The 114,396-nt window shown below is 41.8% G+C and overlaps 1 protein-coding gene across 1 annotated transcript; it reads left to right on the top strand.

The window, feature by feature from the left end:
- Positions 1–28,097: 28,097 nt before the first annotated feature.
- Positions 28,098–88,324, top strand: MBOAT1 (membrane bound O-acyltransferase domain containing 1). Its single transcript, XM_054381969.1, has 14 exons — positions 28,098–28,187; positions 54,861–55,006; positions 55,484–55,561; positions 59,434–59,529; positions 62,546–62,557; positions 68,542–68,597; positions 70,921–70,975; positions 74,307–74,490; positions 76,637–76,829; positions 78,991–79,094; positions 81,856–81,920; positions 84,933–85,065; positions 86,336–86,487; positions 88,192–88,324. The coding sequence occupies exons 1-14, from the start codon at positions 28,098–28,100 to the stop codon at positions 88,322–88,324; spliced, it is 1,497 nt and encodes a 498-aa protein (XP_054237944.1).
- The last annotated feature ends 26,072 nt before the right edge of the window (positions 88,325–114,396 follow it).

Raw genomic sequence — 114,396 nt, 5'->3', positions numbered from 1 at the left:
AAGAAGGCGATTCTGCTCCATTTGGCACTGGAGAGGCCTCAATTCAGCTACTACATACAGTTTTGGGCACTGCATGTTTGGGAAGAGGATACAGACAAAAATGAGAACAATAAAATATGGTCAGAAAAATGTGTCCTACTGCAAAGGTTGGCTTTTGTTTTGTTGGGGTGAAAAGGGTAGAGGATAGTGCAGTCGTGATGTGACGCACAAAAGGTCACAAAGAGATAGCTCTTCCTTTGTAGGGAAAGTTATGGACTTTTTAAGTGCTGTTAGGTTTAATGTTGATAATCAAGGATCAATAGATGTTGAAATGAGGAAATCCTGCTGTAGCCTACCTAGGGTGGGTAGGCTGGGGATTTTTTGATGGATAAGGAAGGCTTCTTTTGGGGGTGACGCAAGTTTAGTCTGGGTATCCAGAAGCTTTCCAAATCTAAAAGCCCTTAAGAGCCTTCATTATGGTCCTTCCAGACCAGACAGGAACAAGGCTTGACTCAAAATGGCATGTTCTTCTGCAGAACCTTAACAGTGTTTAAAATTGTATCTACTTCTGCAGTTCTCCTACTATGGACTGCATATAAGGAGTCAGGCAGCAATGTCCAACCTTTTGCCTGTGCACAGTGTGAAGGAGGTGAGACCTGTGCTCAGTGTGTCTTGGCCATGGCAGGTAGAGGAGCACCTTGCTGGCTGGGTGAGGTGTATCTTTAGCAAAACAAGGGAGAAACACAGATCTCCCTGTTGCAGAGTTCATCTTCAGTCTTCTTCTGGAGCATCTTTTAGGGTTTTCCACTGCCAAGGTCTCTGTCATCTTCAGCTAACTACCTATCATGTGAGGACATCCTACAGCAGGACTCGCCATCTCCTAGGAGGAGAAGGGTATTAGGGCACATCCAAGGGCCAAGGCAGAGCAGAAGCTGAGCAGTGAGGACAGCAGGTGAAGGAGGAGGGAAAAGTCCAGAAAGAGAAATGCGTGGGCAGGCAGGCAGTAAGATTGCTTATAGTTCAAAATAAAGATTTTTTTCCCAAGTATGGAAATGGTAACACTACATTGCTTTTGCATATCCTAGAGGAAAGGGAATGGAAATAACAGGAACGAATGGTAACCGTGGGCAGCTGTGAAAGGAGTAATGGGGACTCTTCAGCACAGAAAGTAAAAAAGGCATTTAAGAAACAATGTGAAGAGAGAGCAGTATGAAAAACAAAAGGAAAAGCAAGATAGGGAAAGGGATATAATCAAGGATCCTGCAAGATCATGGAATCATAGAATGCTAGAGGTTGGAAGGGACCTATGGAGATCATTGAGTCCAACACCCTCTGCCAGAGCAGGATCACCTAGGGCATGCTATGGAGGAATCTTGAAGATCTGTAGAGAAGAACACTCCACAACCCCTCTGGGCAGCTAGTTCCAGTCCTCTGTCACCCACACAGTTATTCCTCACATTGAGGTGGATGTTGAGATGAACGGAAGAAAGATGGGTCTTGATATTACCTTTTAGGGGAAAAAAAGGCAATAAAGAAAGAAATAAGGTAGACAGTAAACTGACAACAGCAAAAACAGGGAACCCTTAGAACAGACCTTTAAAAAGAAAGAACAGAGAAACCCTAAAGTATAAAAAAAGCTGTGTAGATATAGTAGAAATAGTCAGGATCCCAAGAGCAGAAACAAGCAGAAACAAGCCACAGAAGGAGAAAAAGAGGCAGGGCCCAGGCTAAGGCATGGTACAGTTCAGAATTCACTTCCATATATCAGTTCTGTCATTATCTAAGTGTCTAGTAGCTCTTTGCTCTGTAAAGACCGTAATTCAAGCAGTTGGAATAAAGTAAACCTGAACTATTAACAGTTAAATTCTGTACTTTTTGTGTTGTGTGTGTTGGTTTTGTCGTGAAGGAAAAGGATTTGGCTTAACGTATAAGAATGTTTAAAAGTTTTCAAGAAAGAAACAAAACTCTATCACACTCAGAAGAACACTTCAACTGAAGTAAATCTAGACAGACAACATCTATTTTTACATAATAAAACCAACAGAAAATAAATCCTTACCCCAGCAGCAGAGGGTACTCTGCCAGGTAGCATTTCCCTGTAACCAGATGTGCAAAGCTAGTCCCAGAAATGCACCTAGCTGAATGGGATGGCCAGGAGACATGGCCTGTATCATCTGAATGGGAAGGTCTCAGGTTCCTGCCCTCTGGAAGTAGAATTGTGCTGTGACTCTGGTAAGGCTGGTAGAGAAGAAGTACCTTTTCTTTAAGCACAATTCTATGGCAGACATTTCAGGATACAGTGGGGCCTATGAAATATATAATTCACTTCCCAGAGCTACTAGAGGAACAAAAAGAAATTGGAAAGTAAAACATATGTAAGAAGTGTACAGAGAGCTGCATAAAGGAAGCTAATTGCAGGCCCAACAACTTTTGTTGTTCTGTGAAAAACAAACTGCTGCCTACTGGGATGTCATCATCCAGGTATCTATTGCAGAGAAAATACCCTGCAAAACTCAAAGGCTTAGGAGATACTGCATTTAAGACCAATGTGCAACTGTGGTTTACCTTTCCTTGGTGATGTGGTACTTTATTACTGTCTTTGTGAGTATGCTCTTTATCTGTATGATGATATGTGATTTTACCTACACAGTGTCATTTAGGGAAAAAAGCTCTGCTTGTCCTGGATGGACCTGTATAGAGAGGATTGCTTTCTTTGGAATTCTGAATGTATGGCAGTTAGTGGAAGCATTAATAGAGATTAAGATTTGCCATGATGTTAAAATGGTTAACAGCTGCCCAAAGACCTGGATTCTAGTGTGAGTTTTCCCATTCTCAAGATCTGGACAACATTAAAAGAAAAATGCAAAAAAGTTCCTGAATTATACAAAAAACCAATACCTGTCTCTACAAAAGGTTTGAATAGTTTAGAGGCAGTAAATAAATATATGGACCTCCATACGGCATATTATGAGGACAGGAAATACTGAAGAGCTACTTACTATGTGAGACCTGCCCATCCTTCATAGCGAATGGAGAATTGTGCAGGAATGATGTTCACATAACAAAAGACTGCATCGTTATGCAAGGGGCAGAACTGGAATTGCACAAAAAAAGGACTTTCTTAATCATTAACCTTTAAGAAGTCAGTTTCTTAAAATTTAGAGCTTGGTTTCACAAGCATCCAAAGAGTTGGGAAGGGAGGGATGGGTTTAGGTGCTCATGATCACACACCTGGAACACAATTTGCATGAGAGCAAATAGACATCTAGAGGGAATACTGAGCGTGGTGGAATGGGTGCTTCCTGCTAGCAACAAAAGTGTGACATTCCATCATCCAGGTCATTAAAGAAGATATCAAACACTGTGGGCCCCACTATTGAACCCTACCAGACATTATTAATGACTGACCTCCAGCTGGGCTTTGTGCTGTTGATGACAGTACTCTGGACCTCACAGTTCACCTAGTTTTCAGTTCTCTTCACTGTGCACTTAACATAGTCCACACTTCATCCATTTGTCTATGAGGATGTTACAGGAGACATTGTCAAAAGCCTTACTTAAGTCAAGATAAACATCATCAATTGTTCTCCCCTCATCCACTGAACCAGTCAGTCTCACTGCAGAAGGTTATCAGGCTGGTCAAGCATAAATCCAAGCTGACTAGTCCCAGTCACCTTCCTGTCCTTCATGTGCTTGGAAATGGTTTGCAAGATAATCTGTTTTATTACCTTCCTAGGAACCGAGGTGAGGCTGACAGATCTGTAGTTCCCAAATCCTCCTTCTTGTCTTTCTTGAAGACAGGATTGAAATTTGCTTTCTTCTAGTTGTCAGGAGCTTCTCTCAGTCACCATGGCCTTTCACAGATTATCAAGAGTGGCCTCACAGTGACATTAGCCAGCTCCCTCTGCACTTGTGGGTATATCCCACCACGTCCCAGAATTTTTGTATGTCTAGTTGGTTTAAATATTCCCCAACTTGATCTCCCTCTACCTAAGGTAAATCCTCCTTTCTCTAGACCTTCCCACCAGGCTTACCAGTAAAGACTGAGGCCAGAAAAACATTCAGTACTTCAGCCTTTTCCTTGTCACCAAATCCCTTTCCCCATTCAGCCACAGGCCTACGTTTCCCATAAACTTGCTTGATGTACCTAGGGAAGCTCTTCTTGCCTTTCAAATCCCTCTCCAGATTCAACTTCAGGTATACTCTGGCTTTTGTAACTCAATCCATGCATGCTGGGTCAGCATCTCCATACTATTGCTGGGTTACTTGTCCCTCCCTCTACCTCTTACATGCTTCCTTCTTAACATCTGAATTTTGTCAGAAGCTTCTTGTTCATCTATGCCAGCCTCTTCCTTCCTTTGCTTCCTTTCCAGGTTATTGGGATGGACCAGTCTTTAGCATGGAGAAGGTCATCTATCAAAAGCAACTGATCTTCTGGTCTCCTCTCCAGAACAATCTTCCAAGGGACTCTTCCAGGCAGATACTTGAAAAAGCCTAAGTCTGCTCTTTTCTAGTCTGGGTTGTGATCCTACTTTTCGCTTTGCTCCCCCTACTCTGTGACTTCCACCTTAAGATGGCATCTTCAGAAGCAGCTACTAAGCATTAGTGAATATCTGCTAAACAACAGCAAGCTGTGATATTTGGTATCTTGGACTTTTCAGAAAAAAATACATTTTCTGAGAAAATGTATTAGAGCAATTGGAGAATAAACATGATGGAGCTGCAGATTCTGCTTTTGTGCAGGGGGGCTACATATTTGGGACATTACTGGAAATAATCTCATATGATTCCACCACACAGTTTATGTCTTTGGATCCTCTTTCCTCTTAGTTGGAACTCAGAATTAATCATCCAACTAACTAACTTAAGAAAAGAAAAGAAAAGAAAAGAAAAGAAAAGAAAAGAAAAGAAAAGAAAAGAAAAGAAAAGAAAAGAAAAGAAAAGAAAAGAAAAGAAAAGAAAAGAAAAGAAAAGGAAAGGAAAGGAAAGGAAAGAAAAGAAAAGAAAAGAAAAGAAAAGAAAAGAAAAGAAAAGAAAAGAAAAGAAAAGAAAAGGAAAGGAAAGGAAAGGAAAGAAAAGAAAAGAAAAGAAAAGAAAAGAAAAGAAAAGAAAAGAAAAGAAAAGAAAAGAAAAGAAAAGAAAAGAAAAGAAAAGAAAAGAAAAGAAAATAAAAGAAAAGAAAAGAAAAGAAAAGAAAAGAAAAGAAAAGAAAGGAAAAGAAAAGAAAAAAGAAAAAAAAGAAAAAAATCAATAAGAAAAGAAAAAACTGAATGAAAAAAGAAACTCATATGAACCAAGCAATCATTTCTCCACCACAAAGTTCTTTGATAACTAAGATTAATGGCTGCCACACAGATATAATGAGGAGATGCTACCAAATGATGCTGTTCTACTGTATGCCCTCATTCTAGTTAGGTGTTCAGATGTTTCCTTAATACCACTGTTATGGGAGGGATGGCTCTTTGATAAAAAAGATTGTACCCATATCTAATTTTTTTTTTCATGGTAAAGTGACATTTCAAGGTTGATGCCATTTAAAAATGAAGGAATAATAGTCTTCTAAATATTTCCAGAAACTGTTAAGTGAATACACCCAGCAACTGGATCACATCTGCTTATAGGAGTAGTTTCACACAAATTCTTAGATCACCTCCCTAGTGGAAATTCCAGATTAAGGAAGACAGTTTATTTAGTTTAATTCCTCTGGTTTGGTTTGGTGTTGGTTTAATTTGGTCTCTATCCTAGAAAATATCATTATAATCCCTACACATTTTATAAGTGTAAACATGGTCAATGAATTTGCCCAGGTTTTTGACTTCACTTCATATGGGTTCTTTTTCTTTTCCTTTCCTTTTCTTTTCTTTCTTTTCTTTTCTCTTTTCTTTTCTTTTCTTTTCTTTTCTTTTCTTTTCTTTTCTTTTCTTTCCTTTCCTTTCCTTTCCTTTCCTTTCCTTTCCTTTCCTTTCCTTTCCTTTCCTTTCCTTTCCTTTCCTTTCCTTTCCTTTCCTTTCCTTTCCTTTCCTTTCCTTTCCTTTCCTTTCCTTTCCTTTCCTTTCCTTTCCTTTCCTTTCCTTTCCTTTCCTTTCCTTTCCTTTCCCTTCCCTTCCCTTCCCTTCCCTTCCCTTCCCTTCCCTTCCCTTCCCTTCCCTTCCCTTCCCTTCCCTTCCCTTCCCTTCCCTTTCCCTGTTGACAGTCATTGCAGTCTGTTGATACTCTGTAAGAATCTCAAGTTTTTGCATATACCCATATATTTGCACTGAAAAAAACACCTTCTGTATTTATTCATGAAGTAGTTAATATCTTCCATTTCTATGTTTCACCACCTACACATATTGGTAAGCATGTAATTTTGATTTGCAGCACATGATACTTCCAAAAGTACAATAAAAATCATGCATTATAAATACTGTATGTCAATATACATCTGCCTTAGAGAGGATTTGAGTGAGAAATGTCAAGTCTGACTATCAGCTGGAGGAGATGGAAGGGTGCTACAGCCCTATCAGGGAAAGACAGAAATATATACTTGACCTTACACAGTCTAGTTATCACAAGGTGACTTGAAGTGTCTGTGTATGGCAGGATTAGGGCATTGGCTACTTGCTAGACTGTTGGTCCTCCTGTTGCAACTTTCTGCCTTTCCTTTTGTGGGACTACAGCACACCTTACAGTTCTCACCCTCTGAGAACATGGTCCAGTGCAAGGAATTTCACTAGGAAGGAGACATGGGGGCTGTTCGTCTATGGACAATTCTGATTCCTTCTGTCAATTCAGACCAAGTTTACATGAAGAGTTGATGTTCACAGTAGCCTCCTACACCACGTCCTTACACAGCAATCCATTGAAACCTTGTTTCTCTTGATCAAGTGCTATTTAAAACACAAAGCAACCTAAAAGAAAGCTGCTGCTCTCAAGCCATCTAACCCTCTTGAAGGTCTCCTACTCAGACCTTCACTCCTTAAGTTCTTTCAGCCTTTGTATAACTGAATTGATTGCCTTCCAAAAGACCATACAATCCCCTTATAATAACCAAGCCTAAACAACTGTCTGGGAAGAGACTCTGTACCCAGAGGGGTTTGCTGTGCCTCAGCAGACAGCCTCTGGACTGTGCAGAAGTCCATTGGACAGCTATCCATGCAGACCCTGAACCTCACATGCTCTTAACTTCAGGAGGACTGGCTTTGAAAGGTTACTAAGATCAAGTATCTAATACGGCTATGTTTTGTTCATTTCTGTGTATGTTTGATCTTCAAGGTTTTCTTTTTAAAGAACAAGTTATTGAGTTATTTGGGGTGAAAGAGTTTCTGGCCATTCTGATAGGAATACATTTTAATTTATTTAATCTTCTGAGGTTTTCTCCAATTTTCTTCACTGGGGTAAGGGCTGCAATCCAGGTCTCTGGATTGATCATTTGATATAATTTGATGAGTAGTTGCTCTGACAGTGATCTGGCAGTGGAGGGTGCCCTCAGCCCATATACTCTCCCAGGACAGAGCTATACAATTTCAAACCCATTTTCCAAAGCAGGGAAAAGACATATTTGAACCTGGGTATCCAATATCCCTTGTCATGCTGCTCAGTAACTTGCTGTGAAGACCAGGAGTAAGGCCTCCTCTGAAACTTCCTGCTCGTTTTGGGGTTTGTTTGGTTTGGTTTTTTTGAGGGTGGAAGGCCAGCTCTCCATCTTGGGTGTCTGTTTGTTTCCATGCACTGGCTAGGAAGAGCTTGAGTGTTTGCTTCAGATCTGCAGGTTTCCCTAGGTGGCACAGTAATGTCTGCTGAGCATCCAGCTACATGTTGGGAGATGGTGTGGGAGCTGGGCATGGGAGTAGGTGAGTGGCAGAGAACAAGGAAGACGGCTGAGTGGATGGAAGACTCTTTCCCTCCTGAGATCATGGCCTATAAGACAGGTACCATAGTGCTCATCTTATATCCTCTCCATCAACCCAGCTCAAAATTACCTCTTGTTAGAGGAGAAAAGAGAAAGACTATTTTATTAGGGTACTGTCTCTTTTGTAACTAGATGATTTTAATCTCTGTGTACACAAGGTCTCTTTTATCCTTCTTTATCTAGTGGACTTGTTGTAGGAAAGTTATACTAGTGGAATGTCTTAACTCAATCCAGGTTTGTTAGGTTTCTTTTCCACATTCATCCAGATCAGATAAATTGCATCCTGTATTTACTTTTTTGAGTGCTTGCCTAAAAAGTCTGTGCACTGAGGCTGTTTCTCATAATGTGCTGACTTTTGGAATTGACTCTTTATTTACAGGCTTTGGCAAAATGGTTGGGTGTATTATTTATTAACCAGAAAGCCAACAGCCCTTTTTGGAGGAAAGTACAGAGTTGCACAAAGTATACTGTGCAACCAAAACTAAAAGTTTGGTTCTGGATTTTTTTTCATAATCTTTATTATCTATGCTTTGCTATATCCAGCCATTACCATTTTTGGAGATGGGAATCCTTTTCTTCCTTCTTTTTAACTTTCAGTCTTCCATGGATATAACACCATTAGCATTTTTCATTAGTTTGAATTGCTTTGTCCTGCTTCTGCACAAATATGGCCTTACTTTTCCAATACCTGGCAGCTTATCCGAAATCTCGTATTTCATCATGACAGGAATGTAACTGTGAGATATGCATTTTGAAGGCATCAGAAGTATCTACAACAACAAATAATACTTTCAAATAATGCTTGAATATTATTTCAGCATATAAAGGCTTCAGAAACCTATTAATTTAGACTACAGTGGAAACTAAGTTAGCAAGTGCCCAAGGTTTCTGCACATGATCAGAACTATCCCTGTGGGACTATCTTCTGCCCTCACTGTCAGAAGCTATGTCCTAACAGAACATAATGCCAACAAAGACATTTTGGGAATTCCTGTTTTCTGACTTCTGAACATCTGTTTTGTCCATGTCTGTTCAAATTTGTTACCTTTTGGAGACACAAACATAGGGCATGGGAAGGGCAATCCAACATATCTCCAACACAATCCATAGTTGCTTCAGTCTTGAGCATTGACCCTAAGAGCCTCTGCTCTTAGGCTGTGGTTGCATGCACAACTCGAGCAGGCAGAAGCTGTCACTGCCACCAGGAGAAGCAGTCCTGCCTTCACTTATCATTTGCTCCTGTCCCTGTGCTACCCCTCCCTTTGCTTGTGGCTGAGGAACTGATCTGAGTTAGAGCCAACTGTTATCTGGGCTGGGTTAGACTTAGCTCATATCAGTTCATGATCTGTTTCAATGCAGGGCTGCACAGTATTTTCGTGAGCCAACACAATGTGTGTAGGCAGGGAAAAACCAGGTGCCCACAAAAAAGGGAGGTGAGACTCCACCAACTCCAAGAGTCCATGGAACTCCAGCCTTTTTCTTGGCTGTGCTTTGCAGGAGTTCAGTTAATGAGGTCAGCTGAATTTTTGATGTTTTGCCGTGTTTCAATTGTGCCTCATCCATCTCTGCATGACAGGTTATCTACACTATTTCCCATTCCTTTAAGCTTTTGAACCACTGCTGATTTCCAAGGCAGGACTCTGCGAGCAGCGAGTTCAGTGACGACGTGGCTGTCACAGCTGCCTACATCACAAGCAGGACAGTGGAGTCTGGTGGTCAAAGAGAAAATTGCAACCAACGAGATCGTGCTTTAGACTATTGAGATCTTCAGCGAGCAGCTTTGGCCTTGCATCTTCTTTTCCGTCAGCAGAACCCCACCCAGGCTTCCTCTTGTCTGAACCACAGCTGGACAAAAACTCCTTAACCCTGCACGTTCCCAATAGCAGTCTCTGTATTACACTGACCGTAGAAGGGATCCTAACTGATGATTTCTCTTGCTGATGTGGCTCTGGGGCTGTTTGGATTGGTGGGGTACAGATGCAGAACCAAGTTTCCTCAGACCTGGCAATAAAAGTTGACATAATGTGTAACAGCCATCCCACTCTCCAGGGCTCTTCTGCATGAAATGTGTGCAGGGGTGACTCAAGAGAAGAACCAGGTGCAGATGCAGCTGGGACAAACAGCTACAAGGAGCAGCTGTTGATCAGCCTCTTACTCTCAGTTTTAATGCATATCTTCACTTGGCAAGGTCTTACTTACCTGTATTTCTTGCTATTTGCTTAGGCTGGCCTTTCCAACAATCTCTTCCCACCAAACCATGCATTTCCAGCTACTTCATTGCAGTTGACTTTGCTTTAATCCCACTAGCCTTTGCCTCTTCAAAACAAAGCTAATCTCTTTGTAACTGAACATCATTGCACTCCATGGGGACCATGCAAGGACAAGGATTACATATACCAGAATAGTTGGCTGCTGAGGTTGTGAGTGATAGTGGTGATATGGAAAGGACTCTGAGTAATATCACAAAGGTGAAAAATTTGTCACTCTTCCTCTAGAAAAATTCCATATGCAGAAGTGGGAGTGCTATGATCTGTCCATCAAAGTCTTAGAAAGTGATGAAGCCTATGTAATGGAGAGTTGTGAGATAAGACACTAATGCAAACTGCTCTGTACTTCTAGTAGGGAATACTGTCTGTTGTGATGCAATCCTTGCCCACAAAGAAAATCTCTTGTCAGGTTTTCTGGTCCCTATGTGTCCCCCAGGTTTTAAGAACAATCCAGTCATGAATAAAGATTTTCACAGAATCACAGAAACATTCAGGTTGAAAAAGACCCTTAGGATCACCAAGTCAAATCAATAACCCTACTCTACAAGGTTCACCCCTAAATCATATTCCCAAGCACCACATCCAAACGACCTTTAAACACATCCAGGGTTGGTTACTCCACCACCCCCCTGGGCAGTCCATTCTAATGCCTGACCACTCTTTCTGTGACAAAACTTTTCCTAATGTCCAGTCTAAACCTACCCAGTCATAGCTTGAGGCCATTGCCTCTTGTTCTAGCACTAATTACCTGTGAGAAAAGACCAGAATCAGCCTCTCTACAACATCCTTTCAGGTAGTTGTAGAGAGCAATGAGGTTTCCCCTCAGCCTCCTCTTTTCCAAGCTAAACAGCCCCAGATCCTTCAATTGCTCTAAGATTTATTCTCCAAATTTTAGAATTCAAATCTCAAAATTATCAGTCTTGCTATGCATCTTTTATGAAAACAAAGAGTTTTGAGTCCATGAAGATCCTCATTAGCCAGACAATCAATATCCTGAGACTAAAGAGGGTAGCTGTTGAAAGAAGCATATACTCACAAAGCACATTATTGTTTATCAAGGTGAGCAGGAGGCAAATGCTTCTCTAGTATCATGACTCCATCTCTTTTTATTTTGTGTAAAATATCTCTCTTACTATAATCAGAACAAATATAATTCCTATCTCAGCTTTAAATTCTAAACATGGAGGAACAGAAAATAGAGGCTCATGCTCTGTTTTTCATAACAATTTAGCATTTCAATTTCAAAAAATACATAACACAAGTTGAGTTTGGTGTGCTGGGATGTAAACACATTCTTGTTTTGGTCCTCATTTTATGTGTGACTCATCTGGGAAGATACTGCCTTGCTGGGAAAGAAATGGCAGCAAATCAGTTGGGAAGTACCAGATTTCTTCAGATCTCACTTTCATCTGATTTTGCAGTATGTCATTTCTAAGCTTTTGAGACAGATGGGAGACCTTAGGAGCTTGGCAACTTTGGACAGTCTTGCACTGAGATTAGTGAGATCTTCATGAACTAGTCAACAACTTCAACAGCATTGTATCAAATGCCTCTTCACATTCCAGGAAACACCATGCAATCTCTCAGACATACAAGAATTCTCATTTTTGAGGTAAAGGGAAGCAAAGACAACAGGATGATTGTATATTCCATTGGGGCAGCACTACTGAAATACACAAAACCTGAGCAGCTTTTTTCAATGTGTTGCCTGAAGATTGCTTTCCTGATCTAAGGACTGTCAGAAGCCTCTGAAAGGGTGTCACACTGCAGAACAAAGAGCCACACATTGTGTGCATGTAGTTGACAGGTTCACATGCTGCTGACAGAGGATACTGCTGTTAGAGAGTTGTAGAAGCAGAGGAGGCTGCCAGGACATGTGGTGGTTATGCAGGTCAGCTTCCTGCTTGAAGCTGAACTGACTAGATCAAGTCAGATGTGCCTTTGAAATGGAAGTGTCATGACAGATAAGAACAATCCTCTGATTATCAGCTCCCCAGTAACAAACTGTAGATTTTGGTTTTCTTCTGGATGCACTGGTCCTATACTTTCCCAGGCACACTTCCTCAGTTCACTGATAGCTCTCTCTTTTCTTCCAGTTTATAATGCCCTACTCACCTGCCAAATAAAACCCATGTAAAATAACAATGACCAAACACAAACATACATATCCAAGACTTCTCAACTCTTTACATCTGTTCTACTCAGTTTACAGTCAATTTAAGTCATTGTTTACTTAGGGAAGCAAAGATTGCAACTGAGAAAATACAAAACTAATAAGTGCAGTCAAGCTTTTTTAATAGCTATGTTTCCTTGGTGATGTCTATTTAGGCTGATTCAATGTTAAATAAAATCATCTGTATTAGTGCAAGTTATGAGGTCAGTGAGTAATTTGGTGAGTACTTGTTTGACTGGAATGCCATCAGTATGTTAATAAAGTCCATGCTGAGCATTACAACCTGCTTCTGCCTGCCATTGAGGCTGTTTGTTTAAACAGCATCTTCTTGTGTGCACTGAAATCGTGACAACAACATAAAATTGTTTTTGCACCTGCTCACTCCCAGGCATCTGAAGACAGTCTCCCAAAGAGTTAAAATGAAGTTACCCTTCATATAGAATTTTGCAGGCATTAACAATTTAAATTGGGATGTAAATGAAAGCAATAGCAGAAGTAATCCTTCTGTTAACAGGCAAAGGAAAAAAAAATTGTTCTCTATTTCTGAATTTTGGTATTTTCTTATCTTTTGTTTCAACAAGACCCATTTAGGTTCAGATGATGTGTATGTTGAGATCTTTTGGCACCAAGTAGGTAATGTTAAACATCCAGGCAAGGTATATTTAGAAAGCACAGGTTGGAATGTGCTTTGGAAGACAGGTGCTTTTTCTCCCTTCCCCTTCCCCTTTCCCTTCCCCTTCCCCTTCCCTTTTATCTTTTCCCTTTCCCTTTCCCCTTTCCCTTTCCCCTTTCCCCTTCCCTTTCCCTTTCCCTTTTCCCTTCACCTTCCCAAATGTTTAAAATGGGCTAATTTGTGCCTTTTACTGTAAGAGAGAATTAAAAAACCCAGAAAACTAGAAGCGAAAATCTCAAGTGAGATTACCTGTACAGAGAATTATGTGTTACTAAGAAATTAAAGAGCATCAGGGAACACTTCTGGACATGGATTTACTTTTTTTAAAAAAGCTTTAAAATTATTAGAACAATTGCTGGCACGGTTTTGGTCTAGACTAAGTATCATGCTCCCAAAATATTTCTAGGAAGTAGTTCAGAACTCACTGTTTGCCCAGGACCATTCCTGGTAAACCACTTGAAAGTGACCACCTTGGTTTGGAGGATATTATGGACCACTAGATTTCACTGATACATCCTACTAGTTCACCCAATGACTTGGGTCTTACTGAAATAATAAACTCCAGCTCTTGGAAATAAATTAAAACTTTATTTTAATATCAAAAAAGATGGACTGTTCACCGCTTTAAAAAAATAATTTCATCTTACTGTCTCTTTCAAAATACACAGCTCAAATTTCCAGTCATTGACTGCTATTTTTTGTTGTTGTCAGTCTATAATCATTCCATACTTCCTTCTTCAGAAGGTGCTTACACACTCTAATCAGACCCAAATTTTATAACAAAATGTCTTTCCCAGCTCTCTGCTCATAAGGTATTTTCTACAGCTCTGTAATAAATACTGCTGCTCTCTTCTGTGTCAACACTCATTTTTAAAACATCCTTTTGACTAAGGATAGCTAACGCAGTTGGGCAGACTTTTAACAGTCTCAGTTCTCAACTCCCTCCTTCATACCACTTCTCTCTGCATTAATTTCCAAGCTGTGTCAATTCTCAGCATTGCACTTGGAGACTTTGTTCAGCTTTCTCCTGCAGTTCCCCTCCAGGAGTCACTGGTGGCTAGCCTGCAGCCCCCCATATGATAAGCAGAGCCTCTGTTTTCTGCAATTGTATGTTTGGCTACAATTTGTTTGAAAAGGTCCAAGTCATCCCAGAATGACTCAGATTGCTCTTTACAAGTGCCCTGTCCACTCCAGTAACTCTAATCAGGCAAATTTGTGTTATCCACAAATGTTATGGGAAGTGATATTTACAACCGTGAAACAATTTTATTATCTTAATTTAACAATAACCACATATATAATAAAGATGCAATTCATTGACCTTTATTTCCTAATTAATTTATTTAATTTTTATTCTACATTGACTTGCTACTATCCATTTTCCATTTGTTAAAAGACGTCTTTGAATATTTTCCATTGTATTGATAACATAGGATTTTTTCTTAAAAGAATCCTAAAACAGTAATGTATTTAAGGAGCTCCTACAAATCAGATGCTTAGTGATGACATTCAGGCTTCAGCATCATATTATTTGGAAGAGGTTTCTGTGAGTATGGAGTGGTTTCTCAAAACCAGAAAAGCCTTAATAAGGAAATGTTCTGAGGCAGTTTCACTGTAAACTACAAGGGTAAAATGTCAAAATGGAGCTATCTGGCAATAAAAACCGTACCACAGTATCACAGTATCACACAGTATATCAGAGGTTGGAAGGGACCTCAAGGGATCATCAGGTCCAACCACCCTGCCAAAGCAGGATCACTTTGGGTATGTATGCACAGGAATGCATCCAGGTGGGTTTGGAAAGTCTCCAGAGAAGGAGACTCCACAACTTCCCCGGGCAGCCTGTTCCAGAGCTCTGTCACCCTCACTGTAAAGAAGTTTCTCCTCATGTTGAGCTGAAATCTTCTATGTTCAAGTTTGAACCCATTGTTCCTTGTCTTATCACTGTGAACCACTAAAAAGAGCCTGGCTCCCTCCACTTGACACCCACCCCTCACATATTTATACACATTGATGAGATCCCCTCTCAGTCTTCTCTTCTCAACACTAAACAGCCCCAGGGATCTCAGTCTCTCTTCCTAGAGGAGATGCTCGAGTCCCCTAATCATCCTCGTGGCTCTCTGTTGGATTGTCTCCAGCAGTTCTGTGTCTCTCTTGAACTGGGGAGCCCAAATCTGGACACAGTATTCCAGGTGTGGTCTCACCAGGGCAGAGTAGAGAGGTAGAAGAACTTCCCTAGACCTGCTGGACACACTTTTCTTGATACATCCCAGGATCCCTTTGGCTCTCTTGGCCACAAGAGCACATTCTTGTTCCATGGAGAACTTGCTGTCCACCAGCACTCCAAGGTCTTTCTCTGTGGAGCTGCTTTCCAGCAGGGCAGCCCCTAACCTGTACTGGTACATGTTGTTATTTCTCCCCGGATGTAGGACCTTGCACTTGTCCTTATTAGACTTCATGAGGTTTGCCTACACCCAGCTCTCCAGCCTGTCCAGGTCACGTTGGAAATAAAAATATGCAGGTAGCACTGTTGAGAAGCTTTTGCCTAGCCAGTTCTCACCAAAGTATTTTCTAAAGTATCTATCTAACTAAAAACCCCAATTTAACCTAAGAATCAGTTGATAAATGTGAGAGGTTGTAAATCTGGAGTAAAGTAGAAGTTAAAACTTTTATTCTCATCTGTTCTAATATATCAAACACGGAGCAGAGCCCTCCGTAAGTTCAATATTCTCAAGTTTCCTTAGGACAAAGACATACACATAATTTATAGAGTTAAAATAAACTTTTAGCACACCTTTTAAAAAATGGCTAATCCATTTCCATTTATCCAGGCTGGTCAATTATATGCTTCTCAGCATGGCTGCTAACCATGTAGAAATGTCTGTTGTACTCCTGACCGTGTATGACTTACAATGTTCACTTCTGACTATTTACAATAGGCTTTCATCTTCAAACTTCAGCTTTCAAGTAGACTTTTGAAATATTTGCTTGGAGTAATAAGTATTTCCAAGTATGTAGTTTCTTGCTTTTCCTGTTAACAGTCTTGGATTCAGAAATTAACTCCAAGTGCTAAAAGCGAATCAGGTTTACTTTCCAGCAGTAAATAACTTAGGGTATCTCCTAAGTTACAGAATTTTGCATTGTATAAAATGCAAGCCAAACACAAGCAGCAGTTTTCTTGCACTCAGCCCACTCAGGCTGAGGGACTCCAAAGATGGTGCCAGAAACCTGACAGCTATTCACTGAAGGTTTTAATTTTCTTGTTTTCTTCCTGCTATGCCCCTTGGGAACATTAGGATTATCCGTGTGCTTTGCACTCTTTGCCATATCCCAAAATGAACATGGATGCTATATATCTGCAGGGATCTTAAAGCAATTAATTTGGACTTTGTGAAAGAATTTTTTTAATTTATTTATGATACTACCACATTTAAGAAACTGAAGGAACAGTGTGAGCAAGCAATCAGCTCTTAATTATCTGCACACTCAATTTGAGCTGAATTAAGCACATGGAAATTAGAATGGGCATTGCAACACTAGGTCATGTTTTACCATCCTGTACAGCACAGGCTAGTTTTATCCTTCAAAAGTCTAAGATTGCTGTTACCAACCTCCCCTTCCACTCACAAGCTCAAAAAAAAAAAAATTACAGGAGGAAAAAATTGCTGTGCAAAGATATGGTTTGCCAATGTGGAGAGGACAAATTGCCTTCCTTTTCCTTCCTTCTCCCACTGTCAGATGTACAGCTCAGGACCATATGAAAAAGGTGGCAAATCCAGTTGAAAGGGGAAGCAGGGACTGCTGAGCAGGACACTCAGAGTTCATGTACTTTCAGCAGCATTACTTCTGTCTTGCACCCTATGGTTTTCCTCTGCACATCACACGAGTGTCTTAAGGAAAAAGTTGGGCCATGACAGCACAGCCACTGAATAAGCTCCTCTGCAATGCCTGAGGAGAGGGTTTTTTCTGCACACATGGGGATTTGGGACTAGAGTATTGCTCTTTTTCAGATAGTGTCCTGCTACCTCTTCATTTCACTGGCCCAATAGACTGTGTGAGATGTTTGATATTGGTAGACATGGTGAAGCAGCAGAGCTGGAACCACTCCTCTATCTTTTTCAAGACAAACAACGCTTGGATGTAGCCCTCTGTTTACATGGTAGACATTAACTGCAATCTTCTACGTTTTGAATTTAAATCAAAATCATTCCACTAGCTGGTTTACAAGACTTCAGCAAGCTCACCCTAAAAATCTCAGGCCAGGCCCTTCAAATCATTTTGCATTTGGAATAGCTCACGTAGCTAGAATATTTGTCCCCCGTAGTGGTGCTCAGCAACAGAGCAGCAGTCTATAAGACAAACCTGCAACCTAGCTAGAGAAGATAAATTTAGGTTATATCAGAAGCCTAAATGCTTCATTATAGGGATAATTCAGGCAAGTAGCAGACTTCAACACCATAATTAAGTAATGGTGATCACCCCTATTGTCAACTTTGGCTATGCCTGGAATGTAAAAGGAGATGAGGATGATGGAACACTGGCACAGGCTGCCCATCAAGGTGATAGATGTCCCATCTGTGGAAATATTCAAGGTCAGGTTGGCCTGAACTCTGACCAACCTAATCTAGTTGAAGATGTTCCTGCTAACTGCAGGCAGGTTGGACTAGATGACCACTAAAGGTCCCTTCCAACCTAATGCATTCTATGATTCTAGGTTCCTTGGTTAACTGTATATAAGACTGTTACTACTACAGATCCGTATCATACTCTGTCAAGGAGAATACAATTTGTCACTTCCTGTGAAGCAAATTATTATGATATCCATTTAAAAACATGTTTGCAAGCAGTCAACTAAGTGCATTGCACAGTGGCCCATCTGTTACCACAGTAATTGGGTCATCCAATTCAGAAGAATCTGTTTTGTCTGTGTGGTGACAGAAACAATGACCTCATATGAAGAAAGATCATATTGGACCAGGGATTCTAGCAGTGAGATAGAGGAAAGAAAATATTCCTATGGAACCAAGTGGAAACAGCAGAACGCCATTTAGCATATGATCAGCTGAGGTTCTGAAGCAGGTCTAATTGCACCTCAGAAATCATGCTGAAGGAAAACAAGGAAAAAAGTTCTGAAAGTTTTCATTACAGAGGAGATTCCATCCCACCTAAAGAGAAGGTTGCCAGGAATAGATGACTTCTTGTTGAATGCTACAGATGAAAAGCTTCAGCAATCTTCTGTTAAGAGAAAATACTGCCTGTATCAAAAATATACTGGGACAGTACTGGCCTATATTAAATTTTTAGGTTGGCAATTTTAACTTGGGGGTTCCTTTTTTGAAAGACTTAATAACGAAGTTGATTTCTGATTTAGAGATATTCAGGGTTTTGGTTACAGAAATTACAAAATTGTAACTCCTATTTTACCTGTTCATGACAGAAGAATTGGGCCTTCCTTTACAGTAAGCATTCTTTTCTACACACACACCCCCTTTTGTCACAGCAATTATCCATTAGAATAATTTTGCTGGCATTAAAACTCTTCTCTATCCCTAGCAATTGTAAAAGCTAGAGTACTTGCCTTTCTTAAAGTTAGGCTTTAGTCTGAACAAGAAATGCTTGCTGCCAAAAGCTTATGTTACTTCATCAGAGTGGATTTTATTTTGTAAGTCTTTAGCCTCTGAAACTTTAAATTTTCTCTTCTCAGATAAGCTCCATTACATTGTGTAACTCTGAGAGTTCAAGCAATCACCTCTGCAGTACAAAGTCAGGCAAGAGTTTTTTGTAGAGAAACTCAGCATCTTCTCATGTGGAGCTATTGAAAATATGTAAAAGAAACTGAGAAACTAAGCAAAAGTTCTCCTCAAATATAAGGGAATGATTTTACAGCTTAGTTAGAGATTAATCACCAAAAAAAAACATACATAATCTCCAAAATGACATCAAAAACAAGTCCAAAACTGATACAGTGGAAAGAAAGCTGAAGTGGGAAGACAAAAGGAGAGCTGAATCCTTCTAAAATGACATTTCATACTCTCCCACTAGTTCAGACTTTGTGACAACTCTGATTACTTCTGGCCTTAAAGCCAACGAATCTCTACTGGCAGCAATGTGCAAGTGGAACTTAGTTACATTAGCTATCTCCATCACCCTAGAGGCTGCATCTGCATCATCTTAGCCTTGTGGGAAATGCATGCTGTGTTATGAGATTGGTCTAGTTGGACCCCAAATAAAACTAAACACTTACATGGATGTCTGGCTTTATAGTAGGGCAGATGATTATTTTTCCTGCACTGCTAAGAAACCTGGAATTTGTTCATATACACTCACTTAATATTATAGCCGTGGTACTCCATCTGAGCAGCTGCTAAAGCAGACCATGCTCAACTTCATCTAAACTGTTTTCCTTAATCAAATTTCCTTTTTCCTGCAGAAGTAGCCTCATGCTTATGAGACAGTCAGAAGGTCAGCCAACATTCACAAGAAGTTTATAAAATATCTGTTGACAGATGTGACTGACAAGAGATCCTGAAGGTGAAGGTCTGAGATTTTCTTCCTTGTAGTATCCACAACTTTTCTTTGATGATCCTGGTATGAGGTAGTGACACAAACTCATCCACCCAGGAGGGTGTGTTAAGTGACTGCCTCTAAACCAAACAACATCATCAATGTTTTGCAGATCAGCCAGCAGGGGTTCTGCCTTTGCCAGTGACGAAAACACACCTAAAGGTCCCATTGTTAATTGGGTCATGTTCTTTCTGGTGGAACATACTGGGTGTGGAATTCAGTCCTTTCCCTAAGCATATAAATATTACACTCATAATAATAATCACAGAAGTAATACATTTATTAAGTTTATTATCATTACGCCAAGCATCTGTATTTATAGAGGAAGAGCCTGTTTTGCTGGATGTTACACAAGCCCAGAATAAAGCAGGCAGGCCAGGCTGAAGGGGCTAATGATCTAAGTTGGAGGCAGGATTCAAAGCTGGATATAGACCAGCTGGCACAGGAGGCCAAGGAAACAAAAAGACAGCACTAATCAGTGAATATGCTGTGGTCTCAGCATAACAGCTCTCTGTTGACAAGCTTTCAGTAGAGTTCTCCCGCCTTGAAACAATACAGAAAAAAAAAAAGTTTTTAGAAGTAATTAAAAAGAGGATAGTATATTAATCTTGCATGTTCATTGGGGTCAACTCCTAATTGCCAAAGGGCAAGTTCAGAAGAAAACCCAGGAGTGCTTGTTTGAAAATCTAACATAAGGGCTAACGCTTGTCTTAGGGTGGATGGGTAGACAATGGGAACCTAGAAAAGGAAGAATAATAGAAGATGGAGAAAAACAGAATGTGCAGGAGTGGCATATTCAAAGAGATGAATTTAGGAAATACACTTTGCAGTAGCATTCTGATTGGACAAGGGTAAATCTTTCAATGCTGCAGGGGAAAAAATGGTTTAGTAAACAAGACACAATGAGAGTCTGGATGAGATTCTACCTGAACACGTTGACTAGGTGTCTACAGATATGCACTCAGTAGAGTAATGAAGTACAGATTTAAAATAGAAAAAAGCAACTTCTGTGAAACAAATAGATTAGAAAATCATTATGATGTAGAATTTCTTGTAGTTACATAATTAATATATTGGTCATCTTAAAAACCACTCTTCAGCTTCAAATCATACTTCTCTCTAATGTCTTCTTTCCTCTGAAGAGGAGGAAGAAGTCCTGGCTATCCACAACTGTAACAGTGGTACACACAATTAGACCTCTTTAACAGTGTACTGTAGGACAAAGGGTTCAGTCAGCACTAGTGTTATTGGATACCTTATTCAGGCACACATGTTTCAGAGCAGCTCATTTAGAGAACGGTGGTATTTGATAGGATTAATGGATGAAAAAATTTGTAGATCTTGGCTTTCTAAATCCACACACCAGTACTGAATGATTATTGTCACGTAATTTAATATTTTCTATGAGAATTTTAGCTACAGTTGGAATAATTTCTTTGCTTATATGTTTATTTTTTCTTTATATAACATTATAATATTACAGCTTTAAAAACACTATTCAGCTTTCTGCTAGCTGTTAAGTCTGTACTGCTTTTGACATTTTTTCCTCATCTATTCATTGGAAAAAGTATTTCTGAGAAACAATTATGATATATAAACAACTGAAACTATTCTTGCAACTTTCTGGCAGTTGAGACTTTTCTCTGTGGTGCACAAATTTCCCTCTAGATGGTAGCAGAGAACAAACTCTAAGCACTTGCACTGTGAAGCCTGGGATGATGCTAAAGAAAAGCACGTTGATGGTGATGTACAATGCAAAGAAGCTGAACGGTTTTGCCGTATTACATTTTCTCCCTGTTCTGTTTTCATTTTGCATAGGTAAGAAGAATTATGCTGGATACACTAAACTTAAACCTGGAATTTTGAAAACTTTCACACACTATGATTTTACTTCACACGACTGTTCTGCAAATCCTTTCTTAAGAATACAAATACCATTATTTAAATAGGTTTTTAATATAAAACATTAATTCAAGACTCCTTGACATCTTATGTTTTCTTTATAAAATCTTTCTCTGGATTTTTTTAAATGTAGTGGAACTGAAATCTCCACATATTCATGAGTTACTGCTTGGATCACTAACTATTTCCATAAACATTTACCTTTTTAGTATTAGTTATGAGTAATCTGTACTAAACTTCAGTTTTTCCAGTTTCTCATTTTGTATATCACAAAATGCCCTTCCAGGATTTTAGTTTCAAGCTGTGTTACATAGTCTTTTACATCGCAAAATATTCCTGAATTAAGAGTAGTAAAGCTCACAAAAAGATCTGATACAAACCAACTTCTTTTCAAGTCAGTAGTAAACAGGGAAAAGAATCCTTCTATAGTTACATGTGCCTGTCTTATGGCCACTGGTTTTGTTAACGTTAAGCGATTCCTCTCAGTAGCAGGAAAAGTAACTAGGGTGCAAAATCATCTCAAGTCTAGACACAGAAGGCCTCATGTTGGTAGAATGCTACAAAATATATGTAAACCTCTGTCTATCATCTTCTGGTGTCTTTAAGTTTGCTTCAATTCACTATTATTTGAAAACATTAAAAATTATTCTCCCATTGTAATGTTACCAGCAGGTAACATTCTCCTTTGATGGTGAAGGTGGTCAGTGCAACGACTTTACAACCATGCAGATATATGCATGCTACCTAGGGGGAAAAAAAAAAGCTGGCCACTTTTTCTCTCAGTTGCTCAGCTTTGTTTCTTAAAATGTTGTATATCTTCCAGACCTGCGGTTCATCCACAGGCCACCGTGGTCTCTATGCTTGAATTTACAACATCAAAAAGAATCAAGATTTGAAAACAAACCCATCCCCCTCCATTCTGAAGTAAAAGAAGCACAGGAGTAATTTCCAGCTCATCTCTGGCAAGTTTCATTCACACATGTAAGACACCTTACAGGCACTTTCACATCATTATTTCCTTAACTTTGTTCCTTCTCCCTTTCCTACCTGCCCCCAACCTTCATTATCCAACTTTTGCTGGATTCACCCAAAATCAGTGTTGGCATGGCCAGAGTTTAGAACACCTGTGCAAAGGTAAAAGGGACTTTTTAATGATAAACAAGTATTTCCACTGATCTTTCTAGATATCTAGATATCTTACAATGCTGCTACACCACGCTTGGCTGCTGCAAGTGGCAACCTCCATTCCTGCGTTTCCTATTAAGTGACTGAGTTCTCTGCATTGTCCAATGAATTCTCTTCTACTGTTTAAATCATAAACCAAAATCCTCCATTGAAGAGTAACAATCACCATATGGTAGAGTATCAATCAAGCACGGTCAGAGAATCACAGAGCAGCACTCAGTTCCATATGCAGACTGGTAAAAATTGTACAGCAAATGATGAAAAGAGCAGACCCCCAGGTAACAACACCATAATGGGGAAACTATAGCCACTGTACCAAAGTTATGCATCACAAATCCATTAGAGCTCTAAGTGTGATACTGTCAAGAAAGTGTCCTTTTATTTCCAGATTACTGCCAGTCAGTTTTCATACTCACAGAAATTAAATTATCCCACAATAGGAGGGAATACTCCCCCCTGGATTAATAGTTGTTTAAAGGGAAATAAATAAAGGATGAGAATAAATGTCAAGTTGGAAATTAACATGAAGGAATCTGTCCTGTTGCACACATGAAGTTTTTGGAGAAGGAGATGAGAAGACAAAGAGAAGATGCAAAATAACTCAGGATAATCAAAGCTTCTTAATGGAGTTGCAAGAGATTTCATGTTGTATTGTGTGGGAATTTAAAGACTGTTAACATTTAATACTGACAAATGCAAACAGGAAAAAGCTACTTTCGATTATACGTACATATTAGGCTGTAAATTACCTATTACCTTTCGGAAAATAGACTCTGAGGTCACCGGGGAAAATGTTATGAATTCTTAGTAGAGGAATAACGAACAAAACATTATGTTATCACATAAATCTATAGTCTCTCCTTTTCAAAAATAGTAACAGAGCGGGGTGAATAGGATGAACAAAAATACCAATTACTTCAGCATAACGAGATACTAACTAGACTCAGAAACAACTCAGGGTATATAAAGTTATGAATAGCATGAGGGAGCTGATTAAGCAATGATTACTCATTTCTCACAGTGCAAGACAAGACCCAATGAAATTACAAGGCAGCTGCTTTAAAATAAACCAAAGGAAGTACTTTTTCACACAGCATATAATTAAATAGTGGAACTCATGGGATACTGTGGAGGTCAAAAATATAAGTGAATTCAAAAAGATATGTAACATAGGCCCATCAGAGGCCATTAAACATGATATTCCAGATGAAATTTCTGTCTTGGGAAGTCCTGATGACTAGAAACTGGGAGAGTATCCAAAGTGAAAGATTGCTCTGAATTTGCTGTTTCTTGTACACTTTGCCTAAGCATCTGCAATTGCCACTGTCAGAAGCCCAAATAACCTTTTGGCCTGGGAGGTCATGGCTACTTTTACACCTTGTGGGTGGTCCTGCCAGTGAAGAAGAGAGTAACACATACTGACACACAATTTCCAAGTGCAAATTAGTTTAAAAATCATATATAGCAGTGGTGTAAAGAAACTCAAGATGAGTCCATTTAAGCATGGTAGGGTGTAGGAGAGCTTTCTACTCTAAGTGCAGTGTACCATGAACATACCTTTGCTGAGCTACTTTGGGTCCAGGAGTGCGCTCTCAGCTGAATTTAGCCCTGTCAAATGTTCCTTGGCTCCATGCAGTGCCAGTTCAAGTGTCTCTCACAGCAGGGCTTCTGTTTCTAGGGGCACAGACTTGCTGTTGTGTGAAATGGAAGTAAATTTAGGAAGAGATGACCCTTCTGTGTTCTAGCCAAAGTCCTCAGAGATCAGAGGGGCTAGAGGTGGCTGGACTTGCCTCTTAATAGGGATGGCAATTAGATGGGTTGCTACAGGTCTGACACTAGATGCATGAACACCCAAGTTTTGCTTAAGTCTGGTTGCATTTAAGCAGTCAGATGCATGAGTAGCATGGTTTATTTACTCTTGCAACATACATACATATTTTTTACAATTGCTGGTGATAGGAACTTAACTGCAGAAATAGTTACATGGCTTTAAGAAAACAATTGGAATTACACACGTAGTTACCCAGGACTAAACACACTCAGTGCTGAGATCACAGCTGACCAAAATGGATATCCCTTGGGAGAGGGTGAGGAAGACAAAACCCATCGATATGTCTCCAGGGCTCTGTTGTCAAATTCTCATCCACAAGGTTCCAAAAGCCTCAGTTTTCTATTGTGTAAGTGTGGGGGTGGGACTGTAGCCATATCACTACTTGGGCTTTAAGGATGCACAAACATTTCTTGATGGGCCTTTCAGACTTGATGTCTTCTGCCAGGAGAAATCAGCTTCTGCCAGTAAAAGTTGATTGCGTTGGGAATAGTTAACTGCTGTGATAAGCAAGACAAAAGGAATGTCAGGGCCTATTTTAATCCCATTACCAAACGCAGACAGCTGGGCAGTGTCTAGTTTAGACCTGTATGGTTATCAGTAAGTTATGGTTCCCTGTTTACACTACTTGAGCTTCCAACACTTGCCTAATACACTGTACTGCTGAAGCCATACATCTGTATTCTCCTATAACCTAGCTAGTAAAGCTCCCCATGAAGAAATGAGGTATCAAGGAGAAGATAACAAACCAGGCTCTATTGTTGACAGCAGAAAAGTCCTTTTGGGATTGCATAAGCCTTCTGTGACTATAAGCTGTAGAGCTGACAGTATTTTGCTTATGTATTTCAAATCTATAAGCTAAACAAGGAAAGGAGCACTGAAATCCAGGAACAGTAAGTTTGACAGTAATAATGTTTCTAATTACAATTTTCTTTCCTCCCCTATTGCTGCTCCTAGCTTCTCCTGTGTTCCCAATGCTTTCATCTGAACACTATTTTGTCCTTCTTATTCTGTCACAGTCCCTTCTTGCTGACACACTTCCCTCACTAATTCTGTCCTAACCATAGTTCCCTTTGCCTCTTTTCCTTCATAACTGTAGCCAACTTTAGTTCACTTCATCAGGCTTCATGCATTAACCCACTTCAGGATTGCCAGCTTTCTCCTTTCTTGTGCTCTTGCTCCTGGCTTTCTCCATCAGTCCTTTTCTCCTTCCAACTGTTTTTTGCAGCAGCTGTTTCCACCACCAAATAAAGCCCAAATGGCTGAGTACTGACTATAGAGACAGGCATGCTCTTCTGTGTTCCTGTTTCTTGATCCTTGTGATATCTCACTCTGCTCTTGTAGTGGCAGAAATAGATGGAGTCTAGTCACATGGTGGAAAGGTGAAGGGCTGAAGAAAGTTTATAGTCTTCAGAGATATCATATATTGACCTCCACATAGATTATGTGTGGCTTTTCCCCCCAGAACTCTGGCAGTTGGTCACTGTTGAGTAGTTTCACAAAGACAGCAGAAGGCATTTCCTTGATTCCAGGAAAACAACCATGTCTAAATTTTAAGTCACCATCCCAGAGGTACAAGCTTTGAGAATATTTTTAGTATGCATGTAATAAATCACTCTATATTCTGTTCCCAAAAGCAGGTCAATGGTTTTAGCTGAAGCTCCACAAGCAGCCCGCTTGTGGTGGACACAGTCCATGGAAAGTCGCATCCAGTAGTTTCAGGCTGGCAAACTTGAAACAACTGCAAAGACAGACTTCTGACGGAAAATGTTAGGAAGCAGGGCTACTCACTCCTTCCAAACTGCTTACTTTTCCTGCTCTAAGTTTCTAAGTATGTGCATGCATGTATGGAGATATAAGGCACCACTAAAGCAATATTACTGAGAGAACGTTGTGGCTGTTGAACTCTGTCCGTATTGAACAGTTTTTACCAGGGTTTTCCAGCACAGCACTCAGTTGCACAGTATGAGCAGGACACTTCAAATACAGCACACTATCATTTTAAGCCACTGCTATGGTTTCAGATGCCACAACTGAGAATTGCAGAGCCTGAAACTGTGCCTGCAAGAAACCTTTGGGGTATTCCAGATTCCAAACATGTCCACAGCACAAGCTGAACAGTGCTGCTGCCTGAGCTCTCCTTGCAACACAATACCACATTATCTGGGACAAGTGTAAGCACACTCCTTCAGCAGATAAGATGATCTTGGCAGAAGTGCCTTTTTAGTGGCCATATTTCACTTACAAAATAAACACATCACTTCAAACTTCCACTCCTTCTTAATTTCTTTCCCCTACTACTCTCCTCACATCACACGCATCTTAGTTTCCAGCAACATGAATCACTGGCTGAAATGTTTGGCAATTCTCCATTAAAAGCATCAGTACTTCTAAGGGCAATGACTTAAAAAAAAAAAACCAAAAAACTGTGTTAAAAATAATAATAAAACTTTCTCATAAGCGTTTCAGTTGTGAAACTCCAGCTCTGCTTTGCAGGGGACAGTTATGAAAGGGCCCCTTGGCACTCACCTGGCCCATGGTAAACTCAGTACCACTGCCAGTTTGTTCCATGCACCTGTCCCAGGCCTGCTCACACAGAATGATGGGGTTTAGAAAAGACCTCTGAAGATCTAGTCTAACCTGCTACAGTAGGTTTACTTGGAGCAGACTGCACAGGATCACATTCAGGGTGGTTTTCAAAGTCTCCAGAGGAGACTTCACAACTTCTCTGAGCAGCCTGATCCAATGCTCTGGCACCCTCACAGGAAAGAAGTTTTTCCTTGTGTTTTTCCTCATGTGTTTGTACCCATTGCCCCATGTCCTAGCATTGGGCACTGAGAAGAGTCCAGCCTCATCCTCATGGCCTCCATCCTTTAGATATTTATATGCATTTTTAAGATTCTCTCAGTCTTCCCTTTTTCAGGCTAAACAGTCCCACGTCTCTCAGCCTTTCGTCTTCAGAGATACCCCGGTCCCCTCATCACCTTCTTGGCCCTCCGACAAATTCTCTCCAGTAGTTCCCTGTCCTATGAACTGAGGAGCCGCGAACTGGACACAGTATTTCAGGTGCGGCCTCATCAGGGCAGAGCAGTGGGGAGGCGAACTTCCCTCCACCTGCCGCAACCACACGGCCAACACACCTCCGTCAGGCCGCTCTCCACCCCCCTCCTAGCACAAGCCCCGGACACGCACCCTTTCACCCCGGCGCCCAGCTTTAAGCACAGTTCCCTCCACAACGGCTTTAACCGCTCTGCCGGCCCCCGCAGCGGGGCGGAGCCTGGCGGGGGGACTCCAGGGAGGGGACGCGCGCGGCGTTTTTCACTTCCCGTAACGAGACGCCACGCTGCAGGAATGGGGGAGGATGACTCCCGCCGTTCAAATTCGAATCCGTTATAGGCGACTAGGGACGACGGGAAGCGGCATGCAATGTCCCCAGGACACCATCCTCTCCTGCCGCTGCCCGCCTGCTGCGCCCTCCCGTCCCCCGCCCCCGGCCGTTGGCAGCGGCGCCGCCACGCCCCGCCGAGCGCCCCCTGCGGCCCGGCGGCCGTCGCGGTGGGGTGGTGCGGTGCGGGCCCTGCCGGACCGGGCTGGGGGCGTGTGGCGGCGGTAGTGGAAGGTGGTGGGGATGCAGCATGGGCGAGTCGCCGGGAGCCCTGTACCGCACCACCGGCTCTACCTTGCTACATCCGCTGAGTGGGCTGCTGGGCATCCCGCTGGACCAGGTGAGGCTGTGGACCGGGGCGCGGCGTGAGGCTTTTGCGCGTACCCTGAAGCCGGGGTCTCCCGTTGCGGGGGAAGGAGGAGCTCGTCCTGCAGAGACGAGTTGCCCTTTGTTGTCACGCCTTGCATCTGCCAAAGGTCCTCGGGGGCATTACGGTCCCCCGCGGAAAAGCTTGGGTTAGAAACGTGTTTGGGCGAGGAACAAGGCGGGTCGGGTCCGGCTTGAGTCGTGTAGCCTGGTCGGGTTGTCTGTTTTGCTGTGACAGCGACAGCCCTTCGTTTTTCCCGGCAGTACCTGGCGCCTTTCGTGCTCCTGCAAGAAGTCGTTGCGGCTGCGGGATGCTCTCAGCCACGGTGTTGAGCTGACTGCAGCGAAGTTTGCAACACTTAACACGGTTCAGGTGCTTGCCCGCCTCTGCTGAACTGTCTGGGACCGGGAGGTGTGTGGGAGGGCGGGTGCGATCAGTCCCCTAAGAAATAGTTACGTGCAGGCACTGATGTGGCTCCGGATCTGAGCAAGGAAGCACAGAAGTCTTGCTCAGCCTGGCAAAAGCGCCTGGTGGAGTTGCACAGTGCGTGGATGGGAGACGTGAAACGCACAGGCATGGGCGAGCAATTTTGCATGAAATGTTTAACAGTGTAATACATATATTTGGCTGTGGTTTGTTTAATAGGCTTCTAGTTAAGCTTCCTCTACCACCCCCCACACCTTTTATTGTCTTTTAAGCCCTGCGTGCACCTGCTGCCTTGCTGCATTCTTTCACCAAGGAGGAAGTTAGGTCTGGGAAGTTCATGCTGACCAGAAAAGCTGTTCCACCAAACTGCTAAGTTGAGCTGTGCCCCGAGAAACCAGGGCAGCAGAAGCGTGATGGTAAAAGTCAACAGAAGATTGGAATTTATTTGCTTTCTTCTGTTTGCAGAGTGGTTGGTGCTATGTGTCATTTTTTACAACTGTTTGGTTTTAAAGCTGAGTAAGAAGTATATCATTATGTACTTTTAAATGTTAAACCCCTATGCCAGCTTTTCCTTTTTAAACAAAAACCAGGTTTTGATGCAAAAAATCTGTTGCTCAACACTGAAACAGCCAAACAATAAAGGTTTAAAATTATTTACAAGTTAATGCTTTCATTTAGGAGAAGGCACATGAATAGTGATAGCTTCTTTTTTGAGGTGTTCCATGCCGTGATTGATGTTCCCATATTCACAAAAGGAACCAGGAGTAGCAAACGTTTACTGTTCCAGCTTGTTTTGAGTGCCATGGTGTGCGTACACTGCTAGGCTGACACTAGGTCACTGAACAATGGTGACTTGACATGCTGCAGGATTTTTTTCTAAGCTTTTCAAAAACTTATCCTTCCATTCAGCCAAGGTGATACAGAGTTGATATTGCCCATGAAGGAAATTCTCCCCATGCTTCTCTAAGCCTGAGGATGCTTCCCTGCATTTGGGCCCTGGTCTTATGGGTGCTGATGGTGGGCACTTGTATGTCTTGTATTGAGCATCTTGACCCCATACCAGTAAGCAGGAGGTACATGCTCTGGGGTTAGCAGTGTGGCTGGACTGTGCCAGTGTTCCTGCAGGCATAAGTGCTGTCCCTGTGAATGACCCCACAGTCTCCATCAGCACAGAGTAGTGGTGGGTTGGGAGGAACCCTCCTAGGTGGCCTTTGTCATGAAACTGCAGCACAACTGTGCAGAAATGCAAGTTTCTTCACCTGAAGATCCCTTTCCTCCCTCTGCCCAGATCCTGTGTTAATTGTCCCTGTGAGATTATCCTGTCAATTATTTAAAAAAGTCTCCCCCACACCTCATGCCTCACTGTAATGTGCTGGACCATGCTAAGCATTGAGGATATCTGGTGCCCTGAAGTAGGAAATACCCAGATTGCTCTGTGGAACTGTTGTACCACCACTGTCCTCTCACATGGCATGAGTTTTTACTCTGACTTGCAGTGCCAGTGCCCCTGGAAACAAAATACAAACACTTGCAACACTTTCTCAGAGATCCATTGCCAGGTGAGTCAGTTGCCTTCCTCATTGGAACGAGAGAGGGATTTTGTTGAGGGGGGAAAGAGAAAAGGTCACTTGCTCCTCTGTACAGAACAGAGCTCTGCATATAAAAGAGTGCTTTGCTAATGATCCTGTGTGTAGCAAGGGCTGGTTTTATACGAGTCCCTTACTGCAATGCTAATATGCTTTCTGTGCCTTCCACTCTGTGGCCAGCCTGAATCAGGGGAGGTAATCTCTGGTTTGTGTATCAGTGTCATCGTGCTTGGTCTATTGAATGGTGACAGCCTAAATCTTCCTCCTGTCTGTGTAGCTAGGGGCTCCCCATGCCTGGCCCTGAGACTTCAAAAATGCAGAGAAGTGGCTAGAGTGTGAGAGGCAAAGGCACGCAGGTGGAGCATAGACTCCCTGGGTCACTGCAGTACATGAAAAGCCACGTGCATCTGCTGCTGCGTTAAGTGCACAGAGAACCTGTGCCTTCTCTTACGGAGATGTTTTTTCCTGAAGTCTGCTCTATGAGAGAGATTTTGGCCTACAAGAAGGAGCCAAAAGAAAGTTGAGCTATAAGTCTGAAAAATGAGAGTCACAATTGTTTCCCTTTCATAGCAGGGGCAGAAAGCTGTCGTAATGGTAGGTGGGAAATGTTCTGCTGTCTAATCATAGAATTTGCAAGGGTTGGAAGGGACCACAAGGATCATCTGGTTCCAACCCCCCTGCCATGGGCAGGGACACCTCACACTAGATCAGGCTGGCCAGAGCCTCATCCAGCCTGGCCTTAAAGACCTCCAGGGATGGGGACCCAACCACCTCCCTGGACAACCCATTCCAGGCTCTCACCACTCTCATGGGGAAGAACTTCTTCCTCACATCCAGCCTGAATCTCCCCACTTCCAGCTTTGTTCCATTCCCCCTAGTCCTGTCACTACCTGGTATCCTAAAAAGTCCCTCCCCAGCCCCCTTCAGATACTGGAAGGCCACAATAAGGTCACCTTGGAGCCTTCTCTTCTGCAGACTGAACAGCCCCAACTCTTTCAGTCTGTCCTCACAGGAGAGGTGCTCCACCATCCTGGTGGCCCTTCTCTGGACACCTTCCAGCATGTCCATATCCCTCTTGTAATAGGGGCTCCAGAACTGGACACAGACCTCCAGGTGGGGTCTCCCCAGAGCTGAGTAGAGGGGGAGAATCACCTCCCTTGACCTGCTGGCCACACTTCTCTTGATGCAGCCCAGGATCTGGTTGGCTTTCTGGGCTGCAAGTGCACACTGACAGCTCATGTTGAGCTTCTCATCCACCAGCAGCCCCAAGTCCCTCTCCTCAGGGCTGCTTTCTAGCCAGTCACTGCCCAGCCTGTATTTGTGCTTGGGATTGCCTCGACCCAGGTGCAGGACCCTGCACTTGGAGCAGCTATTGTCTCACAAGCTATGGGCAGCAGGGCTGAATATGAAAACGTCATTTTTTTCACATTGGTTGTTTTCTTAATTTTTAAAAAAAATTGTAACTTAGATTTAAAAACAGTGCAGAATTACAGAAGGTGCAGCTCCTAGCAGTGCTGTCTACCTGTCAGGTTGTTTGTGTTTTATGAGTGTATGGCATGAGAATGCAGTGATCTTGTCTGCTTTAGATGCTAAAATAATCCTGGTCCCTCTGTGTGCGTTTGCCTCTCTCTTTAACGGATGATTTATCTTTGAATTTAGCATTGAAATATTTTAATTTTTAAGAAGTGCTATATTCAGTAACAAGATTAATGAGCTTGAAAGAGGATGAAAAGACTCACTGTTCAATTCATCCCCATATCCCAGGGAAGCAGACTTTGAAGTTTAGCTGACTTGTGTTCTAAAAATATCTGGCTAGGTCAATGACATACCTCCAGCAGCATTTGGAAAAGAGTTTTGGGGTGGGTTTTTTTTTCTTCCTCACATATGCCCCAAATCACTGATTCTAGAACATCATCCCCCCAGTATGCTTATACAGTAAATTTTTGCAGAGTGTGTACTTTTTTGTCAGATGTGTCCTAAATCAGCAATTTGGGGATGTTGTTCTCTACCATAAATCAGCAAGATATAGGAAGTTAAACATTTTAACAGTGTAACTTCTGTAAACAAAGTGTATGTGTGTATAAATACAGTGAAGAAATACACTATTTAAAGATGTATTAAAAGTAAGTTTAGTGTCATAGTTCCTTCCTAATCTGTAGATACCTGTAGAAGCTTCAATCGTGATTGAAAGATTTGAGACTTAAGGTTCAGAAGTTTCATTTCTCAAGGTTATTTTGCAGTACCCTTGATATTCCAGGTTGCCTATTGCCCAAATGCAAATGTTCAAGTATTGTACAACAAACCTTACATTTTAACAGGCCTCACCTTAACCTGTGTCAGACAGTACCAAGTTGTTGACTTTCAGGGAAGAACTTTCTGTGTTCAAGGCCTTGTCCTTTCCAAAAGAAGAAGAAGAAAAAAAGGGGGGAAAAAAAGGAAAAAAGGCATGAGCATCTTCTGATGTTTCTGTCTGAGGGCTTTTAACTTAAATGTTTGCATTGATGAGGCCAGCTGCTTTTCCCCAAAGGGTTAAAAATGTGCTTTTAAACTTCATTTTGAATGCTTTGGCTGCTGGTTGTACACCATATTTTTAATTTAATCTTTTCATTGAAGCTGGCCTGCATATTTATATTTTGGCAGCAGTTTAAATTATACAGTAACTCTGGGGGGGGACTGTGAGACACATGCCTCTGAGTCTTAGAAAAGTTGAAGTATTAGGGATGTGTTCCCACCATTCCTTAAGTTTGAAGAGCTCTCTGGCCATAGCATGACAAGGAATTGGTTTAGAAAGGAGAAAGAAGAAAAAAGCATATGTATATTTTTGTCCATTTATGAAAATCAACTTGAATGCTGATTTCAAACTCAGGGATTGATTTGTCAAATTTCACATTTTCCAGCTCTTTTGCTGCTTGTCTTCAGTGTTACTTCTATGCTTTCTGTTTTAGCTAGTTAACAGATGTGTTGGTCCCAGGCCTCATTATGTGACATTTCTGATCCAAATTAAAATTTAGCTTTCTAGGAACTCAACAGACTTAGGCTGGGAACTTTGAGGTTTCTTTAATGATTGTTGATAGAGGCATTAGAAGATGTAATGCTGAGGAGATAAAAAAAAAGTCATTTGTTATGACATGAGATAAATGAAGATGGAAGTTCATTGAAGATGTAAGTGAAATGTTTCTTTTAAAAAAAGCTCCTCTAAGGCAACAGCACCAACTGTCCATGTTTGGTATAAACTATGCTGTGTTTTAATTTCCTAATGCCAGTCATTTTGTGATTGAAAATTCTGTTTTCATTATGAATTGCCACAGTACTTGCCAGATTTAATGCCTCCCTGCCTGACATCCTCAACTGCAAAAGGATAAGGCTGTGTAATTTTTAGCTATTTGAGAAACAGTAAGTAAAAATGAAATTTGAAATTAACATCTTAAAACACATTTATAGATAGATATTACTTAGGTTGCCAAAACCAACTTTAATTTTGGTATTTTCTGACTTTTGAGTACCCAGATTTTGTAAAACTGCTGTCCTTAAAAAAAAAAATATGCCATGAAGGATATAGCACTTGGTTTAAAGAACAGAGGTGTAGTCTGTCTGACCCTGTATTGGGTCCCCAGTTAAACAAGTGTCTGCTAGCAGAGCAGTTCATAGTGCTCATGGGCTGCATAGGTTTTCTGTGCACTTTGAGCAAATCTGCTCATGCAGGGCCCAAGATTCCTTCATTTCCAAAGATTAAGGCTGTCTCCAAAGACAGCCTTTCTTTCTTTCCAGATCAGCTATTACTAACAATTTCAATAATATATATTTTCCCTCTGCCTTGGAAAGGCGTGCTGCCTTTTCCAACGTGTTCTCAGTCAGTTTGGCACTGCAATCTTGAACCACATGCCTGATGTCTTGATGCTATGGGTGTAAATATTTCCACATCCTTCATGCCTTGTAAACAAAGTCTGTCCTATTAAGTTTTTCACTTGGCAAGGGACAAAAGTGCAACTGGAATCAGCCGCTTGCAATTTTCCCCCTTTTAAAGCACTTTCCTTCTCATTTGTGTTAAACAAGAGCTGGAAAAATAAACGCTGAAGTGCTGCATAAAGTTTCTTTAAGCCTTGTCTGCACATTAATCACACCACTCTGAGTTAGTGGTGCTCTGCAGCTATTTTGAGACAAAGTAAAGTAGTGGTGAAGATTCTTGGGCTCCAGCCTAGGGGGTCTCGGCACTGAGCACAGAGCTGGCTCTGTGCTTTCAGGGGAGGCCTTGATGCTTAGGATTTACTGCACGCTGACCAGCCTGGCATTGTATTTAATGCCCTGGCTGCTCCTTGGCTCCTGTTACAGTTTGTGAGAATGGGCAGTGCTCAAGGTAGACTTGCCAAACTGCAAATGGTGCTGATAATCCCTGGGCAGGCGAGGCTGCAGCGCTGGTCTTGGCATCAGCACAAAGGTGCAGCTAACCTTTTGTGCTCATCTAAAACCAAGTTAAAAGTCTAATGTTAATGGGCCATTTTTGGAGTGAAAATATCCCTCCTTATGTGACCTAGTGGTTACAGACAACTTTGAGGGTACTAAACCCCTCATCTCCTGGATGCTTGTGTAGTGTAGTAAAGATGCTTAAGGAGAGCTTCCAGACACTCAAGCTTGCTCTTCCTGCATACATCCTGATACATAAATTTCTATAGTTGTTTATTAGTACTGAGTGTTTATGCTAACATGTAGTTAGGATCAGGAGTATGCTTTGGGAATGACTCTCTTGACTGTCCCCACTTAGTACACTTTGTGCATGAAGTGGCCCCAGAGTATCTATGCAAGGCTGCTTTCTGAGAACGTGAAGCTGAAGGATGCATGTCCTGAGCTTGCAGTGCTTTAGCCTGCAGCACCAGAGTTCGGCTCCCCTGAAGTGGTACCATCTAGAAAATGAGTCACGTGAATGCTGCATCCTCATCTTTGGCTCTTTTGCTCTTCAGACCTGCTTCTGCTGCATCACAGCACTCGCTGAGATAGGCATAGTGGAAATCTCTGACCTTTTGATGGTTTCTGGTCAGGCTTGTTTGGTCGCTTCTGACAATGTGGAATCCAGTCCGTTCTGCACGGGGCTTGGCTGGGTCAGCCTGTCCTGCCTCTGCTGGTGGGGAGAACATCACATGGCCAAGGGGAAACCCTCTGGGTGGTCCTTCCACAGAGCATGGTAGGATTTGATCATTCTCCTTCTTACAATCTTGATTGGAAATCTTTGTGTTCACCATGCCCTTTTTCCTTGGTTTAGTGTATTTTAAACAGCTTTTACGAAATGGCAGGTGAGCACCAAAGCAAAAGCAGAAGCACAAGCAATCCTTTCTGACATAAATGGTTGTTTAGAACTTATTTTGGGAGACTGCTTACAGTATGTTGCATCCTTACTGGAGTTGGGTGGGAAATAATTTTAAACTGTGTTTTGGGCTTCCCCCATGAGAAGAAAAATTCAGGCTCAGGAAAAGTCTCAATGTGAGAAAAAAAAACCCTTATAAATACATTTTTGAATCAAGTAAGTTGAAATATTTACAAATTCACAGAGTTTGTTCTCAGTCATTCCTCTGTTTCAGTAAAATATCCAAATAAAAAATAATTTTAAAACCAAAATTCAAGGTATTAACAGCTTCACCAGCCTGAAATTATTTTTTTTTCTAACAGGAAATGGTAGTAGTCTGAAAACTGTTTAGTTAGTCAGTGAGTCTATGGCATGACTGCTGCTGTGCTGTCTTATACAAAGCAAAAACTGAATGATAGAACAAGCCTTCATTCTTGATTTCCCTCTTTCTGAATTCTTTGTCCAGGTGAAATTTGAGAACTCTGATCATTTCTCTGGTATTCCTGGGTGACTGAGTGGCTGGATAATGGGAATTTTGCCTACATGCTTATGTGACACTGCAGTGCAGCAGGGGCAGTGCTGTCTGAAAGCATGTGAGCTACCTACTTTGATGGTTTATGCAAAGGGCAGATAGAACTGAGGGTGTGCTCCAGCCTGGTAAATCCCAGACAAAAACCTGGCAATCCTATGGAATAGCAACTTTAAAAAAATATTGATCAGTGTCAATTATATTCTGTGGTCTTCAAGTTCAGTGAGTGCACTACTCTGGGGATGTCTGGGAGGGAAAAAGGAGGCAAGAAAATACTCCTTTTGATCAGTGCTTTTGGATGGCCTGCAGAATACTAAAAAATAAGTTTCAGGCCAAGAAAGAAACTTAAGCTGCTGGCTATCACAGAATCATTCAGGTTGGAAGAGACCCTCAGGATCACCAAGTCCAACTGAGAACCCTACTCTACAAGGTTCACCCCTAAATCATATCCCCAGGCACCACATCCAAATGATCCTTAAACACATCCAGGGTGAGCATTTGCTTCTCAACTACAGGCGTCTGGTCTTGTGACAAAAAGCTGTAATTGGACTTGAGCAATTTCTTGGTTTGTGGTTTCTTGTTGGAGTGCAATTTGGCACTGGCATGCCGATAGGACAGGAATGGGGAAGGCAAAATGACAAGGCAAAAAAAAATCAAACATTTGAGGACCCTCTAGCCTCAACAGTTCTCAAATGACTTCCATGCTTGCTTTCATGTTCATCTAACAGTTTGTTTTTTTTTAAAGGACTTGTTTCTTTAAAGGACTGCTGAGTAAAAAAGATTTAATTATTAACTCCTACACCTAGTTTAAATGACTGTAAACTGGAGAAAGTAGGGATTTTTCTTGTAATCAGTGCAAGGGAGTGTTAAAGAGTAGTACAGTATTGACTATCTCATGTGAGCACACAGGGGGCAGGTTCAAATCACTGACTCCTGTGGTTCACACTAAGTGTTTATACCAGCAAATTCCAGCTGATAGATCAAGGATTTATCTCTTTGAAAGAGTGTTTTAGAGTTACTTTGTTTGCTCACAAGTAGGGTTTAAGTTGTGTTGTATTTATACTTCTTATGCAGTGGCATTGTTCAGGATGCTTTGCCTGCTATGCTGTTTTGAAGGTGAAAATCAGCATGTAGAAAAATGGTTTGGATAGGCAGTGACTGGGAAGTTAAAGGACTTCCTTTTTGAATGAAATCCAGGTTTTGATGGATGGCAGCATTACACATCCACACTGATTTGTAGGCACTGTTAGCACCCACAGCTGTTTATGCCTTTGTGGGTATGTTTGTGTTCATGCTAATTCTCTTGAAGCAAAAAACTGTGGTCTGTAGTTGCCACAGCAACAATAACACTGTACTCAGGTTTTGCCTAAGTATGTCGAAAGCGTAGGCATATTGCTGTGGTACATTGTGAAATATGATAGACTCTGGAGAGAGGAAATGTTTGTTTTTTTATTCAGAGAATGTAACTTTTAATTTTGTGTTACCTTTATTGCTGCTTGTCTGCCAGGGTGCTGGTTCCCAGTTGCAAATGTAATGCTGCAGAGAGGAAAATTATTTCAGAAGTTTAGAAGAAAAAAGTTTTTTAGAGATGCTAATAAGTAAATAAAATGAGGATTAGAACAAAGAATGGCCCAGGGAAGAGGGAACCAGGTAACATAATTATGTTTCTGTCTCATTGTAGTTGCTCCTGTCGTGTAGCTGTTCTTTGCTGTGAGACCAGAATGAAAATATCAACAAGATAAAAGAAAAAAAAATACAGGGTAGGCTTATTTTCTTAAACATGCAAAAGCAAACTGAAGGAACTGGGTTGTTTGCTTTAGAAGTGTGACTGTTCAGAGGGATCACTGTGAAAGTATACCCAGCAGCATAAATTAAATGGACCTAGGACGACTTCTCTTTTGTCTCCCAGTGTTTCTCCACATGAAGAGAAAAAAGATTATGTTGGAAGGTTGCAGATTCAATAATGATTAAAATGGAGGTCTTCCTTCAGTCCAGAACTGGGCTGTGAAACCCCTTTCAGCAGCAGGCTGCTAAGGCCAGGAATTTGGCCAGTGCTAGCGTGAAAAACGTATCTAGGATAAGATGCATAACAGCTTAAAAGGGAAAACTTTTGGAAGTACATATTTTTTTGCTGGCCCATTTCAGGGCCAGTTCTCTCTGTGGGTACTGGTTTCTGTCAGCTCTGCCTCTGATGTTGCTGATACTTTTGGGATCCTGGGTCACTGCTGGCAGTCCCAAGTGCATCTGCTCCCATTATGGGTGAGTGGGTCAGCTATAGCTGAATCATCATCTTCTCCCAGGGTTTGACTTGACCCTGCATTTATTGCTTTATGTGATGATACAGCAGGAAGCACATGATGGCTGTAAAGAAGATCAGCCAATGCCCTAGAGAGGTCCCTTCTCTTAGCATCCACTTTCAAGGAGCTCAAGCTGCACCTGTCCTTCTATTAGTTTATATAGCAAGTAACTGGCCTCATATGCTTTGCAATGTATTTCCCTCTTGGTTATTGGCTTACTTGTCCTGGTTTTTAGCTGTTGGAGGGTTTATTTTTTTTGTCTGAATGCTGAGCATTTCCTCTAATTCAGTTCATGCTACTTATCTTTAATGCTGTATTTGAGGGTTTTGTGATCTGCACATGTGTCGGTGTGAGCTGAAATTCCCCCCCCCCCCTCAAAAATAACCAGGCTATCTCAGTCTGGAAGCAAATGAAAAGCTGTATTTACAAGCAAAGTCTAAAATCTACAATGAAATGCAATGAATATGTACAAATATACAAAATTCACAACATTCACAAATATATACAATCAACAGAAAAAGCACAACCGATCTCCCTTTGCTTCCCCCCAAGGGGACCTTCCCAAAGGGGCCTCTCTCTTTCCCAGGAGCTTCCCCCCCAGACCCCCCTGGACAGAGAAGCAGAGTTAGTTAAGCAGAAAGTTGTTAACTTAGCTGCCAAGGTCAGTACGTGTTATCTTCAGCCAGAAGAGAAGAAGAAACAGCAGCCAGACAGCCCAGCAACTGCCCCCACTGCCGAACGCAGAATGTGCAGAGTGCCTACTTTGTTTTGGGTAATAGTTCTTAAACATTTCTATCTATCCAATGGAAGTGTTTAGAACAATCGTTATTTTGCTTTCTTACACCCAATAGTACTTATTTACATTCTTTCACTTTCTCTGTTCTGAACTTTGCAAGGAAAAATTAAAAAGACAGTTTCAAACCATCACAGCACATTCTATTTGAAGAGACTACACCAGCAGGTGTAGTCTGCCATTATCCTTTGACAGGGTTCTGATATCCTGATCAGTAGTCTGTTATCTAACTGTTTATCAGTTGTACATTTTATGTGCACCATTACCTCAGTTGCCAAACTATCTTAGGCTTCCTGGGGTTTGGCCCCTTTTTTTTTTTTTTTTTCCCACTTTGTTACTTCAGTTTTTAAGCATGGTGGCTAATAAAGGCAAAGTTCCAGATCAGTTTAGAAGACTTCTAAATGGTAGGTGTGCTTCTATTCCCTCTGTTTAGGATTGGGTCTTTGCAATTGCTTGGACTATTTCTGCCTGTGAGATTATGGTGTAATTTATTTGCTGTCAGGTAGAACTACTGACTTTTGCCCTTCAGAGGCTTTGAGCAGTCACTAGGGACCCAGGTTGCTGGTAATCTTGTTCACAGAATTACAGAATCAACCAGGTTGGAAAAGACCTCAGAGATTGTCAAGTCCAACCTATTACCTAACACCTCCTGACAACTAAACCATGGCTTCAAGTGCCACATCCAATCTGGTTTTGAACACCTCCAGGGACAGTGACTCCAACACCTCCCTGGGCAGCCCATTCCACTGGCCAATTTCTCTTTCTGTGAAGAGCTTTCCAAGTTAGCTAGAATGCTACCGATTCTGTACTTTAGACAGGGGACTACTTGAGAGAGTGCAGCGGAGAGTTAGAAGAATGGTTAAGGGACTGGAGAATCCCTCTCACAAAGACAGACTGACAGACGTGGGGCTGTTTAAGTCAGGGGAAGAGAAGATTGACAGGGGACCTTATCAGTGTCTACAAATATCTGAAGGGTGGCTGTCAGGAGATTGAGTGATACCCAATGATAGGAAAAAGGGCAAGGGACATAAACTCAGTCACATAAAATTCCATCTCAGCATGAGAAAAAACTTTACTGTGACCTGAACAGGCTACCCAGAGAGGTTGTAGGGTCTCCTTCTCTAGAGATCTTCAAAAGGTGCATTCATGTGTGAGTTGGCCTAAATGGTCCTTCTTTGCAGGGAGGTTGGACTTGATCTCTGGAGTTTCCTTCCAACCCCCAGCATTCTAGGATTCTGTCCTCTTTTCAAGCTGAAAGTGTTTCCTTGTTTTGTTTAGTACAACAATTTACCTCTTTTAATAGGATTCATTTACATGTTTGCAGCTAAGAAAAATTGTCTACTTTTGCAAAGATCTGCTTGGGTGTGACTTTCTTTATTCACTACAGAGGGAAAGCATACAAAAAATTAAAAAGATAACGGTAGGAAAAAGTCCATGTGCATTTTGAGGTATCTCAAGTTTGATAAAAATCAAACCTGAAATGCTGCTTCTGAGATAGCCAGATGCTAGTGGTATAAAACCTCATGACAGGAGGAGGGATGGAAAAAATTTTGCAAGCCAGCTGTGCAGATCACACAATGTCCTAGTTCTTCTAAAGCATTTTTTTTCTGGCTTTATGTGTAAAGGGCTTGTTTGAAAGGGAAGTTACAATTATTTATGCAACTTAAAGGACTGTTGAATTTCTTTTCCCTGGTTGTGTTCGAGTTCATAGGGTATTTTGAGAAGGGCTCACTCTCAGTTTCTGGAATTTTGTTGCTGTACTTTTTTTCATGGACAATAAATTGCCTATCATTGCATAGTAGGAGTATCACTGGAATAATCCTAAAATGTAAGAGCATAATTTTTTTTCTTTGTTTTATTGTTTTTTTCCCATGCTGTTAGAGGGGGGAAAATCAGGCTTATTCCTGTTTCTAATGATTGCTGTTCTTTGTAAAGGACAGCAAGTTAAGTTTCTGCTATTGCTGACTCAAAAGCATGGCAGGAATATGGCTGGGGAAAAATATAATACTGTAGTTAAGTAATACAAACGTGGGTGGATTTTTTTTTTTCCCCCTCCTGATATGAGAGTTATCTTTGGAAAATATCAGTGTTAGAACCCAAAGTTCTGCAAGTAGATGTATGGAACTCTAGTAGGGGATATATAAAGAAGGCAGCATGCTTTTAATGAGGCAAGGAAATAAATCTTTTTTCCTCAAAATACAGTACAGTGCAAATGAAATTTATAGCAAAATCCAAGTATCTTTCTTTACTGTTTACTTTACATTTCTTTATGCTTGTTCACCAGCTGACACTTGATCATGCTGTGTGTTTTTCTGTTAGTTTTTGATTTGGTTGCTAAGTTTGAAAATCAGGAAATCATGATGGAGTTTTTTTGTTTGTTTTTTTTTTGAGGGGGTAGCCCCTGGAATTCATTCAGAACATGACTTTTTGGAAAGGTAGTAACGATTTCCAGATATTGTAGTTTAGAGATGGTAGAGATGTTTGACTTGTGCCAAGTTCTGAGTACTTATCATCTCCAAGTTGTTTTCAATAGTATCTGAGGTTGAGTGCCTAAAATTAGATGTACTCCAAAGTTCAGCTTCCAGAGATATTTGCTGTAAATGTAAAGTGCTTGTAATACAGGCATAACTGAACAGCTGGGGCTATATTCTTGTCTTCTTACATGGTTCCAGATCCAAAATAAATGAGCATGAAGTGAACATGCTGCAAATTCTGAGCATAAATAAGAAAGGAAAAACCAGCCACAACAGGATATTGTCACTGTACATGTTTTATTGGTGGCTTCTCTTCCTGCCACAGTTCTGAAGGGATTAAAAATATGTCTGCAGCCCACATGAATGACAGTTAGATAAACATATCTTAAATTAAACAGCATAGAGCAATAATTTTACTTTAAAACTTGGAACAATGGGGAAGAGCAGTACTTTATGACTGTGAAATCTCATACTTCTGAAAGGGAGTATATGAAATTGGCAGTTACAGAGGCTTGCTAGTTCTGCAGTCACTGTTATAGCAAAGGAATGAAACCAACATAATTGTACTTGAACTGGAAAAAAACCAAACCAAACCAACCTGTACACAAATTTTTGGAAATAAGCTAAAAATTGAAGGGAAAAAAGCTGTCTAGAAAATGTGCTTGCCAGCAGAATCTGGACCATGGTGTTTCGAAATGGGGGACCCTGCAAGCATCTGCAGAATATAAAGTTTTCATTGTTTATAGGACCATTACTAACTGTTATGTTTGCAAAGATAATTGCCAAAATACAAGCTGAAAATGTGATTTCTCCAGTCAAGTGTCTCTGACTGATGTTTACTACTAAAGAGATGCTTCTGTTGTATATTCCCTCCCCTTGTGTCACACTTCTTTTTTATCTCTTGTGGAAAAACTCAGTTGTGCATCTGCACAAGTTGAACTCAGGAAAAACGATCTACATACACCAAAAACCCCACCAAAAATATCTGTGCGGATTCACAGCAGATTTTCCCCGGCCTTTACATAATTGTTGTGTGTCCTCTTCTGCCTGTGTGGGGGTTCCATGTTGAAAGGCATCTGGGAATATTTTTCTGTACCTCTTTCAGCAAATTCTGTAGCTCTACACTGTTGGAAAGTGCCCTGAGATCTGTGCCCCATATTTGGCTAAACACAGATCTTCACCTCTCCCTGCAGGAGGATGGTTTTTAAGCTCACCCTAAAGCTTTTTCTTTGTCATTTGCAAGAATTTTTCTTCCATTCTTCTGCAAGTGGTGTTACTGGGTGCTTTGGAGATGCACAACTGCTTAGACAGGAAGAACTGAGCTTTTCAGGACCTGCTTTCAGAAGCTGCAAGTGTGTTTGACTACACCCATCATGTAGGGGCATAGTTACCTTAGAACGCTGGCAGTAGATATGCTAGTAGTTTTTTTCCCCATAAGTGCTTACTGATTGGCACTTTTTTTTTCCCCCCTTCAGCTCTATTTTAGGCACTTGAAGTGGGCTTAATTTACTGCAGAATACCAGCTTCTGGAATGTGATACCATTTCATGGTGCTTTTAACTGCTAGACCAAGAAGTGGAGCACCAGGAACTGTGGGTCCTTTTTGAAAATTTAATTTCTTGCAACTAAATGGAAATCCAGTATCAGTCTAGATATTTCTTTTTGCCTCTGCTAAAGCTAATATGTATAAATGGCCATGGTTCATCTTTGTAAGTCTGCAGTGTACACTTCTAAATCTAAATTTACTCATCTAGATTACTCTTCCATAGAAGTACCTGGCTTAGATTTGTGTTTTAGGGTTAGATGAATTAAATCTAGAATTACTTCCCCCCCCCTCCCCATCCCCCCCCTTGACTACAAAAGAAATTTAGATGGAGTAACTCAGTTATTGACTTCATTTTTAGGACAGGTAAATTCTACTCCTTCCTCTGGCAAAGCCCTCACATAATTTTTTAAGCATGCCCTAATGTACTAGTTTTTACAGTGCCTTTTTTTTTAAGTTGCTATGAGCATGACTGAACATTTAAATACAACATGGTCTAGATTTTCAGTGCTTAGGAACCTAATAAATCCTTATATACTGTTCTGATGTCTGAAAGATTTAGTCTTTTATCAAGCTACTTAATTCCAGGGATAATGTGCCTGAATTTAACACAGTACTGACAGTTTCTACAGTGGAGAGAAAAAAAAGCCCAATGTTGTTTTGGTTTAGAATAACTTGTGAAGTTGGCACTTTCCCCCCTTTTACTGATGTTTGTTTCTTTCTGTTGTGTGCACTTAGTGGGATATCCCTGGCATAATGTGAACAAAACTGCTCTGTTTGTATTGATGTGTATTTTTAAAGACCACTGACACATTTTTCTATAGGAAAGGAGCTGAAAATAGAATTGCACAGACATTGCAAGGGCAATAGTGGGGCAAGTTATTTTAGATGTGTCACTTCCCATTCTAGTAAAGGATTGCACTTTTAAGCCCACTGTTTTATTTTTAAATTGGCCTGAAAGCTAAGCATGTTTCTGACTTGAGGCTTTAGGAATATTGCTGTAAGGATCCTGCCATTTCTATATTCATGCAGCTGCCGTGGGTATTTGAGGAATATAAATTACATAGAAGCTGCAGAAGGATGTGCCAGCAGAGTGGTCAGGTGTACTCCTGTCTACATTGTCTTCTTTCTTTGTGTTTTGAATACAACAGCTATGTACTTATGTCAGTTACAGAGGCAAAGTGAAAAGGTGCTTGCTCTGATGTGTTCTGAGTTGTTAAAAACTCAACCTTTAACTCTGGGGGTGGGGAGAAAAAGCCTATCTGTGATGCTACTCTTGACAGTGCTACTTTGAAATTAGCGAAGAATAACCTAAGTAGACACTGGGATGAAATCATTGAAGCAGTTTGTTCTTGCAGCTGATCAACTTGAGTGGGATCATGCCCGATGAAACCTTCCTCGATCCTACTTCTGTTTTGTTGTGGATCCGCTGTCCATGATGGATGAGGTGATGGTGTCAGAGCAGAGGGTAGGAAGTGCTCTTAAGAGGTTGTGTGAAAATAATTGGGGTTTGGGAGCATTCATCATGGAAATGACAAGTTGAAAGTAATATCTGTTATCCAAGAATTTGTTTCGGAGAAAAAAACGGGTAATTTATGTATTTATGTAATTGTGAAAACTAAGGATCCAAGCTCCACTTAGTTACCTGAGCCCTAGAGGTGGCAAAAAAAGGGAGTAGCAGTGCTGGGGTGTCCCTATCATGGAAAGTTCCCAGAGCTCTAGGGGCATTCAGAGGAGGCTTTGCAGGACTCTGGTTTGAGACTCGGGTCTCTGGTTTGTTATAGTTTAGTCTCTGGGAGCTGCTTTCCTTGTTTCTGTTCAGTTTCACTTCAGCATCTGTCTCCTAACTTTGCATATGTTTAGATAAGGTCTTCTGAGTGGACCCTGTGAGAAGAGCTGGAATGATGGAGTGATGTGATGATAAGGTCAGTCTGTTCCTTCTGTATTAGAATAAATTTTGTGCATAAGCAAGGAGAGTAGACAGTACAAGATGTCATCTTAGGAGAAATACAAGGTCCCAGTGACTTTCTCTGGGGGCCTTTGGAAAAGCAAGGCATGTAGTCCTGGTGTTGTGTTTGTTTTTTTTTTTTTTTTTTTTTTCCTGTCAGAATTCCTATTTGGATAATGACATTGCACTCCTTTTTTCCTTTCCTGCTGTACTCAGACATGCTGGCTGCAGTTCTGCTTTTAGACAAGTGTGTTACCCCATGCAATACTATACCTGCACAGATTAAATTATTATTTTTGAAGTACTCTTTTTGGGTTAATGGTACCATATGTAGTGTGCTGCCTCACTGGAGTGATCTGAAGAAATGAGGCAGCTCTCTAACAACCTAAAGGCATTCTCATTATTAAAAAAAACCCACGTGGATGGCTAAAGGTTCCAGCTTCTTTGGTTTGACTGCTGCTTCTGTTACAGGTAGGAATTAGTGCTAGCTATTTCAGGTACAAGGGAGTTTTGTCGTGCCATATTTTGGCATCACTCCATGAGAGAACAGTAATTACCAAGTTACAGGTAGTGGCAGAACATCACTCCACATAAATGATCACTACTGAAACATCTGTTCAGCATACAGTCATTACAGTTTAATGTAAGAGCTGCTGACAGCAAGCTAAAGCTGTGTTTGGATCAGGTCCACACCTTAAATTTATCAAAGGTGAATGTATGGGTGTGTGTTTTAGCATTATGATGTAGATTTGGCTTCTCAAGCTTACTTTTGACTTAAATGTTTTGCTTTTAAAGTTTCTTCTGACTAAGGGTTTAGTCTGTTCTGTAATGATGTTTGTGTGTCCTGCTAGTGATTATTCTGCTATTGGCTTCATAGAGGTAATCCAGAAAGAACATCTGTTTCAAGTTTATACACTGAAATCATGGAAGGACATTTGACCCTGTAAGTAGGGAAACAGCAGAATTTACCCAGGAAAACAGCACAACAGGCCAAAATACTGTCAGTTTGGCATACTCTACCAACTTCATATTCTGTATGCAGCAGCAGCAAAAAAGCCATGGCCATTAGAACTGAGTGCTGCTTCTGAAGAGGACAATAATCTTAAATTAGTCATGCTTAGAATGCCTCTTTCTCTCCCATGAGAGAAATTCTATTTTCAAACCTTTACTTCTGCCCCCTCAAAACCTTCCACAGGCCTCCTGCAACACAAAGTCAGGGAAATGAGTTGTTTCAATATAATATTAAAGATGTGACTTCTCAGCTGTTGTCTCAGTGTTGCCCCAATGTAAATGAATTTGTCTCCTCTCTGATCCGTGCTGTTTGCAATTCACAGTGCCTGGGTGCAGACAAAATGCAGCGCCTTGCAAGTGAGAGTCAATTCCGTTTTCTTCACAAATGCCTCTTTGTGTTCTCGGTGCACCGAGTTCTGTGCAAAGTAATACTACTGGGCAATCAGGATCTGCACAGATGATGTTACAGAAATACTTTCCCTTTTTAGAGGCCTAAGTAGAATTTCTAGCAGTGGAAAACTTGATGTGGTCTCTGTGATATCACCCTCGTTTTGAGGGTGTTTGTCACCTTGCTGCTTAGAGTCAAGTGATTTCTGTAGAGAATATTTGTCCTTACAGTTCACAAAAATAGTCTGGAAGATCAAAATATTTTGAAACATTTCAGAAAGTATCAGATGGCTTTGAGATTATCTAATTAAAGAATATTCCATCTCTCATTCTTACCACACCCATTTAAAATACCACAATTTGGATGTTACGAAATGCTATCATAACAGCAGGCCTATTTTTCAACATCAAAGTAGAGATGTCTTCAGTGAAGTGAACTTGAACAAGTTTGTCTACCAGGTGTTTTTGGTTATATGTGAAAAATACAGAGAAAACAAGTTATTGCACTTCTGTAGTTTTTTGTAAGAAAGACCAGCCCCTTCTTTTTGAAGATGGGGCTGGTCTCTGGTTAAGTGAAATGCTTTATTATGGCATCCCTTTTCCAGAATACTATCAAAGCACTGTTAGACTTCACAGATAGTGGTTTGACTTGAGAAGGAGTTGCTGTTGCTGTCAGTAGTTTCTGTTAACATGGTTCTTTATGCTTTTCCAAGTACTGAAAACTGCTGTTTGGTGATCTGTGGTGATTGTCATGGGTGGAGTGGAATCTGCTGTTGTTACTCACACCATACTGCAGTCATGCCAGCTTCAAAAATGAAAGCGCTAACTGGAGCAAAGTGTTATGGAGCTTGAAGTTCAGATTGCAACATGAGAGGCTTCCTGTACAGGTTGCTGCTTTTGAGTTCCATGTCTTGGGTGTTGGCTGCTTTCTGCAGGCATGGCGGTGAGATGGGTGGGAGTCAGGTAGCTCACTGGTTTTGGTTTTCTGTTTTATGCTGGGGTTTTTTCCTGTATTTCACTGTGCCTCTTCTGCAGATAGGATAAGCTAAGGTAATTGTGCATTGTGTTATCAGATTAATTAGATTATTAGCTAAGGTAATTATGCATTGTGATTATGGTATGTTATATTAAACTCTTACCTCTTTATCTCAACCCTGAGTTCTGTGTGTTACTTTTCCCCTCACTTTTGTGTTGGGTGAGAGGACAGGTTAGCCATTGCAGTGTCTTAGAGGATAGAGGAGAAATTGTGATATACCAGATAAAAGCCTTACAGAAGCCTCCTAAACTAATGCTCTGTAGCTCATTGGTAGAGAGCAACAAATACAGAGAATCTTGATCATAGGCTGAAACCTCATCTTTATACTGAACCACCATGGGAGACCTCTGTTCATACATGTTCCTTTGTTCAGCTGATGAAATGCAGTTTTCAAGCCGTATTCTTTATTTATTCTCTTTATTTCAGGCACAAGGCCTGAAATAAAAGTCGAGTTATCTTCTGTGAGATCTGTAATGTGAGGACAGTCTGTATCATCTACTGTACACTGAAGTGGGCATGGAACTGGATGCTAGCTGGTAGTATTCTGGCAACCAAGCCGTTCCATAACACACTTATCTGTGAACGTGTATGAATGTACAACGTGCCTGCTTTTTGTCCAAAAGCTGTGTCAGCACCTTGTCAGCCAACAAGTGATGAGCTAGTAATGTGATTTCTCATGGCAATTTTCATGGTGAACGAATGACAACATAAATTGGAACATTGCTTACAGAGGACTGTCCAGTTTGGGTAATGGACTTAACTGCTGCTGTTTGGAAAAAACTGTGTGGTCAATTTGTTATATCCTTGTAGATTTTTAAAAGGTTAGATCAGTTTTTCTGCTACTTTAAGGAGGAAAAAAACTAGTAAAGGAAAAGCCATGTACTTTTTGTGGTTAAAGAACAAAATGCAAGATTTTTCTACCAGTGTACTTAATTATGAGGAAATATTAAAACCACTGAAATAGCAGACTGTGTGCTTAATCTGAGGATCTCCTTCTAGAGTGTGATCTACTAACTGTCAAGTGTCTATTCACACTTCTTTAAATGGGGAGATTTGTAGACACAAGGCTTGGGGGGAACGAGGGGAATTGAAACTTCCTGAAGTAGGTCATTAGCAGCCTACTCTGAACTATGGTAAGTGCCGACCACAGCTATTTGTGACCATCTAGTGGAAAGGTATAAATCCAGCCCTTGTGTCTTCATCTCAAGAACATCTAGTGATCAGATGAGCTTTCTGTTTTGTCTGTATAAGATTTTTGTGGGGTTTTTTAGTCATTTTCCAGTGCACCAAACAATGCTTTTACCTGACTCCTTCTGTAAATGCACTATGGCTCCATGTTAGAACAATTTTATCAATTGCTACTTTTTTTGCTTAACCTCCATCATGGCAGCAGATTACTCCCACAACAAGAGGTGATAATTGTTCCCATTCTGTTATTGGTGATGGGTTCATGCCCTCCAAATGCTGAGATTTTGAGAAGTGTTTAATGCCAGGTATTTGTAACTTTTATTTTGATTTGGCAACTGCCTGTTGCCCTTTGAAGTGCCCACCTGGAGATGATTAGTGAGACATGGTAAAAGAGCAAAATGTTTAATGTTTTTCCTCTGAGAATGGTTAGGAAGTTTGAGATGACTTTTCCAAATGCCTGATGATGATAACTGAAAATCTCTGGATGGTGATTCCAGATGTGTAGGAGTTAATTTTTGCCTTTCTTAGAGTGCCAGTCCAGCATTTACTAAGTTGGTTTTACCTTACCTAAAAAAAGAGAAGGTGCAAAGTCTGGAGACACATGGGCCTCACCCTTTAAGTACAAGACCTTTGATTTGCCATGATAGTATAGGGGAATCTTAAAACCATAATGTTTGGTTAGTCTTCTGTCAGTTGATTGGTTTGACTCATTTGCAGTCTGAATATCACTTAGAGTTATTATTACTACAGAATTTGAATGGATAAAGGGAGGAACTGCAATCCGTTGGGGTTTTTTTTCTTATTGTTCCTACCTGATGTTTGCATACTCTGGATCCATCTGGCATCATGAATTTTGGAATATTAGGTATTAATGAATTCCTTAACCAGACAACAGTAACTATCAGCCCAGTTGGACTGGAGCTGTTCCAGATTTTCCCTCTCTCCAAAAGTGCAGATACCTTTTTCCTGCATTTGCAAGGCTGTCTTCAGCTGTCTGTGAGTCAGATCCAAGTCTTTCAGATGTTGGTGCAGGATACTGTGATGAGACTGCCTTTTTTTTTTCCAGTGTTTAATCATGGAAAATGAAAGGAAGATAATACCTTGTTTTGGCAACATACTGTGCTCTGATTGCTAATTTTATGTCATTTTACTTGCTGGAGCATAGAAAATGACTGTAAAGAGCAAAGGTGTTTCTTTTCTGCTGGGGGAGTTGAAACCAGATATGAAAAAAATTGATTACAACACTGAGTAAATATTATTAGCTAAAAATGTGGATTAAAAGACTTACAATGGTGGATCAGAATGTTTACTGTTTACAGAATGTTTTTAGCAACAGGGGAAATAACCTAAGAGGAATCATATGAACCCTTTCCTCTTTGGGAAGTGGAGGGGAGGAAAGTGTGACTTACTTCACTTGTAATACAGTGCAACATATCTTAAAATCTTAAGAGATCTGTTTGCTTAAGTGCCTTAAATATGTAGACTGAAGAATAACATTCATGTTAAATGGAATGCAGTAAAGTCACTGTCAGATGAACTGGCAGTCTGCATGTGAATGCTGCATGTGTTTGAAGTGTTACATGTAAATAACTAAACAGAAGTGGTAGTTACATGAAAAGATGTCATACCCCTCTGTTACTCTGGAGAACAGACTACATCTGGCCTTCTCAGTTTTCACTACAGAGTTCAGCCTGCCAGGCAGAAAAAAATCTCTTAACTCTTGGAAAGAAGGTGAAGTTTTACTGGTGTCTTGACATTTGTCTTACATTCCCCAACCCCAAGAAGTAAACAACTTCCCTCCCTCAGATTGCAGTTAGGATAAGTTTTGGCTTGGTTATTCCATACTTTAAGTGTTGGCTCAGGTAAACTCAGAAGGGGTCGATCTACAGAAGTATTCTGCAATTGCTTAGCATCTCTAAAAGTCAATCTTGCAATAAACTATATGGTAGAACATGCAGTAGGCCTTGCACTGTGAAGTTTGATCTTGGACTGAAGCCCAGACAAATGAAAGGTTTTCTTGGTGCACTGAGGTTCTAAGTGCAGCATGTAAGTGGACAGATATATGAAGTATTCTTCACTAACTGTTACTGACTAGTTTTGTCTAACAAGTACCAAGTACCTCATGGATGCCAGGAAGGTTTTATCAGTATATGTTGTATTTACCTGTTGTAATGTAATGTGTGTTACTGTAAGTATACACACAAAAAAGCCACCACACTGAAAGCCTTAACAGTAACCAAAGAAAACCAGATGCAGCATATTGTGTCAGAAAAACCTGGTCATGGGGGAAAGGAACCTGGAAAGCTACTGAAGAGTTGTGGTGGTTGCAGTTCAAAAGAGAGGGCAAAGGCATGAATATGTTCAGCCTATGAACAAGAGTCTTCTCTTTCTGCATTTCAAGTTGCCTTGTTTTTTTTTTTTTTTTTTTTGGTATCTGAGAGTCAGTTTCCCAAGCAATGCATTGGGTGCAGCTTTCTCACTTCCTTTGTTTTGTTGTAGTAGGTCACATAATGTTGAAATGACACCTGGAAATCCTGATAAGTGTTTGTGTCTGTGACACCATCACTGTCATTTTCAAATCCTGAAAAGGAAGGTTAGTCTTTAGGCTTTTTATTTTTTAATTTTAATTATTTTTTAAATCATATCTGTGACTTTTAATGATGTGTTGTAGCCATTCCTCCTTAAGGTACTTTTTACCTTAATTCAGTACAAAAAGGGGTAAATGAAAACTAGTATTCAGAGATTATTACTTGCTGAGTACATTGGATTGGTGATCTTTGGCTGCCAGACAGTAGACAGGCCACAGTGTATGTATGCAGGGCTGCTGTGCTGTCATATACTGCATGTGATGAACTTTCTGCTGCCTGATGGCTGCTGCTGCTGTGGTTACATGCCTTAGCTATGTAAATGCTATTACAACTGTGTCTGCCATGGGATTTTGCTCATTTACATTTTGCTCTGGGTGAACCTCTGAAGGCCCAGCGTCTTTTAACATTTTGAATTGAGCTTACAAGAACTGGATGAAAGTTAAAAGCAAACGTGCAATTGCTTATCTGGATGGCTTTTACTAGTGTAAAGCTTTGTGTGAGTGATGCTGCACAGAAGAGGTATTGTCTTTTAAACAATCAGCCACATCAGGTTTCTGGGAGTCTCTGTTATTCTTTCTAGTGGATCTGCATGCCACAAAGTTGAGCTGTGCTGGAGGTGCCAGTATGGCCCTAAGTGGGAGCAGGCTGAGGTTCATGGACTTGTCATTGATCAGTTGCTATCCATCAGTCTTGGGAGCTTTATTAGAAAGGCTGCAATTGGAGCAGCCCTGTGGGGGATGTCTTCTCTTCAGCCATTTCTGCATACCTTCTGTCTGGAAGACTGGGAGAATCATAGACTCATCCAGGCTGGAAAGGACCTCTGAGATCATCAAGTCCAGCCATTTTGCCTACTCCAAGTCTGCCACTATACCATGTCCCAAACACCAGATCTATATGGCTTTTAAACATGTCCAGGAACGGTGAAACAATGGTTTCCCTGGGCAGCCTGTTCCAGTGCCTGACAACCCTTTCAGTGAAAAAGTTTTTCCTAATATCCAGTCTAAACCTCCCCTAGTGCAGCTTGAAGCTATTTCCTCTCGTTCTGTCATTACTTGTGAGAAGAGACCAGTGCCTACCTCTCTACAACCTCCTTTCAGGTAGTTGTAGAGAGCAATAAGATCTCCCCTCAGCCTCCTTTTTCGTGGACTAAACAGCCTCAGTTCCCTCAACCGGTCCTCATGGGACTTGTTCTCCAGGCCTTTAACCAGCTTAGTAGCCCTTCTCTGTACCCACTCCAGTGCCTCGATGCCTTTCCTGCACTGCGGTGCCCAAAAATGAACACAGTACTTGAGGTATGACCACACCAATGCTGAGTACAGAGGGACAATCACCTCCCTGGGAGGGGTGAGTTAGTGTAACTGTATCGTAACAGACCAAATGAGGGTTTCTGATTTGTACCACAGCATCTGGGTTTTGAGGGAACAGTGCAATTTTGTTCTCTTACTTCTTAGGTTTTGCACAGAAAATAAGAATTGTCTTATTTAAATAAAATAAAATATTGTCATAATAAGGCATTGATAATTACTTGCTTTTGGGTGTAGTTCTGATACCTTCTGTTACAAATGCTGATTGCTTACATGAACAAGAAATAAATTGATGTTGTCTCTGCTCCAAAGAGCTCAAATTCAGCATATCTAAGTATTTAAATTATCTCATTATTCTACTGCATGCCTGCCTGCATCACTGAAATAAAGGAGTTGAAGCAATGTAGCCTACAAACCTTGAATAAAAACATTTGCTTGAACAACACCATGTTGGATGTAGAATAAAAGCAGTTTGGGGCTGTAGTGTCTTGTTAAACACTTTGTAAATGTTTTTGACAGGAAGCTTGGCTGAATCTAAACACCTCTAGGTAGCCAGCATGTCAGAGCTTTTCCAAGTGAGATAAATCATACTGTCCTGGACTTGATAGCTTTGGATAATCCTCTAATCCAAGCAACTGCTTAGTTTAGGGATGACTTGCTGCTGGAGAGTTCAGGGTGATTTTGGTTTATTTTTATTTTAATTTAAAAAAACCCAAATCAACCAACCAACCAAAATAACAAACAAAACCCCCCAAACCAAACATCTACAGCTGAATAAATGAATTTAACTCCAGCTGTCTAGGGTGCAGGTTGGACTTAAGGATGTCATACCCTAATACTGTATTGTTCTATTAGAAACAGCTTCTGAGCTCTGTTATTCCTCTGACTTCTGGGATTTTTGCTGAGGCTGTCCAAGAGAAGGTGACTTGAAGGAAGCTTGATGCCAGTTTTGCTCTAAAGACACTGAAGCTTTTGCTTGTCCTTGAGTCTGATTGGAGTAACCTTTAGTCATGGACTTGCTTTCCTCATTTCATAGAATCATAGAATGATTTGGGATGGAAGAGACCTTAAAGATGATCTAGTTCCAACCCCCCGCCAAGGGACACCTTCCACTACACCCACTTGCTCAAGGCATCGTCCAGCCTGGCCTTAACACTACCAGGAAGGGGGCATGCACAACCTCCCTGGGCAACTTTTTCCAGTGTCTTACCACCCTTACTGTAAAGAATTTCTTTCTAATATTCAGTATAAATTTGCCCTCAAGCTTAAATCCATTTACTACTCTATAGTAATACTCTGAGTACTCTGCTACTCAAGCTTAAATCCATTCCTTCTCATCCTATCACAACAAGCTTTTGTGAAAGCTTTCTTGTAGGCCCCTTTCAGGTACTGGAAGGCTGCTATAAGGTATCCCCAGAGCCTTCTTTTCTCCAGGGTGAACAGCCCCACTCTTGGAGCCTGTTTTGTGCTCCCACTGCCATCACTACCTGCTTACAATGGGGCCAGGCCACTTCTCATTGTCTCTAGAGAGATACAGTAACCAAAGAACAATCAAGAAGCATTTTTCTGTAGCTGTTTGAATCCTGGTCAAGGAAAATTGTTTTCTTTGCAGTCTTGACTGCAAGAAATTGGTAAATGGAAAGGTTTCTTGGAGGATTCTGTGCAGTGGAGCATTTCAGCTTTGCAGGCTCTTTAGTTAGTGCTTGTGAAACAGTGTCAAATCAGGACTGTTGATTTTTGCCCTTGTTTTGGTATTTGTAGAGAAAGTCAGGCACTGGAGCAATGCTTCAGAGTCCCAGTCTGCTTCCTGGCCTCAGCCTCCAACCAAGAGGACACAAAGAGTTGTGATGTCTCTTGCACCTGGGTTGGACTGACATGCCAACGATGCTGGCAACAGTGCAGAGCCCTGCCCTGAGGACAGTAAGAACTGCCTGCAGCCCACCTGTAGCTCGAGTAGTTGGAGTCTACTCTGCCTCTTGTCTGAGATTTTGGGTGCCTACATGCTTGTGCAATGTCTTCTGTCATTGGCCAAGGAAAGTTACCATTTGGGCTCACAAGCGAGACTTTTGCAAAACAAAAGATTAATTGCTCTCACTCTTTTCCCCCTCTTTCGTGGCTCCACTCTTTAATGTTCTGAGAACGCACAGATTCCTTCCCCCCTTCATCCAAGGATCACAACCATTTTTTGTTTGTCTTTTGCAGATCAATTTTGTAGCCTGTCAGCTGTTCGCCCTTTTGGCTGCGTTTTGGTTTCGTATTTACTTGGGTCCCAATCATGCCAGCTCTGCTGTTCGCCATGCATTTGCCACCCTCTTTGGAATATACTTTGCTGTCTTCTGCTTTGGGTGGTGAGTATTTAGTCACCATGTAGACAAGGCTTAGGGAAAAATGCTTTTAAACTTCGTATCAGATTTTCTGGATTATGTTTTTTTAGTCTTAAGGCCCTTTCTATGTTATCCTAAAAAACACCCCACCCAAATTCCTAACTGACATAACCATCCCAAACCCTCAAAGTAAAATGAGCCATGAAAGTATGTGTGATGTGTGAAGTGTTTAATCTGTGATGATACCTCATGCAGTTTGAATGTGCACTTTGAGCCAGGCTGCTTTTAATGAAATACACTGACAATATCTTGTCAGTAGGTATTAATCTATGTTGGAAATACAGGCTAGAAAGTTGTCATTGTGATAATCCATGTTTACTGATACTGTGATAGGACATTGTATTTATGTCATTTGCATGGAAAAATTTTTCCTTGCTCTGAACTACCAGCTCTGCCAGGTCATGTAGTAATTATCTAAACACTCCCTCTGTTGTTTTCAAGGTATTCCATTCATCTTTTTGTCCTGGTGATGATGAACTATGGCATTATGAATATGGCGAGTATTGCCAACATTCACAGGTGAGCTGATGTGGCTGCAAGTCTGGAGCTGCTCCCCTGAAAACATGAGGGTTTTTTAGGACTACCTTTATGTTTTTCCTACTTTTCTTTCTCAGTAACTTGTAGGAGTTTCATTCATTCAGTTCACAGAAGCAGCTGCAATCTGAATTTGTGTTTTTTCACAGAACCATTAGGATTGGAATAGATCTCCAAGTCCAATCATTGATCTAATACTATCCAGTCCACCACTAAATCATTCTCCTAAGTGCCACATCTACATGTCTTTTAAATACCTCTAGGGATGATGATCCAGCCTCTTCCCTGGGCAGCCTGTTTCCCTGCTTTACCCACTCATTCAGTGAAGAAATTTTTCCTAATATCTAAACCTCACCTAGCACAACTTGAGGCCATTTCCTCTCATTCTGTCCTTTGCTACCTGGGAGAAGAGACTTGACCCCTACCTTGCTACAACTGCCTTTTGGGTTGTTGTGAAGAGTGGTAAGGTCTCCCTTCAGCTTTCTCTTCTCCAGACTAAACCACTCCAGTTCCTCAGTTGTATTGCATTTCTCTGTGAAATTGCTGACCTCAAAAGTTGGCTTTTGCATGCTTAAGAATATATTCCCAAACCTCTGGTTTCTCAAACATGGTGAAGTCATATTCTCCTTGGTATTTTGTCCTTAAGGATTGCTTTCAGTAATTATTTTTTAATGTAGTTTCCCCTGTTTGGCCTTTAGGTATTTTCCACTTATTCTTGAGTTAGATAGTTCAAACAAGGTCACTGTGGTAGTTTAACTTAGCGATCTATGAAATTGTCTTGCATTTAGTACAGGGCTTTGAGCTTGAAAATGTATAAAGTACCAGAAAAGTCATTGCTTTGAAGCAGAAGCTTATGGCTTCATCATGAGAAGTTCTCCACCATGGGATTTTTCTCTTCCATATACAAATGTCATGTCTGAAAGTAAGGAAGACACCTAACACTCATAAATACTTTATCAAATAAGTACCTTCCTGACCAAAAGACAAAAAGCACTTTCATATGAAAATGAAAACTACACAGTAGTTATTTGCTTCTTTCACTGACTGAGAGAAAGTTCATATGAAAGAACTCTGGTTAGTTACTGAGCCTTCTCACATGGGTACCATCCTCTTTGATAGAGTTCAGCATGTAAGAGATTTTAAAATTTTGTAGATGGAGTCTTTTGTTCCCATCAATCTCCACATTTTTTTTTTATTTGTAAAACTATTTTATAGCAGGCTTTAAGGATAAGCTGGCACTTCTTGCCACTGTTTTACTTTTGTGTTGGTTTCTCTTAACAGCATATGGTTCCATTTGAGTGTGTTACAGGTGATTTCTCTTTCTGTGCATTGTGGCTGTTTCTGTAGCTGCTGCTGAATGTTCACATCCACATCAGTCTGGGCTGGAGAATGGAAACCTTTCTTCACTTGGCTTCAGGGCCAGGGCTATCTGAAGATCTGGTGTTCAGATAATGATTTCTCCTTGTTATTTCCTGAGGTGACCTCTCTCTAATATCCAAATGGGAACCATCATTTAAGGTTTGTCTGGGATGTGAGGTGGGGGTCAATCTCATCTCCCCAGTAACCAGTGATAGAACAAGAGGAAATGGCTTCAAGTTGTGCCAAGGGAGGTTTAGATTGGATATTAGGGAAAATTTCTTTACTGAAAGAGTGGGCAGGCATTGGAACAGACTGCCCAGGGAAGTGTGGAGTCACCATCCTGGAAGTGTTCAACAAACATGTAGATGTGGAACTTTGGGGAATGACCGTACTGGGTTCATGGTTGGACCTGATGATCTTAGAGGTCTTTTCCAACCTTAGTGATTCTATGATTGTTTAGAAACATGAACCATAAACATGCTTGTCTATAACAGTCACTAGCATTTTGCACCAGCAAGATAGGTATTAGTCAAGACTTTTTCCACCCCTCTCACAGAGTGAAAAGCCTGGAAGTCCAGAGGTAATTAATAAGTTTTAAAAATGCAAATAGACAATGTTTGTGGAAAAAAATGCCATTCGGAGTCCAGAAGGAAAAGGTATTAAAAATGTTTATTGCTTGTGTGTTTGTCATTGTCCCTGCCCATCACTTGAGAGAAATGCAGGAGTTACTGTTTGGACATTAAAGGAACCGAGTCTACAGATGGAATCATCTAATAGTTACTTATGTCTTCCTTTACAAATTGAGGTTGTGGTAGGGAAGTGGGCCCAGTTTCAACTGGAAAACCTCACAATGGGAAAAATGGCTGTGTACTGCAAGACAAATTTAGCTGGTTGATATAATGTCACTGCTGTGAAATAGTCATGTGTTGGTTGAGTCAATGTGAAGTAGCAATCCAATATGCTTCAAAACTTGAGAAGGACTGGGAAGATTGAGTTAAGACTTGTTTACTCTCTTTTGCTAGCCATAGCAGTGTGACTCAAACTACATCCACATTAAGAATTTTGACGAAATAGCAGTGTATCCTAGACACTTGAGAATAAGCTTGAGAAATGTTGGATTTAAGGGCTATAAGAGCACTGGATCCTTCATAGTGGATCTATGAATCCTTCATACACTTAGATATTTTTCCCCAAAACACAAGCTGAAGTGAACAAGTGAAATACACTACGTAGTTCAATCTGCCTGCTCCTTTCCCTGGTTATTTTCTGCTAGTTTGCTCTCTGGTGAGGCTGACAGACTTAAAGGCCTGTGTGTGGGTGAACTATAATCCAGCATCAGAAATGCTCCCAGCTGCAGCAGCATTCCAGTATATCTCTCCCTGCACACCCTCTTTCCATCTAGGTGTTTGACACTTAAGCATTGAGGCTTATTTTTAGATACTTCATCCCATGTGTCACTGTTACATGTCTGAGGTGGTAACTTGCCTTTGGAGCAATACTTGCCATTCTCTGACGAGAGAAGGCCCAAGTACCTCAGTGAGGCTGGACTAGGAGCCTGACCCAGATAAGGTAAATTCTGCTCTGCATCTCCTCCAGAAGCTGTCATGTCCTCTCAGTCTGCCTTTTTATCTAGCTGTTTGCTGTGGGCCGTGGGACCTGCAGGTTGCCTTGTCATCTATCAATGTCATTCACACTGCAGGTTATTGGTCCTTGGGGAGGAAAAACTCATTTCTTTTAAAACCAGCCATGATTTGACAAAGGCCTGGCTCATTTTCAATCATCTGGTGACTGTGCCTTTTGTTTGATTTCACCTGTAGGTCACACCACAATCAATCCTCTAATATCCTCTGTTTCTTAACTCCTCTCAGTACTGTCTTTCTTGTTCAGGTAAATACAGGGAAAAGTTAATTTTCAGAAAAACTGCATCTGCCCTACCTAGATACTGCAATCATTTTGAAAAACAGAGAGTGAATTTGTCAAGTTCCACTTACGGAATCCTTCTTCTGGAAAGGGGTATCTCTCAGCACATAGACCTGAAAAGATTAGGCTCTGCATCATTATCTGCCTTTATACAAAATCACAAGAGAGAAAATACCTTAAACTCGAAATAATTTCATTTCAGGTAGATCTGAGGAAGAGTTCTACATGTAAAGCAGTGGATAATTTCAGCAACACTTATGTCAGAAATTTCCAAATAATACGTGACAGTGGGAGCTCTGAAACTGAAATGCACAACTTGAAGTAGTCCTATTTCTTTTCTTTTTTCCTCACCCCTAGTGTGAGAAGACATCTCCATAGCGTCTCAGCTGGCTACACAAAACCATCAATCCTCTTTGAAAATTTCTGCCAGCTCTTGTAACATAGCTTCAGACTTGTTAACAACCTAATTTGCAAAAATCAAACTCCAATCCTAGACAAGCCCAAACCCAGTTTGAGTGATTCTAGTTCTTGTTGGTACTTGTGTTGGTAACTATGTGTTCTGTGTGTTGTATTTTTAGGTACTCCTTTGTCGTAGCTATGGGATACCTCACGTTGTGCCACATAAGCCGAATATACATATTTCATTATGGTATTCTCACTACAGATTTTTCCGGGTGAGTGAGTCTGCAGGCTGGTTCCTGTGTCAATTAGGATTAGTTGTGTTCAGTATGTTTTAAGAATAAACTCGAGGTGGTCTGTTGAGCGCCTGCAATTTTGTTTCCCTTAAGCTTTACTAAATCTTTCGTTGTTTGTTTGTTTGTTTTAAAGGGAGAAATAAACACTGTGTGGTTCTTGCACTGACTCATTATTTCTGCTGTTTTCTTGATAGGTGCTATCTAGTCAGGAAGGTAGAACTTGGTTATCTAGACTTCCACATAGAGATAAGCCTGCACAGCCGCTTGCTGGAGCTGGAGGAGTGTTTATAGCCCTGGCAAGCAGCATGGCTTGTATTCGATCTGCCCTGAGAGGTATAGAATCATAGAATTGTTAGGGTTGGGAAGGGACTGCAAGGATCACCTAGTTCCAACCCTCCTGCTATGGATAGGGACATGTCACACTAGATCAGGTTGCTCAGAGCCACATCCAGCCTGGCCTTAAAAACCTCCAGGGATGGGGCTTCTACCACCTCCCTGGGCAACCTGCTCCAGTGTCTCACCACCCTCATGGTGTAAAACTTCTTCCTAACATCCAACCTGATGTTAGGTAGGGTGGGCTGCTTTCCTTCTACCTTCCAAAGCACAGCCATGGTCTCCAGATCATCCTTTTCCCTGTTCTAATTTATCTTGATGCCCCAACTGCAAAGGTGTTTCCTACCCCAGCCACTCTGATGGACAGGTAGACCTGGGCAGAGGATGAGTGGCTGGGGAGCACTGGGGTGGGTGGGTAGGTAACCTGGACAGAGAGACAAGAGATCAGTTTTTGCTACTGGTGCTGGTCTTACAGGTTCTCTTATGAGGGCTGGCTGTTTAAATAGCACAATTTTTAATATGCCATACATTTCTCTGAAACAGCATTTTCCATATATACTGTAGTCTCTGATTTCACTGAATCAGTAGACAGCTAACGCTGTATATTTTGTTTATGAGAGGAAGGTATGATTTTGCATGGTTTAAAAACAATGTGCTAATCTGTTTTCCACTTGTTTAATGGAATGTCTGAATACAGAGTAATTGGTAACATACTATGAAAAATTTCTGTGAAGTGACACATTAAGTTGTAGATGCCTCTTCCAAGCCTCTGTCTTCTTATAGGCGTAGAGGAGGAAACTAAAAGTTTTTGCTATTTTTCTGCATGTGTCTGTGTGTGAGGTGGTGGATTTAAGCATTTAATTACATTTCAGAAAGTGGGAGGAAAGATCCCCTGAGGATTTTGAGTTCTATTATTAGAGGAGGGGGCAGAAATGGGAACTCACAAATGTAGAAAAATCTAGTTCTGCAATTTTTTCCTCTGGTTCTTTTAATACACAAAAGCATGTCCTGAAAGAGCATGGCATACCAAGAAGCCTGTAAATGGTATTGGAATGCTATAGCTCTGTGTGAAAAAGAGAGAGAAATCATGAGAGTGCTTTTCTGAATAGTGTGCTCAGAAACGCAGTGTGAGGCACATTAGCTGTCTCTTTCTGAAGACATTTAACAAAGATCATTCTGAGACTGGGGATGAAGAAGAGGAATGGTGGTTGGTTTTGTTCTAGACTAGGTAGCGTTTTCTGCTCTCTTGATCTAAGAGGAGCTACTCTTATCTAATGATGAGCTTGAGGATAATAATACTACTGAAAGAACAATACCTGAACTTACCCTGTTACTTGATTTTTATCCTGATACTTCAATAAACCAATTCTTGAATTTCAATCAAACATAAAGCTGCCAGGGAGTAAACAGCTGAAAAGTATAGTGCAAATATGAACTACATCTTCATGGTATGTTTTAAAAACTAAGAATAAAGAAAAGCAAAAACTTGCAATCCAAAGTGCTGAAACCCAGCCCAGCCTCTCAAATCTATCTTAAAAACTGTTTTCTTCAGGTGCAAATAATGTGTGCCCACTGAGGCTTTATGTACGTACCTAAACAGATGCAATGACTCAGAGAGACAGTATGTGCTCCCTGCCTGCAGTTTTACTTTGTATGAGCAGCAACTGAACCTCATCTTGCTCATTCTCCCATGCTTGATGGTTCCACATCTATTGCATGTGGTAACAAGTAATCATGCAAACAGGCTCCTGGTTGGAAGGATGGCCTTAAAGGTTGCCCTCATGACTTCAGAAGCAATCAAGACAGCATCCATGTAGTGATGCTTATTTACCTCCAGACTCCCACTCTTTTGGGCCAGTGTACCTATACATTGAGAAGGCCAAACCCTGGACTTCAAGCAAATCTTTCAGAGTGAATAAAAAGCCTATCATCTGCTGACTTTTATTTGAGGTCTTATTATCCTGCAAGTCTTTGGTAATACCTGGTTGCAAAGAGGAAGTTATGATCCATATCATATAGGCACATAACCAGTTCTAGTACCATCAGTTCTCTTACGTCAGTTTGAAGAACTGACAAGCCAGACATTAAATGAATGTTTCCCAGTGTCGATGCTGAAAGCTGTCATACCTCATTTGCTCCCTAACCTGCTTTGTGTATTTAAAAGCTCCCACGTACGACACTTCTGATACGTGCTTGCAAATGTCTTGTTTAGGTTCTTTAGTATTAGTCAGTTGTGCTATTTGTTTAGAGGCCCCCCATTTTTGAGAGCACAGCTTGTGAAATGGAGATGGAGAAAACAAGGTGTAACTTCTGAGTCATGTTTTAAGTCAACTGGAAAAGGAAAGATCAAACTGTGACTCATCACTTTAAGGTTAAGAAGCAAAGAAACTTGTTCCCTCCTGGTGACTAGTTCATTCTTCTATTTCATGTGAAGGCTGGGTTGGTCACTTACTCCCACAATCAATGAAAATGATTCATTTTTGAACACTAGTTGTAGAATAACAATGCTGTGCTTCCCTCTTTAATTCAAGGCAGTGTTTGAGAGAAACATGCATATTTTATTTTGCTTGGTTTACCATGGCATTTATATATTGTACTTAGGAAAACTAAATCCTAACTCTTTCTCTTTTTCTCTCTCTTATTTCTTCTTCTTTATGCTAAGAGGATTATGCTGGTAAGTTGCCTGGTTTCTATACAACTTTGTAAAAATAATATTGCTAACAAACAGTTTGTGGTGGTGTTTTTTCTTTTTTCTTTGTATCACAGACTCAGATTGAGTATGGTAGTATTATGGCTTTAGGGAGAAATTAGTTTAAAATAAATCAAGGGATCTTAGTTGGGGTTTTTGGAAACTAGTAACAAATATGGTTTCAATCCAGGAAGCTACATGAACAAATGCCATATGCATATGAACATCTGGATGGAATTCAGAGAAGTTCCCCATCCGTATGAAGTTGTCTGCTTTCATCCTTTGCTTGACTAAGACCACAGAGCCCTTTGGTTTCCTCTGAATTCTTGCAGTGTCTGACCAAAATTTTCTAATATTGCAGCTCATTTGATGAATGTCAGGGAGTGATCATGCATATGGGAGTTTCTTGGTGCCATTTCTTACAGCAAAGAAACTCCATTTGTGGAAATCACTATACACAATGACATGCCTTTCAAACTTCTGTTAGTTTTAGAGAGACCAGAGCTGAATCATCAGGGAAACCTGAGCAGCTTTCTTCCCTACAGATGCCAAATCTGTACCTGTTATGTGAATGCTTTGGTGGACATCACTCTCCAGAAGGAATGGGCATCTTTATGTTTGCTCTATCCCAAATGCAAAACAGCAGCAGCATTCTCAGCAAACCATTTAGAAAGGGGTGGTCATTGAAAGAGCCCTCTCCAAAACCCACATAAGCAGATACTTCAGCAGCAAGTGTCACTTCAGGCAGTGAATTTCTGTCCAGCAGTTCTGGCTTCATTGCTCTTTTCTCCCCTCTCAAAAAAAAAAAAAAAGCACAAAGGTATAATAACCATTTTTTACAAAAGAAATGCATTTACTGATGGAAACAGAGGCAAACTCTGTTACCATGTTAAAACAAGGTGCAAAATTACAAACTATCCTTGTCAGTTCAGTTGGTTATTTATGTTTTCTTGTCTTTCAAATATATGGAGTACCCTATGTTGTTGCACTCTGTGTTCCAGGAGCTCTGGGTAAATTTGGTCTGCAGCATATCCCCAGTACAGCAGTGGAGGTATGGAGAGAGTAAAGGGAGATCAGTGAGTTGCCCGTGCCCACTTGCTGCTTGGCTGCTCTTCACTTGAGATTGCACTGAGATCGCTTTCCATTGGTTACACAGAAGCCCTACAAGAGGCAAAATGTGGGAATTTGATGCAGTCACTGCTAGAGAGCTCCACACATCTAGTGTATCCCAGGATGCTTCTCCAGAATTAAATACTCTAAGTGAAACGTTTCTATCATGAAAGCGTAAGAAGTGCTTTTGGGGAGCTTTCACTGAAAAAAACCACATGAAACAAACTGGAAGTTGCTTTGGAGGCACAAGTGTGTTCGGTGAAGTATTTTTCCTCTGGGTGCTTCAGAACGTCTTCATTTTTGCTGTTGAAAGCAGGATGGAGAGCCATTGTGGTATCTGTCTTGGCAGTCCCCTCAGCAGCACAGTTAATGACATAGCAGAGTGGAACTGTGTCAACTTCTCACCTTAGCTGCAGGGCTGTAGAGATAAACATGAAATAGATATTTGCTGAGTTGGAGTCTGTCTGCAATGAGCCTTTTGACTCCACCCCCTCTCAGTGAAATCGGGTCAGTGGAAACTATTTGTAGCAAGCGTGTGCCAGGCTCCTCTGCAGGATTACCTAAGGTCAGGCAGACTCCACTGGGTGAATGTATTTGCTCTCATGGGCAACGGAGTTTGTTGAGTGAAGAAGGCAGCCTATGATACAGGGAAGATGCCTGCAGTGGGCGCCAACCAGTGCTGACATCATTAGTTCCACTGGTTTGTGCTTCTGGGCAAATTTATTGTGTTGGGGCAAACTGTGTTTAAAAATAATCTTAGCTGGTATGTTTTTTTTTGGAGGGTTTACTTAGAGAGGCAAAACTCTACTAAACATTCTCTGTCAACTGTTGCATCTTTGTTTTGTGTTATTTTTCAAGGCATCTAATGTAAGGTAAAGACAGTTTGTGGTTTGTTTTTATTTTTTTTTGTTGTTGACATTTTCTATTTCATACTGACTTCCTGAGACAATTTCTTGATGGCTATATAATTTTTTTAATCTGTTGTCTTGAGGTTTTGTTTTGGTTTTGTTTAAATTAAAAGCTGGCCGCTGATTTGTGTGTAGGAGGTACAATGCAGCTACAACCTGAGGTTAAACTCTTAGCTGATATATATAACACACAGAAGGAGGAAAACAGTCCCACCACGTGTAGATCAAAATCTGTATTTCTGTGTTAATTTGTATCTGTGGTGTTCAGTAGGACAGGTAAAGAGGGACCACTCTGCAGGTGGCAAAGTGATTGGAAGCTGTTCAAATGTGATGGCATTCAAGTCACCAAGGCTTGTGTTTTATTTCAGATGCATCCTTCCTTTAGGGGTAGGTCTTCATGCTTCATCTGCAAATGCAAGTATATAGTAGGTAGATTTGGTTTTAAAAGTCAGGCTAATAATTTGTCCCACTCCAATAACCTGTGCGTCTTTTAAAATTTGTGAGAAAGAGAAGCTGTTAGAAGTGGTATAGTTTTGTTAATGCCCCTTCTTCGTTGTAGCACTACTGACTTTTTACAGTAGAGTCTAAGGTTTAAAAGATAGCTGTATGTGGTATGATGCTGTGTTTTATGTATTAACTTACTCAGTCTTTTAACGCTGTTTAAAATTAGAGCTTACCCAAAAGACTGAATAGAAATGACAATTCAATAGTCTGGTATTGCTGAGTTTTAAACCCACATGTGTATTTAGGAAATGACAACACTGTTGTGTCACACCCCCCGCCCCCCAGTTAAATGTCTTTTTTGTACCTGATTTTTAATATTGTTTCAAGACTTCCTTCTTCATGCATTATTATGTCAATATGGGAGGGAAGGACTCTTTTCATTATGAAGACACAAAAATAGGTTTAGATTTGCAATCTGAGGAGTGATTGGTGAGTTCCCAGGGAGGAGTGGGACAGGGGTGGTGGTACAGAAGATGGGGCACTCCACATCCCACAGGGGCAGCAGAAGGAGTGAGAGTTCCAGCACTGCCATTGTGTTGTTATGATTTGCCCTTTCCTGCCACAAAGGCTTTGTCTTTCAGTGAGATGAGGTCAGTGGGGGAATGCTTAGGCAGGTGAGGGAGCAAAAAGATATTTAATGTTCACCTGAAACCTTGCTTATCATTTGCATGAAGCTTTTAATGATACCTGATACTGATCTTAAGAAAGATTTAGAGGATGTCATCCCATTTGCACTGTATAGCAGGTTTCCACCTTCCTTGAATAGTGTGTAGAAGACAGATGTTGATGTGTAATACGATGGTGACAGGAAAGAGTACTTAAGGTATCTTGTATGCACTTTGCGGGTCTCCCTCCAATCCATGGTGTCACCAGCATCACTTTTGTGCTCATTTTGTCTCCTCTGGAGCTGGGATTTGAGGGAGGAAGACCATCCATATTTTCTGATTAAAATGGCTTGTTCTGCAGGGTTACAATGTGCCATCAATGAGACAATGATTCCTAATATAGATGAAGAGAACTTCGCTCTTCTCTGTGTTTACACATTGTATGACTTTAGTGCAGGCTGCACTTCTGCTTTTCCCTCCATTAATCTGCACGTCAGGTTTGTTTGCATTTTGATTCTCTCTAGCTTACAGCAGGGAGCCTGGTTTTCTAAGACAAGTGTCTAAATTTAGGCACTTAACACTTTTGGCTCTGAGCCTGAGGTTTAAAGTTGCCCACTTCAATATTGGCATAAAGTGCTTGCTGTAAGAAACATATGCAACAAATTGGACCAATCTGAAAGGAGTGTTAGTGTTCATCCATAAAGCTAAAAGGTCAAGCACTGACAAAATAAAACCCTGTGTTTATTTTAGTAGAACTGCTGGTTAACTGACAGCCTCTCTTTCTCTTAAGGATTAAAAAAATCTGCTTTGTCGTATGCTTAAAGGATTGAGGTTTATGCATCTTTGAAAGCAGAGCTAAATTTTGTCTGAATGGGACAATCTACCTTGAGAAATAGGATGCCAAAGACAATGCTGAAAACAGCTTATAAATAACTTTTCTTGAAAGAGGGGATTGGAATAAAAATTCAAGTTGCTATTTCGCAGTATTGGAGTGAAGGTGGAATATCATTGCTCTAGTTGTCCATTCGTTAGCTGCAATTAATAGTCTAGGTAACCCAAAGAGCTGCTGTATATACTCTTGTGTCATGATTGTATTCCAGATCAGTGTATATTTAAGCTTGTTTTGGATTTTATGTGTAAGCTTTTAACTGACATTGCAAATAGAGTCTGCTGAAATGATAAAAATAATTTCTGATTAAGAAATTGGCTGATACTGCATGTTCTCTGGTTTGGGGTAGAAAATGCAAATTGCTTTACCCACACAGAATTACATGTGGACTCTTGTGAAGGATCAGCCATATTTAGTATTAAAAATCCAACCAACCAACCAAACAACAAAAAAATCCCCAACAAACCTGCCCTCTATTTATGTTGAATATCTGTTTCCAGTATTCTTGTGTTTATCAATACTTAGCATGTTAATTATCTTGAAAATTGGCTCAATTTATCATAGTGGGATAATTAGGTTGCAAACAATTGATCTTAACTATTTGGTTTATGTTTCATTGTAACCAGTAGGTCGATTTAGTTGAGGGTGATTCAGAATCTCTTGAAAATCTCTACAGAACACGAATATTTGACTGTTAATTTTAGACATGGATATTATTGAATGTAACTTTTTTTTTTTTTAACCTCAACAAACTGTTGGTGGAAATACTGTTCGAACTTAAAAAAACCCCAGATCTTCTGCTTTCTTCCTTCATTGAATTCCAGAAAATATAATTTTAAAAGTTAATAGCTATAATATTTGGAGAAATCATCTAAGTCTCTTTAAAAAGTTCCATACAGTGATCAAACTCTGTAAATAGCATGTATACAAACTCAGGTATTAAATTCTGTGTTGAAGACATAATTTGAGTTCAAGCAGAAATCTCGGTACAGTTTATGTTGATAATTTATCACCAAATCAAGAAACAACCCATTGTATTAATCCTCAGTGAAGACACATATCTTCTGTGGAACTAGTTTTGCATGTAATCGGCATGATTAAAGCTCTTCAAACAGTGATGTAGCCTCATCACCAGTTACAGTCTCTTGGCTGTTGCAGTTGTGGTAGATAGCATGAGATCTGGGCACTCTGTGATGAGAGAGAGATTTGATGAGAGTCTATATTAGCAGGTGCTTGTCTCTTGTTTTGCCTGCCATGGTGTCCTGTGCTAACACAGTCCAGTCCCACAAGCCCCCACCTCACACACAGATGGGAGGGGAAGTAACAGAAAAAAGGAACTCTGGGTTACAGTAAGAAGTTTAACGAGATGATGCAATACCTTAGCAATAGCAAAAGGAACAGCAGAAGCTTGCAATAAAATGGTTCCCCCAACCCAACCATGCACACAGCCCCAGCTGATAGGGCTGTTTAGGCAAGGAAATAAGCCTGTGTATCTGCAGAGTGGACGTTTTGTTAAGGTGTTAAGGAGACAATAGGAAAGTAACAGTAAAAAGAGACGGTTATGTTGCAGCACCATTGCTGTACTGTAGCGTTACATTGTATGGGGATGGAATTTGGTCCTTGCCTGAAAGAAAACCCAGTGGACTGCAGAAGCTGCTATTTCCTAGTGGTGTGTTTTCTTCTGAATAAGTTTGTACTGCTGCAGGATGGAAAGACATAAAATAAGGCTTTGTGCACTCTTTGCAATTAAAAATTCCAGTGCAAGTTACCGTGGGGTTGTTTTGAACTCAGGCAATTGTCTTATGCCTGAGTTGCTCCTTCAGCTGTAATTGGATGTTTTCCACTTGTTGCTAAGAGTTATGCCTTTTAAAGGGATAGAGGCACCCAAGTAGGAAAGTTGGGAATGATTTGTATTACAAGATATGTAACTATTGTTTCTGTCTTTTGTTATAGTCCACTGATGATAATTACACAGAAGATCACAACACTTGCATGCCAGTTACATGATGGTAAGAAAAGAATCTCTCTTGATGTCCTAAAGCATTTTTATTCCAGCTCATTCTGTGGTTTAGTTACGGAGTGGGTGAATGCAGTTCAGCAAGCTGTTCCACATGAAAAGGAAGAATGCTTTGTGGAGGAAGACAAGAAACTTCAGTTTTGATCAGTTCTCTAGTGTCAAATTGTCATTGCAGTAACAAAGACAACTGTTTTCCCGTGTGGGTCCTCTACTTCCTTGGGACCCAATTTGGATTGTAACTAGTACCAGTATCTGCTGTGTGCATCTTCATTAAAGTCTCTGAAGCTGTTCTTGATTCTTAAAAATCAAAAGTTGTGTTTGATACGTGGGTTCAGTCATTAATGTTAACATAGCAAAAATGCACTATCACTGATCACAGAATCACAGGATGTTAGGGGCTGTAAGGGACCTCAAAAGATCATCCAGTCCAACCCCCTTGCCAGAGCAGGATCACCTGTACCAGATCACACTGGAACGTATCCTGGTGGGTCTTGAATATGATGTATTCAGCGATAATACACTCCATGAGTTGTGAGGGATGGAATGCAGTAGCCTTTTCCCAGTACAAGGAGAAGAACAGCTGTAAATGAAATAACATTGTCTTCAGTCTTGTGCTGTGCTGTGACAAAGGACACTATTATTTCCCAGTAAAATGCCTGTGTGTAGTACAGTGCAAAGCTTAGAAATGTCAGTTGTCATCAGTTCTGTTATTCCTCATGTCTACTGAGGTTGCAGTGTGAATGTTGGATAGTCTGAGCGACGCCTGCTGCATTATAAACTCAATGTCACTGAGTAAGTAGCCTGCTATGGAGTTGTGACCTAGGTGAGGTGATGACCGCACCACAGACTGCAGGGTCTGGCATTGGTTGCAAGCCAGATTTACACAAGTGAGTCTAGTGCTGGCTATAGTGGGTACAGCTTGAAATTCAGCTAATTGACCTTGTTGTTGATGTGTATGTCCCTGGGGCTTTTCTGCTTTTGTTCTGCTGGCTGCTAGCCAGCTCAGGTATGGCTGTGTGCCACAGTGGTGTGCAACCTAGGTGCACACCTAGAATATTGAAGGTAAACAGGCAAGAAAGGAAAAGATAACAGCAGAGGCAGGAGCATTTTAAGCAAACCAGGAATCCTACAGATGAATAATTATAGAAAAGACTAATTATGTTGTGAACATCCATATATGGAGCAGTTGATGGAATGGAGGCAGTTTGCAGTTCAAACATTAGTAACAAATTTCCATTTGTAAAAAATTTAACTTAGCTGCCCATAAATGGAAACAAACAAAATACCCAGCCCTTTAAGTAATTAAGTGCTTAATTGTTTCCCTGGAACTCATATCCTCTCAGTATTTACAAATTGAAATAGTGGAGAGAGAATGGAAATAAGCAGCTTATCAGCAGTCTTTTTAGGAAATGAGTCTTGTGTGTATATTGGTAATTATGGTCAGTACATTTAGAACAGTGGTGTTAATTGATGCCAAACCTTTGATCTTGTGAAGCTGTATAGATGCCTACTCAGCATCTATACAGCTGTGACTCATCCCATGTGTTTTCCTGAAACCAGTAGGATTCCTCACAGTATGGGCAGCTAAAGTTTCAGAGTGAAGGTTTTGAGATATTTGCTATAAGCAAATTGTTACACACTGGCTGTCATACAATATTTTCCCACAGTTTTTCTGGGACAGCAAGCCAGTGCTCTACCTCTGGCCCCAAAGGTCTTGTGCACTCGACAGGAGGTCACCCTTCCAGTCTGGACCTTGTACAATTCTGGATTTATTACTGGTGTGTGTGTTTAGGCTTGCTTCAGCAGGAGGCAGCCAGGCTACTCATTCACACCAGTGGAGCTTCTGGACCCTGAGAGTCTCTTTCTCTTCCACTGCTCACTCCTCCTGCTGTGAAATGCTCCATTTCTCACCAAGGAGCCAGCGGGAGGTTTGTGCTTGGTTGGAGGTTTGTGCCTAAATGAGCCAGTGGCTTCTGGGAACAGAGGTTTTTCTAGCCCAGGGCTGCTGGTAGAGACTGCTGGAGGTCACTGCCAGTTGGTGTCATGGTGAGTTGCATTGTGTGTGTGGGATACTACAGCTCCTCTTCATGAAAGTGTAGCAAGAGTGAGAAAGGGTAAATCAGGTAAGGAACTGGGTAAGCAAGTAGGGTAGAACAATATATTTGACCTAAAAGTCTGGAATTAAACTGTGACTAAGAAATCTTGTAGTTTATGGTTTTAGGAAGTTATCTGTGGGGTACAAACATATGGCTTTAGGGATAGCTTTCACTGTTTAGCTTTTGGACAGATCTAATGTGACTTTTCTTTCTCTCTAGGAATAGGGCGACAAGCTGAAGAACTCACTGCTGAGCAAAATCGGCTGGCTGTAAAGTAAGAATTTAATTCCCCTAGTGATTGGTGTTTAATTCAAAGAAGTTTTAGGACTGGGTTCGTGGTTGGGTTTGATTGATTGGTTGGTTTTGTTATTTAGGGTTTTTGCCTTTGCAATGTCAAGGCCAACTTAGTGGCGTGCCCATGAAAATGTTCTCTGGTTCTTCCCAGTCTGTGATAAGCCAAATGTCCCACCTGCCTTTTGTCCTTGATTGAGCAGCTTTGATTTTGTAATGCTTCTGTCAGTACCTTCCTTACAGAAACATAGCTTCTCTGCTCTATTCCTTATTTCTTCAATCCAAGACTTTGACCTTTATCACCCTGTGCTGGTCAGTAAAGTGCCAAAGTACTTAGCAGCATCTCACTGACTTAAATATATACTCCACTTGCAACAAAACTAGCTGAATCAACTCTTATATTCAGACTAAGACTATACTATAAGGACTTTTTGGCTGTTGTCTTCATCCTATCTGTGATACATTATTTTTCCAAGTAAAATGCTAATTCTCTGTCAGCAAACCACTGCTGTAAAAATCTATTTTAGTTTGACTTTACTTTGACACTTCAAGTACTGCTTTTCTTTGCCCTAGTTTTCAGACACTGAAAGTATATTTTTCCCATCTCCCTTGGTAGCACTAATACTCCTAATCCTTCATGTTATGTGACTAGTCTTCTTTTCTTGCAGAGGGAGATAGTATGTTGATTAAATGTTTGAGAGCTTCTTTTTTCAATTTTGTATCTCAATGCAAGTGCAGGGTTGTTGGGGTTGTTTGTTTTGTTTGTGGCTTTTTGTTTGTTTTATAGAATAATTAGTTTACAGAATTAGCCTTAGAATCATAACTACATTTAGCCATGGAGTGTTACTTCAAGGTCAGGGAAATTATTTTCTTCATTTTCAAAGCAGAAGATTCAGACATCAGAAATTCTGCCCATGAGCTTCTAAAAGTAATTTCTTAAGAATATCCTGTAGGGAGGTTTGTGTAACTTTTCCTGTGACCCATAGCTATATGCCTATTTTTAAAGTCCACGGCATGTTTAGCTGCATTGGGCCCTTGTGCCAGTATGATTACTTCTAGTCAAATTCTCACCAAATGCCTTTTCTTTTTTTCCTTTGTGCAGTAGGTGAGCTCATAATAGAAAAGTACATGCCAATAGCTCAAGTGTCGGTGGCAGACAAGTCATAACTGAAGAGTTTTAAATCCCCTTTGGTAATACAGCCTTTTGTCTTCCCTCCTGTTCTTGGTTTGTTTTTGTTTCTCACTCATCCTCTCTACATTCCTTCGTGCATTGCTCATGTCTCCCCACCCACCCATGTGCAGAACCTAAGTCAAAACTAATGACTTTAATTTTACTGTAGAGCTCAGAAGCCCAAATAATGGACTTGGTTTTGCAGAACAGGAAGATGAGCCTTGCCACAAATATTTTCTGCATCTTTCTGCAAAATGCTTTCACCAGGGAAATTATCATTTGGGCACTAACATCTACAATAACCAGCAGGATGAATGCAGAAAATCCTGGCTAAGCTAACTGTTTATTCAAACTAATTCTGCTTCAGAATAAAAGTAGGCAACAGCAAATGTTTAACTGTTGTTTAGTTTTCCTGGTAGAAATTTATGTTTTCATCAGAAAGACTTTTAAGTGGGTTTTGGTTTATGTGTGTCTATCTGTCTTGGACAGAAAAGTCTTGAAACACAGTCCCCTCGTTTTCTGTTCTTATGTGCGGATTCCTTGTTTACTTGGATGGTGGCTCTTAGCACATTTGTGGAGAGCACTGTGTAGCTCAGTGCAGAATTTAGATGTTGATGTTTTCTGTCACATAGATAAAGCAAGCCCTACAATTTACGAGTTACACTAGCAGTGAGATGCTAATCTGTAGCCAGGACAGTGGATACTCCTTGTTTTACTTCTAATTTGTTTTACTTCTAATATAATTGCTCCCCCCAAGGAACTTGTGGGATATGCAGTTGCAGAATGGCAATGATGAATATAACAGACTCATCTACGACTTTTATTTTCAGCTATCTTTTATGTATTCTTTTCAGTTCCTTTTCTTGTTCATGATGGAATACAGGCAATTATTTCCTTTATTTATACAGCAGGATAAAGTGCCTCTTCATTCTCTGTCTCGCATCATACTTCCCATTTTTCAAAAAGCAGAACTGAAGGGTGGATGAGAGCTCTTCACAGCCCTGAGGGTCCTAGTCTTAAATGCTCCCTGCCCTGTGTTTTTTTTGTAACAAGGCAAGGTACTACATTGCACAGCATGGTGAGGCCAGTGTTATTCAGCCTGTGGTCTGCCACCTGTTACTGGTCCCTGAGACACTAGACAGATGTCCTAAAACAGCTACCAGCTTCTCACTCCTGGTACTACTGGCCTGTTGAAAATGAGTGTGGAAGCATAGAGCATAAAAGAGAGGCTGTGCTTCATTTTCTCCAAAACAGATCATAGAATCAGTCAGGGTTGGAAGGGACCACAAGGATCATCCAGTTCCAACCCCCCTGCCATGGGCAGGGACACCTCACACTAGATCAGGCTGGCCAGAGCCTCATCCAGCCTGGCCTTAAAGACCTCCAGGGATGAGGCCCCAACCACCTCCCTGGACAACCCATTCCAGGCTCTCACCACTCTCATGGTGAAGAACTTCTTCCTCATGTCCAGCCTGAATCTCCCCACTTCCAGCTTTATGCCATTCCCCCTAGTCCTGTCACTACCTGATATCCTAAAAAGTCCCTCCCCAGCTTTCTTGTAGGCCCCCTTCAGATACTGGAAGGCCACAATAAGGTCACCTCAGAGCCTTCTCTTCTCCAGACTGAACAGCCCCAACTCTTTCAGTCTCTCCTCACAGGAGAGGTGCTCCAGCCCTCTGATCATCCTGGTGGCTCTTCTCTGGACACCTTCCAGCATGTCCATATCCCTCTTGTAATAGGGGCTCCAGAACTGGACACAGACCTCCAGGTGAGGTCTCCCCAGAGCTGAGTAGAGAGGGAGAATCACCTCCCTCGACCTGCTGGCCACACTTCTCTTGATGCAGCCCAGGATCTGGTTGGCATTCTGGGCTGCAAGTGCACATTGACAGCTCTTGTTGACCTTCTCGTCCACCAGCACCCCCAAGTCCCTCTCCTCAGGGCTGCTTTCTAGCCAGTCACTGCCCAGCCTGTATTTGTGCTTGGATCTAGTGAGCTATCAGATGGGAGGTAAGGGTGATAGGATAAAGTTGGGGACTGAGGCAGACAGAAAAATAAAATGCCCTCATGAAAACCTTTGCTATGTTTTACCTTGGTTGTTTTTTTTCTTTTTCCCTGTTTTGTTGTGTATGGATGATGTTCACAGGACAAGACCTTCTTTACTGGAGTATTTAAGTTATCTCCTCAATTTTATGAGCATCATAGCTGGGCCTTGCAGCAATTACAAGGATTATGTAGCCTTCATTGAAGGGAGGCATGTGCACATGAAACTACTAGAAGTGAACTGGAAACAGAAGGGTTATGACAGACTTCCTGATCCTTCTCCAACTGTAAGTTTTAATATGACAAAGATTTATTGCAAAGGACAGGAGATTACAGCTTTGGACATGATTCTCATAATTAAAAAATAAGAAGAAAACCTATTTATGGATTATCTTCCCAGTAGAAGTAGCTGCCCTTTTTTTATCACAGGGTCGGGGGGGAGAGGCTAGTGTCTTCCTCCTGAGTTCCCCAAATGTGTTTGGCTTGCTAGACTGGTCATTGGTTACTGGGTGTCTTTTGTGCAATGATGGGAATTGTCTGCAGGTTCTGGCAATGACAAGTTGCAATTCAGTTCCAAACAGAAGAGGAAATGTCAGGGGGAAAAACAAAGTCAAATCTCACCTATAGCGCAGATGTTAGAACTGTGCGGATCACAGCTAATCAGAAAGGGTAGCTTGTTCAGGTGCTTTGCAAGAGACTCTCACACTTTAAGAAAATTTTTATATTACTTAACACCTTATAAAATTACCTTCTTGTAAGGCAGGATAACATAGCATGAGAGCCAGCTTCCACTCTTAACTTCAGGTGACACCAAATGTTTATATTTGTTAGGGTGTGCAGGTTGTGTCCTGTGAAGTTGAGTGTGTGCCTCTACATACATGATTCCTGTTGCACTTGGTTGTATTTCTACTGACTTCAGAGACTGCTGACTGACATTAGATCTGACTAAGGTCACAATAAGGCCCATGCTGTGTTAGATGCAAGTCAGCAGAGAATATTAAAATTTTCATTGTAACCATCTAAAGATAATTTTACATTAATTTGTTCCTGAATGTGAAGAAGATATAAAAAAAGTGTACTTATGATCAGAAAAGATCTTGTTGTTTCAATAGTATTTTGCATTATTATTTTTTTGAGAACACAAATCAATTTTTATAAGGTATTCAAGTGCTAGATTTACCTTTTTAATTCTGACTTTATGTCATAATTTAACCCCAGCCAGCAACTAAGCACTGCTTAGCCACTCGGTCTTCTCCTCTCGGAGAACTGATAACAAGTAAAACTGTAGATTGAGGTAAGAGCAGTTTAATAATTCAAATAAAAAGAAAAATAATAGTAGTAAAAAAGGAAAGGAAGACAAAAAGAGAGTGAAATAAAACCCAGGAAAGACAAGTGATGCATAATGCAATTGCTCAAAACCTGTTTGACCAATGCTGAGTCACTGAGCAGTGATCCATACCTCCCAGCCAATTCCCCTCAATTGTATACTGGGCATGACATCATATGGTATGGAATATCCCTTTGGTCAGTTGGGGACAGCTGTTCTGGTTGTGTCCCCTCCCAGTTTCCTGTGCCCCTCCAGCTGCCTTGCTGGCAGGGCATGAGAAGCTGAAAAATCCTTGACTTTGTATAAACACTGCTTAGCAACAACTAAAAACATTAGTGTGTTATCACCAGTATTCTCATACTAAATTCAAAACACAGCACTGTACTAGCTGCTAGGAAGAAAATTAACTCTATCTCAGCTGAAACCAAGACATGGCATCAAGGAAAATTTACTCCTGATGTGTATTTGAAATAATGTTTCTAACTACTGATGATTGTCAATAATAATAGTGTATAGAAAGCCTGGCAGGAGTATTTGAATAACAGCATGGCCTGGCAGGTGCCTTGTATCACGGGAAGATACACATGCCATGTAAGATGCATGTTTTTTGGACAAGTGATTGTTATCAAGATCTCTGGATGGCAGCTGGGAAATGAGACCTTCTACTGTACTGAATACTGATAGGTTTGGATTCCTGGAGGAGCCTGGTGCATAATAGACCAGGAGATGACAGTCCATATAGGAAAGATTTCTCCTTTACATTGTAGGGCCTGAGGTTTTGTTTGTTTTCTCTCTCATGTGAGGACCTTTACTAACTGATGTAGGAGTCTCTTGTGAAGTTCATTACCAATTTTGAGTTCTAATTGTCCTTTGTACCTATCTATTAGTTCAGTAAAACAAATTAAATCAAAGCTTTGACTGTGTCTACCTCTTCTACACTAATTACTTTTAACTTTATCATTGCTGAATTCATTGGTTCTTGACGCACGCTGGTTTTGTGTATTATGAATATTGACTCTTTCTGCACCCTCTTAACCCCCGCACCCTCCCCCAGTCACCCCTCAGCAAATGCTTGTAATGATTGTTTTACTGTTTGCTCTTTTTAGGGAGCAGTGATGTACAAGCTGTGTATCACACTAGTATCTCTCATTTTATTCTTGACACTTACCAAGAACTTTCCTATGGCATATATTATTGATAATGAATTCCTTGATAAAACACCCTTCTGGTCAAGACTTGGTTACCTGTATGTGGTAACACAGGCAGCAAAACCAAAGTATTACTTTGCATGGACATTGGGTAAGTACGCCCACATTATCTATTTTTGTAGGTAACAAATAAGTTCATAAATGTGGAAGTGGGTCTGAAACATTACTGGTAAGAAACCCAAAAAGTAATCAGTCCCTAGATCTGTAGTTCTCATGGGAGATGTGCACTTGTTCCTATCTTTAGTGGACCACACTGAAGTGGAGAGATGTCAGAAATTTTGAAAAACCTGGATACAATCTCTTCTGGCTTGTCTGACATCCCCTGCTCCTGGATCCTAATCTGCTTTTCAACTTTTGCCAGAAAAGTCAACGTAACAGTTGCCTCTTACTAAAAACTTTGTACCCAAATCTTTTTTACAGGAAATTAAGGAAAAAAAGTTTTGCCTCCTCTAAACCTTGATTTTTATGTTTTATTCATAATTTGACACTTATATCTTTGGGATTGTGAAGTTAAAATTGGTTATGCTGGCTCAGGCTTTCCAAGCACATTACAGTGCAAACAGATCTTGCTTTAGGGACATCCTTAGCACATGCATCTGTATTACAAAGCTGCAGTGTGTATTGTGGGGCTGAAGTTAGGCTTTGCCTCTAAGGCAGCTATGCGATCCTTTACGTATATTATCTTTGAGCTGTCAAGAGAAAGGGTTGGAGAACCATGGGGGGAAGGTGGGGAGTGAAGCAGGGAATGGAAGGACTCAAGAATTTCTGCAAGGAAAAGAAGAACAGGAAGAGGGCTCATTATAGAGAGAAGCAAATTTGTTTTATTGGGAACCAGCTAGACTGGTGGTCAGAATCATCTTTTTTGTATTTTACCTTCTTGCTTTTAGAAATGACCTTTTCCATCTATGTGTGAAGAGTTAAATACTCACACAGACCAGGCTGATAAATGAGAGATTGAGGGGTTTTGCTGGTATTACAAAACTTTGTGTGTAGGGGAAATCCTGAAAGCCAGCAATGCATACACCTGAGAGTGAGACGAGTGTCACTGGGGTGGGATGGAAAGAGCCAAGGAAAACTCATTGTGAGGCTGTGATTAACCTGCTGGGAATAAAACTGACAGATTGAGGGAAGACAGCCAGGACTGGCATGTGCCAGATGAGAAAAGCTTTGAGATAAGGAATTGCTTGCTTACAAACTTTTTTCTGCAAGATCCAATGTTAATTTGTTGCCTCTATCTTTTTTCCATTGACTAAAAGTCCATTGTCAAAGAGAGAAACTGAATTTGAATTTGTGACATGACTAAGCCATCGAGGCTGTAGAAATACCTTACAAATGAAGGGCTTTGGGAAAAGCACACATTGTATACTGGAGGGTGAGACCTCTAGAATGCACATTGCAAATCCAGGCAGCAGAATAGCTGACACTTTATCCTTTCACTGTTTAGCTTGCAGCAACACGGCCCAGGGCCTGCTGAAACTGCCTCAATAAGCGCTTCCTGCCCTCAGAAAAGGACAGTCACACTATTGTGTGAAAGCCATGGCTGAATTCCTCCAGAAAGATAGAAAATTCAGCTTCTTGCCACATTAGCAACAGTCATTGGAATGTGGCTGCAAACATAACTTGGAGCTGTCAGTGAAACCAGTTTGAGACTGAGAGCATGCGTCCAAGGAACTGTGAAGGCAGTATGTTAGAGCTCTGCAAATCAGCAGGGGAACCTCTTTTGGCCTTTGCCAAGCTTAGGGTGTCATAAGCAGTTCAAGAGTGGACAACAACAATTCTGCTCATCACACCTTGCTCTGCAGACAGCAGCTTGGGAAGCAAGAGGCTGATAGGTCTTCTGTATTATTATGTCCCTGAATTTCTGGTTTCTTGCTTTTGGCAAAGAAATACTAAGCAGTACCTGCCACTCTTGGAGCAGCAAGATGGAGCAGATCCAGGAGTCCGCCTGCTCAAGAGTGACAGTTACATACAGCTCCAGTCTCTGCAACTGGGCAGGGTCCATTGCTGCTTTATTTTTATATTACTGTTTTATTTCTTCAGCCCAGGGAGTAGCTGGTCTTTCTAGTTAGGAAGTGACTCTTGTGTTGCTTTAGCACAGTGCCACTTTGCCAAGAGGAAACTTGTCTTTGAAAGAGAGGATTCTAATTGCTATAAAGCTGTCTTGAACGTGTATTTGGTGTCATTCTGACTTGAAAGAAGAAGGGCTTTTTTTAAGCAGACTTGATTTGACATGTTTTGCTGTGGCATTACAGCAGATGCAGTCAACAATGCAGCTGGCTATGGCTTCAGTGGAGTTGATGAGAGGGGCACTTTCCACTGGGACCTGTTGTCCAATTTGAATATCTGGAATATTGAGGTGAGTGAAAGGAGTAGCTGCATTGGCATGCTTACAGAGAAACAGGCAAGATAATGGGCAGAAGCTTTCCTAGAAGGAAAATAAGTCCATGCCACTAGGCTACTCCTCTTTAACATGTAGAGGTTTTGTGTTTTATCTGCTGGGCAGTTAAAAAAGCATATGTCACACAGCCTTCATCACACTCTGTATTCAGGCAGCATTTCTAAATAGTTTATAGAGGGCTAATAAATGATTAATCAGATGTTTAATAAATGAGCAGTCGATTAATGTGGATTGTGGCTGAGTTCAGTGGGTCAATAAATTGCTCGCAGCTATGATTCTCCACCATCTGTGCTATATTCTGTTTATTTACTTCTAACAGTCTTCCACTTTTTGTAACCTAGTGGAGATGGGGGGGCGTTAGTGAAAGAAGCTGCCATGACACTTGCAAGGGCTGGGTCACTGCACATGCCTGGAGTGCCTTTCGTAAACAGAGAAATGCAAGGGTTGGAGAGAACTGGTACAAACCAAGCAACTTGAACAGGACCTAGCAGGGCCACATGGAGCTTAAATGGCTGTGGATCTAGAGTTCCACCCAGCAAGTGATATAGTTTCTCAAAACATCTGTCACACATGTTTCTTGTGACTGCAGTATACTTTAATCATCCATTAGTCTTTTGTAAGCTATTTATGTTTGTCTCTCTAATGCATAAGATGGACAATGTAATTTGTTGGCCCCAAAGTATATTTTGTGAATGCCAGGGGGATGTGAAGATGTTTATTTGACAGAGACAGCCTTCTAAAGGCTGCTTTTCTTTAGAAAAAGGCGAAGCTTCCCTCTGTAATTCTGTAGTTAAGATTTTAAAAGGAAAAGCAGGTGAAAAGTTGACTGCTTTATTACTGAATGATCTGTGACTAAGTGGGTATGCTGTAATAGCTCTTCTCAAAAATGAGAGAGCCCCTGTAATTCTTCATTGAAAGATACCAACTCTGGAAGTTTCATTAGGTGTCCTCTCTTTCTCAATATCCTTTCCTGTTGTTTTGTGTTTGGTTTTGTTGGGCTTTTTTAACCTTAATTAATCCTCAGTATACATCTCTCCCTGAGTGGTACAGAATACACAGCCCAGAAATGCTTTGTAGTTTTTGATACAGCATGCCAGATTCCACTCTGAGAACCTGAATCAATATCTGGTTCAGTATGGAGGCAGGAGATGATCCCTGATTTGATGAGCTGAGCAGTTCCTACTTGAAGGAGCCAAGTGAAGTACAGACAAAGCTTTTTAGTCAAGCCAAATTAAGGAAATAGGAGTTTTTACTCTTCTCTACCCACTGAACCGCAAGACGCTTCAAACCCTTTTTTCCTTTACTGGTCACATGGGCAATAGTGGTCAGGCTGAAGAAACTATTTCCAGGAGTGTAAACCAGAGTGCTTTCCATTGATTTGATCAAGCGTGTGGTGAGAAAGAGAGGCTACAGAGACCAATACTTAGGGTGAGCCTTGAACTGACACTATGCACAAATGTAACTGAAGCTTCACTGTGATTGTACCATGTGTTTTCAGCAGGTATAGCCACTTGCATACATAAAATTGCTTAAGAATTGGGTGCTTCAGTGGTAAATGTGAAATTACGTGCTCTGTCCTAAAGAGGAACACATGGCAGGAGTTGGGAGTGCATTAAAATGTGACAGTAGCTAAACCCATGTTTGGAACTTGAAAGCCTTGGCAGGATGAATATTTTGACACCCAGTGACTTTTCTCTCTTGGTAATGTAACGGGGAAACTTAAGGAAGGCCAAGAGAGAGTAGCAATATTAGCTGGAAGAGAAGTTACATTTTTCTTGGCTTCTCTTGGTGCAGGAATGCAGTTAAAACATGGCAGTACTGCATTGGGAATTACTGATCATTTTAACTCCTTAAGCACAGAGAATTAAATGCTAGCCTTCAGGATTCTGATGGGAGCACAAAAATATCTATATATTTCCTTTGGAAACCTTTGCTTTTAATACATCTTTTCAGTGTGCCTTTGCCTTCAGCTGATAGGGGAAATTAATGTGGTGTCATTGAATCTCATCGCTGTTTGGTGAGGAGGTCCTTAGAGTTTTCAGTCGGCATGCGAGGAGCAAGGGGGAGTAGGGATGGAGAGCCACCAGAGGTGAAGCTGACCAGGATTAGGGGAAACGATGCTGAATGGAGTCCAGCAGTCCCCTAAAGCTAGGGCAACTGGCATCATGAGGAGGTACAGGTGGTTCTCCCCGGATAGTGGAGTCCGCTCTGATTTCTCAAGCCTGGGCATTGGGCTGATAATTGGCTTCTAAATTTAGTCTAAAACTGTATGTTTTTGTTTTTCAATCTTCCCCTTTCCTTTTCCAAATAATGCATTTCTTTTACTTTTTATAACACATTGTTTATTAGTACTCTAGGAAAGTCCAGACAGTGTGGCAAGATATCTGTTCCAAAAATGAAGCTGTTTATGAATGGAAAGGAAGGCCAAGCACTTAAAACATGAAAGCTTTTCAGATTTCCCATAATTTGAGAAGCAACCAAACACAGTGTTTAATTTTACAAAACAAAGTGGGATTTTACAGGGGGTGCCATGTGTTAGCAGTGAGCAGTCAGTCCTGGTTAATGTCCCTCCCAAAACATATTAGTGACTGTGGCACAATCTTCACAATGCTTAGCTACCAGAATTAACATTTTTCCATCTATCTCCTGTCTAATTTAAAATGCAAGTGATATTTTACAGGGTTTGAGTGCTAACATTTCATGTGAACTTATTTCTTAGACTGCAACAAGTTTTAAGATGTATATTGAAAACTGGAACATTCAGACAGCTGCCTGGCTGAAACGGTAAGTAATGGAACAGTAATGTACTTGTGAGACCTGAAAACTCTAGATGACCTGCAAAAACGCTGACTGGTGAAGCTCATAAACATACAGCCCTCTTTTTCTTTCTTTGTTTCCTGTTTCTGTAACAGCTGGTGGAGTACAAGGGTATTTGGTGCTGTAAAGTTTTATTGCTGCACATGTAAAATGCCCACATTTTATATATGAGCAGCAAAGCTATAAACGAACGTCGAATCTCCCATAATAAAATATAAGAGCTTTTTGATGGCATCTTTTAGGCCACTGCTTGCCTCCATTATTCTTGCTGTACTGTTTCACTTTGCTATGTTGTGTTTCCCTGCGTCTTACTGCCAGAGGTGAGCCTCACTGTGGCACTGAGATGCAGTTCAGTTAGAACTGAAGGGAAATCTTTAGAGCCCTGATGTAGTCTGATTTGGAGTTAGCAACAAATGCTTACCAGGGAGTCTCCATTTAGGATACAGGCTTACATGATAGGAAGATCTGATTTTAACCCATGACTGCTAAGTATCAATCGTAGAACCATCACAGAATGGTTTAGGTTGGAAAGAACCTTAAAGGTCATCTAGTTCCAACTCCTTTGCTGTGGCTAGGAACACCTTCCACTAGATCAGGTTACTTAAGGCCATGTCTAGCCTGTCCTTGAACACTTTCAAGGAGGAGATATCACAGCTTCCCTGGGCAAGCTGTTCTAGTGTCTCCCCACCCTGAGTGTAAAGAATTTCTTCATAATATCCAGTCTAAATCTACCCTTTTCCAGCTTGAAGCCATTACCCCTAATCCTTGGATGTCAAGTTTCATAAATGCAACTGTCTGCTAATACTCATTATTTTTTTTATCATGATTCAAGCTCAGTGCACAGTCAGTGTGGTGTCAAAAATGCAGATTCATTGTGGTTACCATAACTATTGTTGTTAAATATATGCATCTTAAAGGTCAGTATTTGCTAATTTTCATTATTCAAATTATGTTCCTGATAAGTGTGTTATCTTGACTCATTTCTTTGGAACATGGCATTTGGTTATACATCAGATAGCTAAATGGATTGCTTAGTGTGTTCTTGAACTCGTATTATTTACTTACATTTTTGGGGTAAGATCTTGGGCTGATAAATTTAGCAGAAATCCCCTGCTTTGCAATAGTTTACGACACTCCCTGTTGTTCCCAGCATCTGCCAAATTGTCCATGGTTCAACAAGCTGAATCAGCTGATAGATATTCAATACCATGCAGCTGTCATGCCCACTCTATAAGGAAAGGGCTGGCTGGGGCAAAAGATTCATGAGCCTTGTAGTTTGAACTGTAATGTGAGGTGCTTCCTGTTTCAGGGGGCTTTTTTGGCTTCCAGGTTTGGAGTGGTGTCTCTTCCACTTTGCTGGCTGCCACGTTTGGGGGCGAGGGTCTGTGGGGTTTTTTTTCTCACTCACTTTTGCTGGCTGCTCAATGCTTGGCTTCTGCTTTTGCTGTGAAGTACACTGTTATGGTATTGTACATTGTATTATTTCATTAAATTCTCTTTGTCTCAGCCCACCAGGCTTTTTGTGTTTCTTTAGCTCCCAGTCGTGTGAGTTTTGGTTTTTGTGTGAGCTTTTGGAACTCAGGCACTGGTTGGGTCAAAACCAGGACAGTCTATTTTGGCACTCAATGCAGGGTCTGAAAGGGTTGAGCTAACAAGAAATGAGATAAGAAGGAGGCTTGTTAAAATAATTTTGTGTGGGTTTTTTTTATTCTGTAGTATGTTTGTCATGTTGACACATTTGCTTTCCTGGGGTAACTGGGACCAATGTGCTGGGGCCCAGTCCTGGTTATGTTACATAAATCCTTATGCACTGTGTGTGCTCTATGTGGTGGTGTTTATCCCCTCAGGGAAATGGATAAGAGCTATCATGTTGCTGTATTGGATACTGTTATATTGTGACATTAGTCCCCTGGTCACTCAGTTAAGCTATAATCTGATGGACCAGGTCTTGTCCAGATTAATACAAATCTTTCCCAAGAATATCACATGGAGACCTTTTCCAAGGCTGGATAATTGTAAGTGGCAGGGTGTGTGGGAGAGTATGGGCAGATCCCTGGGTTGGTGGGTTCTGATTTTTCGGAGTTTCACCCCCAAACAAGTGCAAAATGCTGACAAACTGGTAAAATATTTGGAAAAGGTATGATGTCAGCCCACAGATCATTGTGATGAATCGAGGCTTGGCCCATGCCTATCGCCCCCTTCTCACCACTGTTCGGCATGCTCAGTGGCAGGAAATACTCTCTAGGCCTATTCATGAGGCATGTAGTTTGAACTCTGATGTTAGATGCTTCCTGTTTCTGGGGGTTTTTTGGCTTCTGGGTTTGAGCTGTTGGTCTCTTCCACTTTATTGGAAGCTGTGTTTGCAGTGGGGGCAGAGTGGAGGGTGATTTTTTTTTTTTTTTTTTTTTTTGGGGGGGGGCTTGCTTTTGCTGGCTGCTTGGCTTCTGCTTTTGCTGCACTATGAATTTTGCTGTTATGGTATTGTACATTGTATTATTTCATTAAACTCTCCTTATCTCAGCCCACAGGGCTTTTTGTGTTTCTTCTGCTCACAGTTGTGGGAGTGTTTAAAAACACCTCCCTTCATCAGTGAAGGGTGTAGTCATGTCTCTTTGTCCTTCCACTTGCTCTTGATGCACTGTCAGAGTTTTCTAGGGTGGTGTGTGATTCCAGATAGAGGTATAAAGGTGAAAGAAGTCGTGCCTGTTCTTTGTCCTGTTATTTGTTTAAATGCAGTCAGTGCTGAGATTATTTGTACAGGCACTCTTTGGATACTTGCTGCATAAAGCATGATTCATCTTTCCAACTAACCCTCCACCCAAATGAAGGGAGAGTGCCTCATGCTCTGCTCTGTAACAGAGGCAAGGTAAGGCCATTAAGAAGACAGAAAAAGCCCTTAAAAACAGAGAAGGGTTTGAAGTGCAGTGGCCATCATGCAGTTGTATTCAGCCTCTTCTTGTTTTGTTTCTGTCTTCACAGCGTTTGCTATGACAGAGCTCCTTGGTACCCTACGGCTTTAACATTTGTCCTGTCGGCCCTGTGGCATGGTATCTATCCTGGATATTATTTTACGTTTCTCACTGGAATCCTTATCACACTTGCAGCCAGAGCAGTATGTACCTTTCATTGTTCTCTTCTAAGGCCTATACTAAATACTATCCCAGCTGTCAACTGCAGGGATCACGCTGGCATGGTCAAGCAGCTTGTCCCTGCTGTGAGCCAACTATCATACCTTTGCAGGGTTCAAGTTGACAGATACTTTCTGTATTGATGCTAATTACAAAGTGCTCCCAGCAGTTACAACCAACACCAATTCTGCACATGCTGCAATGCTGGCCTTGGCTGTCAGAGGAAGAATTGCTTGTCAGTGTTCAATTGGTAGTGCCACCAGCAATGTCCATGCAGTCAGATGAGCTTGGGATTCAAGGTGAAACCTGAGTCCAGATTTCTGTGTAATCAGCTCATCAGAGTCTTTCTCAAGAAGCTGTTACAGGTTGACCGTTTGCCCAAACTTGAACTCTTTCATGTAGATGCAATTGAAACATTAAACTGGTCTCTGATTTTGGGCCTCATCTCAGGTAGAGTCACCAAAGACAGAACAGGTCTTTTTGTGTGTCACTGTTGTTAAATTTATCACCACTGATGCTTCAGGCTGAACCAGCCAGTTAAGCAGGGCTGGTAAGCACTGATGTTGTTAGGCTATGGATAAATTAACCAGGTCAGTTTGAAAGGTGAATTAAACTAGTGATCAGTATTAACCACTATGACTAGAGCAGATTGCTGATCATGCAGCCTTAACACGTGCTTTGCTTCTCATTTATGAGGTTTTTGTAGATGCAAAGCTAAACCAGAATCTCTAGGGAACAGCACATATATGCAGGTATAAACACATATTTATTAATTTAAAATAACTTTGTTTCACCATTCATAACTAGTAATAAATAAAAACCAGGAGGAAGGAATATCAAATCTTTAACAACTCCCCTCCCCAAAGATACTGTGCCAGTTAGCCAGTGTAAGAGTCTTCTTCCTGTGACTATGACAGAGGAAACTGGGGGCCACTGATTGAGTACGAGATCACAGAATCACAGAATCAATCAGGTTGAAGGAGACCTCCAATATCATCAATTCCAACCAATCACCCAACCCTAACTAATCAACTAGACCATGGCACTAAGTGCCTCATCCAGTTTTTTCTTAAACAGCTCCAGCAACACCAGTCAATACATATCTGTCTACTCCCAGTGCTTTCTAACTGGTGTATGAACCTTACTGCAATACTAACACTGATGATAAATGGAGAGTCATATGCTACAATGTGTCTGTGTGACTTTGCCTAAGAAATTGATACGATTTTCTGCTTACTTTTCCCTGACCTGCAGATAAGAAACAACTGCAGACATTACTTCCTCTCGTCAGTGCCTCTCAAGATAGCCTATGATGTTCTTACCTGGGTTGTCACCCAACTGGCCGTGTGCTATACTGTTGCACCATTTGTTATGCTGGCTGTTGAGCCCACAATTAAGTTTTACAAGTAAGTTCTCTCCTCTTGACTGCTATCCTCCAGAACAAAAATGCAGACTTCTGTTAAATAACCCAAACCACACTGCAAAGCAGTTGGCATTTCATTGGTTTTGAAAGGACTTCAAACAAGATGCTTAATAATGTGTGAGGGGTGATCTTTACACTCGTGTAACTTAATGAGATAATAATAATGATGATGTCACCTGTGCTTCTCAGTCTTTCTGTGTCCTTATGTGACTATTCACATACTCAGTTTCCATTTTTTCAAAACAGTTGAGTCTGAACCACTAACAGTGGCCAAGGCAGGAGAGGTTAAGAATAATGTGAATTGGCAGTAGGGAGGATTTAATGAGAAAAGATGAGGTTTACAGCTGCCAGCTGTATAGAACGGGAGGTATGATTGGTCAGCAGGAGAGAAGGAGGGTGCCTGGCAGAGCATTCCTTCTTGAAATGAGTATGCTTTTCTTTTTGAATACTTCTGTAGGAAGTGAGTACTTCCCTAGATTCCTTAAGAACGGCACTGGTGTTGCACAGTATATGGAATATACACTAATAAAAATAATATGAAACAGAGAAGTTGAGAAAATAATTTCTTTTATTCTACAGTGAATAAAAGGGGAAAGAATTTCCTTCTCTAACATCAAAGACAAAACTGATAAGATAGCTGTTGTCAGACAACTATTGTCAGTTGTCTTTTTGAAGGGGGTTGAATTTTGACTTTTTTAAATTCCTTTTTCTTAAAATACTTGATTGCAACACAGAAACCTTACCATAAAAAATTACTCCAGATCTTTCTTAGAATCATAGAATCAATGTGGTTGGAAAAGACCTCAGAGATCAAGTCCAACCTATCACCCAGCACCTCATGACTGACTAAACCATGGCTCTGTAATGTTTTTTGCCCTAGTGATTCTCAACAAAGTTAACATTTAATCTTAGAGACTGCTAATCAAGGAAACTGTAGGCCTTTTTTCCAGGGCATGAATTTTTTGAGCACTGTACACCTAAGAGTGGTGTTAAGGACCTTACAAGGATAATAAGAACTATGGAAAGAAGCATACATGAGACCACAGAAAGGTGTGGCTCTGTGGTTAAGACCTGGACCATACTGCTCCCAAATGTCATCCTCCCCAAGCTGCCAGAGCCTCACATAATTGGTTTAAGTATTTTTTTATTTCTGTCAATCTTGTGTATACTGAATTACTTGAAATAAAAATATTTGATACATAACAGTGATCAACTAAAGATATCTCTGAGTAGTTGCCTTCAAAAATACAACCCTTCTGTAAATATCATTACTTGACCTTTACCAGTTAAAAGTCAAGCATTTTGACTTATTTCAGGTCTCAACATTGAATTTTTTTTTTTTAACTTGTGAAAGCTTTTATATCCTAAGCATGAAGAATGTTACTTCAGAATGCAGCTTTATATACTCTAACATTAAAAGCGAGATGGACTGAAGAAGTGTGGGGTTGAATTACATAAGTTTGTGTGAACTGTAAGGAGTCAGATTCAGGAGTTTGTCAGAACTGATGCCAGCAGATGCCAAATGCATAGGCTGTGTGAAATTCAAGGGTGTATTTTTGTGCTTTGTTGATCAGAGACACACTTCATTCATCCCTCAGCACTAAATTCTTCATGAACTTACTGAGATTGCACAATTCTCGTTAATGCCAATAAAAACATAATGATCTCTTTCTGCTTTTGTTCACAGGTCTATGTATTTTCACATGCACGTTCTAAGCATCCTGGTGTTGCTTGTGTTACCAATGAGACCTCAAGCCCACTCCATAAAAAAGCCTCAGAATCAGGCCATGCAGAACTCTGTTAAAAGCAAAGACATATGATGCCTCCAAAGAAAATTGCCAGTTTTGGGCAATTGGCTTATTGTACTGGAAACAAAGAAAGAAGAAGGAAAGCAGGTGGAATGAGGCTCAGAAGTACAAGACACGTGGCATTTCTGTTGGTTATTTTAAAATCTTACTGGACAAGGCAGACGAGAGCCTGAATGATCGTCTTTAAAATTACTCCAGTTAGCAGAGATTTTACAGACAATGTTTACAGGCTCATGGGGCATTTTTTTTTTAAGAAATATTTTTATGAAGGTTTTTTTATATATTTAAACTTTTTCACACAGGCATTTTTGCTCTTTTACAGAAATATACAATTATTAGTCAATAATTTTGTGATCAGAGGGACAGGAAGCACCTAGCAAATACTTAGAGCAGCTGCGTGATAGCCTGGTGCTGTGGACAGCTGGCAGGGGATGTTGTTAATTTTCTAACTATGGAAAGAGATGATGCATGTAGAAGACTATGGACATGGGGTTGCTCAAGGTGCTGGTGGGGAAAACAGGGAGAAGGGATTTCCTGGGCAGTCTGCAGAGAAGGGACTGCAGCCTGAGCTCAGCAGCAAGGGTATTTCACATCCTTCAATGTGATGCCTGCTGGTAATGAGGGCAAGACAGGTCCCTTGCGAATAGAAGGGAGCACTGGCAACTGGCTAAGCCAAAATCTAAAGTCAAGTAAAAGCAAAAGGGAAGAGAGGGGAAGGAAACCCAACCTAGAGTAAAAGAATGGAACATACACCCTGTCATCTGTAGAGCTGTGCTTCCCTAAAGATCAGTTGATGTTATTGCTATACCAGCCTTACGGTGCGGTTTTAGCATGATGCAGCACTTCCATTTGGGTATCAAAATAACTGAGGAACTGTGCAGATTTTGTATTTTAAAGCTTGCAGTTATGGGTTAAATCTGAAAAAGGTCTGTAACGGATCAAGCTGCTCTATTGAAAAACGTCCTTTCTTTTCGAGGGGTGACTTCCCAGCAGGACAACACTAATATGCAACCTGAACAGTAATTTACCATAGCTATAATAAATCATTCTCTACAGAATATTGTGATGTGATATGATAATGATCATCACAACAGTCAAGACCAAGTCCTTCTATGATCATGATATGTGACTTAGCATGTTGATGCAAGTTTCCTTGCTTGTAAATTCCTTGGCTTACAGGGATGTTTTGAGGCTTAATTTCTACAGGCTTGTACATGGAGATAACCTGCTGCAAAATGCTGTGTCAGGTTTTTATATTTCACTTATTTTAAAATCCACTTAACCCAATAAAGCAGACTGATATGACACATCAAAACCAACTAAAACTTTCTTTTTTCTCCTTGTAAATGACTGTTACCCAGGAATGTTTTTATCAGATTTTCTAGAAGAAATTCTCTTGTTAAAGTGTTGGTGTTGCTTTATGATTTAACTGATGTGTGATTGAGCAAAGAATCTGCTGTTTATGGCATTCTGATTTTCATGTCAGACTAAGATTTTGCAGAATCCTAATGTTTTGGGAAGAAACAAATTGGTGAAACCAAAACAAATTACAAAAAAGGTTGGTCTTTCAGTTTTGCTTGTTTTTTTTTTTTTTTTCCTCTGGTGGGATGTTTTTGTTCTGTGACCACCTCACAATTTAGAGCATAGTTCATGGGAGAGTTTATTTGATAATTTATTTAGAAGGTGAGATGGGATTAAAAGTTTGATCTGAATAAAGAAATTGCTTTGTTTCACCGCCTGGCATTATTAATCACAAATGTCTACTGTGAGAATGGGTGAATGGGTGTGAGATCCCTTACTGGATATTGCAGAGCAGCTGGGCTTTATGTCCTGCTCCTGCTGACATGGTGGCGTGATGACCCTTGTTTGTTTTTGTGGCAGCTTGTCTCTGACATGGACAGTCCTAATTTATGCATGTGTTCTTGTGACAGCAGTTTTAGTTGCAACTTGGACATCTAATGTTTCCCTTGAGATCTGGCTGTGCCATCTCTTTTTGTTTGTGGAAGCATCCCCTGGGACAATGGGGCTTTGGGTGCTGCTGGTCCTGGGATCCCATGGGCTGAAGCCAGTCTGTGTTTACTTCCAGAAACTGGAACAAATTGTTATGAGTGTTGGCAGAGACAGCATAATTCACATTAACTCTGGGCTTCAGCAAACCTGCAGAAGGCAGATTCTTCCAGCCGGTTGGCTTCAGTGCCTGCTTTGGAAAATGAACATACTCAAAGGGGGTTGTGGGTTGATATCCACTGCTCTGTGCCCTGAGATCCACCTGTGTAGCCTGTGCCCTGGTCTGCAGCCCCAAACTGTATGTTCAAGGGAGGCCAAATACTATGTACAGGATTTCTTTTGTAGTGTTTCTAGTAAGAGGAGCTTGACTCTAATGCCATCAAATTCTGTTATCGTTTCAGCTTCTACAATGTGATTAATTCTTCAGGGGTAGCAAGCTAACTCTTATTCTGCTAAACTCTTATTCTCTTGTTGTCTTGTTTTCTCATCCTGAACCTCTCCCTGAAAACAGGAATTCTGGGCTTCAATGAGAACCAATCACGTGGATTTAATGTGATACGTTATGTGAATTAAAATTGAAATGGTCTTTTGGAAACATTGCGTTTGCAGGGAGACTTGCTGGTTGAATTAGTCTTAAACCTCGAGGAAAAAAGGAAACTAAATCTTTGCTGTAGTATGTTGTTGTGGGCTAGGCAGCTTACCTAACCAACCTTGCAGTCCTGCAAAGCTAGCACAGAGTGGATTTAAATCACTGCAAAAATATTCCTTTGAGAAAAAGCTGATAGCCTTGGTACTGCCTTTCTCAATCCATTGTACTGAGTCTTCCTCTTCTTTTCTCCTTCTCAAGAGGAGAAAATTTGGTTTTCTAGAAAGACTGCAAAAAAGCCACTACCAGTTAGAGAGACTTGTCCTAGTAACCTGCATCTGCTTTGTACAGGAGTGTATCAATCTTAAGAGCAAAAGTAGAAATTCAGGTTATAAAAGTGTGATGTTGGGAACTTGAGTACTGGCTTTGTATTACTTAGTGCCTAGTTGGAATACTAGAATTTGAGGGTGTGCTTCAGCAATTAAATACATGATTGTGATGACCCACATGTTAGAAGTTTCTAATCCCTCTCTGGGTTCCTTGTGCTGAAGAGCTAAAGCTTCTAGAGAGATTCTAAAGACAAAACCAGTCTTGGTGGTTTGTAAGAGAAAAATATAGGACCATCAGACAAATGAAAAAGGTAGATTGTACTGGACTGATAGAGGTTGTATTTTAAATATAGGGACACCAAAAAGACACCATCACTTCTTTGGACAGAAGGCAAGTCCTAGCTGCTGTTTTTCATCACAATTGTCTACATTAAAACTGAACTAGAGTTTGAGATGCACTTAGGAGAGAGAACTGAATTAAGAGTAAAACTTGGTTTCAGCTTAACTGGTATCTAAAGAACCAAAAACTCAGCAATTTCCTTAGTGGACTGGAAACACAAAGTACTTTATTTTACTGTCCCTAAGCTGTCCCCCTCCTTGAGTATATTCCTGCATGTCCTCTCTGAGCATGCCAAGCAATGGAGGCAGCACTGAAGTGGGATGGAAGGTGGGCAGATATTTCTGGCTGTTCTGTTCTGCGTGCACACATTGCACATAGCTGGGATTTTTGCATCACTTGAAATGAGGTAGGTGTGTGGAAAAGCCATACATTTTTACTCTTTTGGTAGATGTTTGCATAAACCTGCCCTTAGCTCTATGTTTGCACATGTAAAAGTAAGTTTAGTGAACTAGATCTAGACCCTTTCTTAGAAATACAAATTGAAATCTCAACGCTCAAGGAAGTTTAGGGGTAAAATTCCTGTGTGTGAGGTCAGTGTCTCTGATATTTAAAGCTTTCATCTCCTTATCCCTGAATTGGTAACTTTTGAAAAATATTTTACTAGCTACAGTAGTAAAGGGACTAAATGGAAACTTGTCTTTATGAATGTGTTACAAGGAATGCCTATAGTCCCCATATTGTGGACAGAGGAGTCTTCTCATCCTTGACCAACACAAAGTGACATGTGCGGCTGCACATTAAAACTTTAAATATCCTTCAAGGTACCTTTCTTTCCTTTTATGTCACTGATCTGATGTATTTCAGCTGTCAGGGGCTAGAGGCATTCTGCTGCAATACAAGGTGGGAAGCCTTGCCTGACTTCTTGGCATGAGTACGAATTCACAGTGTGTGCTTTAAAAATGTATTAGTTTGTGTGGCAGGAGCCTGTTGCTCCCTTTCTTCTTAGAGATGACAGTTACAATATGCATGAAGCATTTGTATTTGCTCTGGGTTGAAACTGCAGCCTTCCGAGTGCTGATGTGAAGTGACAGCAGCGCCTGTGCTTGGTTCCATTTACGAGCAGTGCCCTCTGTGGGTGACAGGATACTTCACTTGAGTGAAGATTGCTGAGTGGGGGATGCTGCAAGGGCCAAGATGTCTGCAGCGGTGCTAACTGGTGTTTTACACATGTGCATAACAAAGGTGTCTTGCTTTGGAGCAGGAGTGCAAGAGAAATTGAAGACGTAGGTAAATTGGGAAAAAAGTATTATTATGAGAGGAAATGCTGCCTTGTTGGTAGAAAAGACAATGTTCATGTGCCTTAAGAATTTGAGATACACTTTGTTCTCCTGACTCACAATCTGTGGAAAGGAACCACAGGATAGGGGAGAGTCTGATCTGAGAAGGCTGCAAGACTACCCTCAGGACCTGATTTATTGTCCATCCATAGAGCAGCTCTGAAAGCAAGACCCTGGGCTGGCCTGGAGGCTTTTCTCTTGCAGGCCTGAATGAGGGACTGTGCCACTTGCCTATAAGGCCCTGGCACAAATGGCAGGCAGCAGATCCAAGAGTATGCCATGCTCTGCTGATTTTCCCAATCCCACTGTCAGGTGCTGTACAAGTAAAGGCTGTGCCCAGCAGTACTGAGAAATAGTTTAGAGCATATCAAGGCTGAATCAGTCACAACAGGACAAGGTAAAGGGAAACACTGCCAGGGCCCAGACGTGCTAAGCAACACTTGCCATGTCAAGGGATGGACATTGGTATCCCTCTTCAGCAGAAACAGCTCTGAGACACAAGGGATTTCTCTGTGTTCATATTTATTCTTGTCTTGATCACTTCTCTATCAGTGCACTTTAGGGTTTTTACTTTAGTTGTTTTTTTGCTTTTGTAGGTGGCTCAGGTTGATACACAGAAGCATTGACTCAGAATCACAGATTATTTTACGTTGGAAGAGACCTTCAAGATCATCTAGTCTAATCTTAGATCCAGCACTGTGAGGTAATCATTAAACCACATCCCTAAGCATCAGGTCCACATGCTGTTTAAACACCTCCAGGGATGGTGACTCCACCACTGCCCTGGACAAACTATTCCAGTGTTTGATAACCCTTTCAATGAAGAAATATGTCCTCATATCCAGCCTAAATCTCCCCTGGCACAGCTTGCATCTGTTTCCTTTAGTCCTGTTGCTTGCCATCAGGGAGAAGAGGTTGCTGTCCTCCTTGCTCCAACCTCATTTCAGGTAGTTGTAGTCTCCCCTCAGCCTCCTTTTCTCTGGACTGAACAACCCCAGTTCCCTTGGCTGCTCCACACAGGACTTGTGCTCTAGACCCTTCATGGGCCTTGCTGCCCTTCTCTGGACCCACTCCCAAGCACTTCTGTGTCCTTCTTACAGTGAGAGGCTCAGAACTGAACACAAAATTTGAGGTGTGGCCTCGCCAGTGCCAAGTACAGGGGGACTACAAGCTAGGATGCCATTGGCCTTCTTAGCCACCTGGGCACACTGCTGACTTCTATATAGTCAACTACCAACCAATACTCCCAGGTCTCTTTCCAAGTTGCAGCTTTCCAACCACACATCCCCAGGTCTGTAGCTTACCAGGGGGTTGTTATGACCCAAATGCAGGACCTGGCACTTGGCCTTGTTGGAGGTCATACAGTCAACCTTGGCCCATCGATCTAGCCTGTCTAGATCCTGCTGTAAAGCTTCCCTACCCTCTAGTGTCCCACAGATGTCCCAGGATTGTCTCTAGTGACCCAGGTTTTTCCCCTTTTGCCCTTCAAATCTAGTTTAAAGCTCTGTCAATGAGCCTGGCCAGCTCCTGTGGTAAAATCCTTTGCTGACTTTGACAGAGGTGTGCCCCACCTGCTGTCAGCAGGCTTGGCATCATGTAAATTGATCCAAGACCAAAAATACCCCAAAGTCCTGCTGGTGGCACTGGGCTTGAAGCCAAGAATTGATCTGGTGAGTCTTCCTCAATCTTTCTGGATTGGTCCCTGTGACTGGGGGGATAGAAGAGAAAACTACCTGTGTTCCCACTCCTTTAACCAGTTGGCTCAAGGCCCTGAAGTCTCTCTTGACAGTCTTCAGTTTCCTTTTTAGTAGTTTGTTGCTGCCTATCTGGAAAGTCAATAATCTGTGGGCTGTACCAGGATCTGGAGCTTTCTTACCATGTCCTTAACTCAGGCCCCAGGGAGGCAGCATGTTTCCCTAAGAAGTGGGTCAGATTTGTATATCAGGCCTTCCGTTCCCTTCAGAAGGGAGTTGCCTATAACAATGATACCATTTTTTTTGGTAAGAGCTATTTTGATGCTGGGTTTGGGCTTCCATATACTTGGGAACACTTCTAAGGCAGCTGATTCGTCTTCTTCATTGACTGGCTGTGCTTGCAGGGCTTCCTAACTGTTCTGCATGGGCACCTGGGAGGTTGGGGGAGTAATTGGGGCAACATGCCCACTACACTGGGCAGGAACTTGTTGCCATGGCTGAGCTCCTTCCAAGGGTGGATGCCACCATGCATGATAAAGTGGAAGGTTCTTGTCATGTTTCCTCTTCCCCGAGCTTCCTGAGCTCCAGGACCCTCTGTCCACCGCAATGTAGTACACTGGTGAGCAGCTTTCCTAGCTTCAAAAAAAGCCCTCAAAAGCCCCAAAATGAGCTCCTTGATGGCCCTTTTTGTCATGATCCCCTTCACCTGTGTAGACTTACCTGCCTTGGAGCTGGTCTTCTTGTTGACACAGACTTTGCCCTGCTCACACATGCTTCCTGTGTGAACTGCCATGCAAACTGCTGCACCATGCCCTTCCTGATGCACCATACCATGTCTGCCCTGTTCGCTGGTGCCCTGTGTTGCTGGCACTCCCTGGGGTGTTTAAATAGCCCATGCAGGGCCCTAGTAATGCCACCTTCATGCCATGTCAGTCTCACTTGTTCATGAGATCTGGTGGGTCCTGCTGAAGCAGTGCACTGGGAACTGCTCCCCTGTTACATGAAAAGCTGCCATCTGCCTCAACCCACCTCAACCTAGCCTGCAGCACTTACCATTGCTGCTCCTGAGCTTGCACTGGGACCACTCTACAATGGTGGCAACCCCCTCCGCAAGTAAAGGCAACCTCAAACGATATCATGAATAAAGTGAGTATAGGAACAGATGATGTGAACAACATTCTATTAATTGATCTCCCTCTCTGTGACTCTGATGTGCGTTTTTTTTGCTTGAGTACTCTTAATTGACACAATCCAGTGTGCAGCAAATAGTGCAGGTTTCCCCTGGAGGTATTTCAGGAAGCAGCTTGGCCAAAAAAAAGCAGCCCATTTCTGACACATACAGGCACCCTCAGCTAGCCTGGTTCACAGCTCCTCCAGGGCAGCTGAGCGAGGTGCTGCCCAAGGAGGGGTGCCAAGTGCTTCTTCCTTCTCCCATTCTATGAACACATATGCAATCCACAGCATGTATGTGAGACTGAGAGTGCTTGCAACTTCAGCCCTCAAGGGATAGACCTAGATGGCAGGACCCTTTAAGTACGTGAAATGAGATGATTCATGTGCAAATTGCGAGCAGAAGGACTGCTTTGGGCAGAAAACAGCAGAGATAATTGCATAGGTGAGGACCAGAGGTACAGAGAAGTTGTGATAGGGGACTGCAAGCAGGCAGCTTGTGCCACAAGAAGGAGGAAAAGGCAGGTTTCCTTCACATGTTTGCCTCCAGAGGTAATGGCAAGGTTTGCCTGCTGCTTTTGGAGGAGTCCACACTGGACCCAGCCCTCACTGGACAGAATACAACCCCTGTGAGGGTGAATGTCTGCCATGGTGTAACTGCAGAATTTTGTGGCACTGATGGTGGCCACAGCAGCCTCGGTAACTGCCCTCAGTCTCTGGCTATGTGCCTGTGCCTGACTGCCAGCCCAGGGTGTTTCAAATCCCAGGCTCCTGCTCTTTCCCCTCACTCCAATGAAATCAAGAGATGTTCTTAAAAATATGGAATGGCATCAAGAATCTTAAGTGTCTCTATGTTTGCCTTCTGATCTCAGTGCCTTTGAAGCCTTCCCCTTCAAGCTGTTCCCAGCTGTAAAGACCAGAAAGGCTTTTGGAAACCACGGCTGTCAGTAAGGCCATTGCTACACTTTGCCCAGTCCCACGGTATGTTTTGAAAATGGTGTAAAGCCACGATGGGTACAGGAACCATGATGGGCATGGAGCTCTCCTCACTCCTTCCTACTGGCAGGAAGAGAGTGGTAGAAACTGCCCAGAGGGTGGGAAGCAGCATTATTGGTGGCTTTCAGTTTCAAACCATCACAGTTGGCTTCTGCAGAGTGGTTTTGTTTGCAGCCATCCATGTGGTCCTGGTGGCATGCTACTGGCCTGCCTCAATTAGACTTCTTGACTGATGGCCAGTTTAATGAGCCTATGTACAGAGGGTCATTCAACATGGCAATTATACCTATAGATCTATTTGCAACAGGGCTCAAATAACCTTTTGCACAGAGTTCTCTGTAAAATGACTGTCTGATTAATTAACATTAATTTATCCCCTGTATGGAACCAGATGCAGTCTGTATGAAAGCCTCTGCTCTGATGTGCAGGTGCTGTGTGAACTGGGAAGATTTGGAGTTGGGAATGGCTCTGATGTTGTTTAAAGCCTCTCTTTTCGATTATTTTTTTCCTCCTCTTTCTTTCTCTCTCTCTGGTCCCAGTTGATTAAGATTCCAGGGCAGCATCATATAACAGGGGGCAAAATTCAATTAATTGAATATGAAATATTTATAACCCTACTCTATGTGTCTATCAGAGAAGGGTCCTTAATAGATCTTCTCATTAGCATGGACTGGTGACTCACTTCTCTGCTTTCACAGTCATTTGGAATTAAAATCCAATTAATCTAATGTCCCTGTGAATATTATTAAACTATTTGAAAAACTGCATAGAGGAGATATGAGGCACGGGGTGAGGGGCTAAGAGAAGAAGAGGGAATATGTCTTGAGCTCATGAAGATTCATTTCTTCTCTGTTAAACATGTAGTCTAGAAAGACTAATTCCCTGTTTTCTGGAAAGTGGATAGCTAATTCTTGATATCAAAAGACTGAGAATGGAAAAATAACTCACTTTCTACAAGCAGAACTGTGTTGTCTTTGAACAGGCAAATAAATGCCTCTACCTGCTCTCACCTTTCAGGTTGCTTCTACTACTTGGGTGCTGATGTTAGCCTGAGAGAGTGAACAGGTTTACACAAGGTATTTAGGCATCAAAAGATAATTTGGGGCTCTTTCCCAGCTTTCCTAGCATTATTCTGCTGCCTTAGGCTGCAGGGCTGGCTCTGTGGCCAGATATCCCAGCTGCCTGTCCTGGGGACCAGGAGGGCACTGCATGTGCCTCATGACCCTTGGAAAGGTGAGTGTGGGGAGAGGCAGGGTAAGACTGTACCTTTCTGGAGTGAGAACAGTCAGGGCACGTAGATCCCTAGGCTGGGGAGTGCTCCTGCATCGCCTCACATGGACATAGCCTAGAGGACTATTTAATTGTTAAATATCTCTGTCTCTTCAGTGGATAGGGATCTTAACTATGAATTTCACAGGCGAGCTCTGAGTGAGAGGCAAGTTTCTAAATTGAATATTCCCCTAATGGGAATGACTTGAGGACAAAATCCTTTAATGACTCAAAGAAATTCAGAGGCTTCTGCAAGAGCATGGAAGTCAGGAGATAAATATTTCTGAGCTGGAGGAATATTCTGCATATCCAGATACAAAATGTTCCTTGTCTATTTTAAAACCAATAAATTAAAAGATGTTTCTTTGCTTTTTATTTTAGGTAGTAACCTATTCCTTTGAATACTGCCCCTGGTTGTTTTTTTGTTTGTTTTTTTTGTTTGTTTGTTTTTGTTTTTTTCTTCTTTTAGAAGCTTAGTTGAAGCATTACCACAGAACATAAATACACATTAAAATACAACTTTTATACATTCTGGTGTCTTTAAGAAGCCTTATAAAGCCAGACTTCAGAGAGACTGAATACACTTTCCTTGTCACAGAGGTACAACCATGGGAGGTCCTGAGCTGCATAGCAGTGCTGCTATATGGACTGCAAACCAGAAGCAAGCAATACTTGTGTGTATTGAGCAGAGGGCAGGCTCAATCACTCCTTTCTTCCAGCATGGCTGGAGTTTTTGTCACCCTGTACAGATCAGTTCCAATTTATTTATTGTATCCAGTAAAACTGCAGGCTGTGCTTGTGTGGTACAGTGAAGTACAACGTGCAAATCTCACCTGCTCTGGACTTGATGCAGCAAATAAATCACAGGTGAATGTATGTGTTTTCATCTGTTGAAGGAAATCTATGCCTAATGCACCCATTACTCTATTATTGTAACCCTAAAAATTATCTTTTCCAAAGTTGCTTAAGATCTCATTAGCGGTTTGGTGCTCATCTGCATCTAGTAGCTCAAGTCAGACCTGGCAGAAACATACTCCCATCGCAATAAATGTGAGTGAGAAGCCTCTTAATTCAAACTACAGGTTTTCAGGGAGCAGAAAGTGAGAACTGAAATCTTAACCCTCTTAACTCTGGAGAAGCCACAGTACCTGAAATAAGGTGGCACCTCACAGGACAAACCCAGAATGCTCTGTTGGCCTGCTGAAAACTGGTGCCACTGCAGAAAGCTGGTGTTTGGGCTCAATAGCGTTTCATACCTGTTTTTTGTGTCTTTCTATCAGTCTATGTTTATTTATTGCTGCTCACCTGCTATGATAGATATAGGGAGGTGGGTGAATCTGACCTACAGGCTTAAAATTATATTATCTAAGGATCTAATTGAGTTTACTTTTGATATTAAAAGAGATTGATTGTGGCAAAATTCTTGAGTCCAATCAAATTAAGAGAAGGAACAAATTTGTTTGTTTGTTTTCTGTAACTCTCTGCTTTTTCTGCAGCTGGAGGCTTCTTACTGTTTTCCATCCTAGCCAAAGGTAAATGTGGTAGCCCTTCTCAGTGGCTTCCCTCTTCCTTTGTCTGTTGTTTATGGTCTATGTCCTAGCTTAGGCTTCAAGCCCCAGTGGTCAGGGACAAATAGTCTGGATTGCCCCTTTCCCTGGGATCTTTGCCGCAGGAAAATAGAGACAAAGGCAACATAAAGTGCACTTGTTCTGTGCTGTGAAGATTGCGCTCCCACTTCATGCTGGTATAAAATGACTGCTGCTGCTGAAGGGCAGTTGAAAATCAAATCTCTGGGTCTTCTTTCAATCTTCTGTAGTCCCCTGCACACTTCAGGCACTGTATTAATCATTATAATTTCTTCCACATTGCTGCTTTGTCTGTGAGCTTCCTTTGAGCAGTGTTTTCTGTTTTGTGCTCTCTTCCAGCAGGCTCCAGCTTTTCTGGAAGCGGCTGCCTGAACTCTTTCCCAGGGTGAGGGTATGCCAGCCAGTGCATCAATCCACTTTTGTTTTCATTATGCCAGCTTCCTGCAAAGTTTTCAAATTAATTTTAATGCCTCCTTCAATTTTAAGGCCTATAAAAAGACCTTGGTTCTGCCTACCTTGGTGAACTGGGACCTGTTCAGGAATCCAGTAGATGCTTTTGACTTGGTGCCGGGGGTAACCGTTTCCCCTGCCTGCATTCAGCAGGTTCCTGGCACTATCAGTCCAAAAACATCCGGACTCTTCCCCAGCACCTCCTGGGGCAGAGAATGGAGCTGTGCTTCAGATGTCACACCCCTGCCTCACGCTGTGTTGGGTTGGACGATGCCAGCAGGGCAGTCCTGAGCCTCGTGCCTGCATCCCTGTACTTGGCCACCTTGTCAGAGCTGGGGTTGTTCCACAAAAAGCCAATGAAGCTGAGAGGGAGATTTGTCTGTGTTGTGTGCTAAGTCAGGGGTCTGTGACATGTGGATGCTCGTGGTTCTGTGGACAACTGCCAAGAACTCTGCAGGGAAAAGGCAAACCTGGCGTTAGCCTTACGTGTGTAATGCAAGCATCTTCACTGCCAGTAGAAAGATGTTTAGTGGCCTACAGATCAAAAAGGAAGCTCACCATGGGGCATGATGTCAGATTGTACTGAGTAACTCTCTTCCTGTGTCTCACTTAGCTCTCTGATAGGTATCTTTAACAGTTCCCCTTTCTGAAGAAAGTGCATGGTAAAACTGTCTAGAGTGCATTTGTCTTGCTTGCAATGGTTTGCTAGGTCTGTGCTTCCAAGTGACGCCCTCATCCTTTCTAAGAGCTGTCCCATGGTGACAGGATTTGGGGGGACAAACGAGGCTGCAGAGAAGTAACCATCCTGTGCCTCTGGAGTAACAGGCCTATGTCACTTGGCCGCTTTGCACTGGAGGGAGGTCACAGAAACAGCACAACTGAGGCTGGGGGGAATCTCTGGCGGTCGGGTGGTCCAGTCTCCCTTGCTGCCACATAGGGGTGACACAGGGATAGGGAGAAAAGGGCAAAATATTGATGAATGGGTCCCACAGTCATATTTCTATGTCTAGTTCTCCTTTGTTCACACTATAAGGGACCCTGCTGAAGTCAGAAAAGTGGCACTGCCAGTACATGGGTGTTGGATAGAAGAAATTGGAGGAGGAACTCCCGTCTTTTCCCTACTCCCAGGTACCTTTCACAGTTCTGGCATTTTAAATAACAGAAAGGGAAGAAACTTCTAAAAACTTTCTATTAATGACAAAGGAAGGGAAAAAGCTGCCAGTTTTCCTAAAGCCTTGTGGTCTCAACTGAGACATCACCTGGTGCATCTGAAGGCTTTCCCCAGTCAGATGGTGAAAGAAGCTCCTCTCTCAGTGCCCACCTAGTAATCCACAGCCTCAGATAAAGCTGATATCTGGCTGGCTGAGAGACAGACTATTCTTTTTTTTTTTTTTTTTTTCCCAGCATCAGGCTGCAAATGATGGTACCTTTTCAGCCCTGGTATTATTACCCATATGGATGGCACCTTTAGTGCATGCTATTCATTGCTATAATAGCTGCACCTGTGTATAGAATGAGCTCGAGCTGTGGCAGCTGTGGGCTGTAATTGCAAAACATTATTTTCTGTTTCTTCCTGAGAGCTTTTTTTTTTTTTTTCTTGTGTTGCTGTGAAGGTCCATTTATAATGACTGCAGACCTCCTTCTGTGTGCAGGGCTCCCTCTTCCTATTACACCTATTTCTATATGCTGGAGTTCTTCAGAGAGCACCTATGCAAGCACATCTACTGTCTTACGTGGACACACCCCCAGCAGCCTCCACATGCAGTGCCTGGGATGGTCAGGGTGTTTGCTGCAGGACTCAGTGCAGTGTGGTCAGCTGAGGGGCCAGGCTGCGCTGACATCACCATCACTGCACTGGACAGTCAGCTTTTATGTGAGTTAGCCCAGAGGCTCTGAGATGATTAATTCATTTGTTCCTTGAATGTTCTGCCCCTGAGTGCTTGCATTGCTGTAAATCAATTTAGTACTTTTGGGCCTGCATTAATGCAAGAGCCGATGGAGCACGCACAGGAGGAAGGAGGGGGATGGAGTTGGGGGAGCAGGGAGATATGCAGAACACAGCTAGCAACTCTGGAAAATGAAAAATACAGAGACAGAGTGCTTTGAAAACAAAATTTGTTCATTTGTTTTTCAGTCTTCTTAGTTATCATGCTAAATTCAGTTCACTGAAAGGCAACCAGCCAGGCAGTGTTTCAGGTTGTGCCTTATGAATCAAGGCTGTAGCAAGGAATTTGAAATGTGTCTTGACAGTGGCTGTTCTCTTACCTCCTGCTGTAATGAATTCATGTCTGCAGACAACAGACGCAATTATTATGGAAATTGCACACACACACACACACACACACAAACACTCAGGAAAATAGGAGGTTTTTTTCGGAGCTCCTGCTTTACCACTCCTAGTCCAAGCCTCCTGCACCTGACTGGGTTGTCACAGCTGGTGGCAGGATTTTGCCCACCTTCTCAGGCCAGCTGATGTAGGATGTCACTTAATGGTGTGGCTTGAGCTAGGAATACCACTACCTCCCAACCCCACTCCCTAAGGCATGAACATGAAATATGGGAGTCCAGATCCAGGCTGAACTGCAGGGCAGCAGCACAGCAGGTGTGGAAAATAAGCAGGCATCTACTGGTCACTCTGAGAAAGGTTGTTGTAATTAAATAAATAAACAAGCCCAACTCCCACTAAGTGTTCAAGCACAAAATGTGATATTGTGGTGAAAGGCATCATAGAACAGAATCATAGAATGATTTTGGTTAGAAGAGACATTTTAGATCATCAAGACCAATTATTAACTGAGCACTGCCAAGTCCACTACTAAACCATGTCCCTCAGCACCACTTTTACACATCTTTTAAATACTTCTAGGGATGGTGACTTAAACACTTCCCTAGACAGCCTGTTCCAGTGCTCGATGACCTTTTGGTAATGAAATTTTTCCTAATATAGAACCTAAACCTCCCTTGTCGTGACTTGATGACATTTCTTTTCCTCTTAGCCCTTGTTATTTGGGAGAAGAGACTGATGCTCACCTTCTACAACCTCCTTTCAGGTAGTTATAGAGAATGAGAAGGTCACCCCTCAGCATCCTTTTCTCTAGACTGAACAGTCCAGTTCCCTCAGCTGTTCTTCATAAGACTTGTGCTCTAGACCCTTCAGCAGCTTCTTTGCCCTTCTTTGGACACACTCCAGTAATTCCTGTCCTTGCACTGAGTGGGCCTGAAACTGAACAGAGAATCCAAGGTATTCAAATTTGCAGTTCAAAGAGTGAGTGAAGAGGATTTGTGTGCTGAAAAGTTGAGCAAGCCATGTGCCTTCCTTAGACCCCTCAGCAAAATCCTTCTCTTTCAGGCTTACAAAGGAAGCCTTCTGTTAGAGGTGTAATTACACTCCACACCCCACACTGGGTAGGAAGAGGTGGAAGGACAGATTTCCTGCAAGCACACATTAGTACTCTGATACAGTGTGGTGAAGGGTCTGGTGAAGGATCTGGAGAACAGGTCTTGTGAGGAGCAGCTGTGAGGGAACTGGGGTGTAATCTGGAGAAAGGGAGGCTGAGATGAGACCTCACTCTCTACAACTACCTGAAAGGAGGTTGGAGGGAGGTGAGGGAGGTCTGTCTTTTCTCCCTAATAACAAGTGATAGGATGGGAGGGAATGCCCTTAAGTTGCACATCGGGAGGTTTAGGTCGGATGTTAGAAGACACTTCTTCACTGAGAGAGTTCTCAAACACTGGAACAGGCTGCCCACGGAGGTGGTTGAATCCCCATCCCTGGAGGTGTTTAGAAGACAAATATTGTGCTAAGGGACATGGCTTAGCACCAGCCTTGATAGAGTTAGGTAAAAGTTGGGCTCGATGATGCTAAAAAGCTATTTTCCAACCATAATAATTCTACAATTCTATGCCGAAGGCTCGGTGCAGCAAAAAATGAGGTGGGTAAGGTGTCAGCCGCTGGCGCGCAGGCACCGGCTGCGATGCCGCGCAGGACCGCTAGGTGGCAGTGTTCCCTCAGGAATACGGTCTCTGGCGTTGAAAACCCTGAACCACCAAACCTGTGGCCGTGGCCTCGTGGCTAAAACCTCTGCGGGACGTTTTTTCCTCCCTTCTCCGCTTTTTCACTGTGTGTTTGTAATAAATTCAGAATAATTCCTTTCTGTGCCTAAACGTAAAAATGAGCAGACCTTCAGCTCACCAGCAGGTTGATACGAGACAGTTCTTGGGTGTTTTCAGTGTTGCCAACCACTAACAGTCATAGAATCAGAACACTTCGGGTTGGAAGGGATCTTTCAAGATCGCCTGGACCAATGCCCCAGCAGTGACCAGAGACATCTTCGATTAGATCAGGTTGGGGAGAGCTCCGTCCAACCTGACCCAGAATGTTTCCTGGGATGGGGCATCTATCACCACTCTGGGCAACCTGTGCCACTGTCTCACCACCCTCATTGTGAAAAACAGCTTCCTTATATCTATTCCAAGTCTCTCCTCTTTTATTTTTAAAGCCATCACCCCTTGTCTCAACAGGGCTAAAACATCTGTCCTCATCTTTCTTACAGGCCCCTTTAAGTACTGAAAGGCTGCTGAAAGCCTTCCCAGAGCCTTTTCTTCTCCAGGATGAAGAACACCATCTCTCTCAGCCTTTCTTCATAGGAGAGGTGTTCCAGCCCTCTGATATTTTTGTGACCTTCCTCTGGACCTGCTCCAACAGACCCGCCTCTCTTTCTTATGCTGAGAACTCCATAGCTGCATGCAGTACTTCAGGTAAGGCTTCACCAGAGCTGAGTAGAGGGGGACAATCACCTCCCTGTGTCTTGAATTGCTTCCAAAGAGACTGTTGAGAGGTCATTACAGAGTAGTGTTATTTGTCCAGTAGCTTGCCAGGCTGAAACTGGAACGTGGTGCAGAGGTGATGAGTTTCCACCTCATTTTGTTCATTGCCATGCCTCTCAGCCTTCCTAGCTTGTTTGCTTTGAAAGAAATAATTTCCTAAACCAACAGCACAATGCCTGGAAATCTTCCTTGTGGTAGGAAACACCTTTATGTGGATTTCAAAAACTATACTTAAGTCTATGTACCTCCCCCTGTTGCTGCTCACCTCTTTCTGTGTGCTGCGTAATTCAGTTAGGGGCAGCTGTAAACAGAGAAAATCTATTTACTCTGAAATATTTTAATTTTTTTAATAGATTTCCTAATTAAGAAGTTAATTGGAAGGCAGAGTGAAGCATCGAGTGTGAGCTGGCTTTACTGGGGGATTTGTGTGGCTGCAGCATTTTTGTGCCTGTATTTCAGAGAGGAAATATTAAAGGATGGATGAGGCATACAGAGTTTGGTGGTGATACAGCAGTTCTTACCTCCACATTGCTGGCTAAAACCAGCTGAGGACTGTGTAGAGAGCTGTTACCATCTGTCAGTTGCGAAATGATTTGATAGTTTCGAGTTGTGTTTCTATGGGACGAGTTTCTGTTTAACAAGAAAACACCAGTGAAACAGGCACTCGCTAATCATCAGAGAGACGAGAGATTGAATAGATGATGGAAACAGAATTTCTCTCTCATCTAGCTCTTGTCAACACTGTGTGAAAAATAGAGCAGGCCTCGAATTAGGAAAACAGCTTTGTCAAATTCTGAACTTCCAATGTTATTTTCATTATGCAGGGACCAGAATGGAGGTGTTGTTTTTTGGGTTTTTTTTTTTGCTTTTTTTAAAATTTCTTGTGAAATAGGCCACAGCATCCTTTAATGAAATTTGATAGCAGAGCAACTCTTGAGATACTTAATTTACTGAAAGTAGATTTTTTTTTTTTTTTCAGGGAGGAAAATCACTCAGTAGTAACTTTGGTGATCATCTTGTTAAAAGGGATTACAAATTTTTGCAAAAAGCAGGGAAAATGCTGAAAAGTGTCCTTTTTTACAACCATTAGGTATTTAATGCAAAAATTGTCTGTTGTTCCCAGGTAAAAAATGCATCCCAGCCATTACTGAATAATCATTCAAAGCCAGGTTTGGGTTTTCTAGGCTTTTTTTTTTTTTGTCTATTTTTTTTCCCCCTGTAATAATTAGTAGCGACACTGGAAATCAGATCTTTAGCTGACGTTCATTTGAGCTCCCTGCAGTCGCCTGTCTTTGAACATTTTTCCAGATTTTTAAGTGCTAAATGCTTTTTTGTTTCTTTTTCTTTTTTTTTTTTTTTTTTGTCCCTCACCCTGTATTTTGGTTTACACCAGAAAACTTCAGTGAGGATTAGGATCCCAGATGGCATTTGGGAGTGGAAAGAGGCAAATGGAGACAGAGGAACTTGTCCAAGGTCAAGGCTGGGATAAAATCCAGAATTCCAGAGTCCTTGTCCAGGGTCTGACTCATGACTGGCTCAGACTTTACCACCCTGATCCCTTTTTCAACATTTTGATGTTGGGTGGACTTTTCCTCTGGCCTGTTCTCCCATTTCACACCACCTTTTGGGGGGGCACCTCTTTTGCAATCAGACCTGAGAGGAGATGGATAAGAGGAGAGGTCAGATGTCAGAGGGGATGCCTCAGTGGCTGCCAAGCCCTATCACCAGCCATTGCTGGAGTCAGCTTCAAGGGGATAGAGAAGAAACCCACAGCAAGCAGTTATGAAACAACTTACCCCTGGGAAAGTTTCCTTTGAACTGCTGTCAATTAAAGGATAACTTGTGGCCTCAAGCACTACTTTTAAAAAAATATATTTATTTATTTTACTATTTACTAGTTAAATTCTATATGTTCTTGTTACCCAGACTTGTTTATGCTTGGTCTGCCCAATTTAAACTAAAACCCTCCTTAGGGCAAGGTTCTGATCTTCTTATGTTTGTAAATTACCATGTCCCTCCAAAACCTGCAGATTGTAATAAATAAAGCAGCAGTGCTGGGTCATTCTTGTTTTAACCAACCATTCCCAATCTTTCCTTCTCTTTGGTGTTGGTTAGGCATACTTCTAGGGTTGAAACCATCATTGTTCCATATTTTCAATCAAAAGAAAACACATTCAAAGAGAACCAAATCCTATTCAAAGAGGTGAGGACCATCTTCAGGATATCTGTATCTTTGTTCCTATGACCTTTTTTGATTTGTGCACCAGAGGCACAAAAAATTTCTTGGCAGTGAAATTCAACAACTGGATGCACACTTTAAGATGGCATAAGTCAATGGCATGGGTGACTTGAGGACACAGAACCTTGGGGACTGCTAAGGGGCATCTTCCAGATGAGACTCATTTTGAGGACGACTTGTGAAGCAGTATGAGCCCCTCAGGACAGAGCTCTGGGGAGACCACAGTCATCCTCTTGCACTTTCCTGCCACAGGGGTCAGCCAGGCTGAAAGCAGTGTGTGGTGGGAATGGTGGATCTTTTGGCTTCTCTCCAGATTGGGAGAGAGAGATGAAGCTCATAGAGAATGTTTCTTGAGCTGATATTTCAGTTGACTTTGATACCACCTCTCCCAGAACTTGCAGGGCTTTTCCCTGAAGTCTCTTAACTGGTCCAGAAAGTGCTGCTAAACCTGATTTGTGCAAGCACCTGTAGCAAATGTCTGATGGAGGGTGCTCAATCAGGCTTAGTGCACATGCTGAGAGCAAAAGCAGCCCCACTGCTTTTGAAAAGGAGGCAGCACCACGACGCGTGAGACCCATCGTCCTGGTGCAAGGTGTGCTTAATGATGAGATGGGTTTGGCACTTTAAACACAATTGCTTTGGATCATACACTTCCTCTATGATATTTTGGATGGCTTTTTCTCAGAGCAGGACAAAGAAAAAGGTTTTTCAGAGCAAGATTTATCTGACGTAGTAGTTTGAGTTAGATTTAACTGCGCTTGTCTAAATGTTGCTATTCTTGCTGTAAAGCTATCGAGGAAACCACATTTCAGCTACCCAAATGTTGTGAATTCAAAAGAACTCTGCCACCCAAATCCAACTGTCTCTGGTCTGGTCTTATGAAGGAAAAACAAAGATAAACAAACCTCATGTGAACTCTGGCCTAACCCTTTCTCTGGGTATGGCTGAGATTGAAGATGAGTCATTTACTGTGGCATGATGGTGAAAATGAGCATCTGGACTGGGTTTCTAGCGTGCAAAAAGCCACACTGGGCTCTGGAGCAGGATGAAGCACAGTTTTTTTAAACAAGGGAATTGCTAAAGCTCATATCCATCTTCCTTCACCCCTTTTTCTCTCCTACAGCTGCACAAACCAAACTAGGAGAGGTCAAGCAGAGGACCTCCTCCCCCAACACATGCTAGCCTGCATCCTCAGAGAGAAGAGAGTATGCTGCCTGCCTGCTTGGGAGAAGTGCTCAGATACAAGCCTTCACCACAGATGGCTGCAACTGAATTTTCAGCTCACCAAGTGTGTTATTTCTACCCTGTTTGAACCACAAATATGTTTGTTTAAATATTTTCTCTGAAATTTCACTTTTGGAAATTTGCCTTGTAGCATTTCAGAACCAGTTCACTTGGTGATTTGTTTAATTTGGGAGCTAATTATTATAATTTTTGTGGCATTACTCGATGTCAGTTATCAGAACTATCTCGATGTAAATGGTAAGTAACACAAAGAATACAAAACCCCGAAAATGAACCACCTTAAAACAATTTGACATTAGATTCTCAAATTTCATTTCTCAGCTCCAAAATCTGACCTCAAAGTGCCAACATCTTCTGGGATGAAAATGCCAGACTAATTTTTATTATTTCATTTCAGTATCTTTCTAATGGGACTTTTATTGAGATCATGCTAAAAATATTAAATTGAGTAAAGCCTTCAGTTTTTCATTAGAAAGTCACTCTCAAATTCTGCCACCACTACCCTGCACCTACATGAAAGCCACTTACATGAGGTACATGTCTCCACTGAGTCTGAATGACAGGCTTTTGCCTGAGTCTTAGAGAAATGTTAAAGGCAATATCTTGTTAAGTGTTTGATTTAATGCCACGATGAATTTATCTTAATGTGTCTTTATTTTCGCTGACCTGTCTGAGATTCAGCTCTTCTCATTAGGGCTAAGTGTTCAGAAACTGTGTGTGAAGTTGCTGCCTTCTTACATGTCATACCTGCCTGAGCCAAGCCAAGAGGGATTTATGATGTCAATAATAAATATGAGATACTAACACATAGATATGGTGATAGAGAGGACCAAGAGAGGGCTCCTGCCATATTACTACCTCCCTTTCATCACTCCTTCTGAGAGGAGCCTGGAAGGAGTTGATGGAGGGGTCAGAAAAGAGGTTAGGAGATAGGGCTGCAAGCTTCTAAGTTTAATGTTGAATATGGCGAATTTGAGGTCATTTTAATTTCTGGTGGTAGCGAGTTCCACGCCACATAAATCACAGGTCTGTGGGAGAGCGGCTGGGCGCTGCTGTCAGGAGGAGATGGATGGCTGGTGGGGAGAGGTGGCCTCCCAGGTGAGCCTGGCTAGATCACGCGCAGGCGCAATAGGCAGCTTGCGCTGCTCGCTGGGTGCACTGAGGAGTCGGAGTCCTGCTAGGGGGCTGAGAGTGGAGGTTTGTTCCCAAGGACCCAATGCTTTGCTCAGCAGATGCACTGCTCTGCTTTGCATCAACACATTGCTTTGATTTTGTGTGGAACAGCAGGAAGCACCAAAGGTGTGCCCACCTCACTTACCCTGTGGGTAAGCAATAAACCAGCATAGGCAGATAAGTGCTGTGCTTTGTACTTGCTGCTTCCTGTCTCCCAGTGCTCAACCCAGTATCCAGGGTGGCAAGGGCTGATGCCAACAGCCCAAGTGGGCACTGTTGGGAAGAGGACGACAGCTAATATCAAGCAAGCCTCCCCAGTGGGTGGCTGATGCTGACAGTGTCCTGGCAGGAATCACATGGGAAAAACACAAAGCCACTCACACTCTGTCCCTCTGGAGACCCACCACTCCTCCTGCCAGGCTGGCATCCATAAACCATTCTCCTGACCAGACAGAGAGCTGGGGTAAACCCTGGGATGGCTGGGGATTGCAGATGGCCCACACAGCTCGCAAACAGCACTGTCGCTGTCCCTTCACATAAGTCTCCCTGTCATGGGACAGCAGCAGGGTGGCAGGGCTGTACTTCACACTGTCACACCCCTGGTCAGCTCCTCCTATCTCTGCACTCCTTTCTCTGTGCTGAGCAGAATAGCAGAGTGAAGATAATGATCCTCATTTATATCAGTTAAGGTCTCAGCCCACTCTGGAATTTACTTCATTAGAACTGTAGGCTGAATTTATTTTCATTTCTCCTACCCTAGTGCCTTGCTGCAGTGTAACTGAAGCATCTCTTCATAGTGTACTAAAGTACCAGAGTTATTTCTTCTCATTTCTTTTAGCTTTCTCTTACTCCCTGTCCCACTTTTCCTCCTCACTCTCCCTTTCACAAGGTGTTTACCCACTATCACCCAACCTCTGGTGCTGGGTGTCATGTGGGTTCAAGAAAAGGGAGAAGGCAGGAATAACTGCCACATGCATCACTTGGTTCATGGGTCAAACCCTAATCTCACTACAGGGGACAGGTGCCTTTCCTTCTTCCTCCAGCTCGAACAGGTCAGAAGATGCACTTAAGCTTGCACAGGGTAAACTCTGCTTTCAGCTGAGTGATGGCAGAAAGGTTCTGCTGCTTCTAGCGCCAGGAATAAAAAAAAGGAGGGGTGGCAAAAGCCAAAATGTGAAATGATTGCTGCCCATTGCCTTTGGATGAGAGAGGTGAATCTATGTGTTGTTCAATGAGGCTGTGCATATCCTGCTCATCACTGGTAATGGGCAAAAGTGGTTCTTTGTGCCCATTCCCACTCCCTCTCTAACCCAGGGCTGGCATTGGACTGCCCTTTTAGAAGGTGTCCCCTCTACAGGAAGTGTTGGTCCTCCCCTTTCCCCCCTTACTCTCATTTGTGACTCTGAAGGAAAAGAAGGAAGCACAAGGAAAGTTTTATTAATAAGCAGTCTATTTAAGGGTTGCTGCCTCTCAGAGCTTTGGCCCTCCCAAGTGAGGGCAGAGGTTGTGAGGATGTGGCCCTGTGACGTGAGCAAGAGCTGCAACAGGAGCAACAGGCCCAGAGGAGCCCACTCCATACAGGCAGCCCGTCCCCCAGCAGTGTGACTTCCCAGCACATGGTGCTGGTGCTTGCAGCGTCCTCCACCTCCCACGCTTATGAGGCTGTAGTTCCCACCCCATGGGTGCCAGGTCACCTCAACCTCTCTCTGGTTGTGCTGCAGTTTCCCCATGGTGCTGACAGCACCGGGATGAGTGCCAGAGCTGCGGGACCTGTTCCCAGGGAAGGAGAAAGGGCGGTAAGTTATTGCCAGGCTTATCAGGTTTTGCCGTATTTCTGCCATGAGGCTGGTACCTTCTGCCCTTTCCTTTTCATCCAAGCCCTGGTGCTCCCTCTGCTGGGAAAAGTGAAGAGGTGGCAACCAACATAAACCAGGCAGAAATGTTGCACTTTCCACATCTGGGTAGCTGTAGCTGCAAGGGAGGTCACGGACATTGACTGCTTGTGGACATACACAGACAGATTGTTGCATTTCTAAACAGGTTTTCCTGTGAGTTTATGCTTTAAAAGGAGATTTGGGACCTTCTTTCGTGATAGCCTGACTTTAATATTAGATTGTCCCATCCCTCTGTTTGCCTCTCACACAGGGTTTTTTCCAAAGCTTTACCCTAGGATACTGGGGACTGGTGGATCAGCATGTCCATCACTTCTTCCTCTTACACCTGGTATAAGACCCTCAGAAGCTCCCTAGTTGCAAAGGATTTCTTCACTGAGGGTATCCTCATTGTAGAGTTTGCCTTTTTCACGTAGCACCCGTGCAGCATTGTAAGATGAGAAATACCCCTTCTGCATAACGACAAGGTTTAAATGTGTGTGCTGGCGTGGTGCACAAGCCTGCGTCTGCATTTGTGCTATCAATGGATGGGGACAAAGCGTCCGCCAAGCTCTTCATCTGTTTTGGAGGTGGTGGCAGCACATTTGCTTCTATAGAGAGTTTTTATAGACTTGTTTCCCATCAATGGGCAGCCCTGACTGCATTAATTCCTTCCATTGAAACAAATGAGTCTGTGGCTGGAGCTGACTGCACGGCTTTCAAGGGAATTCATTCTGTATCTTTCATGTTAGTGATATCTGTGAAAAACAGGAAACTGTTTTCCCATCTCATTCACATAATAGATAAGATGAGAAATTAGCTGCTGGATGAGCATCCTGGGGGCTGTTCATTTTGTCACGATAAATAACGCTCTGCCGGCACTGCCTCCTGTGCTCAGGCAGCACACACACATGTGCACCCTCACCCATGCACACTGGCATGCACACTCGTGCTCACAATGTTTCTCTCTCAGGAGCATCTTCTCACTTGAGAGTGACTCTGCCTTGTTCCTATAGAATCTCTGATTTGGAAATGTATTTCTCCCTCAACTTACTGTCTCTCTCGTTTCCTCACACAGCTGCTGCCTGTGTGCACCCCTAAGTCAGGAAGATTTGGGTAGGGAGTGGATTTTCATCAGCTTGACATGGTAGATAATGTGTCCTGCTCACTACTTTTCCCTCTTCCATGTCCAGGGACAGGGACCAGATAGGATCCCCAATGTGCTGCTGTGGTGAGCTCTATGTGTGTGCCCCAACCAGTGACCCTCTTGGATAGCCTCCATGGCTTGACAGCAATGATTTTTCTCCAGTCTGATGAGGACCACACAATCCTTCTGCACTGCTTCTTCCACAGGTGGTGGCCAGCACCATGACCAACTCACAGGTGACATGGACTTTCCTTCAACATTTGCTTTTTCCATCATCTCAGATTTTGCCCTCTTTCAGACAGTAAAATGAAGCCACCACCAGGCAGAATTCAAAACCTGCAGTTAGGGCTTAGGACAAAACAAAAGTGTTCCCAGGAGGATGCTAGAGAAGGAAAGAGTCCTTTTGCCCTCTGAGTTATCTTCTCACAGACCTGGCTTGGGGGGAAGCTCACAGCCTTGGAGCAAATCTGAAAAAAGGAAAGTGTAGTCAAAGCAGACAGAGGTGGTTGGTTTTGGGGTTTTTTGTTTTGTTTAATGTTTAGAAAACTAAAGAAAAGGAAATCAATTATGAGGCCTACCTGAATTTTATTTCCTCACCAAAAACCAAATTACTCAGCAAACTTATCGCTTGCTATTGCAGGCCTTGGTATTAAAGAAAACAATCAGGCCAGCAGGATTAATCTCTGACAGCTGCCTTATCTTTAACTTGCACCTTTGTTATTTTCTGATGAGCTTCTCTTTTTTTGCTGCCACGTTGTACCATACCTCACTGGTTCCTTTCATTTTATCATCAGGCAGGAGCGGAGGACCTTTCAGTTTATTAAAAAACCTTTATTTGTGAAGAACAAAGAGGGGGGAAAAAAGGCAAACAATGAGGTCAGACAATCTCCTTCTTGCCAGGAGTCACTCACCTGTTATTTAGAGTGTTATCAGTTAGAGGAGACTTGCATCATTGAAAAACAGTCCCTGACAGCATACTCTGTTAATGCACACACACACACACACACACACACACACATGCATGCACACAAAAGCCCCTTACAATTGACTCATACCAACCTCCAGACAAGGTCCTCTCCTGCCAAGGCTATAATATTTTCACCAGTGGAAGTTGGTTGGTTGTTTTTTTTTTTTTTTGTTCTGGCTTGGGTGCAACTGTCAGGGTCTGTGGCACAGGAATTTGGCTTTGACAAGTCTAGCTGTACAAGGCTATTAGCACCACAAACAGCGTCCTCTGCTCTCAGAAAAGCCTCCTGTGCTAACCTGCCTTGTGCTCTCCTGGCAGCTAGTGAGATGAAACATGACTTTGAGATTCACTCTCAAACAACAGCCTTTCTTTTCTGCTGGGGTGTGGCATCTTCACACCCAGCACTGGAGTTGTTCATGTGCCTCTCCAATTGAGCTTTGCTACTGAGGTTGACTCAGGTAGCACCCAAAATGGCTTTGTTAGGTAGGAATGAGTCATTTTCCAACTGCAGTCATGAGTGTCATGCAGATGCTTGGTGCAGGAAATGCCTCTTGCCTTTGTCCTGTTAGTGGGTTTCACTGTGAAAGGCTTCACGGAAGCTTGAGGGCAGGAAGAGCTCTGACTGCAAACGGTAGAGCTGTTTTCCTGCTCTTGATGTTACAAACCCAGCTTGCAGTGGGTTTTTTGCTTCCATTCTTCCCATCAAGTTCTGGACTTGAAGGATGTGAGCTCATGAATGAGGGAATTCAAGCTAGTGACATTAAATTTGTTCCACAGGGATGAGAGCTACACCTATGAAAAGAGAATAATAAACCCAGACTTCTCTTTCTGGAGTTTGAGGAGCAAATCAA

Source organism: Indicator indicator, chromosome 6 (assembly GCF_027791375.1).
Source record: "Indicator indicator isolate 239-I01 chromosome 6, UM_Iind_1.1, whole genome shotgun sequence".
Classification (NCBI taxonomy): Eukaryota; Metazoa; Chordata; class Aves; order Piciformes; family Indicatoridae; genus Indicator; species Indicator indicator.
Note: the sequence above shows the minus strand (reverse complement) of the source record. Positions and strands in the feature narration are given on the sequence as shown.

Bases quoted from the DNA above. Each gene is read 5' to 3' on its own strand.
- MBOAT1 (XM_054381969.1), top strand. From the start codon at position 28,098: ATGGGCGAGTCGCCGGGAGCCCTGTACCGCACCACCGGCTCTACCTTG. The intron at 70,976-74,306 runs GTAAGAATTTAA...TGATGTTCACAG, and splicing joins CAAAATCGGCTGGCTGTAAA to GACAAGACCTTCTTTACTGG. The intron at 76,830-78,990 runs GTAAGTACGCCC...GTGGCATTACAG, and splicing joins TTACTTTGCATGGACATTGG to CAGATGCAGTCAACAATGCA.